Here is a 144179-nt window from a genome sequence, read left to right as displayed (position 1 = left end):
AAAAGGGTCAATTTCTCACCCTATATAAACCCAATAACACATGATTCAGCTATTTTTCACCCAAAAACATAGTGTTTCTCTCAAGAACAAGCTAGGGTTTTCAATTGAGAATTCAAATTCAATACTCAAATTCAAGAATCTCTCCGTCAATATTCATAGAATCAAGAACTAAGGTATGCACAGTGTTTATTTGTGGATTCATTTCATTCATGAAGCTCAAGAATCAAGTTTTAAATCTTGTATTATGAATATTTTGTTGTGGGTTGATTATGTTTATGTGATTATGGTTGTATGGTTCCCAAGTTAGAATCTTTATGTGTTGTTCATGAACCTAATGATAGTATGTGGTCTGAAACATGTGAAATTGAGTTGAAATATGGAGTTTTGTTGTATTACTTTGATGGTCATGCCTATGCCTTAAGTCATGAATCCTAGGTGTTTGATAAAATGCCTAAGAGAATAAAAATTATGAATTATAGATTAATTGTTACCCAAATTGATAAATGCATGCTTTACCCTCTGACCAAGAATGACTTCCATGATATTCTGTGCATTATGAATGGTTGAGGGAATGGTCATGAGAATAGGTTGATGAAACTATGACATGTTTATATGCAATTCCATTCATGTACAAGACTATGATAACCATGTGCTTCATGAAATACCCAAATTATTGTATTATGAATTGTTGACATTGGTCATGTGTTCAAGAAGTCTCATGTCTTGTCAGTTTCATGCTATCGAGTCCTGGGGGTACTTGTACCCGACAATTTAACTGTATGCCTAGAGGCAATGTCATATTTTCAAGATACTCTCAGTCAAGCCATGTTCAGTAGAATTCAGTCTAACTTATGACTCAGAAAAACTCAGTACATCTTAGTAAATCTCAGTAAATCTCAGTCAGTTATCAGATCTTAGTAATATTTTGTCAGTCAATGGAACTTAGTTAACTCAATCTAGTCAGTTTAGTTAATCATGTTCAGTGTCTATTCAGATGGGAGTAGAAATTAGCACCGAGTGAACCCAAGGATGGGAACTCACCTGTTATATGAGGGTGTGATTCTTAGAAGCAATCCTTGCATTCCAGAACTATGCAGCCAGTATAGGTTGAGACATCATAGCCTACTATATGAGGGTAGAGGAGGTTGCTTAACCCGTTATATGAGTGTTCCCACTGTTCTCACTTGAGTTACCTATTATATAAGGGTTATTCACAGATTGTCCTTACCAGTGGTGCGGTATTGACACCCTCCTAATAGGGTTACAGATTGGACCCCAACACAACTATAATAGCTTATTAGGGGCATGTCGATTAGATGACTACTTCCCATAGTTTCTGTTTCATATTTAATGTTCAGAATACAACTTAGTTCAGTTCTACAGAAATCTAGGACTGTCTGATACAGTCAACTTAGTATAGTACAAAACTCAGCTAGTTACATCAGTTTTAGGACTGTCGGATACTATCACTCATGTTATCAGTACTCAAACTGAGTAGTCATGTTATCACAAACCTAGTTAATAGTATATTAATTATATGAAACTCATGATATTAGTATTTAGTTTCAGGACTGTCAGATACATCCAATCAAAATAGTTCTTCATAATCAAAACTGTCAGAAATAGTAAGTCCTTTATCTGTAATATGACATCAGTTCCTTAGTACACTATAGACTTAGTTATTCAATATCCTAGTATTAGCACTCAGATATCAGTAAATCTATGTTATCAGAATTCACGAGTTAGTGTTATCATGAATTCAGTTACAGTCTCTTATTCATGCATATATTCTCACGTTTATGTTATTCAATTAGTTAGTATTGTTCATTCATATGAACCATTGCATTCATCCTACCTCATTTTCATACCAGTATATTCAACGTACTGACATATTTATGCTATAGTGTTTTATACTATAGGTTTAAAAACATGAGCTCTCGAGCATCCTTAGTAAATAAGATATTCAGCAGCTAGACTACCAGTGAGTCCTCATCATTCGAGGATCACATTATTATTTTATTACTTTATTATTTCAGTAGTTCGGAGTTAGTTGGGGACATGTCCCATTAACTCCACAGTTTTTAGATAGTTTAGAGGCTTTTCAACTATAGCATATTTCAGATAGTTTACTTTAGTTTTGGGTATTATGATACCCCATTACAGACATTGTTTTATATTAAGTATTAGTTCAGTTTTGAACCTTATGGCCTTACAGCTCATATTCTGCATATTTATAGTATATTATTCAGTGCTCAGTTACAAATATCAGTCACAGGTTAGCTTGTGGTCCTTCAAGGTCATGAGCATCGTGTAGCATTCTGAGTACTAGATTTGGGGTGTTATAAACTTAGTATCATAGCCTAAGGTTCAACAGTGTCCTAGGAAGTTTGAAAAGTTGCATCTAGTATAGTCTTATACATAGGTGTATTATGCACCACACTTATGTGCAGGAGGCTATGAGATGTTTTAGGAATAGTTTCCCTTCTTTCGTATCTCAGATCGTGCAATAGAAAATTTCTCTAAGAAATTTATGTAGATTCTCATCATGCTTCACTCATGTCAACTTTACCTTACTTTCAAGGTAACAAAAAGATTGAAGCTTTAAGTCCTAGAGATAGGGCTTTCTCGGATAGTTCCTACAGACAGTTAGTATGGGATTGCCCATAGGCTCAAAAGTATCCCATAGTTCAGTTATGCTCCAAGGTTGTACAACTCTTATTCATGATCATGAGAACTCCTATGTCATAAGATACTTTCTCAGAATCCTATGATAGTATATGACCTAGATTTAGAAGCATGAACCCAGGAGTTTAGCATTAGTAGATTTGGGATGACGATATCCAGGTTGAACATATTATGTATTCATAGGGATAGTTGTACCAGAGTAAATCAGTAGGCTTGAACAGTGCAAGATAGCAGTTAAGTTTATTAATTTAATACTAAGTATGAAGGTGTGGATGTGAATTAGGAGATCCAATATTAGTAGTATATGAATAAACAAAAGTAGATGAATATGTTTAGTAAGGAAAACATGTGTCGAACAGGGTGTAAGTAAGTAATAATAATTGCAGTTCAATTTAGAGTTTAGTAAAGTATTCACAGACTTATGATGATGGCTTAAAGATAAGGGGGAGATGATAAAATAAGTGACCAAGTTAAGCCCTCAGATTCCAGTAGTAGTGCAAGTACGTATAGAAAGGAAGTAAGGGGAAAATGATTCCATACCCATTCTTATCTCAGTGTAAATTTTTGTACTCCTATCAGCATGATGCCTACGCATGAGTCACATCTCAGTTCCATGAACACAGGTTATATTTGCACACTTTCCATAGAATCATGTGTGATTCCAGTTCCCAGTATAGGGAGTTCAGTTCTATTCTCCTCAGTAATACAAATCATGTCCAACAGATGCAAAAAGATCAAAGATCTGGTCATGCAGCTCATGACTCATGTACTCATGTTATGCTTTAAAGTATACTCAGATTCCATGACTCATGATACGCTTCTAATGATCAGTTAAATCAAGGATATGTCATGTGTATCCTCAGTTCAGACCTTTTGTGTAAATCCACGTTGTTGATATTCTATTCCTCAGGCCTCAGTCATGTGTCAAGTTTAGTCAGTGTTCATTCATGCTTCAGGTTCACCCCTGATTTAACCCATCAGTGAGCTCTCTTTGTGAAAACAGTGTAGTGGAGAGTAGTTTTTTAGAAGGGAGAGAGTGTATGCTTCATATTAAGAGAAGATTGTTGCATGCTTATTTTACATGAGGGTATGGTTATGAAGATAGGCTTGAATGTCATGTTAGTGTGCCAGTAAAGGGCTAGGAAGAGGTTGTAATTAGAATTGGGAAAGTACAGAGTGTCAGTAAGAGTATACATTTTGATTCTTGACTTATGTTAGTCTTCACTGCATGGCTATCCAAAAACTCAGTTACCATGTCAGTTATAGTTTCAGTGTTTAGAACTCAGTAATCAGTGTTTAGTCTCAGAATTCAGTACTTTAATATCGGTCTAAACCACAGTTATCCATGTCCATTCATCGAAACCCGGTACATAGTTACAGTAGAAGTCCCAATTACAGTCCTAGTTATAGTGTTAACTTCGGTTTAGCAATCATATTAGTAACTTAGTTTAGTTTTAGGGTTTTCTTGACCATAGTGTATAGTTTTCAAATACTCACCTATCAGTATTTCAGTACCATAGTTTACAGACTATTCCAGAATTTTGTTACACGCTTGGTCTTGCATTCTTAAATTATATAGTTTTTCACAAAATTCATGCTTAATTACCTCATGTTACCCAGTCAGCCATTACCTTCTGTGTATAATATTTCGTAGTCTTAGTCCAGCTATTTAGACCAAGTATAGTTCAGTCTTACACGCCTAGTATTCAACTATCATCTATCTAGTTAATCAGATAAGTTAGTATATTTATGAACTCATGATCAGCATCTATGTGAATATTTTCAATAGTCTCAGTTGCAGTACAAGAGGCTTGGTCATTTCATCTTAAATGGTGTTCGTAGGCCTCAACTCATTTTACCAAACTCTAGCCATGTGATGCTTTTCTTATTCAGTTGTCTTGTTTAAGATAAGGCCAAGATTTCCTTGCACTCTAAAGCCATTAGAACTCTACATAAAGAGTGTTAAAGAAAGCTCCAGTTGACTATAAGCTTTAAGCATGAGTTAGTCCATAAAATTAGTCATTCAGTTTTGCAGTCAAATAAATAAGTTCACTTGGTTTGGGTTTCCATCCCTTCTATCTAGACGTACTATATTATGCCTCATGAATGTAACCATTCTAAGATGAACTGACTAGATATATGCAAGCTTAACCCAGTTCATGTATCATGCCTCAGTTCCAGATCCTAGATATTCAGTTAAGACTCAGCTCATAGATGCCTTGTGTATCACTTCAGTTTTCTCAGAAACTCAGCCAAGTGAGTATTCTTCTAGGGACATAGTGTCCCAAGGGGAAGATGCCCTATAACCCCGAAACTATCATGTCCTAGACCCTTCAACTTTTCTTCACGTAACGAATCTATTTTGGAGTAGTGGGTACCCATAGATTGACCCTCTAGCTCAAATCTCGGTCGTATCTATGTGTTCAAGGTACTCAGTTCAGATCACGATATTCAGCTCATGTATCACATTCTAGACCCAGTTACATTCTCATGTTTTTGCTCATGCATATTTAGTAATTAAGCTCAGACTTAGCCCAAGGTAATAGATTTTCTTAAGGTTATCCAGTTTCATGTTCAGATTTCAGTTACAAATGTGGTATTCAATTCCACGCTCAGTTTTCATTTAAAACTTGGTATATTTATCGTTATATGTTCAGTCGCATACTTATGAGTTGGTTCATTCATGTATTCATGCATTAAATATACGTGATCAGCTTATCAGTACTCTCAGTCATGCAGTCATGCATCAGTTCAGTCATAAAATCATGCATCAGATATGCATGCTCAGTATGAATCTCAGTAATATCAGTCAGGTTGTTAGGTTTTAGTTGTTCATGTTCAGTATGTACTTTAACATATCATTTCTCTCGTTTCAATCAGTCTCATTCGAGGACGAATATCCCCAAGGGGGAGATATTGTAATACCCTATACTTCTACCTAGCTTAAAATCATCCCATAAATGTTAAAGACTTATTTTAAAGATGAATCAACTTTTATACATATGGTGTTTTCAAGATTTTCACTTTTTGTCATGTGAGAAATTGAATAAGCTTTCCATCGACACCAAATTTATCCAAATCCGACACCCGAGCGAAGAGTTAAAGCCTTTTTAGTGATACAGTGTATCACTTGAGCCATCGGCGCGTTGCGGAGCTAGTTTAAATGGAAATTGTCAAAATCCAGTAAGCCTCGCGATTATGGAGCTTCGTGCCAAGGATAAAATTTAGAGTTGTCAAATTTCAGTGATACAGCGCAATAGCATCACGTCGCGCCAGGTGTCCAGGTTGGGAAATTTTCAGAGAATTAAAATACGTGTCCAAGGGTTAAAAGGGTCAATTTCTCACCGCTATATAAACCCAATAACACGTGATTTAGCCATTTTCACCCAAAAACGTAGTGTTTCTCTCAAGTTTCTCTCAAGAACAAGCTAGGGTTTTCAATTGGGAATTCAAATTCAATACTTAAATTCAAGAATCTCTTCGTCAGTTTTCATAGAATCAAGAACTAAGGTATGCACAGTGTTCATTCATGGATTTCTTTCATCCATAAAGCCCAAGAATCAAGTTTTAAATCTTGTATTGTGAATATTTTGTTGTAGGTTAATTATGTTGATGTGATTATGGTTGTATGATTCCCAAGTTGGATTATTTATGTGTTGTTCATGAACCTATGCTAGTATGTGGTCTGAAACATGTGAAATTGAGTTGAAATATGGAGTTTTGTTGTATTACTTTGATGGTCATGCCTATGCCCTAAGTCATGCATCCTAGGTGTTTGATAAAATGTCTAGGAGAATAGAAATTATGAATTATAGCTTAATTGTGACCCAAATTGATATATGCATGCTTTACCTTATCACCAAGAATGACTTCCATGATATTGTGTGCATTATGAACGGTTGAGAAAATGTCCATGAGAATAGGTTAATGAAAGTATGATATGTTTATATGCAATTCTATTCATTTACAAGACTATGATAACCATGTGCTTCATGAACTCCCCAAATTATTATATTATGAAATGTTGATGTTGGTCATGTGTTCAAGAAGTGTCATGTCTTGTCAGTTTCATGCTATCGAGTCCTGGGTGTACTTGTACCTGATAATTTAGCTGTATGCCTAGAGCCATTTTTATGTTTTCCAGATACTCTCAATCAAGCCATGTTCAGTAGAATTCAGTCAGATTCATGACTCAGGAAAACTCAGTACATCTCAGTAATATTTCATCAGTCAACGAAACTCAGTTAACTCAATCCAGTCAGTTCAGTTAATAATGTTCAGTGTCTATTCAGATGATAGTAGAAATTAGTATCGAGCGAACCCAAGGATAGGAACTCACCTGTTACATGAGGGTGTAATTCTTAGAAGCAATCCTTATGTTCCAGAACTATATAGCCAGCATAGTTTGAGACATCATAACCTACTATATGAGGGTAGATGACGTGATTTAACCTATTATATGAGTGTTCCCACTGTTCTCGCTCGATTTACCTGTTATATGAGGGTTACTCACAGATTATCCTTACAAGTGGCGCGGTATTGACACCCTTCCATAGTTCAGTTTTAGATTTAATCTTCAGAATAGAACTCAGTTCAGTTCTACATAAATCCAGGACTGTCCAATACAATCAACTCAGTATAGTACAAAACTCAGCTAGTTCCATCAATATCAGGACTGTCAGATGCAGTCACTTATGTTATCAGTACTCAGACTCAGTAATCATGTTATCACAAACCCAGTTAATAGCATACTAATTATACGAAACTCATGATAACAGTATTTAGTTTCAGGACTATCAGATACAGTCAATCAGAACAGTTCTTCATAATCAGTATTATCAGAAACAATCATTCCTTTATCTGTAATATGACATTAGTTCCTCAGTACTCTATAGACTTAATTATTCAGTATCTTAGTATTAGCACTCAGATATTAGTAAATCTATATTATCATAATTCACATGTCAGTGTTATCACAAATTTAGTTACAGTCTCTTATTCATGAATGTATTCTCATGTTCATGTTATTCAATCAGTTAGTACTATTCATTCATATGAACCATTGCATTTAGCCTACCTCACTTGCATACCAGTACGTTCAACATACTGACATATTTACGCTATGGTGTTTTATACCATAGGTTTAGAAGTACGAGCTCCCGAGCATCCTTAGTAGATCAGACATTCAGCAGCCAGACTACCAGTGAGTCCTCATCATTCGAGGATAGCATAATTATTTTATTACTTTATTATTTCAGTAGTTTGAAGTTAGTTGGGGACATGTCCCATCAACTCCACAGTTTTCAGACAGTTTAGAGGCTTTCAGACTACAACATGTTTCAAAAATTTTACTTCAGTTTTGGGTATTGTGATACCCTATTACAGACATTGTTTTATATTCAGTATTAGTTTAGTTTTGAACCTTATGGCCTTACAACTCACATTCCACTTATTTACAGTATATTATTCAGTGCTTAGTTATAGATATCAGTCATGGGTTAGCTTGTGGTTCTTTGGGGTCATGAGCACCGTGTAGCATTTCAAGTACCAGATTCGGGGCGTTACATCATTTTAACATGATCCCTTTATTGGACCTTTGCATATGGAATGACCCCAGTCCTCAACTTCGCCATATCTTTATCTAATATGGCAATTGATTCCTCCTCATAGGAAAACTCTTGATCAAATAATTTGGGGTGCCAACGAATAATGTATCCCCATCTCTGTGATATTTCTTTAGCATATAAATGTGAAACATTGAATTAATGCTAGATATACTAGGAGGCAAGGCCAGGTTATATGCTATTAACCCCACTTCCTTCACAACCTCAAAGGTTCTAATATATCTCAAACTTAACTTTCCCTGCTTACCAAACTGCATTACACTTTTCATGGGTGATACCTTCAACAGTACCTTCTCTCTTAAACTTTACGTCTCTCACCTTGTTTTCTATACATTCTTTCTATCAGATCTGAGATGCTATGAGATTTTACTTTATGAACATTACCTTTTCCATTAAATCCTTAATTATTTCAATGCCTTATAATATTACTTAAAATACATCAAACCACCCAATTGGACACCTACACTTTCTACCATAAGGCCTTAAAAAGAGCTACATTAATGCTAGAGTGGTAGCTATTAGTGTAGCCAAATTAACACGATGGTAAGTATTGGTGCCAATGACCCCAAAAGTCCATAAAACCATACCAAAGCATGTCCTAAGTACTTGGATAGTTAGCTCTAATTGACTATTGGTCTGAGGGTGGAAAGTTGTACATAGGTCTAACTTAGAACCCAATTTAAATTGAAACCTCTCCCAAAAATTAAAGGTAAACTAACTACCTCTGTCTGACACAATTAAAATCGGTACCCTATGCAGCTTACAATCCCCTTCACATAGATCTTTTCCAACTTAGCTGCATTATAATATACTCTTATTGAAATAAAGTGACCCGACTTAGTCAACCGGTCTATAATGACCCATATTGAGTTACACATCCTTAATGTTTTAGGAAGGCCTACCATAAAGTCCATGTTTATTCTTTCCCATTTCTATTCTGAGATTGGAATTCTCTTGTCTCACCCCACAACATTCTTCCTAGAGGTTGCTTAGCTTCTTATCTTCAAACTATGCGTTTTGGATATTGGCAAACAATATGGACCTAACTTCCATTTGTTCATATATTATCCTATCTCTAGTCTCCTGCAATCTTAGAAAACCGTTATCCAAAGATTGAATCTCTCTCACCAATGGGCACCTTGACACTTTTAGCCATGCTAAACTCCTTATGCTCATTGATTTTAGACTTAATGCACCTGCCACCACATTGGCCTTACTCAGGTGATATAGAATTGATATGTCATAGTCTTTGATCATCTCTATCCACCTTCTATGTCTTAGGTTCAGATCCTTCTGGGTGAAAATATACTGTAAGCTGCCATGTCAGTGAACACCTCACATTTTACCCTATAGAGGTAGTGTCTCCAAATCTTCAATGCAACCACCACGACTTCCACATAAATCATGAGTAGGGTAGGTTTCCTCATAAGGATTCAGTTACCTTAAAGCATAAGTAATCATATTTTTACCATGCATCAAAATAGCACCTAAACCAAACTATGAGGCATCATAATATCAAGAAATACTTACCTTTAACGAGAAAAGTAAGAATTGGAGCAAGAGTCAAAAAATGCTTTGAGCTTTTGAAAGCTCTTTTCACACTTGTCATCCCATACAAATGGGGCTTCTTTCTGAGTAGGGCGGGTCATACGCAGAGAAATGGTAGCAAGTCCCCTGAATAAATAAGTGATAATAACTGGCCAACCCTATAAAACTCTAAATTTCTATCACATTCATTACCCTAACCCGATTCTTAATTTCTTTTACTTTTTGTGGGTGTTCCATGACCCTTACTTAGAAACCATGTGCACCAAAAAGGACATTAAAGACATCCAAAACTCACATGTAGAATATTTAGCATATAGTTTCTTCTATTTAAGCATCCCCATCCCCAATATCGTATGCCAGTAAGGTTCATGATCCTCTTCACTGTTAGAGTAAACTACTATGTCATCAATGAATACAATTATGAATGAGTCCAAGAATATCTTAAATACCCATTTATTAAACTCATGAAAGCAACTAGGCATAGGTAAAGACAAGTGGCCTAACTAAGAACTCATAGTTTCCGTAATGTGTCTAAAAAGTAGTCTTTGTGATATCCTCCTCCCTAATCTTGATTTGACGGTAGACCGATATCAAATCTAATTTGGAAAACCCTGCAACTAGCCAAATATGTCATCTATTCTAGGCAAAAGATTCTGCTGCGAATGGTCACGTTATTTAATTAGCGATAGTCTATGCACATCCTTATACTACCATGTTTTTCTTCACAAATAACACAGGCGCACCCCAAGGGGAAACACTTAAGAGAATAAAACTCTTTCCTAATAACTCTTAGAACTAAGATTTCAACTCCCTCAACTCTACAAGTGCCATGTATAGGGAAGGCTAGAGATGGATCGAGTTTTGGGATTTTAATCTATATAGAAATCTACCTCCAGATCAACAGGCATACCCAAAAGGTCATCAAGACACACTTCTAGGAAATCACACACCACTAAGACTGATGCTATAGAAGGAACTATCACTACTAAAAATTACCCCTATGGTGATGGTTGCAAAACTATTGTAATAGAAAGAAAGACCATTGCCATAGCTCTACCGCAATGGTTCAGCAAATGTCCTATAGGTGGGTATTACGATAGGTTTATGGCAACGGTTTATGCGATGGTTGTCTGAACCGTCGCCATAGCTTGGCCTATGGCGACAGTTTCAGACAACTGTCTCCATAGGTTGACCTATGGTAACAGTTATTTTTTGACTTATTGAGACACCTATTTTCATCTATTGCAACGGTTACTAATTGTTGCAATAGAAGCTATTGCAATGCCATTAAACCATTGCCACAACATCTATTGCGACGTTTTTGTTATTCTGTTGCAACGCTTTTTGAATACCTATTACAACTATTTCATTACTTATTGGGACACCTATTTTCATCTATTGCAATGGTTACTAACCGTTGTAATAGATTCTATTGAAATAGTTACTAACCATTGTAATAGATTCTATTGCAACAACATTAAACTGTTGCAATAGATTCTATTGCAATGAGATTAAACCATTGCAATAACATATATTGCAACAAGATTAAGCAGTTGCAATTGTATCTATTACGATGCTTTTGTTATTCTGTTGCAATGCTTTTTGACTACCTATTGCAATGGTTTATTGATCTATTGCAACAATTATAGCCACATATTATTCAATTAAAACAATTTATAGTCACTAATATTAATGTAAATTTTTATTTACATACATAATAATTTATAACACAATAGATAGACATCACAAAACAAAATCATTCATTAATAATCTCATAATTCAAAATATGCAACAAGCTAGTAATTTAAACCCAAAAGCAAAATGTAATCAAGTCCAAATGATTAGTTAAGTTTTTATATACCAGCAAGTTCGAGTCGCGATAAGTTTCAAGAAAGTCAACACTAAACTATTGATATTAGAGCATTTATCCACAATCCAAAAATCTTCTCAAGTAAGGTCAATGTCTTCATCACTTTCTCATCTCTTTCTACATTTTAGACACCTATAAAAAGAGAACAAAATAATATAAGTTAGCACTTAAATGTAAGAAAATCCCATCAAGAAAACAGTATACCAATGGAACAAGATCATTGACTCAACCAAGTGCAAATCAAGAAACTGGAAATGAGAAAGTGCATAAATAAGACCAATGGAAAACTCAAAGAAGAAAAAAGCCAGAACCACCAGCAACAACCAAAAAATCAGCAACACCAATAAATATTCATAAATCCAAAAATACACAAGCTCCTCATAATCGAAGTGTTAGATAAAAAACAACAAGATGCTAAAATAGTGGTTGACCAAGATGCATATGAAGCTAAACACTATAAGCTGGAAATGAGAGCCTTAGGTATTGACTTGCTCCCAATTCCTGTGATCCCAGTGGTTATATATCTGGTGTTGTGCATGAATCTAGCAGTGCTGTGAAGGGTGTGAACAACCCACCTGTCAACCCGATTCATGGGGTACCTAGTTTGCAGAAATATTCCTGGTATCAATGAAATCAACCTTGCATTTAACTCTCAAATACTGATCAACCAATAGGCTATAAATATTCACTAGTTTACAGCATAGTCCAAAATCAGCTTTGCTCTCGTTGCTATTACAAAGATAAAAAATAAATTACCATTGTTTAAGAGATCTTCCACAATTCCCACTACCTTCAAGGACCTCAACTGAGAGACTGCTCTCCTCTTTTAACCACTTAAGCTAACTGACACCCTACATATCTTCCCCCAAAAGAAAATATTTTAGTTGTATTTTCATGACTCCTGATGTTCAGAAGACACAAATTGGATATACTTCCTACTGTTGTATTCTAGGTAATCAAATCAAACAAAGTTTGGGCGTTACCTACCTATGCTTTTTGTTTTGTTCTAGAAAAACATTATTCAAACTCATCGATGGTGTTAGGAATGAGGGGAACTAACTGATATCCTAAATTTTCCAATAATGAGGCACAAATATTTCTATAGATGGTGAAACTATTTGAGATGCCAAAGACATCTTAACAAAAAACAAGCTACTACCCGCACCACATAAGTGAAATTTGGAGAATTGTTGCTCATTGGTAGATAACGTCCCAAGTTTACTATCTTATTTTGAATCCAGACCAAGTGAGGAATATAGGACAATAACGTCCACACTCCGACATTAATAGGACAATGTGGATTATCTTAATAAAGTGATATACCTTATTGACAATACCTACTTATAATGCCGTGACTCATTAGGCTGGACAAATGAAAATATTGTTATATCACCTCATCTAACAGATGTAAACAGACATACAAATGATGTAATCGACTTCTTTATCTTCTTTAACCGTCGCCAAAAAGTTTATTGTGAATGAATATACAGGTCTCTAGCTGCTATTTGGTAAAGTTATTCTCGCAATACCCACCCAAGGGAACTGTGATGTATGTAAATATAGTTAATGGCATATTACCTTACGGAACTGTAGTGTATGTGAATTTGAATAATTGCATATTACCTTAGAGTTAGAGATTATCAAAGAATGGTACTTCATATTTTTATCTATTTACCGAGAGATAACTGTATGAGGATGGTTTTAATACCCAAAAACACGGGTTTTACACCTAAAAATGGAGGCTTGAATAGGGTCTTTCTCTCTTATTTTCATAGTATTGGAGGGTCTTTTACTCTTACTTTTGACAAATTAGAGAATCTAAGACAGTTCATACTCAATTCATTGTTGAAAGTTTGAATCGATCTCAACTCGTTGTCCTAAGTTTACTGCCCGCAAAAAGCATGAAAATCATAAGACGAGACCCTAGGGGCTTGACCTTTCTCTTGCATACCTCTCAAGTCAAACTACTCTATTCGGAAAGGGAAGCAATTATATTTCAGGCCAAAGTCTTGCATATGTTAGCAACAACACTCCAAAGAAAAAGACTTGGAGATGAAGTCTTAAGTAATGACCTGGAACAAAATTGCAAGAGCCAGAGCAGTAAGAATATTTATTAACCAGCAGTAGCTAGATGGCCAAGTTCTATATCAGTTGTGGTCAACCAGATTACCTATTGTCATGCAAAAGGACTATTTATTAGAGTAGTGAGGCTCTTGAATCCTAAAAATGAAAGAGTACAACAAAACCTACACTAGTTTCCTTGAAGAACATCTCAAGTTCAGTAAGAATATTTTCTAGGAAGAATGTTTGAGTTTGTACAAAAGGCACACGATCATCCTGGTAGTTATGCAGCGCTTAGTAGGTTAAAGAATCCTATAATAATGTCTGATCTTCCAGTAACACTAACACCATCACCTTTAATAGGGGGGATATTTATCGTTAGTATATATGTGACACACACACACACATCAAATGTAGTCTGAGTTGTTAAGTCAAGTCCAGTGAATGCACAAGAGGTCATAAGTCGAATAAGTTCTCAAAGACTTACACTATTTGTGCTGCCTCCCTTCTAGTATGAATTATTGAATGAGTCATCTATTTCTAATTGTCTAAAATTGGGTTGATTTTTCTTGGAAAGGATGTTTTTTAACAACACTCTTCAAAATCTTTCCCGGACAAAAGAAAGACCTTCAGAAGGCGTGTTGTTACTTGAGATAAAATTATTGAAAAGATAAACTTTATATAGGACCCATTTATTTCAAACTCAACAAGACTTTAGAAACTATCTTAATAACTGTCCTCAGAATAAAAGGAAACTTAAAATCAATAGTTTGGTACATTTACTGTATGAAATAAACATAAACATAAAAATAAGATGACACTTATACTGTGATAGATAGATAGTGATAGATAGAGAACTATATTGGAATTTTTAGTATATTTAACTACATTCCACTAAAAAGAGAAGTTATAAGCTAAAGAAAGGAAAAAAAGAGAATCATATTTCTCAAATAACAACCAAATTGCAGGTCATCTAGCAGTAAACAAACTGAATCGAATTTTCATATTCACCATTTATGTACCAGATATTCCAAGCACTCATATACCAGTAAAAAGTAGAATAAAATCCTACCACCAAGACATATACAAATTCAACCTTAATATTCTAACAAATATAGTACCTCCCCTCAACTTGTATGATCTGTTTCAGTTTAGAAAACCTAACTCAATTAACTTTTTGTATACCGTTGGACGTCGATTGTCTTTACTGGAAATTAAAAAGAAAGGGAATACACTATGTTGCATGGGGTAGAGTGTTGTCCAGTCAAGAACCCACATGTTCAGAAGCTGAAAGTAGTGGAAATAAAGATCTAAGATCAACTTGTGTTGCCCTAAAAGTACCACTGGAGATCATAAACCAACTTGTGTTGCCCTAAAAGTGAAGGTGGTATAGGTACTAGAAGTTTTGGTTGATATCTCTAACACCTTAGCTATTAAAAGGTGGTGGATATTGAGAACTACTTACTCCCTTTGGGCTGATTTCATGAAGAATAAGTATTGTGCAAATTAACACACTGCCTAAAAGAAGTGGACCTCAGGCAACTCACAAGGCTAGAAGAACTTAGTTTGGGAAAGAACTAGATATATGTTTAAAGCTTCTCTACCTTAAATCTTTTCTCTAAACAATGACACCATTTTAACAGCTAATAGAGCTCATCCCTTTAACTCTCAACCTGATGAAGCCACTGAGAGTCTCGCCTTGGTGCATAAAGAGGGAAATCTTAACCCATCAGAGAGGATGACTACACCCAATGATAGAATTGCAGAGAAACAATCCTATGATACCTCTGTCACTGCCCCCACTTCGTCGAATACAACTAATCCCCAAACAGACTGTGCAAGGAAGTGGCTTAACACATACACATCAAGGGTAGTAAGATTAAGACATGGAAGAATGTATTACAAATGTTGCAGCACTACCCCTAGGAGAAACTTTATCACTAAAATCTTATACCGATGACAGAGAAACAAAACAACAACAATTTAACAAGCCTATAAATTAAACCCAAACTCAAATTTATCACTAAAATAAAAAATTCAACAAAAAAGAATCAAAGCTATTATCAAAACGAATCAGTAACAGCTACAACAAAATCCCTAAAAATCAGTAATATCTAACTCGACCATCTACCATAGGCTCTTTTGAAAGAAGAAAACGAAAGAGGGTGAGAACTTACTGATAATGAATACAAAAATTCCTTATAAGAATACTTTAGTTACAGCTATAGAAAAATCCCCCAAAATCCCATAGAGTTACAGCAAAATCTCCAAAATTTATCGTCGGCCGATCTCCCACAAAGTTACACTGATCTCCTCCCACAGAACCTTTAACGATTAGGGCAATCCTAGATGGTCATTGATTGAAAGTCCATAGAACCTTTAATGATTTCAGATTTAGTGATTTAGGAGTCGTTTAAGCTTGAGATTTAGAGAAAAAGTTTTATTAAAAAGTTTTTGTTTGGGAGGACTTAATTAAATATTTCGTGAAAATGGAGAAAATAAAATAAGCATTGCTATAGCTTATTTTATTTATCTATTGCAACACTTAATGTCAAAAGCGACGATTATAGTGTTAAATTATAGCTAATAGAATAATTATTTTTGTCATCGCTTCGAAGAATTGCAATAGACCACCTATTGCAATGCTTTGTTAACCATTGCCAAAAATTTATTGCCATAGGGGTAATTTCCAGTAGTGTATGGATTTTTCTTCCCCCAAATATAGGCCAGAAATGCCCTATACCTCCTCTTTACTAGTTTAAAGGGACGAAGGGCTGATATTATCCTCACAGGAGTAGGCAGGAAGCACCCTCCCATTCTAACTTTACCATTTTGGGATTGCTACAAAAATAGGTTTTGCATAACAATCAAGAATAACATGATAAGAAGACAACCATTTCATCCCCAAAATAATATCAAACATCTGTATATCTTGAATAGCTAAGTATGCTAAGGTATCAAACCCTATAAACATCATAACTCATGCAAAATACACCCGATCAACATAAAATATACCTAAAATTGGTGTTGACACATACGTAAGAGCATCAAGATATTTACAGTCTAAGTTCCAGACCAAGGCCAATTTCATAGACATATAAGAGAAAGTGGAATCAGGATCAAACAATATATAAGACATATGATCTCAGATAAGAATAGTACCAATGATCATAACATCAAAAACTTCTCCTTTAGGATGAGCTACGATAGTATAAAGATGAGCTTTATCACCACCCAGATTTCCATCTCTACAAGCCTAAGTACCATTTTTACCAATATGTTTTCTACCCCTGTTATCTTAGTTGCTACTTCTTCCTGCAATTTATCCACCATTCCTACCATTGTGGATGACCCTTATAATTTTTTCCACGACTATAATTTTCCAGAATTAGAGTGGTTAAAGATGATTGCTAAGTCAACTAACCTGCAAATAAAAATTAGGAAATACCTTTTGATGGGACCTAAACCTCCATAGTCATAGCACCTAATGTCAAAAGTAGGCCTTTAAACTAAAGATGATGAAGGTGTATAATTATTTGTATGTGAAGGATGATAACTGACTCCAGATGATCCTCTTATGGTCACTAGCATGGCTGAGTAGTATGGCTTACATGCCCTTTTAGAAAGCACCACTTAACTTTCCTGAGGTTTTGGACTTATTATCTTCTACCTTTACCTATCCCTATTTATTAAAGTGCTTAAACCTATTAGAAAGCTCAACTACCTCCTGAAAGGACTTCCTTAACAGCCACAGATAAGGTAGCTCACTGAATCCTAGAGTTCATACCCTTCACAAAGTACCAAATTTGTTCCTTCTCTGAGGTGATTAATTATAGTGGATAGTGGGCCAATATATGAAACTTGTCCTTATAGGCCACCACAAATATGTTACCCTACTCCAACCTTAAAAATTTATCCTTTTTTCTCATCACGAAAAGTAAGGGGAATGTATTTCTCAAGGAATGCATTCTAAAATTAAGCGTAAGTAAGTAGAGGTAAGGTAGCCTGACACTCTACACATAACCTCCATTATTGTTTGGATTTTTCATGCAGTTGAAATGAAACAAACTCTATACTATACCATTCAGCAATAACCATCTTGTGTAGGCGTTCATGATAATCTATCAAGAATTAAAATGGATCCATAGACTCCATACTTTGTTATACTCTGGGCTTCATCTTTATGAACTTATAGAATAGTCCATGTTCAAAATTAGCCATCACTGTCCCAATCACTTGTTGGGAATACACCCCTATTTCATAGCCTTCATCTATTTTTGGTGCTAGAAAGTGATATATTGTAAGACCGAGTATGGAAAGGCTGGAACAACTGGAGTATGGCTGATCTCAACTATGCTACTAAGAAATTCCAATACTCACTAAATCACTTCTATAGGTAAGGCATCAGGGCTGCACTATTTGGCATTGGCACCACATTTTCTGGAGATAACATCTCCTCTTCTCAACCACCACTTCCATGTTTTAGGCTAGAACTGGGCATCATACTGGTTTGGAGGGGATAATGATCTCTATCTTGCCAGTCCTCTAACTACCTTGGCTCCAGACTTTATAAGTGCTACCCTTAATCCTCTTCTTCTACCTCTGGACCTTTCTCGAGGTCTTTTCTAAACTATGAACCTAGCAACCTATATGGATAATGCTACCATGGAAATGACTATTGTGACTTTAGTGGAATTAGTATTTACCTTCTACGTGTAAGAGAGAATAAGTTAGATACCAATTTGTAACACCAAATATCAATTTAAATCAAGTAGTAGCATGAAAGGAAAAAAGAAAGGAATCATTTTATTAAAGCCCTATAGCCTCCCAAGGAAAAGTACTTACATCTCTGTACTATTTTGCATGACTGTACTAGACCTGTTCTTGTACAATGAGATCTGTAAACTCAATGCTCTAATACCATCTTTACCATGACTCAAATGGTCATGATTGGCAACCACTCTAATCTATGGTGGAATAACTTGTCACGCCCCAAAATCCCATCGGGCCGGACTGGCACCCGAAGCCGAGAAGGCCCAGGAGAACCCGTTCAAATACCTGTACTTTCACTTACATGTCACCAAAAATTGGACAGCACTTCGTTGCATATAGAAGGATCTAATTACCTGTATCAGCACAACACGCGCAAATATATATATATATATAATACTTGGCCGTCGGGGCCACCACATATACAGATATAACATCACTATATAAACTTCCATGACTTTACCCTTCCTTATGTCTACAAAGCCTCTAGGATATACATGACATAACTAGGGTCGGGACAAACCCCCGCCCACACATGACTCATGTATAATAACAAAACATAAGGAACCGACTCGAAAAGCTCCGAAGCAAACTGGAGCTCACCAACAATAGCTGTATGACCTGGCTCCTACTTGTGCGGTGTATGAGCTGAGGTACCTGTGCCTGCAGCATGAAATGCAGGTCCCCCGTGAGGGACGTCAGTACGAAATATGTACTGAGTATGTAAAGCTGTAAATAATCACATATGATATAGGAGCTCAATAGAAATCAGAAACAAGTGAATAAGTCGTAATAGGAGTGGACCACACTTACTAGAACTTGTGACAACCTGTACATTGTATTTATTCAATCACTTTACCTTCGTTCTTATCGTCTTTGTAATCATTACTGTACTGTACTGTGACCATTAGGCTGCCTCCAGTACATATCAACTGGGATCGACCCATGCTAGGCTTATGCCCCTGGGATACCACCCATAAACACATAAATAGGGATCGACCCATGCTAGGCTTATGCCCCTGGGATACCACCCGATAAGAGAGAACTTCCATCACTTAGTTCAATTAATCTTTGAGATTGTTATTTCGGTCGCTACCACATTTTTGATACTTTGAAACAATGATACATCAATAGGAACCAAGTAATAGACCTTCTATACAATAATGATGTAATAAAGACTCATTGGTACATCAACAATGTGTTTCAGAATCATCAATATCACAACAATGAAATAGGAGCCTTTTGGTATATCAATGAAACATTTTGACACTTTATAGGATGGAAACAACTTCGTTGGTAACGTAGAACAATACATGTTTTTGGACAACCTCGGAATCTTACTTGATGGAACATTGGTGTTTTCATGCCAAAGAACATTGTTAGAGTATGCTTTACATACCTCGTTGTAGATTCGGATACCAATTCAACACAACTTCCCGCCTTTACAAATCACTTATCTACAATGAAATGTTTGGCATCTAGTATTAGCAACCCAACACCACAATTCTCTTTCATAATTCTATACTACCAATATTTGCAAAACATTCCAAAAATCAACTTGAACAATAGGTTTATGTGTATATATATATATAATCATCATTTCAATACCACATCATCACACCAAATTCCTTCACCATTCAACATAATCCAACATCATTTCCCAATCATCTTTCAACAACAATCAAATAATATACTTCTTATGCTCACATGCATATATGTATATATATACATATCCATATAAATAACACCAACATAATTTACATCCTTACCATAAAATGGCCCTTTTGATTTCGAAGTCCTGTTGGCACAAATAAGGGGTGCTTCTCGAAGCCCTTGAGATGGTAAACACAACTACGGAATCAATTTGGATTTTCTACGGTTGAATCACAAGATATTTGGAGTTGAAATTAGGCTAGGGTTTCTTATTTTCAATAATTTGATGATAATTGATGGATATGAGAGTAATTATATGTATATAATGACCAATTTTCGTCCATGAGGTGATGGAAAATGGCCATATTGCCCTTAAAAATTTAAGTAAATCCGAATCTGTCCATGGTGGACTGTTTTGCTAGGCTAAAGTAAATCGGTCATAACTCTTTGCTCCAATATCGGATTTGGGTTAAATTGGTATCGTTAGAAAGATAATTCAAAGGTCTTTCATTTCATATAAATTAGGCCACCCAGTTCGTCCTGTATAAGGATATATGATCGTTTCAAGTTGACCCTAAAAATCTGTTTTGAGAGGCTGAAGTAAAACGAGTATAACTCCTTACTCAGATGTTGGATTTGAATGAAACCAATTGCATAGGAAAGAAGACTCAAAGATATTTCTTGTGATATGTGGTAGCTCTCCCAGTTTATTATATTGAGGGAGTTATGATCGTTCAAAGTTAACCCAAAAAACTGGCAGGCCTCAGTAGTTTGTGTGCAGGAAATTTTCCTGCACATTTACTGTTCACAACATCCCGGCCACCGTTTTATAGTTTCGAACGTGCTCGATTATATCCGAAACTTATCCGTTTTTGGAAATCTTTATATCGTTGGAAAGCTTATTCAATAGCCTTCGTATGGAACCATCGCACGGGCAAATTCCGGTATTAATTTGGTCGATTCCTATACACATATAATCAAACTATACACTTGAAACCATCTCAAAATAATCAATACTCATACTTAAACTCATATGTACCTAACTTAGGATCAATACATATACTCCAACACATATAACAATGGCTAATACATGTAATTAAGTACGGGGTGTTACATAACCATGCTTAAACCAACCCTCAAGTAATCCTATGCCACATTCACTTTCACATTATCTTTATTAAATTGTCAAGTAATCAACATCAAACAATGAAATTATCTAACCACTAATTGACTGTGGAAACCTTTATTTCTTATAATCCCTGGGGCTTGCAATCGTCATACAAGAACATTTAAAAGAACATCAAGTCTAAAAGTTAAATGATTATCTAAAACAAGGAATGAAAAATAATGTCTTAGTCCCAAAACAAGCAATATGAGAAATATTAAGAAGATCCAAAGGTTGTTTGGTCACGGTGGTCACCCTTGAAACTGAATCTGGTATTGCTAGATCAAGTTGAGGTCTTGTCTCTAACATTGGAACATGATTTACACTAAAAAAAGAGCATATGTAGAGTTGATACTAAAACACGTACTGATAGGAATGATAGTTTGACTCAATCGACACCATACAAATAAATGAATCATATAGATATAAAGAAATCATCATAGAACTTATAATCAAAGACAAATAAATAGTCATGGTATTTAACTTTAAAGGAAAATATAACTCATACCCATGTAACTTTACACTTAGTTAAATTCAGCAACAAGTTGTATCACACAATATGTATATAAGTAATCATTCAATATGCATGAATGAATACAAGAATAAAAGATATGTGCATCATCTTTGCCTTTCTCATTGAAATTAATTTTAGCATTATCTCCTCAATATTACAATCATCACCAACCTTATAAACATTATGAATTGCATATCAACATCATCATCGTTACCATCAACTCAAAAATATCAATATGAATGAATATGTAATATAGTGATTAATCATAACTAGTACTTAAAAGACATAACATAAATTAATTCACATATTATAACTGTAATACCCCATACTTCTATCTAGCTTGAAATCGTCCCAAGAATATTAGAAACTTCCTTTGATAGATGAATCCACTTTTATATATATGGAATTTCTAAGATTTTCACTTTTTTTTATATAGGCAATTGAGTTAGCTTTCCATTGATACCAATTTTATCAAAATCCAATATCGGACAAGGAAGTTATGGCCAAAATATAGAAGCAGCCAAAACTGTCAGGTCCGACGGTGAAGGCCAATGGACCATCGGACATGCAACAGACCATCGCGCCCAAGCCATTGCGATGAGGTAGTAAACTAATCTTCTGGAAAAATGCGATGGTCAGATCCAATGGACCGTTGGACTAGCGACGGACTGTCGACCATACCGTCACAAGCGAGGCAGAGAGTTCAGTTCCTAGTCATGTTCAATGGGATGGATCGACGGGCCGTCGGAAATGCGATAGACTATCGCATCCACCGTTGCACACCCATTTAGTTATTTTTTAAGTCATTTTAATAGGGGTATTTTGGTCTTTTACCACCCTCCTATATATACATAGTTAGCCCCGACCTCAGCTCATTTATTCATTATTTCACAACAACAAACATTAGGGTTTCTCTCAAGGATCAATCCCCAAGAACAAGAAACCCTAGGTGGTTAACTCCAAGCCAAGAATTTAAGTTTTATTCCACATATTTTCAAGAAAACTCAACTCAGGTATGCATAGTGTTCATTCATGGACTCCTTTCATCCATGAAGCCGAAGAACCTCTTTTCTAAATTCAAGATTATGGATTTTGTTTATGAATTTCATGATTGGGATGCTATTGTTCATGTTGATAATGAGTAATTGAATTCTATTCCATGATTGGGTGATAAATTCTATGTGGGTTGATTAGTATAGATATAGATTCATCCAGACCTATGACTAAACCCTTGAATGGTGAAATTAGAATTGAATCATGATGTTTGATTGTTGTATACTGTTGTCTACATGTATTATGACTATCATGTGTTTGATTAAATGCCTTTGTAAAGGAAAAGTACCCAACTAGCATGATATCATGGAATCCCCATTTATGTATAATTTTATGCATATCACATATTTGATAAAATGCTTTAATAGATAAATTATGAATTGTGTTATTGGTTATGTGTTCAAGTAAGTCATGCTATGTTAGTTTCTTTCCATCGAGTCCTGGGGGTACTGGTACCTGACAATTTAGCTGTGTGCCTAGAACCAGTGTCATGTTTTCATGATACTCTCAGTCAAGTCATGATCCATAGAACTCAGTCAGTCATGTGACTCAAGTAATCTCAAAAATCTCAGTAATTTCAGTGATCTCAGTATTCCGCTACCAAGAAAACTTCAGTATTATTAGTAATTGCAGTAACTTCAGTGCTCTCAGTCAGTCCTTAGATCTCAGTAGTATTTTGTCAGTCAATGAAACCAGTAAACTCAGCTCAACTCAGCTAATCAATACCATCAGCACCAGTTCAGTTCAGTTAATTAGTCCAATTAATCAGTTTAGTGTCTATTCAGTTGGGAGTAGAATTCAGCATCGAGTGAACCCAAAGATAGGGATGCACCTGTTATTTAGTGTAGGGTGTGATCCTTAGAAGAAATCCTTATATTCCAGAACTACATAGCCAACGTAGGTGGAGATGCACCCTACGTGTTTAAGGATATATATATATATCTCATTTGGGTTACCTACCAAGAGGGGTTGACGGAAGAGCTCCCTATCAGCTTGGGTATACTCACAGCAGGTCTTTACTCGTGGCACGGTATTGACACCCTTCTAGCTGGGGTTACAGGTTGGACCTCACTAGTTCAGTTCCAAGGTATGTCGGTTAGATGATCACTTCCCACAGTCTCAGTTTCAGTCTCAGTCTCAATCTTAGTCTCAGTAAAAGAACTCAGATAGTTCTTCATTTTAGGATTGTCAGTTATAGTCATCTCAGATACAATATGAAACTCAGCTAGTTCCATTAGATTTAGGACTGTCAGATATAGTCACTCATGTTCTTAGTTATATCAGTTATCAAAACTCATGTTATCAGTATTTAGCTTCAGGACTGTTAAATATAGTCAACCAGACCAGTTCTTCAAAATCTAAACTGTCAGGCACAGTTATTCATGTATCAGTAACATAGTGTCAGTCCCTCTGTATTCAGTAATACAGTATCAGTTTCTCACTTATTAGTGACTCAGATATCTATATCAGTAAACTTAGTTATCAACTTACCAGTAATACAGCAAATCTATATTCCAATAATAGTAAACTCAGATATTATTAAATCTATGTTATCAATAGACTCAATAGTCAAAACTCAGTATTCAGTCCTATCACGATGTTAGATTCAGTTACGTATCCATGTATGTATTCTTACATTCATGTTAGTCACTCAACTAGTATTGTTCATGCATATGAACCCCTTGCTTTTAGCCTACCTCACTTTCATACCAGTATATTTAAAGTACTGATGCATTTATGCTATGGTGTCTTACACTATAGGTTTAGAAGCACGAGCTCCAGGACAACAGTAGCATCCCAGTTTAGCAGTCAGAGTTAGTAGTGAGTTCTAATCCTTTGAGGACATGATGGTTATCTTATTATTTTAACCTTTAGTTTATTTTAGTACTTGGAGTTAGTTGGGTATATGTCCCATCAACTCCTTATTCAGACAGTTTAGAGGCTTTCAGACTATCATGTTTAGTTAGTTATTTTAATAGTTTTTGGGTATTTGATACCCCACCTGGATGTTATATTTTATCAGAAATTATGTTACAGTTTGAACCTTATGGTCTTTCAGTACATGTTTTCATATTTATATAATATATTATGTAGTGTTTAGGTACAAATATCAGTCATGGGTTAGCTTGTGGTCCTTCAGGGTCATGAGCATCGTGTAGCATTCTGGGTACCAGATTTGGGTTGTTACAAACTTAGTATCAGAGCCTAAGGTTCAACAGTGTCCTAGGAAGTCTAAAAGCTATATCTAGTAGAGTCTTGTACATAGGTGTGTTGTGCACCACACTTATGTGCAGGAGGCTATGGGATGTTTTAGGAATAATTCCCCTTCTTTCAGTATTTATGTCGTGCCAGTGAGCATAGGCTTAAAGTTAAACTCTCAGTCTAATCCACTTCTTCCTTTTATTTATAGAATATGCCTCCAAAAAGGACTAACAACAGGGAAATAAAAAATTAGTCAGCGCCTCAGCCCGTCCAGCCAGATTCTTTGGATGAGCATGTCTCTCATGCAGAATTCAGGACTGCATTTACTACTCTAGACAGTTCAGTCATAGCTTAGAATTAATGACTAGCTGCTATTTCAGCTAACCTAGTGGAAAATTCTATTGTTGTCAGGATTCGGGACTTCACCCGAATGAATCCTCCTCTATTCACCGGTTCCAAGTCTGAAGATAATTCACAGGAGTTCCTCGATTAGGTTTAAAAAGTAACAGAAATCATGGCAGTGACTTCCAGTGAGAGCATAGAGTTAGCCACCTATCATTTACAAGATGTAGCCCATACGTGGTATAACAGTTGAAGGTAGACAGGGGTACAGATACAGATCCCATAGAGTGGGAAAAGTTCGATACAGCTTTCTTAGATAGGTTCAATCCCATAGAGCAGAAGGAGGCTAAAGTGTTAGAGTTCATCAATCTTAAACAAAGTACGATGAGCGTAAAAGAATACTCCCTTAAGTTAATTCAGTTAGCTAGGTACGCTCCCCATGTAGTAGATGATAGTAGATCTAGAATAAGTAAGTTTGTGTCAGGGATATTAGGTAGAGTGGTTAAGAAGTGCAGAACTATGATATTGATTGGTGACATAGACATATCTAGTCTTATGGTCTATGCCCAGCAGATCGAAAAAGATAAGCTTAAGAAAGAGAGAGAAAATAAGAAAGCCAGAACAGGTAACCGTTCTCAGTTATGTCAGAATGTTTAACCCCAGTTCACTACTCAGTTAGTGTCTTAGTACCAAAGTTAAAAAATGACCATAGGAATGGGACATTAGGCTCCAACGCCTAGAGTAGTACGAGAAGGGTTCTTACTCATCTATTTTGCACAGAGTGTGGTAAGCATCATAAGGGTGTGTGTAGAGCCAGCAATGGTGCGTGTTTTGGATATGGTGAGTTAGGTTACAAGGTCAGATATTGCCACCATTTAGGTCATCAGATTCATCTCCGCTCATCAGCTTAGTTCGGTTGCCTGAATTAGCAGGGTGCTACTTCCAGAGCTATCAGTGGGCAATGCCGAAATAGACTCCATACCCTTCAATCCCGAAAGGATCAGGAAAGTTCTTTTGATTCAGTCACTGGTATGTTATAGACCTCCCATTTGTATGTTTTTTTCCCTAGTCTCATCAAATTCATGACTTTCTTTTCTGTTGTAGCCTTGCATAGCAGTTACACTTTAAGGTTGGGATGTTAGGACTTTGGATCCTAGTTATAGTTCTAGTATGTGTAGAAAATCACTAAGGAAAGATGATTCCCGACCTACTCTTATCTCAGTGCAATTATTTTGTAACCCAATCATTACCTTAACTATGCATATTTCACACACCTCCTATAGGATCGTATGCATGTCAAATTTCCTAGCATGACTAGTTCTAACACCCTCAGTAGTACGAGTCATGTTCCATGAATACAGAAATTCCAGACTCAGGTCATGCAACTCATGACTTATGTATTCATGTCATGTTTGACAGTATGTCCATCCCATATGACTCATGTTCCTCCCATAGTGATTAGCCAAACTCAGCTTATGCTATGTATACTCTCAAGTTATATTTCTCGATAAATCCATGACGTTGATGCTCTATTTTTTCATCCTTAAATACAATGTCAGTTTAAGAATTGATATTCTGTAAAGGACTCGAGTAGTCCTACGGGACCATGGCTATCCATTATTAGTTACTTAGCCATTAGGATTTAGTACCTTAGGATCAGTATTAGCCTCAGTTACTAGCATTTGGTACCTGACTACAAACTTAGTTGCAGTCTCTACTACAGTCTTCGTTATAATGCCAACTTCAGTTCAGAACTAGATTAGTTCAGGTGTCGCTTAACCATGGTGTGTAGTTATCAGTCATACGTGTCATCAGTGTTTCAGTACCTCATCTTACAGAATATTTTTGAACCATGTTATCTGCCTAGCCTTGCGTCCTCTAATAATTTAGTATTTCATGGATTCAAGTTAGCTATTTCACATTACTCAGTTAGTCTCTTTCTCGTGTTTGTAAGAATACTCCATATCCTCAGCCCAGTTGTTTGGACTAAGTACCGTTCAGATCTCAGATAATCAGTCCCAATTCAATTCCTAGGTGCCTTGTGCATCGCCTCAGTTTTCCTCAGTAGCTCAGCCAAGACAGTATTCCTCGAGGGACCTAGTGTTCCAAGGGGGAGATATACTATGATCCCTCGAGCTTTCATAACATAAGTTTCCCATTCTTTTTCCATGTAATGAATCTATTTTAGAGTAGGGTATACTTATAAGTTGACCCTCAAGTCCGAATCTCAATCGTGAGCCAGGTGTTCAAGGGCTTGGATTAGATCACAAAATTCAATTTATGTATCATATTTCAGCCTCAGTCATGTTCTCAGGTTTTCGTTCATGCATACTTCTAGAATAATCATGGGGTCATCAATACTTTTAAGTTACATGATAGTTTTTATTGAAATTACTCAGTTCCCTATTCAAATTACCATTACAAACTTGGTATTCAGTTCATGCTCAAATTCAGTTCATCAGAGCATTCAATCATATATTCATGAGTCAATTATCCATGCATCAGATATGCATGAATTTAGCTTATCAGCCATGCATCAGATATGCATGTTTCATCTGTTCAGTCATGTCAGTCAGGAAATCATGTTTTGGTAGTTTATGTCTTATACGTACTTCAGTTGATCTTTTCTCCCATCTTAGTCAACTCCATTCGAGGATGAATGTTACCAAGGGGGAGATATTATAATACCCCATACTTCTACCTAGCTTGAAATCATCCCAAGAATGTTAGAAAATTCCTTTGAAAGATGAATCCACTTTTATATACGTGGAATTTCTAAGATTTTCATATTTTGCCATGCCGAAAATTGAGTTAACTTTCCATCGATACCAATTTTATCAAAATCCGATATGGACAAGGAATTTATGGCCAAAATACAGAAGCAACTAAAACTACTAGGTCCGACGGTGAAGGCTGATGGATCGTCGAACATGTGATGGACCATCGCGCCCAAGCCATTACGACGAGGTGGTAATCTTATCTTCTGGCCAAATACGACGGTCAGGTCTGATGGACCGTTGGACTAGCGACGGACCATCGAACATACTATATATGATTGGAAACCGTAGTTTTTGATGTGGGGGCCTAGATGATAAGGTGGTTCGAGTCCAACTTAATATATAATTGGGAGGTTCGAGTCCCCCTTATTATATAATTGGGAGGTTCGAGTATCCTATATTATTTTATATAATTGGGTGCTTAAGTCACCTTGGTATTCCGGGAGGTTTGAGTCCCCCATGGTGCATATGTACATCATCTGGTTCATGCAGCTACACGCACTGGGGCCCTTCCAGCTAGGGAAGAGATGTACCCATATAGCCTGTGGGTGCCTTTTTCCCTTTCTTGGCATATGATTTATATATGTATATGATGATGTTCACATAGTTTTGAATTGGATCTTGACTTGACATTATTTTGTCCCCTATCCTTGAGTTACACACTAGTGGTCAACCCACTAACCGTCTCCGGATACTGTATCCCCACACAATGCAGGCACAAAAAAGATACTTTTACTTTTCCTGTGTATTTCTAGGTGAATCAGCTTGGTTTGTTGGTTGTTGTTGGTGAAGTGGTGATCTTTTATCCTCTAAAATACTTGAACATTTCATCAATTTCCATTTCATAGATTAGAATTAAGAGTTCACATTATCATTAGCATTGTCATTATCAGGGTTGGAGGCATGTCCCAACACTTTATTGATTTTGATTTGGTTAGAAGGCTTTGTGGATATTACGGTGGACTTAGTGATGTTGGTTGGCTGTTTTTGATCAGTTACCTATTATCGGTTATAGACATATCTTAAATCCTTTGAGCTTATCTTATGATATCTTGTTATATGTTCGTAATTCAGCTATTGTTAGGTAGTTTGTGGTATTTTAGCCAGGTACATGGGTGGTCTCCAGTCCACGGTGGACTTGAGATGCCCGTCACTGCCCGGCCCAGGTTTGGGTCGCGATACATATAATCACCGAGTCAAGCAAGTCTAATTGCTGCAATAATCCATAACCTACCTCGAATCCTTGCTCAAAATCACCTTTAAGACTTACATTTTCCTTTTCCTTCCTGTTAAACTCGTTCTTAATCTATAGCAATAATATTACACACCCATTTCAATAATTCATCCCTTTTATACTACTAAATATTAAAACCCACCAATTTTAACCATAAACTTTCCCTATTTCATCCTCTTAGGGTTTTATACCATTTAAACTTTATGAATGCTACTTGATTACCTTAAAAAACATATTTATACACCCATTTGTGTTTTCCAACACCATAGGATCACTATCTAATGATTTTATACATATTTCCACAACTTTACTCCTATTTCATGAATTAGGGACAAACACCAAATTCCACCATGAATCTATTTTCTAATGAAGTTTGAGAGATTATGAAAAATAATTCAAGTTTAATATATAATTACTTACCTCCATAATGAAAAACTCCTAATTTCTGTCGAAAATTGCCATCCCCAAAGCTTTTTTGCATTTTTCTGAATGTGGGGAATGAAAAACAATTTATGGGTTTTAAAACTATCAAATACTATGTGTTACTGCTGCAATCGTTAATTATCGTTGTCATAGTTAAATTACCATTGTAATATGGCATCAATCATCAACCCCTCCATAGTAAACTCTATAATTGGATCTCTATAATTTTGTTTCAGGGGCTGGAAGTTGCTATGACTTTCTAAACTTGTTATCTATCTAACAATAAAGTCAAACATCACCACTAATACATATATTAGTACCAAATTTTTCCAAATTAGCACACTCTTAAAATTTGTCCATTACTAAACTAGCCTGAATTTCTCAAAAATGGCTAAAGGAAGGACTAACTTAAAATTTTATCTCTATAATTCACCATAACAACAATTTGGGTTGTTACATGTTCGAGCTTAATGGACTTGAACCTAACCCTATTGTACACTTCTCATTCTGAACCTAAAGAACTCTTTTACAAAATACACCAAATCCCCAAAATTAAAGTATTCTCTATCAGTAATAGGAAGATGAGGTCCAAAAGAACATAAATGCCCACTACAAATTGAGTACCTAGAATGAGAAGCTCTAGACATCTTTCCTAAATTATATTTGACCTTACTATTGTACTTAAAATGACCACCCTTAAAAGTCTGTAATGCTACTTCAAAGGTCTGATGGTATGTTAATGATCTCTACCTAAAATATCCCTACCCCAAAATGATGAACCACTGAAACTATAATGTCGGCAAGATTTGTTATATTCACCTCCAGAGGCACAACGCGGAATATGGTCAATACTTTTAGTGTGATAATTCAATTTCTAAGAATTAGCCTTACTAGTTACTAGATGCTCGATAGCCAAATGTAGAGGAGTAACTAACTCCTTCATACCCAGTAACAGCCATAGTATCGTCTCAAGGTGTAACACCCCGAGACTACACTTTTGATGTAACATGGTGCTTAGAACTATGAGTGATCCCAACCTAACCCATGGTAATGGCATAATGCATGAGCAACTGATTAAACATGTATAAAATCTAAACTTACTAAGTGGAACAATAATTATAAGATAATCTATTGCAATACTGATACAAGAGATGACTAGTAATTCACGAAATGGACACACAAGATGCAAAAATCAGCAAGCAAAAACAACACAAAAGAAAGGGGATGAAGAAGAAGATTGCATAAACGTAAAGATAGATAGAAAGACCTTTACTTCTACCAAGTGATTAACAAAAGATGGTGTATCAAACCATCAATCACACCTCATCAATAGAAGCTCAAACCTTCCTCTTAGCTGGATCAAGGGAATTCACACTCCTTAAAATCCACCTTTCTTGCCAATTTGTCAATACAAGTGAAATCCATCAATTGTGCTAACCCTAATTCGTTTTCTCTCTCTTAAGGAGAAGGAGAATACTAAAAGCTAACACTGATATTACAAACTGAAAATTCACTCAATTCATTATGTCAAAAATAAGGAAAATAAGAGCTAAGGTGCCTATTTATACTATTACAAAACAAATACTAAAATACCCTTAATGAAGGGTGCTCCTTTGGAGTGTAAAAAGAAAGTCTTAAAGGACCATAATAGCCCTAAAAATGGGCGCCTCTTGAGTGTCCAATTATAGTGTGCAAGGTCCATCTTGTCTTTCAAGTAAGGCGCCTCTTGAGTGTAATGGTTCCCTTCTCCTCCTTCAACTTGCCAAGGCTTTAAAAGGCTCCAAACACTTTCCTATTCCGAAGCTTAAACCTTTGACAATACCTTGTACTCTTTTATGCTCTTCATGCTTGTATAATCCTCTCCATCTTGAATGAAATTTGTCTTCAAATTCGCACCTTGCAAAACAAAAGAGAGGGAAAAACAAGCACACAATCCTCGTGATAGGAAGGTTAGCATTAGTACCATGAATTAGGTGAACATGCCAAGGGGGTAAACTTTTGGAATATAACCAACTATCCCTCGTTATGATCATGAAACACCTACCACAAGCATAAAAAAGGACACGTCTAAGGCAAACATCAAGAGGTACGACAACTACAAAGGTCAACAAAAGCCATATAGCATTGTAACTCCAAGTGGACCAACAAACAAATATCCTACCCCCTACATAAAGCAAATCCAAGACTAGCATAGATATCATCATAAGCAAAGAGGTAGTATAGGAAGGCATCAAGTGTAAAGGCATCATCTAAGGTGTTATAATATATAAGAATTCCAATTGGTTCAATAGTTTTAGCACATAAGGTTGGAATCAAGTCATTTAAACACATATGGCTTCCTTCTTTCAAGTAAAACATCAACTTGGCATCCACAAGTTTGGATTCATTCAATTCAAGCACAAGTGTGTCAAGCAAGGATGCACATTTAAAAGCATCATCCCAAGATGACAATGACACATTTGCCCTCAGGTTTTCAAGCATAATACCTTGCTTGTCATGTAGACCAAGCAATAAGTTGGATGTACCAGCATCATCATATCCATATTTGGCACTGGGGTCAAATGGAAAGAGTGGCCTTAGACATGGATCTAGACAACACCCTTTTCCCCCCATAGGCTTCGCCCCATCTAAAAGACATACTCTCTACAATAAAATACATATCATCAAATCCAAATAGAGAGTAGAGAAAGGTGTCACACAAATCAACTTCAACTATGGTGCCCTTATGCAAGTACTCACTAGTTCCAAGTTCATCACTACGAGGATGCTCAACATAGGAAACATACAAAGAAGAAATAGATGGAATCTCTAAGCATGCACCACTTCCTATTTTAAGAGAGTAATTTCCCCATAGATATAAGTCACCATGATCATCAAAGGGATTACACACAAAAATATGTTCACAAGAACAATCACAATTCGGGTTTCCTACATATTCAAGCAATTCAAGCTCACCTTCATCTGATTGTGCCTTTTCTTAGTTTCTTTGAGCAAATCTATTAATATGGCTTTCATAATACAACATTCTCAAAGAATCATCTCCAATCCCATGATCAACTCTATCAACATCATTACTAACTTGAGACTTATTAAACATACCACACATTTGCTCAAGTAGTGGACTACATTCTAGAGTATGTTGATCATCATTCACATCCTCACTAGTTGTTGGCAACTCACATACCAACGTAGACTCACCTTGGCTTTCACAAGGGTCAAATAGTATGTGAATACTCTTGTCTCTTGGTAAGGGAACCTCAGTCAAGTCATAAGTGCTAGCACTAGATGGACACAAATTATTCTTACGAACAGAATTGATTTTTTCATCTAAAGGATCAACTAGTGCTTGCGTACTTACAAAAAGAGTTTGGTCCTTATGCAACCTAAAAACACTAAGAGTATCACAAAAGGAAGATTCACACACTTCTTCATTAAGTAAATCCAAAACTACACCACTTTGGCTACTACTAGCCACATCACAACAATTCAATTTTCTAGGAGTGTAGAAGATAGGTTTGTTACCTTGTAGATCATGGGAAGTGTGTTCTTCACTTAGTTTTGTATTAGGGTAGCCTTCATGCTCTTCATTACAAGGGAATATGTCAAGGTTTCCCTTTGGACACACTTTTTCAAAATTGGGATTTAGTGCACTAAGCATTTGGCGCATATCTTCAATGAAGCTATCCCAATCGTCTTTGATGCGATCAAACGTGGCATCAAAACTATAGGCAGCCATGGTACCTAAAAGAAATAAACAAACCTAAAAAATGAACAAACAATTTAGTTCAAAAAGAGCCTCACCACCCTCACTCTTATTTCTTACCTCATGCTTGGTTTCACAAGTGTTGAAAGCTTGGCAATACTTGGCAAGCAAATTGAGTGGTGAATATGCTTTGGTCCAGAATCGATTTTAATTTGATAAGACTAAAAAAAAATATATACAAACTTGAACCAACAAGTTACTATGACTTAAAAATGATAAAAGCACAAAAGGAACGTAGACACGAAACAAAGAACTCTAGACTAATTATCAACCTAGTAGGTAATTACTAGTTTGGTAATTAGTGGTAGAATCAACACAAAAGTAACTAAAAACAACAAATAGAAACTTATAAATCTAATTTAGAACTCAATTTGGTCATTTGTATAAGTGATGATCTGGCTGTTTGTGATTGGAAGTCATTTTTCAAAATTTTCAAATCTCAATTCACTTGTTTTGGCCTAAAACACTTAGAAGAAGAAGAAATTTTGTTTGGGAGGGAAACATTGAAGGTTTGGAGCCCTTTTGGAGCTTCAAATAAATTCAAAATGGATTGGTCCTCCCCTTGTACTTTCAATTGTACTTGATTATTCCCTTTGTCTCTTTATTCTTTTGGATGACAATGAATATGCCAAGGAATATTCTTTCATAAACACCAACTACACTCTCTTTCTTCTCTTCTTTTGGATCAAACACACTCTTTGAATATTCTTCTTCAACAAGCTATGAAGATGGTGAAGAACAATATGAATATTCAAGAGTTGACCGAAGTTTGACCGCAAGGCAAATTAACTCTAACTTCAATTTTTCTTTTGGATCTAGGTTCCTTGGGCCAAGGCAAGCTCAAATAACACAAAATCAGCCACAAACACGCCACAAAATGATATGCACCATGAGATCCCACCTAAAAAAGCTTCAAACAAGGCACAACAATGGTGGATCTAGCTCAAAAACAACCAAATCTTGTTCCAAATGTAGATATTGACTCCCTAGGTGCTAGGGAACAAGAATCTAGCACTTGAAACCAAAAAAACAACACAAAAACATGTAGATCTAAGATTTTAAAATCTGCCCTAACACAAATACGGGTTTACAATTTTTTTTGTGAGATTTTTGATTTTCTACACTCTTTTTTGTTGAGATTTTCTTAGATCCAAGACTTAAGGTTGTAGGAACAACCCTAAAACATGGCTCTGATACCAAATGAAACAAGAGAATACTAGGAATTCACGAAATGGACACACAAGATGCAAAAATCAGCAAGCAAAAACAACACAAAAGAAAGGGGATGCAGAAGAAGATTGCATAAACGTAAAGATAGATAGAAAGACCCTTACTTCTACCAAGTGATTAATAAAATATGGTGTATCAAACCATCAATCACACCTCACCAATAAAAGCTCATACCTTCCTCCTAGGTGGACCAAGGAATTCACACTCCTCAAAACCTACCTTTCTTGCCAATTTGTCAACACATGTGAAATCCATCAATTGTGCTAACCCTAATTTGGTTTCTCTCTCTTAAGGAGAAAGAGAATACTACAAGCTAACACTAATATTACAATTTGAAAATTCACTCAATTCATTATGTCAAAACTAAGGAAAAATAAGAGCTAAGGTAACTATTTATACTATTACAAAACAAATTCTAAAATACCCTTAATGAAGGGTGCTCCTTTGGAGTGTAAAAAGAAAGTCTTAAAGGACCATAATAGCCCTAAAAATGGGCGCCTCTTGAGTGTCCAATTATAGTGTGAAAGGTCCATCTTGTCTTTCAAGTAAGGTGCCTCTTGAGTTTAATGGTTCCCTTTTCCTCCTTTAACTTGACAAGGCTTTAAAAGGCTCCAAACACTTGCCTATTCTGAAGCTTGAACCTTTGACAATAACTTGTACTCTTTTATCCTCTTCATGCTTGTATCAAATACATTGTTGTTAAATGTTTTCAACACTGATTATCCAAAAAGAAAACTAGAAATAACTACATCAACTCTAATTGACTATCTATGAAGCCTCTAACAATATTGACTATAAGCAGCTAAGACATGACCCTTAGCTATCCCTAGTCAATACTAATGAATTAAAATAAAAAATAACTATAACTGACTTGAGTCCTCAAAGAAAGAAAACTCATCACCTGTGCGCTGAAAACTGCAAACTGCTTGATCATGTATTTGTAAGCTAGAACTGGTCCTTACATTATATGTCATGACCCATTTTACGAGTCATGATGGCACCTACTTTATCCTGCAAGTAGGTAAGCCAAACCATAACCCTGAGCTAAATACAATAGGTTAACTAGGTGGAAATTGCCCCAAAAAGGGTGAAATAGACAATACAATTCAAAAATAAGCAAGGCAGTAGAGATAGACAAGGTAACCAACAATAAAAATAACCATCTGTAATGACCCAAGATCCTATTCTGATATATCACACGGTGCTTATGACCTCGAAGGACCACAAGCTAACCCTTAACTGTTATTTGTACCTGTACACCATAGTATTTGTACCTGTACCTGAGATATCACACGGTGCTTATGACCTCGAAGGACCACAAGCTAACCCTTAATTGTTATTTGTACCTGTACACTGCATAATATTTGAAATAAATGCAAAAACTGATGATAAGGTTCAACACATCTATACATATACATACTTATACTGAAAACTGAATACTAATACATCAATATCCGTCTGGAAAACCTCTAAACTATCTGAACTGTGGAGTTGATGGGAAATATCCCAAACTAACTCCGTCAATTGAGAATAAACAAAATCTGATGCAGTAATAGTAAACTAAGATTCGTCCTCGAAAGAAGAGTACTTACCGCTACTGCAGCTAACTAGAACTGAATTGCTAAGGATACTCTGGATCCTATGCCTCTGAACCTATGGTGCCAAATAAAACACCATAGTGCAAATGCGTCAGTACAGGGATGTACTGAGTATGTAGACGTGGTAAGGCTAAATGCAAAGGCTTATACGTGCATAATATCTAAACTGAATAATCATGAAAATATCGCACGAGAGCACATACATAAATGCACAAACCATAATCACAATCATCACAACTCTAGATACTAAAACTTGGATACCACTTTACCGCAGACTGACCTCACTACTGATACTGAGGTACTAAATCACTGACTCATCTGATATTGATAACTAAGAATCTGGATGCACTTACATCAAGGACTGAATTCTGAGCTTTACTGCTTTCGACTGGCAGGATTAGAGATTAACCTTTCTAACAGATGATATTCAGAAACTATTATCAATGATAAGAAAAATGATTATATCTGAATCTGACAACAAGGATACTCAATAGAATCTGAGACTGTGAATCAAGCCTGTCTGGCAGCATATCTATGAATATGATATCAAATAACTGTATATGAGACCAAGCCTATCTGATGGGATGGTCCATGAATCAATGGAACTATCTGAGTTCCTCATAATGATAGATGATTGTATCTAACAGTCCTGATTGCTGAAGATTGATACTGAAACTAAAACTGAAATTGTGGGAAGTTGTTACTTAACCAACGTGCCTTGACCTACCACAGGTGGATTCCAACCTGTAACCCCAGCTAGAAGGGTGTCAATACCGTGCCATGAGTAAAGACCTCTCTCTGGTCAATCTTCTTTGATGGATGACCCTACCAGATAGTTGACCTAAGGCAATATAATAGTCAAATACTCTATCTCTAGAGGTGATAGCCTTTTTTGGTGGTGACTCATGTATCCTGCACTGGCTACGTAGTTCTGTATTTTGGGGATTGCTAATAACGACTCCAACCTCTCTCTCTCGCTGATGGGAGGAGCTGCCATCCCTTCCCTCGCTCGGTGCTAGTTTCTACTCCTAACTAAAATACTCTAAACTAAATTCTTATTGGAGAATTTACTACCATCTAATCTCCACTTGTTCACTAAGGTCCTTCAACAAATACTAGGGATGCACGAGTTTATACTTATTTAGGGATTTCCCACTAACATGGAATAATTTATCCACTTGGGCATTTGATCAAACACTAGGCATGCATAGGCTAGCTCATACTTTGGGATTTTCTATTCAACATACTATAATAGCCTTTATGTTTCACCTAAGCTTTTCATCAAACCTATGGGGGATATGTTCCGCTCATTCAACCATTTCTACACCCAAATATCATAAACACATCACATAGAAAGCAACATAAGGATAATTCATCACAAATATCACATGGATTCCACCTAATAGGGTCAAAGCTCATGAATCTTGTAAACAAACATGAATTAAAACTTAACAACACATGTAACATCAATTTCAACTCATACAAATCATTAACAACTCATACAAATCATGGAATCTCACAAACATAAAATATTTATACTTTAAAAAGGGTTCTTGAGCTTCTTGGATGAACGGGACCCAAGAATCAACATCTACATACCTCGAGAAAACTCTTTTCTTGAAGGTTCTTGGAATAATTCTTGAATTCCCTTGATTTTTTCTTAGAGAAGGAAAGGGGATTTGGTTTTGGAAAAGCCTAATTTTTTTTGGAATGGAAGAGAAAAATGAGGCTGAGGTTCCTTGGTTGGGTATATATAGAGGTTAGGGAAAAAGGGAAAAGACCAGAATGCCCCTTTGGAATTTAAAACTGAAAAATCCCTATTTTACATGTCAGCACGATGCCCCATAATCGCGCCAGCTTACTGGAAATTGGACGATTGGGAAATTGCAGGATGGCGTAACGTGGTGGCAATTGCTTTGCCACTTTAGTTGCAAACTGGAACTTCACCGTGATGCGGAGGAATCATGGAGGTCCACTAGAAATTGACAATTCTAAAATTAAGCCATGGCGCGACGCACCATAATTGTGGAGGATCACTGGATTTTGATGATTTCCATTTTGGCTGGCTCCACGACGTGCTAAGGTGCCAGGTGGCACACTGTCTCACTAAAATGGCTCTAACTCTTAACCCAAGTGTCCGATTAGGGCAAATTTTGTATCGATGGAAAGCTTATTCAATGCTCTACATGAAAAAAAGGACTTTCTAAAATTAGGGAAATTCCATATGATTCAAAATATTTCATACTTGAGAAGGTATTTATGAAACTTTTAGACTAGGATTTTTGCTTTACTGAATACACTCTAAGGCTCAGACTGGAAGAGGACTTTGTGGGGTGTTACACCATATCATGACCTGATAGATGTAGTACAAGGCTACTATAAGTACAACCCAAGTTCTAAAATATTCAATACAATCATGTCTTAAAACTAAAGACTAGACATAGATAGAAAGAAGGAAAGGGGAAAATCTAACTCTAAGAGCTCACCATATCTCTGAAACCCAATGCAACATGATCCTCGAATAAACAATGATCACTAGTACTTGGATCTCCACCAAAAAAAGTAAAAAGGTGTAGAATGAGCACCAAAACCATGGGTACTTAATAGGAATCATTAACCGACTGAGCTAAATCATGATATAAATATGATAAAATGCACGTAACATAACTAGGTTGAGAGAAGGGCAAACCTATACATAACTCCAACCTTACTGCACATAACAAAAATAAATAAACTAAAACAATAATATAAAAAACAAGCAATTATAACTACAAGATTTTCCCCCACAGGCCAATGAGTGCGGAAAATAAAATAACCCAATGCAACCCTCATAAGCCTAGATAGTACAATCAAGTAAATCATAAACCGAACCATCCCTATTTCCATCTTCCATGATACAACTAGAATCTATTCATGTCATGCCAGATTTTAAAAAAATTCTTATTTCTGAACTTAAATAGATACCCATATATCAACATCATACTCCACTTCCAGACTTTAAACAGTATCATATAATTAATATTAATCATAAGTAATAGCCGAATTCGAATCGGTAGTTCTATAATCAATATTAGAACTCAAATAGATAAATATATTAAAAATATCATTATCATCATCTGGACTCAAGATGATAATTATATAATTATTATCATGGCCAATATCCAGACTCGAAGTGGTATATATATAATAAATATCATAAACAATACCCGGACTCAAACTGTAAGATGCTGTAAAATTTTAATTATTTTATTTTTGACCCTCCTATATGTATAACATTAATTTTTGACTTGAATTATGATAAGGAGTATTAAAAGAGTGTTTTGGAAAAGTTCTAAAATTTTTAGAAGGGGTTTGGAGTTATTTTGGGATCCCAAGGCAGTGAGGGTCCACAATAGTGCCGTGCCATGCCACTTAGCCTCCATGATAAGAGTGTGGCATGCTGGCTACCCTCTGCAATAGCAGTGTGCCATGCTGCTATATATTTTTCATCCATTTTTTGTTATTTTCACTTGGGGTGAGGGGATTTTTGGTCCCTTACCCCTTAAACGAGTTTAAAATACCAAATTAATCCTTTTCCTTCAGTTGTCAAGATCAAACACTATACTTTTCTCTCTTTATCTCCCAAACTAAGAAAGTTAAAGGATTTTAAATGAAATCACTACTCTAAGCTCTAAACTTTAATTTCTCTTCAAATTCTTCTATATTTCAGGCATGATTTTCTTTTCCTAACTTGATTTTTTCATTGTGGCATCAACTTATTGAATATGCATGTGATTTAAATCAATGGGTTTGAATTGGGCTGAGGGTTTTTGGTTGAGTTAATTCTCCTAGATTTTAAATGATTATTCATGCTTTAATTGATGGTTTTGAGACTAAATTGGTGCATTGTGATTATGGTTGAAATGGGTGACATGGATTTCACAAAAATTAATGAATATTTTTCTTGCTAATAACATTAACCTGAACCCACATTGTAAACATGGCTTTGAATATGGATTTTTGCATAATTTATTTTTTCTTTTGAAAGTCTTGCATTGCATTAATGGATAAATACATTTAGAATGACCCCGGTGGCCATTATTTTTGATTTTAATGGAACTTGGGAGTCTAGTTGTTAAATATACTGGTTTGGAATAATTGGATTAGCTTTCAATCATTAGTATAAGGATACCAAGTTGATAAATGCCTTAATAAATGACTCTTTGGTTAATGGTTTGTTTATACGCAAACTATTTTAATCTGGGCTTAAAGAGAATTGTGTAGCTCACCATAAAGGTGTAGTCTTGGGGGACCAACAATGGAAACCACATTTGCCAACGTAAGGTGTCTATATGACCATGTGTATAGATACTAATTATATTTTGGACGGCTATCACCTTGGTGTCTTTATCCATTCCTCGGTACATGCGACTAACATGGACTAGGGCCTTTCTGACAGGGGGAGTCAAACCCATATAGCCCATGGGTGCCTTTAGGACAGAGCGAACGACATAGTTTAGAATAATATTTTAAATTATCATGTAAATTTTCCCTTGTCCCTATCCTGGCATCCTATATATATGTATAAATGTTGTGCATATGGTTTATGACTAGATTTTGGTAAATACATTATTTTATCCCTATCCCTTGAGTTACATGCCAGTGCTCGCCCCACTGATCATCCCCGGATGCTACATCATTTCATGATGTATTTTCGAGGACTTTTCTATTGCTCCTGTGCAACATTAGGCGGCTGGGCACTTCTGTTGATTAGGTGTGAAGTGCTGAGCCTCCATCATTTGGAATTCCTAGTCATTTTATTAGTTTTCTTATTGTCTTAGTATTTTGGATTATTTTTTCATAGTCGAAGGCATGTCCTGACTTAGTTGGTATTCTTGGTTTAGAGGTTTTCATGGATAGGATTGGGATGTCATTGATATCTTGTTTTAACTCTTTACATTTCTTTTGGTTTTATTTATGTATCATTGATTTAGTTGGCTTCCGCTATATATATTTATGTGATCTTGAGGTAAAGCAAGGGGGTTTTCTTCAGGCCATGGTAGTCTTGAGATTACCAATTTATAATGCTCAACATACACCATTATTTCGATCCAAGAAGATCGTTGTCAATATAAACCCAATACGAGTCAGGGTTGAATCCCCGATGAGTGCAAACTAGCTTTCAACACCTATGTGTGTTGAGAATTAAAAATGTGTTAACCCATAACTATGTGTTGAGAGTTAAATATGTGTTAACCTACACAATTAAATCATTGTAGTGTGGAAGAATTTGGATGTAAATGAGTAACAAATTTTCCACTCATCAACACCCCAACTTAAAACTTTGCTTGTACTCAAGCAACACTACTTCATACTCAATGAGACTACTCAACTCATAAGCCCACTACCACAACCAAATGATCACCATGATTCCAAACTTAATTAGTACTAACAATTGAACAACCAATGGGAAGAGCTATTTGTGCAACTCCCCTCAAAATCAATCATATTTTCAAGGGTGCAAGGGACTTTAATGAACAATAGAGCAACTACAACCAACTCTCAAGAGGTGACTCTCCATCCATAGTGGCTTAACTACACTCCTTGGCCTCATTTTCGAAATATGACAACTTCATCAACCTTAGTTAGCTTACATGCCTCCTTATGGAAGGAAAGTCCCAACACACCGTAATTTCTATCATGTAACAACGGAAAAATGTGCAAGACCTCACTCTCACAAAGAATTTCTCATTACGCACAAGTATTATGCCATATGTTTGCCCTTATTTTCAATTGCTACTACCTAAAAATACTTGGTTGAAGATATCGACAGACTTTTTCAAGCTTGTAATGTAGACTCGGGGAAGGGTAGGATAAACATTTGGAGTAAAAGTGACTACACCCTCCTTAAAATTCACATAAAACACTATTAAATCACACTTTGGGTCATGGGACACTTAATTCATTTCTAATTCCCACATATGCCTTGCTTTACCACATTGTTTCACCTATCTTTTGAAAGCATTTTCTTCTCATTCCTTTCCTTTGTGTAATCTCATGCTTTTCTTGTGTTGTTGTTCCCTTTCTTTTTTTCATTAATTTGCCTTCACTAATTAGGTTTTAGGTACTCACTTACAATACCTTGTCCCAAGATCACCTCTTCAAAGATTTACCACCCCAACTTAGGCTTTTAGCCTCAAATTGCATTTTTAAGTCCAAGGAGGGTAAGTTCAAAAGAAGGATAATTTCAAATGGTTCAAGGCTTATCTTATGGTTGCAAAAGAAAGGTTCAAATCTCAAAAGTGCATTTCCATGTTCACAAAGAAGGCCTAAGATCATTCCTCCAATCATGTTAATTAATATTAGATTTGAAAGACCAACGCGGTAAGTTTTAGAAGACACAAGTACGCATGAGAATCAATCAACTAAGCTCACCACACATAGAATACATACTTTTCTAGGAAGATCAGTTGCACCTCCTATTTAAGGTAAAAGGAGTTCATTACCACACACTACCTACTATAGGTTTTGAAGTCACAAAAAAGAGGTAAAGGGTTGTTACAAAATCATGCACGTCCATGCCCTTGATTTTCACAAAAAATTTTGGATAGAGGGGGGGTTCTTGCTTCTTATTTCACCACGCAAGATTAACTATTGTTGGCACCAAATCAAGCCTTTATCTCACATTTGGTCTCTCATAAGGGAAAACCATATGGCTACTTAGACTTCGCCATAGGAATAATGGCAATCCCGAATCTACAATGCCATAAGTACTCAGACTTTCCCTACATTTATAGCTCAAAAGCCCGATGCAATGATTTTTTCTTATGAATGTTGTCACTCTGTCTATCATATAGAATGGCTCGTACAACATCAATATACACAACAAAAAATAAAAATAAAAAATAAAAATGAAAAGTGATTAATCCACAAATCATAGGCACTATCAGAAAGCCCATTATTACAACTCAAATATAATCATCCAAACAAATTAACAGTAAATCATCCAAATGAACATGTAAATCATACAGAACAAATAATCAAACATGAAATAACTATGGAGATCGGCAACCCCAACTAAAGATCTGGAAGTGTCCTCACTACATATCATGAAAGTATCAAAAGAGTTAAAGGGGTCCAAGAGGTAGGCTACTATATGGACTTGCATGACAGGGACATAAGTCATGTTGGTGGATGGAGAAACACGACTACATATAGTAGTGAACCAGATCCAAGCCTCAATAGTGAGCTCATTCAAAGTTATCCCCATTTTTGTGGTGGCCCATGGGAATTATCTTCCTGAACATAATTTTTCAACCAACTAGCTTCCTAAAGCACAGTTCTTGGCCTGATATTATCTCATGTCAACATCTATCAGCCCAATTATATCATTGATATGTTTGGCCCCAAATAAACTTCCTTGCCTTGAATCCTCATAATTGGGTAATAGATAGACATAACATTGAGATTTTCATAGAATTTACTAACCTAAACCTTTTTGGCTCAACATAAATCCAAGGTAAAACACCTCTACCCAGTGGCCACCAGACTCTCATAAAAGGTAGTGAGCTTCTCAGGTACTTTTTCCAAAGATATTCCCTGCCCAGGGAGCAACTTCCTCCTAGTGAGGTCCTCATTGTAAACTATCTAACATTGGAGGCTATGAATCGAATCTTCTCATAATGTCCATCTTTAGTTGAAAAGACCTTAAAACAACAGAAAACATTAATAATCAATATCATCATGTGAGAACAATGATGTGTAGCTTATTTAAGCTGAAAAAATGGTTCCTGGATCAAATTTGTGCTTAAAATGAGAATTAGGAGGTAGACAGGCCTGTCAGAAAACTCTTAGATGCCGCGATCACAGGGTAAGGATTGTGATCACAGTACCATGATAACAGTTTGGTGACCACAATTATGGTAGCTGAGGCTTCAGGCCTAGAACGATTCTTGACCAAAAATGCCAATTTTCCATAATAATTGTTTTCCTAACAAGTAAATGACATAAAAAACATGAAACACAATTCCTAAACACTCAATAGTGCCCTTTAAACATGGAAAAACTATCAAGGAACTCATTCGGGTATTTTACCGAACACTTGGTGTGCACCTACAATTCATTCTAATTTTTAATAATTTTGGGTACTCAAGAATTCCCTAATGAGGCACACACCAAATACTATAGCTACCATACAACACAATATAAATTAGACACTAATTAAGCACATAATTTACCAATTTGGGCCATTATCCTACACATCCATTCTAAGGCTCAAATTAAACTTTAAAGAAGAGATTACAAAAACATACCAGATGGTTGGATGCAAGAGAGTATGCCTAGCATTCAATAGCCTCTTAACAATAATGAAAATGGATGAATTTTTAGGTATTATTAAGGGAGTATGGGGAACTATTTGTGAATGATAGTTTCATTTTAAATGCTCGAATTGCTATTGTGGTTATAGGATCATGATTGTGAAGAGATAGGGATAACAATCGCGGTCAACGTAATGCAACTGTGGAACTTGAGGTTCCATTTGGGTAGACCAAGTCTTGGGATTGTGATCGCAATGGATTTTTATGAATTCCATGTAAGGTTTTCTTTTGTTCATGTTGATAATGACCAATTGAATTTTAATCTATGTTTGGTGATAAATTTTAAGAGGAATTTATTACTATAAGTGTAGATTCATGTGAACCTTTGATTAAACCCTTGAATAATGAAATTAGAATTGAATCATGATATTTACTTGTTGCATAATGCTGTCTGCATATACTATGCTCACCATGTGTTTGATTAATTGCCTATAAGAAGGAGAAGTGCCATACTAGAATGATAATATGAAATCCCTATTCATGTACAAGTTCATGTATGTCAAGTGTTTGATGAAATGTCTTAGTCAATGAATTATGGATATATGTGTGGCCATTGTGGTGCTTTAGAACATGTACTTTATGAATTCTCCAACTTATTATCTTATGGACTGTTGATGTGATTATGTATTTAAGAAAGTCATGCTTTTTCAGTTTCTTTCCATCAAGTACTAGGGGTACTTGTACCCGACAATTTAGTTGTATTCCTAGAGCCAGGGTTATGTTTTTCAAGATATTCTCAGTCAAGTCATGTTCAGTAGAATTTAGTAAGTCTTATGATTCAGGAAAACTCAGTAATCTCAATAATATTTCGTTAGTCAACAAAACTCAGATAACTCAGTTTAGTTCAATTCAGTTAATCATGTTCAATGTATATTCAGATGGAGGTAGAAATTAGCACCAAGTGAACTCAAGGATGGGAACCCACCCGTTATATGAGGGTGTGATTCTTAGAATAAATCTTTGCATTCCAGAACTACATAGCCAGCATAGGTTTAGACATCATGGCCTATTATATGAGGGTAGATGAGGTGTCTTAACCTATTATATGATGGTTCCCACTGTTCTCACTAGAGTTATTTATTCTATGAGGATTACTCATAGCTTGTCTTTGCCAGTGGCACAATATTGACACCCTTCCAATTGGGGTTATAGATTGCACCCCAACTCAGCCATAATGGCGTATTAGGGGCATATCAGTTAGATGATACTTTCCACAGTTTCAGTTACAGAATCAAGACTGCCATATACAGTCACTCAGTCTCAGTATAGAACTCAGATAGTTCTACAGAATTTAGGACTGTCACATACAGTCAACTCAGAATAGTACAAAACTCAGCTAGTTCCACCAAAAATTAGACAATCATATATAGTCGCTCAGTATCAGTTATTTTAGTTATACATTTATCAGTATGTCATGTTATCAGTACCCAGACTCAGTAATCATGTTACCACAGACTCAGTTATAATTATTATGTATTCATGTATGTATTCTCACGTTCATGTTATCTAGTCAGTTAGTATAGTTCATACATGTGAACCCTTTGTATTCAGCCTACCTCACATGCATACCAATACATTCAATCATACTGACGCATTTGCACTATGGTGTTTTATACCATAGGTTTAGAAGCACGAGTTCCAGGGCATTAGTAGCATTCCAGTCTCAGCAGTCTAAGTAGCAGTGAGTCCTCATATATTTAGGACATGATCATTTCTTTATTATCTCATTAATTAATTTATTAGTTGAAGTTAGTTGGGAACATGTCCCGTCAACTCCTTATTCAGACAATTCAGTCAGTTAGAGGCTTTGCATACTATCATGTTCAGACTATCATGTTAGATAGTTTTGTTTTATGTATTTATACCCCACCCATATGTTATTTTTTATTAGTTATGTTATAGTTTTTAACCTTATGGCCTTTTAGTTTGTGTTTTTGCATTTATATAGTATATCATGCAGTATACAGGTATAGATATCATTCATAGGTTAGATTATGGTCCTTCAGGGTCATGAGCGTCACGTAGCATTCTAGGTACCAGATTTGGGGCGTTACAGGTGACGACACCTTACCATCCTTAGATAAGTGGGCAAGTAAATGTCTCTAATAGAGAGATAAAGTCTATATTGGCAAAAAATATGAATGCCAACAGGACTGACTGGTTTAGAAAGTTAGACGATGCATTGTAGGGCTACCAGACAACATATAAGAAACCCATAGGTGCCTATCCATATAATCTTGTGTATGGAAAATCATGCCACTTATCAATTGAGCTTGAGCATAAGGCACTATGGGCGTTGAACAGGCTAAAGTTTGAGTGGTGTGATGCAGTAAACTTGAGGTTGAGCAATGTGAATAAGTTGGATGAATTTTGACTCCATGCTTACAAGATCTCGTCCATATACAAAGAAATTATAAGTTTTATCATGACGAGAAGATTGACAAATGAATTTTCAAACCTGGTGATTTGGTTTTGTTATATAATTAAAAACTACGCTTATTCCAATACAAGCTTAAATTAAGATGGACTAGACCATTCACTATGGTTAAGGTGTTCCTATATGGTGTTACTGAGATAAAGCATGATGGTGATATCTCATTTAAAGTGAACAAGTAGTGAGTGAAACACTATATGGGAAACCTAGAAGAAGTAAGAGTTTGTGCTGAAATAGACCTTGGCAAAGTGTAAGTAGCCAAGGGAATTGAGTCATGCCATAATAGTATATCAGGTTGCTGGGGAGGCAACCTAAGGTACAAGGATGCATAGTGCATCCTAGGTATATTCTCACTTCCCTCTATTTTATTTCATTTTAGTGAATTGAGTACAATGCATAATTTTTATTTGGGGGTGAGCATACCACTCCACCCAGGGTTTTTGTTGTCGTGCTTCTTTTTCTATCGACCTCAGTATGGTTGTAGAACTGACATGTCTAGGAAAATTTTGTGTCGTATTGTGTTTTATTTCGTATGGTGTTGAACTTTCTTGTAATTAGGAGATTTTTAAGTATTTAGGGTAGTAGTCATGTTTTGATTGATTTTTGATACCCCTCCAAAATTTTATGTTTTAGAATTGTGTAAATGTATGTATGTGTGAACATTGTGGATCTTGTCATGGCATTAAAATTAGGGACATTATAATCAGTTGCTAATAATTGAAATGAACTGAAAAGATAATAGTTGGTAATATTGACTCTGTGCCATGTTTGTATGAGATACTACCAAGTTCCCTTTGTGTGTTAAATTCAGAACTTGCCTAGTTAGTCTTGCCTAGGTTGAAGGATAGTCGGTTAGGAAAGTATTATAGGTTGTTTTTTTATTTTAGTCTACTTCTAGCCTAAATGACAGTCCATGTGTAAGTGATATCCCTTGATCCTTATTTTTGAGCCTTATAAGCTTTTTTTTCTAGTTTTACTATTTATCTTCCCACTTATTTTACAATGCATTTGTTTTGGCCTTGGTCCTCCTTTGACATTGTTCACCTTAACACAGGAAAAATGCCTAAGTTAAGGGTGGCTATCATAGGGGTGCATAGTGTAAAGTGGGTATGAAGAAGGGTAAAATAAGAGAAAAATTTAGTAAGGCTGTGTATGGTAGCAAAATAACGAGAAAAAGAAAAATAAAAAGAAAAAGAAAAATTGAGCAAAAGTGAAAAGGAAAGAATAAAAGACCATACCCAACCTGAATGAGCAATAAAGAATAAAAAAGGAGAAATAAGAGTGGAATAAAAAGGAAATTGGCTAGTAACTGAGACCCAGAGGTTAGTGCAGTGCTAAGGAGCCTTATTCACTTAATATATCCATATTTATCATACCATCCCCTAGCCTACACTAACAATCTAAGAAAAGTACTACACTATTCCTAACTTGACTATCTGAACGCTAAGGTAAAGAAAATAAGAGGAAAAATATGGTATTTGTTACACGTTGATTGGAATTTCTCTTTTGAGTATGGGTGTCTTTTTTATCCTTGCATTGACAGGCATTATTTCTTATGAATTAGTGGGACATCTTTATTGTGAGGGCACTTGAGTCATATTGCTAGCTATTTGCCTGATTCAGGTAATTTTAACACCCCATATTTTTAGCTAGACTTTGAACCATCATTCCTACGTGTAAAAATTAAACCCCATGATTTATATTTTAATACATGTATCATGATATTTATCCTAATGTGTAAAGTGCTTAGGATGTGAAAATGTTCGTAGGAATCACTTGGAGCAAAGCTGAGCTAAGAGCCTTTAATTAGGCCAAATTTTGGCATTTGATTCTACAAAAGTCAAAATCAAATGTGTATAACTTTTGATAGATGTGTAATTTTTCATCTCAAGACCCACCAAATTATATATAATTTAATTATCTTTTCAACAATACAAATTTCACCTTAATCCAATACCCAAGCGAAAAGTTATGACATTTTTTATGAGAGGTAGTAAGGGGTCGTGATAGCCCCACACGATTGAGGGATATTCTATCGGATTGGGGGTTGCATTACAAGGGCTATTCGTCCAGACTAGGGTTCATGCCACGAGGGATATTTCTATGGGGGAAAACGACGAAAGGCAGTTTAGTCCTTTCCCCTCAACCCCAGTCATCCAAACATGATTTATAAAAGAAAAAGGGGCATTATTTACCCATCTTATTCAAAACAACTCACGTAAAAACCCTCGTCTTTCTCAAGAACAATAATCCAATCTTCTTCTCTCAATAACTCAAGGATTCAAGCTTCAATTTCAAGATTTCTTCGAAAATTCATTCAATTAAGGTATGTCAGGTTTTAAACAAGGTTAATCTTTCACCCTTGTGCTCTAAAGTATGATTTTTAAATTAAATTTATATGTTTTAAGTTAGGGTTATTTCCCAAATTCTCATGTGTTGAAAGAATAGATGAAACATCATGTGTTTTGGCCCTTAGAATTTTTCCTAGAATTTCATTCTCCGAACCCAATACAACTCAAGGGTATGAGCCGTATGTTGAGGTCGAGAGGTATGGTCCTGTCATACACTGACTAGCGTTGGTTGATGAAATTGGAAGGGTTACTGAAATGGATACGACTTAGGGGTTATAAGTTGTATGGTTGGATACGAGTCTTATCTTGTACTCGTATAGGGGACAATGTTCAATCCTCTTGGTATTCTATTCTTCCAGGTGTACGGATGGGAGGTACAGATCATATACTGTCGATACAACTTGATTAGATATGTGTATACTGGAAAGTATTGGGTCCAAGTGTTGAGGTTGGGATACGAGTGGAAGGTACCACTCGTATAGAAAAAGTACGACTCATGAGGGTCAGTCATATCCCTGTGACAGTATTTTTGTGCAACTTAAGTGAGGGTATTCTAGACATTTACCTACTAAACCTAATAGGACCCCACAACTTATAACCTACTTAGAAGTGTATTTACCCTATTATTCTATTCATTAACACTTAGAAACTATTCCTAATCACTTCATAATTTCTCAAGAGCTTTTGGGGCAAGAAAGGTAGGGTTTCATCTTGAGAACTAATTCAGGGTTTGCTTTGGTGATTTCTTTCCATAAATTACTCGGTATAAGGCATGTAATCCTTTCCTCATTGTTAGTTCCAACTAAAGGCATGATTTTATTATTGGTTTTCATGACTTTTATTATTGTATGCTTTGGGTTTTCAAAATATTATTTAGGGGTTTTGATATTAAATGCTTGGTTATGGTTTCCCATGGTTTTAATTATACTTTTATATACATTAGTGGTGGTTTTGGATAATTGGATTGAGTGGGAATAGTTATTGGTAATTGGAATTTATTTTGGTTAAAGTATGCCCCCAGTTTGTTTGACAAAATGCTTATAAAGATATGTTCACTGCGTTGATTACTTTTAAATGGAACTATTGCTTGTTTTAAACTTTTTATAGGAATTATGCATGGTTTAAATGGTTTGGAAAGGTAAATGGATAAATGATAATGCCTGTGAGAGACCTGGTGATCCCCAATTTGTTTAATATGGTAAATGGAAGGGCACTTGAAGGTCCCCTTAATCTATATATGGTTGTCTATGTATAATACTTGCAAGTATTGTCGGTATAACAACACCAACACTAAATGGCCTTGGTTAATAAATGGTAAATGGATTGGTTAGTTATTTGGAAATGGTCTTAATTAGGAACTAAAAGGGAGGTGTAGCTAAGCCATGAAAGGTAGAGGTACCGGGGGGACCAAAACTGGAAACTCATATTTGTCGATATGAGGTTGGTCTTGGTGACCATGTGCATAATGTCACACTTTATATTGGGGATGTACTAATCATCCCAGGGTATTTTTCTAATCATGTGGCTTCACACACTGGGCCCTTTCAGCAGGAGGAGTTAAACCCATATAACTTGTGGGTTTCTTAGGATGGCAAAGCTACACAGCCTAGGTTACGATTTTAAATGCATGCTATACTTAGTTTTCTTTCCCTCCAATTATATATGTATGAATAGTTGTATGCATTATAGATGGGGTTACTTGGTTTTATAAGTGGAATTATTTTATCCTTATCTTGTGTTTATGCTAGCAATCGCTCGATAACCCTATTACTAGCGGTTATATACCCACGCTATGCAGGAATGGGCTATTCTACTCCTCCTATATAGTGATTGACTCAAGGATCATCATTTAGATTAAAGTGGAGAGCTTTCATCCTTTAGGAAGGCTCTATTTCATGTTATGAACATCTTTAGACACTTTAATTTTATTTTGGATATTAGTTTTGGCCATTGTTGGGGGCATGTCTAATTGTAAATTTTCACCCTTTTGGTTAGAGGCTTTGTGGTACTTCTGAGGGTTGGTATGGGCGGAATCGATATTGGTGTCGTCGTTGGCATTGGAATAGGATAGTGGGCTGACACAACATCACATAATTTCTCACTTTTCCATCATATTACATTTTGGGATTGATTATCATTTTATGTTTTGGTATCCTTTTGGTTATGGCCTGGTCTATGGCCTTTGGTTTGGTTTGGCATGGTTGGGTGATTGGTATGGTACGGCTAGGCTTATTGGGTCAATCATGCTTGTGATCCTATCCTAGAGTCTTTATGAGATCATTTTATGAGATCATTTACACTATCTTGTTATATGCTCAAAATTCATCCTATTAAAGGCTTTATAAGGTGGTTGGGTTAGGTAATAGGGGGCAGTACCCGATACTGATTGGACTTGGGATGCCAATTATGACTAGGATCTGATTCGGGTTACGTCAAGTTGGTATCAGAGCTTTAGGTTCATGGTCAACTGGGAGTCCACAAATTCGTGTCGAGTAGAGTCTCTTTTAGGGGTGTGTAGCACACTACACTTATAAGAGAGAGGCTTCAAGACATTTAGGAATGTTTCACTTTCTTGGTATTATATTTATCTTGGATTCTAAGTCTTTGAATCTTCTCTAATCCTTTTTTGTTCATCTTTTAGAAGATAAGGAAATTTTGTCGTCCTATATAGGGATAATACTGAAGAGGTATGCCCTACTGTGGGGTTCATTTTTGATCTCAGTGTCCTATTTCGGATGGTACTGGAGTTCCTCCTAATCCTACCAGTTCTCCTTAGGCCCCTCAAGGCAATGTGATGAATGCAGAATTTCATCAATCTATTCATGTTATTGCTCAGCTGGTTGCTGCTCAGGCTGAGCAGGATATATTTAGGGGGTTGTCTGCTAAGGCCACAAGGGTTGGCTAATTTATGAAGATGGGTCCTCCAACTTTTACTAGAGTGAGGTGGAGGAGGATCCACAGGGCTTCTTGGATAAAATAAAGAAGATATTTTGGTTAATGTAGGCTACAAATATTGAGGGGGTGAACTTTGTAGTTTATCAGCTCAAAGATATTGCTTATCAGTGGTATGGGTAGTGGGATAGGGATAGGGGAGATATGAAAGAATCAGATTTGTGGAAAGCCTTTTCTGATGCCTTCTTAGATTATTGAAAGCCTTTTCTAATGCCTTCTTAGATTATTTTTTTCTACAAGAGTTGAGGGAAGCTAAGATTTAGGATTTTGTGAATTTTAAGCAAGGGAGAATGATTATCAAGGAATATGCCTTGAAGTTCCATCAGCTATCAAGGTATGCTTCTAATTTGGTGACTAATATGCAAACGACAATGAGGAAGTTTGCTTTTGGGTTGAGTAAACATTTTATTTTGGAGAGCAAGATTGCTTTGCTTATTAAGGATATGTATATTTTGAGGTTGAATGTTCATATACAACAAGTAGAGGATGAGAAGAGGAGGCAGACGGAGTTCGAAGATAGGAAAGGAAAAAAAGAAAAGTTTTCTAATCAGGGAGGTACTCAGTCCCAGGGAGGTCAAAATGGTGGCAAGTATCAAAAAAAGAAATTGGGGAGTTCGGTTTCCTTCTATACTGCTAGTGCCCCTTACCCAAAGCTGTCGAGAGATAGATGTCATCAAGGTGGTGATAATTTTTGGGCTCAAGGTGCCCAATCTCAGGTGAGCGGAGGTCAGTCAGTTACTTTATCCCCTCGTTGTTGTTTCTGTGGTTAACCCCATTGGGGTTTTAGTAAAAAAGGGAGGGATAAATGTTTCAAGTATGGCCAGTCAGGTCATCGACTTAGGGATAGTTCGATTAATAAGTTCACTATGGGGGGAATAAGATTCATGTGGCTTCATCTTCTAGTCCTACACCTGGTGGTTTTACATCTGCTTCTATTATTCCCCTGGTCTAGTTTTAGTCAAAACAGGTTGTATGCTTTGGAATCCTGGAAGCATTATCACCTAATGCTTTCGAAACATTATCACCTAATGTTGTCACTGGTACGTTATAGCTCTTTTCTCATGAAGTATGTTATTTGCTTGATTTGGGGTCCATTCTTTCTTATGTGTCTCCTTATGTGACTGTATCTTTTGGTTTTGATCCTGAAGTGATTTCAAATCCTTTTTCTATTTCTACCCTAGTAGGAGACTTGATTATTTCCAAGAGAGTCTATAGGGGGTATGTGGTATCTGTTGGTGAAAAGCAAACCCCAGTGGATCTGTTTGAATTAGGAATGGTGGATATTGATGTTATCTTGGCTATGGATTGGTTACACTCCTATTACTTTTCCTTAGACTATCGGATCCGGAAGGTTATCTTTAGGTTTCTTAGTGAACCAAATATAGAATGGAAGTGTGGTTTCCTTGATCCTAGGGAAAGGTTTATTTCTTATATTAGAGCTCGAAGGTTAATCTCCAAAGGGTGTCTTTATCACTTGGTCTGGGTTAAAGATTTTAACTTGGAAGGTCCTTCTTTAAAGTTAGTTCTAGTGGTTATTGAGTTTTTAGAGGTCTTTCTGGATGATATTCTTGGTGTTCCTCCAGATAGAAAAATAGAGTTTGGTATTGATTTGATTTTGAACAATCATCCAACATCTATTCCTCTTTATAGAATGGCTTTGGATGAGTTGAGTAAACTCAAGGAGCAACTTAAGAATCTGTTGGATAAAGAATTTATTCACCCTAGTGTGTCTCTGTGGGGTGCACCGGTGTTGTTTGTTCATAACAAGGATAGTTCCCTTTGTATGTTCATTGACTACCGACAGTTTAATAACGTAACGATTAAGAACAAATGTCCTCTCCTGAGGATAGATGATTTGTTTTATCTGTTATAAGGTGACAAGTTATTTTCTAAGATAGATCTTTGGTCTCGGTACCATCAGCTTAAGATTAGGGAGGTGGATATCTCTAAGATGGCTTTTCATACTTGGTATGGCATTTTGAGTTCTTGTTGATGTTATTTGGATTGGCTAATATCCCAGCGGCATTTATCGATCTAATAAGCAGAGTCTTCAGGCAATATTTGAATATCTTTATCATTGTGTTTATTGATGATATTCTAATTTATTCAAAGAGTGAGGTGGATCATGCTAATCACCTATGTATGGTGTTGCAGACCTTAAAAGAATAGTAGTTGTATCCAAGGTCTCTAGTATGAGTTTTGGTTAAAGGTGTGATTTCTTGGGTTATGTTATTTCGAGTAAAGGGATAATGGTTGATTCTCAAAAGGTTGCTATAGTGAAAAAGTGTCCTAGACCCACGACTCCATCCGAAATCCAGAGTTTCTTGGGTTTAGCTAGGTATTATAGTTGGTTTGTGGAAAGCTTCTCATCGATAGTTGCTCCTTTGATAAAGTTGACTCAAAAGAAGGTCAAGTTTTCTTTGTCGGATTCTTTTGAGGGGAGTTTTAAGAAGTTGAAGGATAGGTTAACTTCAGCTCAAATTCTGACTTTGCCAAAAGGCACTGATGGGTTTGTGGTTTATTATGATACATCTCGGATAAGGCTTGTTTGTGATTTGATGCAGCATAGGAAGTTAATTACCTATGCTTCCAAGGAGTTGAAGGTGTATGAGAGAAATTATCCTACTTATGATTTAGAGTTATTGACGGTTGTATTTCTTTGAAAATCTGGCAAAATTACTTGTATGGTTTTCACGTAGATATCTTTTCTGATCATAATCTTAAGTAGTTAAGGTGGCTTGAGCATCTGAATTACTATAATATAATTCTTCAGTACTACCCACGTAAGGCTAACATGGTTGTTGATGCTCTTAGCAAGTTGTGTATGGGGAGTTTGTCTCATGTGGAAGAAAGAAAGCGGTAATTGGTGAAGGATTTTCACCTCTTGGCTAATCTTAGAGTTTGCCTCTTGGAATCCATAGATGGTGCTATGATGGTTCAAGATGTGGTTTGATCATCTCTTGGTGTAGAGATTAAGGAGAAGAAAGTGCTAGATCCTGTCTTAATTAAAATCAAGAGTGTTGTTCATGGGAAAAAGGTGGGGGTGTTCGAGATTACTGGTCATGGTACTTTATGGTACTAATAGAGATTGTGTGTTCCTGATCGATGATTTGTGGCAAAGGATTTTGGCTAAGGTGCATGATTCATACTACATTGTTTATCCCAGCTCAACTAAGATGTATCATGATCTCAAGGATATCTATTGTGTAATGGCATGAAGAAAGATGTGACTAATTTTGTGTCAAAATATATAGTGTGTCAACAAGTTAAGTTTGAGCACATGAGGCCTAGTGGGTTGTATCAAGAGATTGAATTGCCTGAATGGAAGTGGGAGATGATCAATATGGATTTCATTACCGGCCTTTCTCGATCTTGAAACCAAATTGATTTAATTTGGGTCATCGTGAATAGGATGATGAAGTCGCTCACTTTCTGGCAGTGAGGATTATGCGAAGCTGTATCTTTAGGAGATTATGAAGTTGCATCGGATGTCTTTTTCAATTATTTCTTATCATGGTACACGATTTACATATCACTTTTAATGATCTTTCCATAGAGGGTTAGGGACTAAGGTTAGTCTGAGTACTGCTTTTCATCCACAGTTGGAAAGGCAAGCGGAGAGAACTATTCAGACATTAGAGGATATTCTTTGGGCATGTGTGATTGATTATGGTGGCAACTGGGCTGAGCATCTACCTTTGGTAGAGTTTTCTTACAACAATAGCTATCATTCTAGTATTGGTATGGCCCCTTTCAAATAATTATATGGTAGGAGGTGTAGATCATCTATTGGTTGGTTTGAGCTTGGTAAGGCAAATATGTTTTGCCCGAATTTGGTTTATCAAGCTGTAGAGAAGGTCAAGGTGATTCAAGATAGGATTAAGGCTGTCCAAAGTTGCCAAAAGTCCTATGCTGATGTTCGGTGTAGAGACTTGGTGTTTGAGGTTGGGGATAATATCTTTCTAAAGATGTCTCCAATAAAGGGAATAGTGCGGGTTGGCAAGAAGGGGGAAGCTTAGTCCCTGGTATATTAGTTTGTATGTGATTCTGCGAAGGGCTGGAAATGTTGCTTATAAAATGGAGTTTCCTGCTAGTTAGGGCTTGGTTCATCCGGTCTTTCATGTTTCCATGTTGAGAAAAAATGCATTGGTGATCCTTCTTCGATTGTTCTCTTAGAGGGGTTGGGTATCTCAAATTCTCTGTCGTTTGAAGAGGTCTCGATTGAGATATTAGATAGGCAGGTTCATCTATTGTGGACCAAGGATGTGGATTCAATTAAGGTTCTATGGCGAAACCAAAAGGTGGAAGAGGCTATAAGGAAAGCAGAGGAGGACATCAGGTCCATGTATCTGCTCTTATTTTTTGCTCTTAGGAGTCGTGATAATGGTATGTTTCCTTGAACACATGTTTATTTTTTTGAGTTTGTTAAAGGAAAGATTAATATCTTTGCCTCTTTATTTTTGAACTTTGATAAAAATTGGGAATATGTTTGATAATACAAATGACTCTGTCTGTGGTTACCCCTACCTTGTCCATCATTCAGGGATGAATGTTCCTAGTGGGGGAGACTAAAACATCCTAGGTTTTGGCCCATAGAATTTTTCCTAGAATTCCATTCTCCAGAACCAATACGACTCAAGGTTAACAGCCATATGTTGGGGTATAAGACGTATGATCTTTTCATACACTGACCAGTGTTGGTTGATGGGATTTGAAAGGTTACTAGAATGGATACGACTTAGGGGATATGAGTTATATGGTTAGATACTAGTCATATCTTATACTCATATAGAAGATAGTGTTCAATCCTCTTGGTATTCTATTCTTCTAGGGGTACAGATCATATAATATTCATGCAACTTATTTGGATGATTCATAAACTAGACAGTGTTGTGTCTAAGGGTTGAGGTTGGGCTATGAGTAGCGGGTACCATTAGTATAGGAAGGGTACGACTCATATAGGTTAGTCGTATATCTGTGATGGGATTTTTTTGCAACTTAAGTAGGGGTATTCTGGATATTTCCCTACTTAACCTAATAGGACCCCATGACTTCTAACCTACTTGGAAGAGTATTTATCCTATTATTCTATTCATTAACACTTAGAAATTATTCCTAATCACATCATAATTTTCTCAAGATCTTTTGGGGGAAGAAAGGTAGGGTTTCATCTTAAGGACTAATTTAGGTCGTGCTTTGGTGATTTGTTTCCATCAATTCCTCGGTATAAGGCATGTAATCCTTCCCTCATTTTTAGTTCCAACTAAAGGCATGATTTTGTTATTGATATTCATGACTTAATTATTGTATGCTTTGGTTTTCAAAATATGATTTTGGGGTTTTGATATTAAATGCTTGGTTATGGTTTTCCACGGTTTTAATTATGTTTTTATATGCATTAATGGTGGTTTTGGATAATTTGATTGCATAGGAATGGTTATTGGTAATTGGGAATTGGTTTTGGTTAAGGTATGCCCCCAATGTGTTTGACAAAATGCTTATAAAGATATGTTCATTACATTGATTACTTTTATATGGGTTTTACATTTAGTAAAGGAACTATGCATAGTTTAAATGGTTTGGAAAGGTAAATGGATAAATATTTATGCTTGTGGGAGTCATGGTGATCCCCAAGTGGTTTAACATGGTAAATGGAAGGGTACTTGAAGGTCCCCTTAATCTATAAATGGTTGGCTATAAATAATGCTTGCGAGTATGGTCGGTATGATGATACCACCACTAAATGACATTGTTAATAAATAGTAAATAGATTGGTTGGTTATCTAGAAATGGTTTTTATTGGACATTAAAGAGGGAGGTGTAGCTAAGTCATGGAAGGTGGAGGTCCTGGGGGGACCAAAACTGGAAGCTCATATTTTCCGATATGAGGTTGGTCTCGGTGACCGTATGTATGATGTCATACTTTATATTGGGGGATGTACAAGTTTATCCAGTCGTACGGCTTCACGCACTAGGACCCTTTCAGCAAGGGAGCTTAACCCATATAGCTTGTGGGTGTCTTAGGACGGCAAAGCTATACAATCCAGGTAAAGGTTTTAAATGCATACTAAACCCGATTTCCTTACCCGACACTTCTATATGTATGTGTGGTTGTATGCATTATGGATGTTTTTATAAATGGCATTATTTTATCCTTATCCTGAGTTCATGCTAGCGATCATTCACTAACTCATCTATTGGCGGCTGTATACCTACGTTATGCAGGAACCGACCATTCTACTCCTCCTATAGAGTGATTGACTTGGGGATCAACATTTGTACTAAAGTGTTGAGTTTCCATCCTTTCTAAAGGCTTCATTTCATGTTATAGACATTTTAATTTTATTTTGGATATTTGTTTTGGCCATGGTTGGGGGAATGTCCCAACCGAATATTTTTACTCTTTTGGTTAGAGAATTTATGGTACTTTTGATGGTTGGTATGGGCGGGATCGGTATTGGTGCCGTCCTTGGCATTGAAATAGGTTGGTGGACTAATACCACATCACATGATTTCTCACTATTCTCTCATATTACATTTTGGGATTGATTATCATTATATGTTTTGGTATACTTTTGGTTATGGCCTGGTTTATGGACTTTGGTTTGGTTTGGCATGGTTGGGTGATTGGTATGATATGGTTGGCTGGATTGAGTCGGTCATGGTTGTGACCCTATCCCAGAGTCTTCATTAGAGCATTTACACTATCTTTTTATATGCTCGAAATTCAGCCCATCAAAGGTTGTATAAGGTGGTTGAGTTGGGTAACAGGGGGCGGTCCCTAGTCGTAGTTGGACTTGGGATGCCCATTACGAGTAGGCCCTGGTTCAAGTTGCATCAAGAGCATTATCATGTAATTTAAGGGACTAAAAAGCATAAGATTTGTAGTTATTCATGTTTTAAACTACATGTTTGATGTTTTATTTTGAGTTTCAGTACTTTGATTAAAGTATGAGTTGTTCCTTCATTATGGAATTTCACAGGTTCAAGATGAATTTGATTCATGTTTTCTTTAGTAGTTTGAACTCAATTTATGTCCACGTAAGATTCAATGAAAAGTTAGGTTATGTCATGCTTCAAGTTTCAATTTCCCATGTTGTGTTTAAGTTAATTTCATGTTACAATAGTTAATTATGAATTTAGTTATGAAATTATGTTGTTTCCTCATGTTTAATACTTTCCCATGTTCAAGTTCATTATTCTCACTCGTTTGGTGAAATGCTAATGCTTTGGGTCTTTGAACCATGATTCCATACTATGGTTTTAAGCTTTGATATTGTATTTATAATCATTCAGTGTTGAAGGATTATGAACATCTGATACCTAAGTGTCATACATGATTTTAGATTTTCAAGTGTTGGGTCAGTTGAGCAATGAAACTTATCACTATACTCAGATAATAATGATTGTGATGAGAACTATAAGAAATAACATTCGGTTGAGTTTAGTTCAGTTCAGTATCAGTGTCAGTAAAGTTAGGAGTAGGATTTAACATCGAGCGAACCCAAGGATAGGGGGATCACCTACCAATAGAGGGTGTGACCTTTAGTAGCAGTCCCTGTGTTCCAGATTTACGTAGCCAACATAGGTTTGAGATGTCTTTCTACCAGTTAAGGGTTGACACATATCTCAAGAAAGCACCTAATAGTAGAGGGTGACTTCTTAGTTCTTCAGGACACTAGTTTATCGGACCACACAACCATATGTTAGTACCCATGGAAAGGTACTGAACCCTTCCAACTGGGGTTATAGGTTGGACCCCGATTAGCTCAGGTTGGGGAAAGTCGATTACATGATACCTCCTTCAGTTTCAATCCAGTTATTCACACTAAGTATAGTTTAGTTTTACATGATCAGTATTTAGTTATCAGTTCATCAGTATATTAATACTAGCTAATCAGTATCCAGATATTATTTAATCAGTATTCAGATGTCAGTTATTCAGTATACATATATCAGCTACTTAGTATACAAATATTAGTTACTCATTTACTTAGATTTGAGTCGTTCAGTCACACAAGCATCAGTCATTCAGTTAATCAGATCTTCTTAATACATGTTATTTTTGGTTTTGTATGTGCATTCATTCATGCTCACTATATTTGTATATTCAGATCCTTGAGTTATGTCTGTTTCCACCACACAGTTTCGGACCCATTATTCATACGTCATCCTCAGTACTGCATTTACAACATATTCAGCCTTACCAAAGAATTGCTTACAACATTTATATATCTATCGGTTCCTAGCTAATAGAATTATTTTTAGCTCATGATTTATAAATTTCTCTATGATTTACAGTTTTTATGTATAGTCATATTTCAAATGTATGTCTCAGCAAATAACTTATATCCTCAGTTGTAAAGCATGATTTAAAGATTCCCATGATTAACTGTATGTCTCCATCTACTCTATACATTCCAAATTACTAATCCATATATACGTTTATGTGCTACATTGTCTTATAATGTAGGTACTCATGGTAGCCTACATATCATAATCAGATAATTTGCAGCTTCCATCCAGCAGGTGATGAGTTCTCTTGTTTAGGGACTCTAGTCAGTTGTAATTCATGTACTATCTCATAAATTATCATATGTATTGATTAGTGGTAGTTAGAGGAATGTCTTACCTATCTATAGTCAATATAGTAGAAGGTTACATAAACAGTCAGTCAGAGTCGTTACCTGTGATTCAAGTTTCTTTCTTTAGTTTTATCATGTTGTAAAATTTATCAGTATTATATTTATTCAGAATTCCTCATGATTATGTTTCCGCTCAGCAAATTTAGCTTTTATACAATATAAATAAGTTACTCAAGTATCATGCCAGTACATAGGTTAGCTTGGTGTTACTTATGGTTCTAAGCACCGTGTTACGTCAAAAGGGTAGTCTCAAGTCATGATAAAACTTGGTATTCGAGCCTAGAGTTCAAGTGTCCTAGAGTGTCTATAAAGTCGTGTTTAATAGAGCCTTGCGGAATGGTATGGATATGTCTTTACTTTTTTTTGAGAGGCTAAAAGGCATTTAATAAATGTTTCCCTTCTTTCATATCTCAAAACATTCAGTAGAAGTGTCCTCTAAGGAAATTATGCAGATTCTCATGTTAGTCCATTCATGCAAACTCTGCTTTATTCTTAAGGAAACAAAAGTAGTAAAGCTTAAATCCCCACAGACAGTTATGGGATTGTATTCAGGCTTGAAAGTATCTCATCAGTGCTTTTAAGTTCTGAAGTTTGTAATACTTCATTTATGTTCAAGAAAATTATGTATTAAGCCAAAGTCAGATGTGCCCTCAAACCCCTTATCAGAATCCTATGATAGGAGGTGACATAGAGTTAGAAGTGTGAACCTAAAAGTTTAGCAATAGTAAAGTGGGGATAGTGTTTATCTGGATTTAGTAGATTATGTATCCACAGGGCTAGTTGTATGAATGGTGAACCAGTAGGCTTGAAACAGTGCATGCAAGAATTTAAGTTTATTGATTTAAAATTAAGTATTATGGTGTGGGTTTGATTTATAGGTGTACCTAAGGTTATATGGAATTGTATTATTTCTAAGTTTTTATAGTATGTGTTCTTAATAGTACCCTTGGGTTTCTAAGTGTGATTAAGGCTTGTGTAGTATATGATGTTCTTACCAGCTAAGTTATGGGAGATAGAAAGATATGAGTCATATCTCAGAAGGAAGTATTAGCAGTGGGTTTTACACTTTCAAGTGTAGTCTCTCAAGGTGAGTTTATTATTTATGTGTATTGTTATATCTCGGCCTCTAAAGTAAAGTGGTTTCAGATTACTTTAGAGTTTATTAAAGAGGCTTACAGACTTAGAATGATGGTTTAAACCTAAGTGGGAGATGATAGAACAAAGAACCAAGCTAGGCTCTCAGATTCTAGTATTGATGCTAGTATGTTGTAGAACAGCAGTAAGGGAGGATGATGCCTAACCCATTATTATCTTAGTGAAAATTTTTGTACTTCAGTCATCACAACATCTACTCATGCATTGCACGTCATCTCCATGATCATAGTTCATATTTATGTATATCGTAGAGAATCATGTGCACTTCTAGTTCCTAGTATAAGGAGTTCCAGTTCACAGCCGTACGGATCATATTCCATGAATTTATGAACTCCAAAATCAGGTCATGCATCTCATTACTCATGTGAAAAATGAGTGCTTAGGAGGTGAAAAATGTTCATAGGAATCACTTGGAGCAAATTTTAGCTAAGAGCCTTTGATTCAGCCACATTTTGGCATTTGATTCTACAATGATTGACTTTGAATGTGTATACTTTTTGATATATGTGGAATTTTTCATCTAAAGACCAAACAAATTGTATATGATTGAATTATCTTTCCAACGATACCAATTTCACCTTAATCAAATATCCGAGATAAAAGTTATGACTATTTTCATGAGAGAAAGTAAGGGGTTGCGATAGCCCCGCACCGCGAGGGATATTCCGCGAGACTGGGGTTCACATCGTAAGGGCTATTCCCTTGGACTAGGGATCGCACCACGAGGGCAATTTCCATGGGAAAAAAAGCCAAGGGACAGTTTAGTCCTTTCCCCTCAACCCCAGCCTTTCAAACATGATTTATAACACAAAAGGGACATCATGTACCCATCTTCTTCAAAACAACTTACGTAAAAACCCTCCCCTTTCCCAAGAACAATAATCTAAGCATCTTCTCTCAAGAACTCAAGGATTCAAGTTTCAATTTAAATATTTCTACAAGAATTCATTAAATTAAGGTATGTGGGGTTTTGAACAAGGTTAATCATTTATCCTTGTTCCCGAAAGTATGATTTTCAAGTTGAATTTATATGTTTTAAGTTAGAGTTTATTCCCAAATCGTCATATGTTGAAAGCATAGCATTATCATATGATTTAAGGGACTAAAGAGCATAAGATTTGTACTTATTCATGTTTTAAACTACAAGTTTGATATTTTGTTTTGAGTTTATTACTTTAATTAAAGTTTGCAAGTAGGACCTACAGACCGCAAGTAGGCGAAAAAAGTACTTGAAGTCCAAAATCCTAAGAGCTAAATTGCAGGATTTTTTTTATCCAGTACCTGCGCCCTATGCTGACACTCACCCTGCTGACCACAGTACTACCTGCACCCAGGGTCAGGGCATAAGTGTAGATTACATATGGCCACCGACCCTATTTTCTCCTATTTTATTTGGTCTTTGGTTTTAGGGTTTCTTCATGTACTATAAATACCTTTTTTGTTTTTTTTTTAGTAGGAGTTACAAACTGTTGATACTCACAAACATATTTTGATTCCAAGATTCGATTTTGATTTTGGGATTCCATTGTTTTAACTTTGGTTCATTAATCCAGTTATGGTTGTGGGTTTTATATTTCCTATCAGTATTGTTTATGATATTGATTATATATATACACTACTTCGAGTGTATAAATTGGCCATACTAATGATTATATAAATACCGATTAGAATCCAGATGATGATTATGATATTGTTGATATATATATATATATATGTTGAAGTCTGGATAGTGATCATAAGATTGATTATATAAATACTAGTTTTAGTTCGAATATTACTTATGATATTAATTATATGATACTGATTCAAGTTCGACAGTGCAGTATGATGTTGATATATGGGTATTGATTTATGTTTGGAAATGGGAAATTGTTTATAGTGTAGCGTGAAATAAATGGATTCTAGTTGTATAATGGAATATGGAAATGGCGGTGGTTTTGTTTATGCTTTACTTGATTGTACCCTTTAGGCTTATGGGGGGCTGCATTGGATTATTTATTTTTTGCACTCATTGGATTATGGGGGCCAATCTTATAGATATAATTGTTGTTCTTTATATTATTGTTCTAGTTTATTTATTTCATTATGTATAGTTATGTTAGAGTTATGTACTAGTCTTACCTTTTCTCGACTTAGTTATGTTAACTTGCATTTTATTGTATTTATATCATAACCTATCTCAGTCGGTCGATAATGCCTACTGAATACCAGTGGTTTTTGATAGCATCCAGGTTGTCCCACTTGCATTAAGATTTATAGGTTTTAATGTGAATCAAGAAGATGCTTACGATGGAAGAAGAGCCCAATAATGAGTCCAAGAATTTTGGAGAAGTATGGGCGAAGCGCGACACATATTTCCTTATTCAAGTCTAAGTCCAAATGAAGAAGATTGGGCCCATATGAGTTTTGATTAAATTCAGAAACTTTTGCTTTCCTAGTTTAAAGTTTCCTAGTTTAAAAGTTTCCTAGTTTCAAGTTTCTTAGTTTAAAGTTTCCTAGATTTATTTATTTCCATAAAAGTAGAATTCGAATCCCATGCTATTTGGTATAGGTTTTTTCCCTATATATAAGGACAGATTATGTTATTTTTCAATCAGACAATATTATTATTAATTGAGAGTTTCTCTTACTTACACCTTTGTGTGTCGCTACTTGGGATTTATCTTGCAACCTTATAAGAATGATTCTTTAGGAGGTAAGATTAATTCATAACTTGATATCCTTTGTTTCTTCTAAAGTTAATTAAAGACGGTGATTAGTCTTATACTAATTGTTGTCTTTAATGTCTTCAAAATAGGGGCCTAGACCACCTTTGGATCTAACTTCTTGAATTGACTCTATTAGTATCATAATTAGTCTTAATCCACTAATTTTGAATACTAAGATCAATTAGGGTTCTTAGAACTTCATCTCAAAATTGGGGATTTATTCTCAAATTTCATCTATCTTTAATTTCTTGTCTTTAATCATAAGGTTTTGGTTTCCACATTATTTTTCTTGTTTATCAACGTAACCCGATTCATGGAATCCCACCTTAACGGTTAGCTATCATACCCTACCTCTATTTCCCAATTAAAACCATTGCCAACCAAACCATTATTCCATTATAATTAATCAAGGCTATTAGATAGTGGTATTGTCATACCGATTATAACTTGCAAGTATTTTCCTTTGCCAAAACTTTTAGAGATCAAGGGACTCCTGTGTACCCATGGATCATATTATCCAATCAACTTGGGTATTCCCATGTACCCCACAAGTGTTCATTACTATATTAGCTTGGGGGATTCCCTTGTACCTGACCAAGAAGTTTATTTAAAAAAAATCATTCCATTTAACCATTCCAAACTATTTAAACAATTTAGGGTTCCATTACCAAACCTTACCATGCAATAGGTTTCAATAATAGTTCTGTAATAGAGTAAAAGCATTACCTTAGGCATTTCATCAAACATGTTGGGGGCATAGTATTACCAAAACCAAAATCCATTACCAAGTGACCATTCCTATGAGACCAATCATCCAAACCACCATTAAATCATGTCAAAACATAATTAAAACATGGGAAAATCATAACCAAGCATTTGTAACCAAAACCCCAACATATATTTGAAAACCTCACAATCATACAATAATCAAACCATGAAAACAATGTATAAAACCATGCCTTTATTTGGAACTAACAATGAGGGAAGAGAACATGCCTTAGTTGACAAAGGTGATAGAGAGAAATCACCAACAAAATCCCCAAATTAATCCTTAAGATGAAACCATAGCTTTTCTACACCCACAAGCCTTAGAGAGAATTGTAGAGTATTTATAAAAGTTTCTAAGTGTTAAATTAATTTAATATTAGGATAAATACCCTCACAATAGGAATATAAGTCGTGGGGCCTCATTAGGATAAGTTGGGAAATGTCTAAATTATCCTCTCTTAAACTACACCAAAATCCCATCAGAGGGGTACGACTATCCATACCAGTCGTACCCTCCAATGAAAATGGTACCTACCACTCGTATCCAAGTGTATGACTTGCCCTAAACTATGTTGTATCAAAGTGTACGACTTGTACCCATGATCCGTACCCTTGGAAAAATAAAATCTAAAGAGGATTGAACACTGCTTACCATACGACTCTATGGTACGACTCGTACCCTGGCTTATGGCTCATGGTAAGAAACTCATACTCAACTATAACCTAGGTTACTAAGTCTAAGATTAAGTTAAGTAACCATACAATCCGTATCCACTGATATGACTCATACCATCCAAGTCTTATCCATTCCAAAAACCAAACCTAACCTACCAACTAACACTGGTCAGTATACGACTAACCCATACAACTTGTATCCTAGTGTACGATTCATTTCCCCTAGTCGTACCCTGTATAGAGACCAAAAATCCAGAAAATTTTCTAAGGGTCAAAAAGAGGGTGTTTCAAGGCATCCACGAGCTATATGGGTTCAACTCTCCCTGCTGAAAGGGCCCTAGTGTGTGTTAGCCACATGAACTAAAGGTATCAAGGAATACCAGGGAATGTTCGAACCCCATGTCAATCCAAGAAAATCATATCAATACTGTGAACTATGCACACTATCATCAAGACCAAACCTCACATCGGCAAACATGAGTTTCCAGTATAAGTTATTCAAGACCCACACCTTCACGGCTTCGCTACATAACCCCCATTAAGACTAATTTAAAGCAATTTTCACTTAACATATTTATTAACCAATGAACCAACCGTTAAGGCACACCATTGGTATCTCCAACCAATCATTAAGGCACATCGTGGGTATCATCATACCCTTGTACTTGCAAGCTTGTCTCTATGCCATAACAATCATATTAACTTGGGGCAATGCCTCAACCTCCCTTTGTTTATTAAGTCATATCATTGCTAACAAGACGTTCAAAATCTATGTTTATTAGTTAATCATTTATGCAATGCACTAACATAGGTGGGTACGTTAAACCAGGTGACAATTTCAAAATTCAAAACCATTTACACAAGAGGGTTGAGGAAATACAATTATTCAAACCAATTCTAATCTCAAAACATCAATTTGGGGCAAACCATGGCCCCTTAGTTTATTCACCATTCCCATGCATCGTAAAAGTTCAAAACCATTATTTAAAAACATAAATAATGCATAATGAATCCTTATAAAAAAATTTAAGAATCAACCTTGTCAAACTTTCAACCACATCAAAACCCACATTCAAATTCATGCAATTTAAACCATGTAAAACACATGCTTTTCGTAAATTAAGAATTAGGAAAAAGTAACATGCCTGAAATACTAAGATTTATGGAGAGAAATTAACCCTTGAGAGAGTTTTGGGAGAAAAGAGTGTTTTTAATTGTGTTATAAATGAGAAATAACCCCTTAGATTGCTTTATGGTCATGTGGTTCGAATAAGGAAAAGGGGAATTGACTAGAGTGTCGGTAATAAATACACTAAAAAATCACCACCAGTCATTATTGGTGCCCTTACGACTCTTAGGGTCACCCTACGACTCTTATCATCCAGTCATAGGTTAAACAGTGTTTAGGATCGCCAATACTGGCTTGCTATGATTTGTACCATACAACTCATACTCAGTCATTATAACTCACTTGGTCTAGTCATTGTCAAAGTAAAATCATTTTAGGCAACACACTATCTAGGCCACTGAAGACACCATACAACTCGTTATGAGACCCTATGACTCATAGGGTCCAAGTCATAGTCAAGACAGAAATTCTAGGCCATGCTACGATTGGGTCCATTAGACCTGTCAAGAATCCCTACGACTCCTACGGGGAGTCGTAGTCTGGGCAGTGGGGATAAAAAATTTTTAACTTTTCAAGGACCAAAATCTGGGATGTTACATAAGACTTCTTCATGTTCATGGTTGATTTTCCCTTTTCTTCTCTAAAATCCCAAAAACTTGTTTACTTGATTTTAGCAACAATATAGCTTGTATTTCAACTATTTTTAGGGTAATCACTCCTTGAGCATAGGGAAATGTTAGTTTGACTTCGGCAATATGTTTTTCATTAATGAGACCCATATGGAATTTTTGAGTAAATTAGGGACACGAAGCAAATAGTGTAAAATGGGTACATTATTATCGTTGTAATAAGAAGATTGTGATTTTGATAGGTGGAACCTTGCAAAAGCATCTCAAAATACAAAGTTGGTGATTTAATGGATTTTTTTAGCTTTCTTCAGTATCTAGGTAGGCAATGTTTTTCTCTCTTCTAAGATTGAGCTATATCATAGTATATTTATGATATTATGTTAGGTATGGGATGTGTATTAGGTGTTGCTGTTGTGATTGGAAATGCTTGGGTTAGTTGGACCGCTTAGACAATATGAAAATCACAATTTAGGCGTGATTGACTTAGTTGTACTTACTTAAGGTGAAATTTCTATCTTAGGGATTGATTGTGGATTAGTTAACATCTAAAAGTAGATTTTGATACCTTTTCCGAGATTAGGGTAGAAATTGCCTGGTAATGAATTTTGGGGATTTATAAGTGGGCTCTTTGACCCACCTTAGGCAAAGATTTGTGTTAGTCTTAGAAACCTTTATACACTTGTTATGCACCTTGAAAATTCTTACTAAGGTAATATCAAAGAGATTTGACACTTGATGGTTATGATGGGTTGGCATTGGGAGTTATGCTTATTGATATTATGATAATGATATGTATAAATATATTTACCTATTTGTGTAACAACCCAAACTTAAGCCTGGCCGTGGTGGGAAATATCAAGCCCACCATAGGCCAGAGACAACCCTCTTAGGCTTACCTTAAGAGTACATAAATATAAATAGCAGAAGCCAACAAAATCAATAATAGATAAATAAAATCAAAAGAAAATGCAAAGAGTCAAAACAAGGTATGAACGACATCCTAATCCTATCCACGAAAGCCTCAAAATAAAAAATACCAATAAAGTCAGGACATGTGCTCGACTATGACAAAAGAATAAAAAATACTAAGACAATAAGAAAACCAATTAAATGATCGGGCCTTTCGAAGGATGGAGGATCACCACTTCACAACTGATCAACAGAAGTACCCAACCACCTAACGCTGCACAGGAGAACCAAAGAGTCCTCGAAACCTAGATCATGAAAGGATGTAGAGTTCAAGGATGGTCAGTAGGGAAAGCACTAGCATATATCTCAAGTAATTGTGATGAAATAATGCATTTATGAAAATACAGTCATAAACCACATGCACAACATTTATACATATATATAGGATGTCGGGATAGGTACAAGGGTAAATTAACATGATAGTTTAAAACAATATCCTTAAGTATGTTTCTCGCTCTGTCCTAAAGTCACCCATAAGCTATATGGGTCCAACACCCCCTACCAAAAGGGCCCCAATCCATGTTAGCCGCATGTACTGAGGAATGGCTAAAGAAACAAAGGAGATAAGCATCCAAAATATAATGTGTATCCAGATACATGGTCATATAGACTCCCAATGTCGGAAAACGTGGTTTCTAGGTTGGTCCCCCTAGGACTACACCTTCATAGTGAGCGACACGATTCCCTTTAAGCCCAAATTACAACAGTTTGCATGAAAACCAAGGTTTATTATTAAGGCATTTACGAACTTGGTATCATCATAACAATATTCTTGCAAGCTAATTCAATGATGCCAAACCAGTATATTTAGCCATTAGACTCCCAAGTTCCATTTAACAACCAAAACCATGGCCACCAAGGGCATTCCCAATCAATTTATCCATTAATGCAATGCAATACTTTCAAAAGATAAATTAAATTATGTAAAAATCCATACTCAAAGCTAAGCTTACAATGTGGGTTGAGGTTAATGCCATTACCAAGCAGAAAATTCATCAATTTTAGTGAAACCTATGTCACAAATTTTAACCATAATCATATTCACCAATTCAGTCCCAAAAACATCAATTAAAGCATGAATAATCCATTTAAAAAATGGGAAAAGTAATTCAAGCAAAAATAACCAAAAACCCTCTATCTAATTTCAAACGCATCAATTCAAATCATGTGAATATTCAATAATTGATGTCTTAATGTAAAATTCAAGTTAGGGAAAGAGAAACATTCCTAAAATAGAGAAGAATTTAAGAGAAATCAATGTTTGAAGCCGGAGTAGTGATTTCTTGTAAAACCCTTGAACTTTCTTAGTTTGAGAATTAAAGAGAGAAAAGTATAGTGTTTGATCTTGATAACTGAAGGAAAAGGAATAAGTAGGTGTTTTAAAGCCGTTTACAGGTAAAAGGATCGAAAATCCCGTCATCCCAATTACCAAAAACCAAAACTGGATGAAAAATATAGTAGCATGGCACGCCGCTATCGTGGAGGGTAGCAAGCATTCCACGCTCTTATCGTAGAGGCTATCGCAGACCTCACTACCTTGGGGTCCCAAAATGACCTCGAACCCCTTCCAAAACTTTCCCAAAACACCCCTTTAACATCCCTTATCCTAATTCAAGTAAAAAATTAACTTTGTGCACATTAAAGGGTCAAAAATATAATGACCAAAATTTTATGGGGTCTTACATTATCCCCCTTTGGATTATTTATCATGGATGAGAAGTAAGGACATTTTTAGCACGATACTAGAAAGAACTCATAGAATCTCAGGAAAATTTGAAATTCGATAAGAGGAAAAAGAAATTCATACCTTAAGAACTTTCATCCAACACGGGGAACAAGAATTGGTACTTGGCTTTCATATCTTCTTCAGATTCCAATGTAGCTTCTTCTACTTTTGATTTATCTAATGAACCTTCAACGAAGCTATATCCTTTGTCCTCAATCTACGAATTTTCCTATTAATATGTCAACTAGGACTTCCTAATAAGATGGTGAATCCTTAACACCCATATCCTCAATAAGCAGTATCAAGGAAGGATCATCCACACACTTCTTAAGCGTGGACACATGACAAAAGGGATAAGTCTAAGCCAAATTCACTGGTAAATATAATTCATAAGCAACATTGCAAATTCTCTTTACAATTTGGTATGAACCAATGTAACGAGGACCGAGCTTCCCTTTCATTCAAAATCTTATGACTCCGTTCATAGGATAAACCTTCAAAAACACCCAATAACTTACTTTAAACTCCAAATCCCTATGCCTCAAATCTGCATAATACTTTTGGCGACTTTGAGCAGTCTTAGGTCTCTCTATTCACCTTCACCTTCTCCATGGCATGGTGAACCATGTTAGGTTCAATGACCTAGCCTCACTCACCTCAAACCATCCATAGGAGACCTGCACCTTTTATTATAAAGAACATCAAAAGAGGTCATTTGATTGCTGGAATGATAACTATTGTTATAAGCAAACTCAATAAGAGTCAAATGGTCAACCCAACTACCTGTGAAATTATTTACAAAGGCCCTTAGAATATTCTCCAAAGTTTAAATAGTGTGCTCTACTTGTCCATCCATTTGAGGGTGGCAAGTGGTGATAAGGTTCACCTGAGTACCCAAACCTTTTTGAAAGAAATGCTATAAGCGTAAGGAAAACTGTGTACCATGGTCTGAAACAATGGACACCGGCGCCCATAAAACTTTACTATCTCCTAAATGAACAACTTAGCATAATCCTCTCTTGAGTAGTTAGTCCTAATAGGCAAGAAGTGAGTAGATTTTTTCATTCTATCCATACCTAAATAGAATCATACTGATTGTGAGATTGTAAAAGACCTATGACGAAATCCACATTAATCATCTCCCACTTTTATTTTCTGACAAACTATACATTAGCAACAAAATTTGCCATATCTCTCTTCATATTATTCCACCAGTATATTTCCTTCAAGTCATTATACATTTTGGTTAAACCAGGATGAACTGTATATCAGAACTCATGAGCCTCATCCAAAATCCTCTCCCATAGCCCGTCTACATCCGAAACACATAATCTTTCTTGATACCTTAAGATGTCATCTCCCTCAATCTTAAAAGCCATAACTTTTTAATGACCCACATCATCCTTGATTAGTGTAAGTATAAGTTCCATCACTTATTTCTCCTTAACCTCAGCACCAAGAGATGACTTAATAACTTCCAGAACAATCACTCCTCTATAATTAGAGTCCAAAAGAAGAACTCACAAGTTATCAAACTGGTAAATATCATTCACCAACCCTCTTTTCTCCTCCTCAATGTAAGATAATCTCCTTATGGACAATCTGCTAAGAGCATCAGTAACAACATTAGCTTTACCTGGATAGTAGAGCAAACTCAAGCATAATCCTTAAGCATTAGAGCTACCGCTAATGCCTGAGATTTAATTCTTTCTGCATAAACACATACTACAAGATCTTATGGTATGAATAAATATCCATATGCACTCCGTATAGTTAATGGTGCTAGATTTTCAAATAAAAGGCCATAGCTGCCAACTCTAGATTATGAGTTGGGTAATTCCTCTCTTGAACCTGAAGTTAATTGAAAGCATAGGCTACAACAATACCATGCTACATGAAAAAATAACCCACTTACACGAGATGTGATAACTCTCAAACTACACTCTTGAATGGGTGTAAGCAATCGTTGTCAATGTAAAACCCAACTAGGTTGGGGTCGAATCCCATAGGGAATAGGGTGTGAACTTTGATTTGCTTATGAAATACTTTACTAGTAGTAAACTTTTTTTGAAAATGGTGGTTTAAGTTTCATAGAGAGTTAATTGTCACTTTCAATATTTTAGTGTTTGTAACTAAGATAAATGGGAGACCAGAGTTATGATAACAATGGGTTTTAGAATTTGAAGGATATTAGAAAATGCTTAAGACTCTTGAAGTAAGTAGAAATAGTAGAATATTCCTGACGATGATACTATCTAACTTATCTCTCAACCTCACCAAACAATTTATTATCTAATTCTCTCGAACTTAGATAACTTATCTATTTCTAATAGGATTTTATCTCAGGTAGATTAATCCAGTTAAGGCATAAATCATTAAGCAGAAGGTTGGTAGCTTCTGAATCCCTATCAATAATTCACATCCTCTAGTTTATTTCTCTGTTAAAAGAAAATAAGCCTAAGGCATAACCTATTTTTTGCAACCAATAGATTCAAGTTAAAGAAATAGAATTTCAAGATGTCCTACTACTCATGATTTGATATATGAAATAGCAAGTTAAATTCATGGTAATATGGATAAACTTACTGATGGATGAAACCCAATAAGTATTTCTTCAATTCAATCACAAGATGGAAACCCACAATAGTTGATAAGTGTTTGGAAAGAAAACAAGAAAAATATTTGATGAAAAAGATGAAGAAATTTTACGTGCCACCCTCCTAGTTAATTGTCTGATAGCTTCTCAATCAATAAAATCCCAAAAAGATATCCTCGATCATCAAAATCCCAACCAGAGATCTTTTTTTTAAAAAAACCCTAAAACAAGTCTTTAAATAGTTAATTCTAAATAAGGACACAAAAACTAAGATTTCAGTTTTCTCTTCGGAATAGTCGATGACAATCTTGACGGTGTGTCGGACGTCTGACGACTTGTGCAAGATATCATCATAGATTCCAGTGAATTTTTATCTTCTAAGTCTTCTGATGACAAATCTGATGGCGTGTCAATTAAATGACGGCGCATGAAAAAATGTCGTCACATCTTCATTGGAAATCTTCATGTTCTGCTTTGAGTTGACGGCAATTTTAGTACCTTATCACAGTTGTGATAGCGCTTCTAAAAAGTAGTCAGACGTTACTTCAATTCTTCAGATTCTGTCTATGCTTGGTGGTAACTTTGATAGCCTTTCACATATCTGACGGCACTTCAGAAATGTCATCAACTTTACTTCAGCTTATTTGCACCAGATTCTAACTTATTTGTTCTTCTTTCCTGTTGTTTCCTCCCCTATTACTCACATCTATATTAACATAATAAAAACAATCAAAACTAACAAAAGTTGCTTAAGACTTTGCAATTATTCCGAGTTAAAAGCCTCAAATGTGTTAGCATCTGCTCACACATCAATACCCTCAACTTAAAACAATTGCTTGTCCTCAAGCAACCAAAACATAACTAGGAGTATACAAAGTACAATTCGGTAGCTAACTACTCTTATCAGGTCAGAATACATGCAGCATCTCCATGATTAATCAAAGTAAAATCAACTATGTCTAGTATTTGAAAATGACCATATAACTCATAAGTATCTAGATATGGAAAAAATCTCAGCTATAACAACCTAGCACATACTCAAATTACATTGTCCGAACAAAGCAGTTATTACCAATATACCTAATGTGCCCTCATAACAAAGAAATCCTTTTTTTACTCAGATTCACATGTATAGACATAGGATGAACTTAAGACTCTCTCACAGAATGAAGTTCCAACATTGCGCATCAAATGCCTTAGGCTTTCCCTTATACTCAGTACCTAAGTCTTCAGACAAGTTAGTTAGGATCATTATAGGGCCTTTCTTTAGCTTGTAACATAGGCTAGGGGCTGGTATGATATTCATGGGTATTTCATAGTGACTACACCTCCTTGGCACTACATTCAATCTTGGGGTTTCAACTTTTGACCTTATTTTTCTCCCTCTTTTATTTGTCAAGCTTTCTTAAGATGGGTGCTATCTATTCAAGCATTAGATTAACTTTTTCAGTTTTTCTTTTTTCCTATTTTCTTTGTCACTGCACCCAACTTGTTATTCATTTTCCTTCTTTCACCTCTCTTCATACTCATATTGCATTACACACCCCTATAGTAGCCACCCTCAACTTAGGTTATTTACCTAAGTCAAGGTGCATAGTGTCCAAAGAGGGCTAGGGCCAAAACAAGTTCATTGTTATGTAATGGGAAGGTGAAAGGTGTACAAGAAAGAACTAGTCTATTTTGTCTCAAAAAGAGATCAAGGGATATTATTAACAATTGGACAGTCATTTAAGATAAAATGGGTTAACATTCAAAAATGGCGTATGATCCTTTTCTAACGCCTATCCTATGACTATGGCATGACTAATTAGGTAAGTTCTGGATTTAACACACAATGGGAACTGAGTAAGACCTTACACGCACATGGCATACAAGTATATTGCATATCACTACTCATCCATTTCATGCATTTTTTTCTACAGGTTATTCATTTTCCATATTAATGCCACAAACAGATACACAGTGGTCACAATGGATGCAATCTACACAGTACACAACAGATCAGACCACTAAAGAGATACTCAAAAATCATAAAATGAGCTAACTGCCTCAAGTACTTGTACTACTCCTAATTATTTATAGAACATGTTATAACAACAGTTTCCCTACACCCTTTATTTAAAATCAAGAAATAAAAAGTATTAAGGGTTAGGATATACCTGAAGATAGTCAAGCCCGTAGATCCTGGGTCTCTGACCCTAGTACTGTATCATCTGTTGTCTTTCCCCCACTCGTAGCATCTGCCTTTGTAGTGGCTGGAGCCTGGCTCGATGAAGCACCTGCATCCCTAGATCTGATAGTTGTTTCCCATTTCTCTGTGTCAACCGGAGACTTCAATATTTCCCTTTCAAAGTCTTCCTTCTCTGCCTTCTTATTTGCTTTCTTTTTAGCTTTTCTCTCCTTTTCACTATCCGGCTCATCTCTCTTATTTTTTCATTTCTTTTCCCTCTTTTTCTTCTTTTTCTTTCGTGAATCCATAGTAAGATAAAGGATAGGAATTTCTTTCTCTACATCATGCATGGCTGATCCTGTTGGCACCATAATTTGGTGTTGCTACAGTATCCCAACCTCAGCCTTCACCTTGTCCAATGCAGCCCTAAAAGTGGCAAGATCAACACCTATCATCTCTCTTGCCGGAGCATTGAATCTGTTCTCTAGATCTGTCACCTTCCCAGGAAAAGTCATGAAAAGTTCAAGTGTAGCCTTGATTCTTTTATCCATAGCAGCAGCACATTATTTGGCGAAGGCCTGTAGTTGTACCTCGTACCAATTTGCTTGCCTAGCCGCCTTTCTGATATCAATCGACTAAAATGCAGAACCTATTGCTGCTGGAGGAACTGAGGTAGTCAACTTACTTTGAGGCACTAAACCTGCCTGAGTTGAATATGCTGGTGGTGGTACAACTTTAGAGGTTTGCACCCCCATATCTGATGCTGAAACAGTCTCAGTGACTGGAGGATGTACTGCGCCAACTGCATCTCGATCAAGTCGCAAGCCCCATTGAATTTCATCTTTTCTGACAGGTTTGTGGGTCTTCTTGTCATATAACTCAACATCAATACCTAAAATCTCAGGTACATTAGCTACTTCACACAACCTAGTGATTAGACATGGGAATGGATATGCAGCATCGGGTCTTACGAGCTGAATCTTAATCTCTTTATCTATAATTTCTCCAAAATCCATGGGAGTTTTAACTATCAAGCTTGCAACCAATATTGCTCGATCATCCCCCAATATGTTGTCTCCCTTGGTGGGTATCAGATGAATTCATACTAAACTCCACCAAAATCTTGCCTCTAAATTTAGAGATGCTTTGGTTATCTTTTCTGTAGGATTATTCAGCCACTCAGGCTCCCCATCTGCTATAAGAGTTGCTATCCATTTGCACTGATTTTCCCGATGCTTCAACCGAGCATAGAAGGTATGTGACATGACTTATTGGATGAAGGCTGGCCCATGAAGAAACCTATTTATGGTGGCATCTGGTACATCCAACCTCACTCCACGTATTGCAACTTTGGTCAGTAAAGGCTTATCTGAAGTTCTATCCCCTTCTTTGCACATAGTTTCCACCGTAGCATAGTAGTTCATGTAGAACTCCCAGACTAACGAAGGACAGTAAACACCGCTTCCCCTAGTAGTCCACTCCAAGCCATAATCCTTGAGTTTTTGCATCACCTCAGGGTATCTAATCAACCCTGTAGTGATAATCTTCTTCTCCTCTGAAATTGGCCTTTTTGCCTTCTTCGATCAGTTCTGCAAAGTCTGTCCCAAAAGATTATTTCAGTTCAAGGGATTTCCATCTCACTTTGTTCCTAATCTCAGGGCTTTTGCATTTCACCAAAGTTCCCTGTACTGGAGAATCCTTATCACTTAGTTGCTCCAATGATGGTAATTTAGACTCAGTTTCTTCAGTTGTAGGCTTCACAGAACCCTTATTTTCAGATTCTTATTCAGTTTTCTCTGACTCCTGCTCAGTGTATTTTGATCCTTATTTCTCTGATGCTTTCTCAGATGAGGTTATTACCTCAGTATCATCAGTATCCTCTACCTTAATAGGCTTAGGTGGAGGTGGTATCTTTGGACCATCCCTCTTTCTAATCCATCTGAGCAATGATTCGTTGTCTTCATAGTCAGAGTCCTCATTGACAAGTTGCTGAGGTACACTCTCTTTAGTCACTTTCTTTGGTGTAGTTGGATTATTTTTCTTGGGTGTCATGCTTAGTTCTGGATGTTGACTCTTAGCTGATGTACTTTGAGCACTCAGAATTATGAGTGAGAGAAGACTGTAATGAGAGAGAGGGAAGGTTTCTTGACTTAACTCTTAAGCTTCAACTTACAAGGAAAGTAATAAAATTTTGCCTTCGATGGAAATAACTTTGAAAATGGAAGGAAAATAACTCACTAAGGAAAGAAAACTAAAAATAAAAAACAAAACATCTGTTGTACGTGAGAATGTGAACAGTTGTTGTTGGGCCGGGCTAGCTCAAATTTTTAAACTGGGCCCAACTCATTTGATGGCAGTTTTTACGGCCCGTCAGAGATCGTACGGTGCTTCAAAATTGTTGTCATCCTTAACAGTATAAGGCTTTGACTTGATTGTTTTAACGATGTTTCTCACGGCTTGTCATACTTGTCACAGCCCTTCAAAATTAACGTCAACCTTTTCAAGCTGAATACAACCAGTTCACCTTCTTTGTACAACTCTTAGCTACAAATATTAAAAAACCTAGTGCAACAAATTAAAACTTTGGGTTGCCTCCCAAACAGTGCCTGATTTAACGTCGTGGCACGACTTGATTATCTCGACTACTCAGATTTTATCAAGATACCGTATCGATACCTCATTACCATTTTCCTAGAATATATCCACAACCGAGAAGATATTCATCTTCTTTACTTGCTTCATAAGAGGATGCATTTTGAATCTGGCCTCCCTTTTTTCATACCTGAACCTTAGCTCATTGAGCTCCATATCAACTAGTACTCTTCCCGTGGCTAACAGTGGTCTTCCCAAAATGACGGGTACTTCAAAATCAACATCACAAAATTTGCAGGCAGAATAAAGTCATCCACCTTTACCGGCACATCATGCAATATACCAACTAGTCATTTCACTGATCTGTCTGCCATCAAAAGACGCATCGTTGTGGGGGTAGGTTCCCCCAATCCAAGTTTCTTGTATATATCAAGTGGCATCAGATTAATACTTTCTCCTAAGTGACATAAAACTTTGGTAAACTCCATGGACCCAACTATGCACAGTATAGTAAATGCTCCAGGGTCAGGCTTTGTCTGCACTAAGGATTGTGAAGAAATAGCACTACAGTGGTTGATGTTTTCCACCAGCTCACAGCTTACCTTCTGCTTCTTTGTTAACAATTCCTTCATAAATCTAGCATAGTTTGGTATTTTCTCAAGTTACTCCATCAATGGCACATTCATTGTCAGTTGTTTCAGTATTACCATTAATTTGCTAAATTTTTTGTTATCTGCTTTCTTCCTCAATCTCTGAGGAAAGGGAGGTGGTGGTCTTGGAATTTCTTTTAATACCAATTCCCCTTTCTTTTTGTCTTCTTTCTCTAAAATATCAACAAAACCATCCATCTTCTCAGACTCCACTGGATTTCTTCCTTCTAATTCATCAACACTTACCTCATTCCCCACAGATTTGCCCACAGGAGGGCCACATAACATCTTACTACTTTGAGTAGTAATCGCCATACAAGAGCCATCAATCCGCTGGTTTTGAACCATATCACTAGGTAAAGTACCAGCTTTTCTATGGTTCTGCGTAGTAGAAAGTTGGCTCATCTATTACTCCAATTACTTAATAGAAGCAGAGTATGAGCTAACCAACTGACTGAGGGTATAAAACCCACTCTTCATAGTAGTTACCCCTGAGTTGGTAGCTTCAACTCCCTTTAACAAATTTTCCATCATGTCCTCCATGGACATCTTGCCAGAACTAGTTATTGTAGTATCCCGACTTCCAGGAGGAACATACAAACCACTCTTGTCATTATTGTTTCTCCATTGTCCCTGCTCCCTATCTTTATAATTAGGCTTGTCATAGAAAGTCTGACCTTGGTTCCCTTGGCTATTGGCTCGGAAACCCCCCTGATTACTCACATAGTTTGCCTCCGCATCAGCACCTGTAGAAATAGTACCCTGAGATTCACCGCTTTAACCATTTCAGTCTTACCGAATAGCAAGTGATTGGCTAGTAAGTCCATCTGCGTCTTCAAATGGGCCATGTCCTGATCTCACTTCTCATCCTTTCTATGCTGCTCCGCAGTTATACCACTAGCAACAGTCGAGCTAGCCATCATAGTTTTCCTAGTGTGCCAAGCCTGACTCTGTTCGGTCATTCTATTCAGTATGTCAGAAGCATCTAGAAAAGAGAGGTCAATGATCCAACCACCTGCAGGATTGTCAATAATTGGCTTTGTCACAGAGTTGAAAGCTCGATACAAAGTCTCCATCAAGTGCAAGTCCGTTATGTTGTGGTTCGGACATTGTGCAAGTTTCTTCTTAAATCTTTCCCCCAAGTTTCGTGTAATGCTTAGTCTGGAGCTGTATGAAGTTACTAATTTCATCCCTCAACTGTACCCTTCTAGAGGGTGGAAAGAATCATTCTAGGAATGCATCTTTCAACTGTTTCCAGTTGGTTATAGAATTAGGTTCTAGTTCATTCAACCACATTATTGCCTCTCCATACAGAGACAATAGAAACAACCTCAACCTGATCGCATTCTGGCTCACTCTCGGATTGTCAAAGGATTTTCAAATGGTGATAAATTTCACCAAATGGATGTTCGGATCTTCACCAAGCAAGCCTCCAAATAACCTCTTCAGATTCAGGGGTCAGATCATGGTACTTGTTAAGCTGAATTTTACACCTGGTACCAACAGTAGAGGAATGATAGAACCTATTCCACTAGCTCCGTCCTTTCCTTCATCATCTTCATCACCCTCATATTGAATAGGCTGTTGACCCTATCTTCCTCGGACTGGACGGTTTCTATTGACATTTCGCTGCACTGGTGTAGCAACTTGCTCAGCTCTCCTTGGGTATTTAGGATCAACAATTACTCATCACCCAATTCTTTATCATCAGGGTTTTGGTGACGTTCTTGTTGACCTATATTCAGCACATTTACCTGATCCCTGGCCAAAGTAGCTAGTCTCTCTTCTTCCTGTTGTTTAGTCATTCTCCTTATCAGCTGAGGTTCTAGGTTGATTGGTAATAGAGGTTCTCCAAAACTTCTTATTTTTTCCATAAACAAGACAGCACCTAAAATAGACAAAAACAACAAATAAATGTAAATCAAGGAAACTTAACTATCAACAAATTTTTGCGCACAAACTTTTAGTCTACAACCATATTCCCCAGCAACGACGCTATTTTTGATAGCGCTCAAACTACACTATTGAATGGGTGTAAGCAATCGTTGTCAATATAAAACCCAACTAGGTTGGGGTCGAATCCCACAAGGAATAGGGTGTGAACTTCAATTTGTTTATGAAATACTTTATCGGTAGTTTACTATTTCCAAAAATGAGGGTTTAAGTTTCACCGACAGTCAATTGTCACTTTTAATATTTTAGTGTTTGTAACCAAGATAAATGGGAGACCATAGTTATGCTCACCATGGGTTTTAAGAATTGATAGATATTAGGTAATGCTTAAGTCTCTTGAAGTAAGTAGAAATAGCAGAATATCCCTGACGACGATACTATCTGACTTATCTCTCGACCTCACCAGATAATTTATTATCTAATTGTCTCAAACTTAGATAACTTATCTATTTCTAATAGGATTTTATCTCAGGTAGATTAATCCAGTTACGACATAAATCATTAAATAGAAGGTTGGTAGCTTCCGAGTCCCTATCGATAATTCACGTCCTCTAGTTTATTTCTCTGTTAAAAGCAAATAAGCCTAAGGCATACCCTATTGTTTGCAACCAATAGATTTAAGTTAAAACAATAGAATTTTAAGATGTCCTACTACTCTTTGAATCCTTTAAATACCTAGCATCATATCAAACCCTAATCCATGGATCCCATAACTCGGACTAATAGAATTAGCCACTCATGATTTGATATATTAAATAGCAAGTTAAATTCATGGTAATATGTATAAACTTACTGATGGATGAAACCCAATAAGTATTTCTTCAATTCAATCACAAGATGGAAACCCACAATAGTTGATAAGTGTTTGGAAAGAAAACAAGAAAAATATTTGATGAAAAAGATGAAGCAATTTTACGTGACACCCTCCTAGTTAATTGTCTGATAGCTTCTCAATCATAAAAATCCCAAAAAGATATCCTCGATCATCAAAATCCCAACTAGAGATCTTTTTTTAAAAAAAACCCTAAAACAAGTCTTTAAATAGTTAATTCTAAATAAGGAAACAAAAATTAAGATTTTAGTTTTCTCTTTGGAATAGTCGATGGAGATCTTAACGGCGTGTCAGACGTCTGATGACGTGTGCAAGATATCATCACAGATTCCAGTAAATTTTTATCTTTTGAGTCTTCTGACAGCAAATCTGGCGGCGTGTCAATTAAGTGACGGTGCATGAAAAAATGTCATCACATCTTCATTGAAAATCATCATGTTCTGCTTTGAGTTGACAGCAATTTTGATGCCTTATCATAGTTGTAACGGCGCTTCAAAAAAGTCATCACACATCACTTTAATTCTTTAGATTCTGTCTACGCTTGATGGTGACTTTGACAGCCTTTCACATATCTGACGGCGCTTCAGAAATGCCGTCAGCTTTACTTCAGCTTATTTGCACCAGATTCTAACTGATTTGTTCTTCTTTCTTTTTTTCCTCCCCTATCACTCATATCTACATTAACAAAATAAAAATAATCAAAAATAACAAAAGTTGCTTAATACTTTATAATTATTCTGAGTTAAAAGCCTCAAATGTGTTAGCATCTGCTCACACATCAAGATGCATAACAATACACAAAATAACCCATTAGTTCCCTCGAGTAGGGTCAAAATAGGTGTGAAAGTCATTTTATCCTTTAACTTTGCAAAACTACCTTCACATACATCAAACTATAAAAACTTAGCCTTTTCTAAGTTAGCTTCATAATAGAAACAACAATAGATGAGAAACTCTCAACAAACCTCCTATAATACTCAACCAGGCCCAAAACGTTCATATTATCAATTTGAATCATAGGTCTAGGCCACTTCTTAACTGCCTCAACTTTTTTTTGGATCCATCTGATCCCTTTACTAGAAATAACATGCTCGAGAAAAGTCACAATTCTTAGCCAAAATTTAGACTTAAAAAATTTTACATATAGTTTTTGGTCCTTAAGAGTTTGCAACATAATTTAGAGGTGATTGGTATGATCCTCCTTGATTTTGGAGTACACCAAGATATGTTCAATGAAGACTATAACAAACAATTATAGAAACTACCAGAAAACCCAATCCATAAGACCTGTGAAAGTAGCTAGAGCATAAGTAAACCCAAATGACATAACCAATAACTCATAATAGCCTTATTGAGTTTGAAAATTAGTCTTGGGAATATTAACCTCCTTAATTATCGACTGGTAATAGCCCGAATGAAGACCAATCAAAGAGAAACACCTAGCACCCTGAAGCTAATCGAAAAGGTCATCAATCTTAGGAAGAGGGTACTTATTTTTCACTGTGACCTTATTCAACTGATGATAATCAATACATATCTGAAGAGACCCATCTTTCTTCCATATGAAAACCATAGGAGCACCACATAGAAAAACACTAGGATGGATGAAACCCTTATCAAGAAGATCCTTTAACTACTCTTTTAGTTTCTTTATTTTTGCAGGAGCCATCCTATAAGGAGGAATAGAAATGGGATGGGTATCTTGTAGAAGTTCAATATGTAAATCTATCTTCATATTGGGATTTATTCTAGAAATATCATTTGGAAAACTTCAGGAAATTCATTAACCACTGGGACAGAATACAAAGAGGGGTTCTCATAATTTGAATCTTTAGCCCAAACTTGATGATATAGACACCCCTTGGATATTATTTTCTAAGGTAAGAAGTAAACCTCCCTTTGGGTACTAAGGAACTCCCCTCCTATTCAATCATCAGTTTAATAGGAAATAGGAAATTGACCTTTCGGGTCCTACAATATAAAGAAGCATAGCACGAGTGAAGCCAATCCATCCCCTAGATTATATCAAAATCCACCATATAAAGTTCTATGAAATCCAATAATGTCCCTATATAATGAATGGACACCCCACGACCCCTATTGATTATTCTAGTAATAATAGAATCACCCACTAGAGTAAAGAATATTTTCAAGACCAAAACTATAATACCCCATGTTTAGAAGCTATTTTTCATCATACGGCTCACTTTATTGAGTCATGCACACTCCATACGAGTCATGTATGGTAAATCATATATAGGCAAGTATAGAGTAGATGAATTTTGTTGTAGATACGATTGACCCTAGAAGTTGTATGATCATGGTACAAGTTATATGAAGTAAAGTTGTGTATTCAGCAGAATTGGTTCCCTAATTTTCTATTCAAGGGACAATTGGGTTCGTATAGACAAGTAACGAGTCGTATGTTCCCCCTCATATATTTACAAGTGTATTCCATACTTGATTCCAAGCTTATGAGTTTATGGGCCTAGTCATACCCTCACCATATGAGTCGTATGGTTGAGTCATGAAGACTGACAATTAATTTCTATAATATTCAATTAAAGGGGTTTTTAGTCTTTTCCCCTCATATAACTCCTAACCACAACCTATAACACTCAAAAAGGCATTATTTTCCTCCTCTTTCCAATTGAATAACAACACTTTTCTCCTCCATCTTTAATAATATCAAGATTAGGATTCGTCTCTCCAAATTCATCTTTCAAGTGCCAAGGCTCAAGCTCTCTTCACAAGTCAAGAAACTTTAGGTATGTGGCATTTATGAAAAAGGATAATCTTCCATCCTTATGCGAAAGTGCATGATTTTTAGATTTAATATACTTGTTTTGGATTAGTGTTCATACCCAAATAACCCTATTCTTGAAGTATGACACTACCATGTGATGAAAGCTTTAAGTGCAACAAGGTTTACATGTATTTATGTTTTTACTTGTGAGATTTATAATGTGATCTGAATTTTGTTACCTTGACTAGGATATTGTTGAAAATTTTCAAGGTGATTATTAAGAATAATGTTTTGTTAAGAATTTCTGTGAAACAAAGCATGAATTCTAAGTTGTAAGTACAAGTACTGAGTTTACAAAAAGTTTATGCTCTTAAGCTCCATTAATATGTGTTATAACATGATTTAAAGAAAAGATTGATCTTTTGATCTAAAGATAAGACATAAAATCCACAATTGTTCATCTTAATTATGAGTTAAAGTAAAGAGAAGTATAACTAGTTTTCATTCTACAAACTCTTATGCTATTTTAAGGTGGATTTCTTATGTATAAGCATATAAGTATTCTGGGAGTAGTATTTAGCACCGAGAAGGGAATGTGGATGAGCGTATCCTAAATTCCTGGAAACTACAAGCCACCATAGATTAAGTTTTTTTCCTAATATGGATAAAGTTCAGCGATCATTTAAGTTAAGGTTCTATTATGATGGCAAGGATAGAACAGCTCTCCCCAATGTGGGTAAGACGTTGGACTCCATGGTGCTTACATTAGAAGAATCTCCCAAAAGTAAGAATAAAAGTAAAGACTTTAGAAACTAAGTGCTATGGCTCACAAAGATTATCCTTATGCTTCTTTATTCATGTTCATGAACTTGAAGTCTTTTATTTATTTCAAGCTCAAGGTGAGTCATTTACACTTAGCATGCATAATTGAAAGCTTATATGTATATTTAGTTATTTTTTTACTTGTGCATTACCCCTATATACTCATTACATTCCAGAGGTACTAACCCATATATATGTCTATGTGTTACATTGTCTTATAATGTAGGTTCTGATGCTCGTTTCCAGCAGCATGATTGACTACGGGCATCATCACCTACATCTCGACTGTTGGTGAGTCCTTATACTCTAAGGAACCTGTTCTCGGATCTCTATTCATTGTAAAAAGTGTTTTAGTTATGTGATTTCTTGTTATGTTTTGATCAGCTGGGGTGTATCCCAGTAGATCTCCAGTCATGAGTACAGGCTTGTCAGACCGTTTATGTTTTAAATTCAAACAGTTGTTTAAATATTTCCATATTAAAGACTTTTATTAAAACATAGAACCATTTATCTTCAAGTTTCTATAAATGTTAGTTCACTTCTCATATGAGTTTCAAGATGACTAGATATCATTGGTTAACTTAGGGATATTCGTAGTCTTAAGCACTGTGTGATGACCAGGGGGTCACATAAGATAAGGTAGAACTCGGATCAATCAAACAATAAACACCACAATAAAAAAATTGCAACATACTAGTAACAACATTTACAGGTGCCTTAGACTACCGATGAATACTTGAAGTAGATCCCTTAGGTGCAGGAGCCAAAGAAATAGCGATCAGGAGCTTATTAGCTTCAATGGAAATTTTAGCCATTGGAAAATTCCACCACATATGACTAGGATGACCATAATTAAAACAAATTCCTTCCCTCCCCATAATACCCATGATTAAACTGTCGACAAAATCAACAAAAAGGATAGAGTAAGGATGATTGAGCTTCACTGACCTGAGACTAGGCACCCTTTACCTTAGGACCACTCCTAGCATGAAAAAAATGATCACCTGAAGGCTTAGAATCAGTGCATACTTCTTAACACTCATCTTACCCTGCTTAAGATTAACAAACTCGTCATCCTTAGCTTTCCTCAGCTCTTGGAAAAAAGTGATCAATAAAAGCCCCTAAAAACTCATTCAACAACACCAGCTTAGCACCATCACCCTTTATCTCTTACTACTCCTCATACCACTGCTAAGCTATTTATTTTTAACTAATAAGTAGCAAACTTCACACCTTCTAAATCAGTAGCATACATCATCCTGATGATCTTCTCCGTCTCATTAATAAACCCCTGAGGATCCTCCCCAAACTTAGAGACTATAAAGGTTGGGGTATTCAAACTCATAAACTGGCCAACCTAGGTATTTTTAGATAAATTAGCAATAGGACCAACATGAGAAGATCGACGAGACTATGATGCCATTAGTTGGGCAATCATATGAATTTACTGATGGAACTCTGCATTAGATATATCTCTCTAAGGCGGTTGAGCATAAGTATCACCATCTTGAGAAGCCCAAGGATGACAAGTAGGGACTAGTGAAACCCCAAGTGGAGCGGTGCAGTCAGGAGAAGGGACTCTAAATTGGGTTTGTACTCTATAAATGGGGAAAATTCCCTCCATATTTTTCTTAGGTAGGACAGAGGTTCTAGCAGAGTTTCAACAACCAGAAGATCTCAGGGAGGCATGATCTACAATGTGAGTAAGCCAGGAGTTACAGAAGTTTCATACAACTAGGCTCTATACCCTGAAATAGAACACAAGAAAAGAAAATATTCCTAAATGTCATATAGCCTCTCTCTTATAAGTGTGGCATGCTACACACCCATAAAATAAAATCTACTTGACATAGCTTTGGGGACACCTTGTGACCCGAAACCGTGCTCTGATACCAAGCTTGTCATGACCCAAACCCAATCCTGGTCGTGATGAGTGATGAGTGGAAAACTTATCATTTATTTACGTCTAAATTATTGCACACTATAATTATTTAAATATGTAAATGGGACTAAATCTTCATTACAATGCATTAATATCATGCCTTTATGATCTTGTAAGGAATCTAGTAGAAATGGGTTGAGACAAAGCTGGAAGAGAAGTAAAGTGGGAAAGAAGATCAAAACAACTAAAGATCAGGTCCAGGAGTTGACCCTCATATATCGTGATCACAATCTGAAGGTCGTGATCACCATCAGTTAAAAATTTAGAGTTGCACAATCGTAGTTAAATGCTATGCGATCATGGAATCATAATCGCGGCCAAGAAAAGGTGATCTCGATAGGCTAGGAAATTTTCAAAAGAAAAAATAGAATTTCATAAAGCTGAATCCTAAAAATACAAAAGGGCTAAACCTTGCACAATTTTGGGATCTTTATCCAGTTTTTAGTTTTGAGAGAAAAAATACTGTTATTATGAGTTAAGCAAATAATTAATATGATTCCAAGAGATTTTGGTTGTAAATTGAGATTGAAGTTTGTCTTTACTCTTATTTGGATTATTATAGATCAATTGCATGCCAATTTGGTTATATATCCTCTCTTTAATCTCATGAGTTGCTAAATAAATATCTTGGGGTCATGTTTGATTAGGTAGTAAATTATGTATGGGTGTTAATTGTTAGTTCAAATAAATTGTTAATAGTGATGGGTTTTCGTTAACTCTATGATTGTATTGAAATTATGGGTGAAAACCCCCATTGTCTTGGATCCCACATCATCCTTGGAAGAGTGATATGAGTAGAGGGTAATTGCAAACAACACATTGAATTAGCTTCTTTGTTTGCACTATCTTAGAAATAAAGTTGTTACTTAAATTAGCTATGTTTATGAGCATCATCTTAGAAATAAGGATGGTCATGGATTGGTAAATTTGCTATGATCATGAGGTATTTGAAAAAATCCATGAGTGAAATTTAGGGTTTCATTAAAAGGTTAACATTAAGACCCTAAATCTAGCCTACCCAAAACCCTTAGGCAAAACTTGGACTAACTCTTGATTACCCATGCATGATGAATAATTAGGAGAACAAAACCCCAAGATTCCTCTTGATTTGTAAAATTAACAATTGTTCGACCTCATATTAGTGTAATTTAGTGATTATGTTCAACAAATTTCAACATTCAAACCCCTCAATTTACTTTTATGTTTTTTTTAGTTTTGCATTACGGGTTAACACATAGTTAACTCTCAACACTCGTAGGTTTCGAAAGATAGCTTTCACACTTCAAGTATTCGACCCTAACTCATGTTGGGTTTATATTGGCAATGATGTCCCTACATCAAAAAGATGGTGTAAGTTGAGCGTTATAAAAAATGACATCTTAGTGGGGAGTGAAGTTTAGTTTTTACAATTGCGATGTTGTTAGAGAACTTGGGTTAGTCATAGTGCTTTTGTTTATCTTGTTTTTTTTTTAGGTGATTTTCATAATAATAATGACACCATGAGCCACAAGGGGATAAATGAAGGATTATTTGATGGACACCTCGAGGATGATGATCATATTAATAATTTGAGGCATATGAGTGCAATCCACATCCCGCCAATCAAGGGAAATAGAGTATTCCATGTCATTAGTGTAATTCTCTATATGTTACAAATGAAAGGTCTATTCGAGATCCAAACACATGGATATGCAAACCTATATTTGAAAAACTTTATTAAGGTGTGTGCCCATTTGATATTGCCCATATTACTCAAGAGTCTATCTGGTTGAGGCTTTTCTCATTATCTTTAATGGGTGAAGCAATTTTGTGGTTGAGATCTCTAACCGCCAGGTCTATTCCATCTTGGGTCAAACTTACAAAGGCTTTTTTGGATTGATATTTTACTCCGTCTAGAATGCTATGACTGAAAGATGAAATCACAATTTTTTGTCAACTTAGTGGAGAGCCCTTATATGAGATGTGGAAATGCTTTAATGACAAGTTGATTCAATGCCCTAACTATGAATTCCTGGAGAAGATGCTCCTCCAAATCATTTATAAGTCATTGGATCAACTAAACAAGATGGTGGTGGACTATGAATTGGGTGTTTTTCTTGTAAATTTTTCATATGGTGTTTGTCAAATATATTTGAGCAATTCGCTAAGAAAAATTGGGGGTGGCATACCCGGGACTTCAAAGTGACCTTAGGGCCTTCTACTACATCTCATGTCAACAAAGAGAAAAGAAAGAAGGATAAGGAAAAAGATAAAAATATGGCCAAAGTAATGACCCAATTATATCTCCTCACCAAATAGGTGATGGGAGCACTTTCTAAAGCAGTCAATCTTGTTTCCTCTCAAGATGACAAAAGTTATGATGAGGATTAAACTAATGCACTCAATAAAGAGATAAAGTTCTTGGCAAACTATTTGGGGGTTTTCTACCCCGCCTACTAAAGGCAAGGAGGGAATCAATGTTGGAATGATTGAGATTGGGATTCTGATTAGCATGATAAAGAGAGATATCAAGACCAATATTAGAGAAACAAAGAAAGAAGATATGATAGATATGTACCCCCTCATGATCGTGTTAAGGATAAGGAATCAAGCTTGGTGGACCCAAAAAAATTTTAAATCAAGGATGTCCTTACCAAGATTTTAATGGGAGTTGAAGGTACCGACAAAATGGTAAGGGAGATGAAAAGTGACTTCTCTCAATTAAACTAAACAATCATATCTCATTTGGCATACATCAAAAAATTGGAGATACAAGTGGGCCAAATTTCAACCTAACTCAATGTTAGGCCAAGAGGAGGTTAACCTTGTGACATGGTGGTCAACCCCAAGAACGATGCCCATGTTATGGAAATTGTCACTAGTAGTGGTAGAAATCTTGGTGAAAATATGGTTAAGGTTGTTGAAAAGTTTCTTTATGAACAAGAAAGTTCAATGAGAAAGTGATCCAAAAGCCAAGTGATGGTACCATAACGTCTCATGAAGTATGTGATGGGGAACCGATGATAGTTGAAATAAAGGGTGATAAGGAGGAAACTTCTAAAGTAGTTGATGGTGATGAGCAAAAGGTGAATCAATCTCAAAGTTTTCCATTGCCTCCAATGAAAATTCCTCCACCCTTTCTATAAAGGTTAAAGAAGAAAGATGACAAGGACAAGTTCACAAAGTTCTTTGCAAAAATTATCAATCTCTTGATTAATATCCCATTGTTAGAAGCTCTTCAAGAGATCTCGGGATATGCTAAGTCAATGAAGAACTTGATGTCCAAAAAGAGATAAGTGGATGGTGAGACTATAGAAGTGACACATTGTAATGCCCCGAGACTACACCCTGGATGTCACACAGTGGTTTCAATCCCGAAGGACCAAAAGCTAAACATGACTAGTATTTGTTGTAAGAACTGAATAATAATTATGATAACATATGTGGAAATATTACTGAAATTCCATAAGGTTCTCAAAATATAGAAATAACTACTGAACACTAATAGTAATACTGAAAAACTGAACATTTGTCTGAAATGGTCTATTCCAAAAGCCTCTGACTATCTAGTTATGGAGTTGATGGGACAAGTTCCTAACTAACACCGACTACTGAACACACTGAACTGCTGGAATGCTGAAATAATATCTCTATCCTCGAAATATGAGGACTCACCACTATAGCTGCGCAAAAGAAAGAGTATGCATTAGTACTCTTTCACGACCCAAATCGAATTAGTACCCGTAAAATCCTAGTCATTTCAGTCCTAATAGCATTGTTGTCTACAATGACCCAAATTGAATCATGTTGATGACGAGTACAAGGCTAACCTATCACAAAGTTCATGTTCACTTTCTCCCACTTCCATGTGGGAATATTAAACTCTTATATAGACCCATTAGGCTTTTGGTGATCAATCTTCACTTGCTGATACGTAGAGCACATAGACACAAACTCTGTAATATCTCTTTTCATCCTGCCAATAGACTTCCCACTAATCACGATATATCATAGTGGCCCCTGGGTGAATTGAGTAACGTGCACCATTCATTTCTTTAAGAACTCGCTACCTCACACCATCCACACATTACACATATAACCTTCCCTGATAATGCAACCCCCCATATCCCCCTTGGGAGAAAACCTCTATTTTCTGATCTCTGACTGACTCTTTTATCTTAACTAAACTTGGATCCTTGTCCTACTTTTTTTTTTTACTTCAGAAACCAAAAAAGATTCCAAACTATTCTGCACCCAGGCACTACCCTCAGCTGAATCAACCAAACAAACACCCAACCTGCCAAGCTGATGAACTTCCTGAATGAACTTTTTCTTGCCATCCTCAACGTGAGCAACACTACCTATGGACAATCTACTGAGAGCATTAGCCACTACATTGGCCTTTCTTGAATGGTATAGGACACTTATTTCATAGTCTTTCAACAACTCTAACCACCATCTCGAAAATACATACTGCAAACTTTTATGGTCTATATACACATCAATATACACCCCATACAAATAATTCCTCTAAATCTTTAAAGCAAAAACCACTGCTACTAGCTCTAGATCATGGGCGGGATGATTCATTTTATGGGGATTAATCTGCCTAGAGGCATAAGCTATGACGTTACCTCCTTGCATTAAAACACACCGTAAACCAACTATGGAAGCATTAAAATACACAATAAACCCGTCTGAACTATCTGGTAAAGTCAAAACTAGGGCTGTAGTGAGTCGAGTCTTCAACCCCTGAAAACTCTTCTCACAAGAATCTGACCACTGGAACTTGACTTTATTTTGGGTAAATCTAGACATGGGGGTGCAGTAGGTGAAAATCCTTCAACAAACCATAGGTAATAGCCAACCAAACCCAAGAAACTCTGAATATCTGATGGAGAGATAGGTCTAGGCCAGTTTTTCACTGCTTCAGTCTTTTGAGGATCAACTCTAATGCCATCACTGAAAAATATATAGCCAAGGAAAGGTAATGATCTTAGCCAAAATTCACACTTAATGAATTTGGCAAACAACTAATGGGCTCTAAGGGTTTGTAATACTATTCTGAGATGGTCTACATGGTTATGTTCACTGCGGGAGTAGACAAGAATATCATCAATAAAGACTATGATGAACATGTCCAAATACTACTTGAACACTTTGTTCATCAAGTCTATAAAAGTCGCTGGGGCATTGGTAAGACCAAATGACATGAATAGAAATTTAAAGTGACCATACCGAGTTCTAAAAGTTGTTTTCAGAATGTAACATTCTCTGACTTTGAGATGATGATAGCCTAATTTGAGGTCTATCTTAGAAAAGTAACTGGCACCCTGAAGTTGGTCAAAAAAGTCATCGATTTGCGGAAATGGATACTTGTTATTAACTATGACTTTGGTCAACTGATAGTAATCAATACATGTTTTGATAGAACTGTCCTTCTTACGCATGAATAGAACTGGTGCACCCTACGAGGAGACACTAAGCCTGATGAATCCCTTGTTTAGGAGATTCTTCAACTATTCTTTTAATTCTTTAAGTAATATTAGAGCCATTCTATATGGCAGAATAGAGATAGGCTGAGTATCTAGAAGAAGGTCTATTCCAAAGTTAATTTTCCTTTTGGGAGGAACTCCATGAAGATCTTCGAGAAATACATCTGGGAATTCACATATTACTGAAACTGACTTAAGATTAGGGTCTCTAAACTATAGTCCTTAACTCAAATGAGATGATAGACACACCCCTTGGATATTATTTTTCTCGCTCTAAGGTAGGAAATAAACTAACCCCTAAGTGTTGAAGTGCTACCTTTTCATTCTAGGACAGGTTTATTTAGGAAATAAAAATAGACAATCCTGTTTCTATAATCAACTGAAGCATAGAATGAATGAATCCAATCCATCTCGAGAATGATGTCAAAATTCATCATCACTAACTCTACTAAGTCTGCTAAAGTAACTTTCTAAGATACCATAGCCGAATAGTTCCTATACACTCGCCGAGCTATGACAGATTTACCCACTAGGGTAGAGACTAAGAAGGGCTCTGCTAAGATTTTAGGACTGACTCCAAAGTCAACAGCTATATAAGGAGTTTTAAAGGATAAAGAACCTCATTGATCTAGCAAAGCAGAAGCATGTAAATAATAAAATTATAATGTACTAGTGATCACATCTAGAGAACTTTCCTGATCCTTTTGGGACTAAAGTGCATAGAGTCTGTTTGGACATTGCCCACTGGGGGTACTGGAAGTGGCACTCTGCTAAGATGGGTAACCAGACTGAGCTGGGGGACGATTGTACTAACCTTGTGTACCTGACTGAGGACAATCTCTGATTCTATGACCTAGCTTGCCATACTTGAAACACATAGCACTGCCAGCTCTGTAGACACCCTGATGGTTTCTATTATACTTCTAGCGAAGAGGATTTATTCGAGCACTGCTAACACTAACCTGAGATTTAGAGCTTAGTCCTATCCTTATTACCATTTCTGAACTTAGGCACTGGAGCACTAGATGAGGACGAAGCTGGAACTGAAGATTTTGGGTAAAAATAAGGACAATTACCACCCTCCGACTTAGGCTAAGTAAAGATGAAGCTACCTGTTCTAGCCCTCTTATTCTCCCTCTCTTTCTTGTTAGTTTTCTACTCCTCTATTTGTTAAGCATGGACCATCAACCTAGCCAAGTCCATATCTTTAATCAGCATTATAGTCCTACACCCCTTGACCACATATCGAACATACCAGAGACGAACTTACTCATCTTAGAGCTGCTATTAGCTACCACATGAGGAGCATTTCTGGCCAACTGAGTAAACTTGAGAGAATATTCCTTCACTATCATACTGCCCTTATTTAAGTTAATGAATTCTAATACCTTAGCTTCCCTCAACTCCAATGGGAAGAACCTATCTAGAAAGGCAGTAGCAAACTCCTCCCATTCTACAAGCACTATATCTGTGGCCCTATCTAACTTCTACTACTTAAACCATGTATAAGCCACATCATACAACTGATATACAGCTAACTCAGCACTCTCACTAGCGGTTACCCGCATAATATCTGTGACCTACTACACCATGTTAAGTAATTCCTGTGGGTCCTCTTTATACTTAGACCCTGAGAATAAAAGAAGGTTCATTTGGGTGAAGTCCCAAATTCTATCTGCAGTAGTATTGGCCACTAGGTTGGCCTGAACATAAGCTAAATTCTCATTTTGGGTTGCCACAGAATGGTCTAGAGTGGTAAAAGCTGCTCTGAATTCTGTGTGAAAAACATGGTCATTCGGAGATCTGCCAGAATGGGCAAAGGTGCTGGCTGGTTTCTAGTTTTTCTTCCATTAGTCTTTTTGGGAGGCATATTCTATAAATAGAAATGGAACTAGAAAATTTTCGTAAAATGCCTTTTAGCCTCTTGTCCATAAGTGTTGCGCACTACACACCCATGCACAAGACTCTACTTGACACCGCTTTCAAACTCTCTAGGACTTTGTTGAATCTTAAGCTCTGATACTAAGTTTTTATGCCTCGAGTCTACACCCTGAATGTCACACGTTGCTTACAATCTCAAAGGACCATAAGCTAACCCATGATTGGTACCTGCTGTGATCACTTAATAATAATTCTGATAACATATGGAAAAATATAAATGAAATTCTATAAGGTTCTCAAAATACTTAAATAAATACTGAATATTGATAGTAATACTGAAAAATTAAACATAAACATACCAAACTACTGGAATGCTAAAATAATATCTCTGTCCTGAAAATATGAGGACTTACTACTAAAAATAATGCTAATAACCTAAGCAACTAAGTACGGTCAGGAGCCCATGCGTCTGAACCTATGATATAAGATATCATAGTACAAAAGAAAGAGTATGAGTCAGTACTTTTAATGTACTGGTATGCTAAGATAGGTAGGATGATATACATGGGTTCGTATGCATGAACAATAACTGATTGAATGATATGAATATAATTAAGTGAGAGTAGATGGATAACTTAAACTGTTGTAAATACTGATTATGCAATAATGTGCATATATATATATATATCTGAGATCATACTAAAACTAAATACTGAGTTCTGATAACTGAATGAATGATATATGAGATTACTAATAACTCTATTACTAATAACTGGGTGACTATTTCTGACAGTCTTCTATAGAACTGAACTAAGTTCTATACTGAGTCTGAAATTGAAACTGTAACTTTGGGAATATTTATCTAACAAACATACCCCGATTATAAACTTAGGGTCCAACCAGTGACCCCAGTAGGAAGGGTGTTAGCACCGTGCCACGGGTACTAACAATGGCTATGTGGATCCTTTAAAGAATCACCCTCATCTGGCAGGTGAGATATATGTTACCCTCAACGAGCAGGTGAATACTTTATCAATACTTAACTGGCAGGTTGACATATTTAACCTATGTCGGCTACATAGTTCTAGAACTAAGGGACTGTTACTAAAGATCACACCCTTAACTGGTAAGAGAGTCCCTATCCCTAGATTTTCTCGGTGCTGAATCCTACTCCCAATGTATAGACACTGAATTGATCACTTGATTATTCGAGGCTTGGCTAAATTGCTACTGATCGTGTTGACTGGCTGAACTGGACTGAGTTCACTGAGTTCTATAACTAATTGGGTACTACTATTCATAAAATTACTGAGACTATACTATAGCTACTGTAATTCTAGGAAACAACTAGATTTTTGGTTATTGAATACCCCTGGGACTCTATAGCATCAATACCAAAACATGGCAAAATCTTGAAAGCATTACATAAATTACTTATTCACCATGCACTTATTTAGACATTTTGTTAATCACTTGAGAGGCATGAACTTGTACATGAATGGGACCATATGATAACATGTCATGAATTCACTCTTCAATTTACATAGGCATTCTATCAAACACTTAGGAAGTATAATTAGTGCACATAGAAATCATCAAGATATAAACATCATGGCTACAACATTCAACTTGCAAATTCAAGGGTTTAACATGAGAATCACATAACTCTACATATATGCTAATTAACTCACTTGACACTTGTAATGAATCTTGATTTGAACCAAACATCAATACATACATGAACATAATCCAATTCAACCATGTAAATCATGAAATCAATAAACTTGTTGTTTTAAAAGAGTTCTTGAACTCCAAGGGTGGAAGGAAACCTCAGGATAAACACCTAACATACCTTGATTGCTTATATCTTAAGAATTATGGTGAATTCTTGGTACTTTAATCTTGAGATTAATTAACTAGAGTTTTTTTCTTGAGAGGATTTTAAGAGATAATGGGTGTATTTAGCCCTTTTAGATATTAAATTGTGTTGCTGAATTGGGTGATGGGAAAATGACCTAATTACCCTTGGAAAGTTGAAATTAAAAGAGAAAAAATGCTCTCAGTGATGAGATACCCGATGCGTTGCGTCAACGGGGTCAACACAATGGCCAACGTAATGCCTCGAGATCATATTGGCTCGCTGGAATTTGTATACTTGATGCTGGTGACGATACTGTAAATGCGATGGATGAAGCGACGCGTTAAGATCACGTTGAATTACTACCTTGGTCATCAAAACAAGCTTCTAACAACGTTCAAAAAACCAAAAACTCACCCATGGTGACCTATTGACATCCTTGATCATGAATAGACTTAAAAGTAGATAATCCAAGGCTCAAAATATCAAAAATAAAGTCATTGAAATATCGAGGCCAAAATAGATACAAAGTGTCAACACTTAACTAAATATTTCTAAGTTTGGGACCTTTTTTGGCATGCTATTAGGACTGAAATGACTAGGCTTTTATGGGGTCTTACACACATAATTGTAGTGCTATCATGTCAAATGCAATAAATTTGAAAAGGTATTATATGACCTTGGTTCTAGTATCAACTTGATGCCATATGTTATGTATCAAAATTTAGGGTTGGGTGCTCCTTCACCCACCACCATGAGACTCTTGATGGCAGATTATTCAATTAAAAAGCTGTTGGGCGTATTATTTAATGTGTTAGTTAAGGTTGATCGGTTTATCCTTATGGTGGATTTTGTAGTCCTCTTTTGTGATATTGATTATGAGATAACAATCATTCTCGAGAGACCCTTTTTAGCAATTGAGAGAGCTCTAGTTTATATGGAGTATGGAGAGATGAAGTCCTGGGTACATGTTGATGAAGTCTCTTTCTGTGTGTGCAAAATAAAAGAAAACAATGAAGTTACAACTAGTGTCTATGATTGAAGTTGTGGATGATAAAGGGAATCTTGGGTCATCTCACCCCAAGGATCCTACTTGATGATAGCTGCACATCGAGCCACGGAGTTATATTAGGTGTCAGGTAAGATTCAACCATCATTGCTATGAATTTAGCTTGTATCCTTTGCATTTTAATTATTAGAATAGTTTTTGTGTTGGTTTTTTTATTAATCCATGTAGTTGTGGCACTATAAAGGTGCCTTTGAGAAGTTGAAGGATAATAGGTAAAGTGGAATTGAGTTGGAGATAAGATGGCTGAAAATAGGGGATTTGAACTGGTCTCAGGTGTCGCAATATACTTGAACTTTGAAAAGAGATTCTTGGGCTTTATGGACGAAAGGATTCCATGAATGAACACTATGCATACCTGGGTAAGTGATTTCTTGAAGATCTATGGAGGAAAACTTGAATTCTTGGCTTAGAATCAAGCACCTAGGATTTCTTGTTCTTGGGGATTGATCTCTTAGGGAAACCCTAATTTGATGTTCTAAATGGATAATGAAATTATAAGCCTTGATCTGATATTATTAGGGGTTAAAACTGGTGAAAAAGACCCAAATACCCTTTGAAAAATGGCTTTAATTTGCTGAACAGGACCTGCAACAGCTCATGCGACGGTTGGTCCTTCGTTGGCTCGATGGTTCATCATTTCAACCGTCGTATGTGGACTAATAAAATGACTCACTACCTATGTAGCGACGGCTTATACGATGGTCCATCCACCTATCCATCGCACCTTATCTAGAAGGTTGCCTCACTGCCTTGGCTGTGACGGTTAAGGCGACGGTCCATCACTAGATCGACGGTATGTCAACCTGGCCATTGCACCGTGGTGATTCTAACAGCTCTGAGTAAAACATCCATAACTTCTTACTTCAATACCGGATTTGGATGAAATTGGTATCGTTAAAAAGCTAATTCAATTTTCCACATGATAAAAAGTAAAAATCTAAAAAATTCCACATGTACAAAAATAGATTCATATTTCAAATTAAGTTTCTAGCATTCTTGAGATGATTTCAAGCAAGGTAAAAGTACAAGGTATTACACCACCTTATTTCTTACACCATATCTATCAAACAGTGCTTTGAACAAGCAGTTGCAGAAGTGTGACCCACCATCACTGATAATTTCACATGAAGTGCTAAATCAAGAAAACATATTTCTCTTTAAAAAGGTGGTGACGCTTCTACCTTCATTGTCTAGAAGTGCAACTTCCTTTCCCCATTTTGATACATAATCAACAGCTACCAAAATGTATCTCAAGCCATAGGAGAACACAAACAAGCCCATGAAATCAATCCCCCACACATCAAAAAACTCCAACTCCAGAATATATGTTATGGGGAGTTCCTGGCGCTGTGAAATATTGCCTTGGTGCTGACATTGGTCACAGGCTTTTGCAAAATTATGAGCATCTTTTTAAATTAAAGTCCATTAAAACCCATACTGTAGAACTTTGTGGGTTGTCCATGTGCCACTGTAGTGACCCTCAACTGGTGAAGAATAACAAGTTTCCAGAATACTCATCATCTTTACCTCTGGAATGCATCTCCAAATCACACCATTAGTACAAATCCTAAACAAATATGGCTCATCCTAAACGAACTTCCTTACTTTGCGTATAAATTTTCATCATTTTTATGAGGATAGATCTTCTGGGACAAGATTGCTTGTCGAATAGTTGGGAAGATTAGCAAACCAGGGAATCAAATCTTGAGATGCTGCCAATACTCGCTCATTAGGAAAATCATTATCTAACTCAAGATTATCCCTTAGTTTCTGTATGGTCTCCTCCTCAAGTCTGGATAAGTGATCTGCTACTTGATTTTCTTTTGTTTTTTGGTCATTGACTTCAAAATCAAACTGTTAAAGTAAGAGAATCCAAAGAATCAACCTAGGTTTTGCCTTTTTCTTTGACATCATGTATCTCAAGGTTGCACGGTCAGTGTGCACTATAACCTTAGTCCTAATCAAATAAGACCAATATTTTTCAAAATAAAAAACTACTACAAGTAGATCCTACTTTGTAACGGTATAATTTTTCTATGTGGGGTTTAAAGCTTTGCTGGAATAATAGATGGGATGCAATATCTTTTCTTTTTTTGGACTAAAACAGCTCCTAAGGCCACTTCGCTTCCATCACACATTACCTCAAAAGATGCAAACCCGTCAGGAGACATAATGATGGGCGCTAAAATCAAGTGTTCCTTTAGGAATTTGAAAGCCTTGAGACAAGTATCATCAAATAGAAATTCACCTCCTTTTCTAAAATCTTGCATAAAGGACTCTCAATTTTAGAGAAGTCCTTAATGAACCTTCTATAAAAGTTTGCATGACCCGAAAACTCTGTATGCCTCTAACTGACATTGGTGGTGGCAACTTCTCAATTACCTTAATCTTTACTTTGTCCACCTCAATACCATGTTTGTAAATCTTATGCCCTAGCATGATACCTTCTTTCACCATGAAGTGGCATTTTTCCTAGTTTAGTACAAAGTTATACTCTTCATATATCTGCAGTGTACTGGCCAAATGGGCTAAAAATTCATCAAATGAGTCCCCAACCACTAAAAACTCGTCCATGAATACTTCAGTAGTATCTTCTACCATGTCAAAGAATATGGACATCATACATCTCTAAAAAGTGGCAAACACATTACATAGCCCAAACGATATCCTTTTGAATGTAAAGGTCCCATAGGGGCAATTAAAAGAAGTCTTTTCTTTGTCTATAGGAGCAATCATGATCTGATTGGAACCCAAATACCCATTAAGAAAACAATATCAACCCCTACCTGCTAATATGTCTAGTATTTGATCTATGAATGGCATAAGGAAGTGGTTTTTTTGAGTCTACTTGTTCAGCTTTCTATAGTCCATGCATACTCTCCAACTGGTCACTGGTCTCTTTGGTACTAATTTATTCTTCTTATGTAGAATCGGTTTGATTTCTTTTTTCTTTGGCATGCATTTAACCAAGCTCACCCACTTGCTGTCTGCAATGGAAAAAATCACCCTAATATCTAACCACTTGATTATCTCCTTTTTCACTACTGGGAGTGTTTTTTTTAGATCAAGTTGTATCTTGTGTGTACATATACCTAGTGGAATCCCTATAATATCTACAATGGTCCAACCAATAGCTCTCTTAACCTTTCATAACACTAATATCAAAGCTTTCACCTATGCTCCTGCTAAATCTACCGCAATAATTACTGGTAAAATATTGTTGGCCCCCAAGAATCCATACTACAAATGAGGTGGGAGGGCCGTCAATTCTAATATCGATGGTTCTTCAATCGATATTCTTGCATGAGGTGTACTTCTATTCTTCAAGTCAACATCCATCTTCTTAGGGGGATATTTGTAAGAACCTATGCCATGTAGTGCATAAACCATATCATCATATTCATCTATCCACTCACACCCAAAGTTCATGATCACTACTGCTAATTCTTCTACACCTATTTTCTCCTTAATAGGTACATCCACTGCAACCACATCATCATCCACTGCATCAATAACTACTACCACTCTCATTTTATCAAGCTGCTAAACTAACATGCATATATTTAACACTATATGCTTATTATTCCATTTTAAAGTGATCTCATCTAGGTCCATATAAATTAAAAAATTACCAGTGGACAAGAAAGGTCTACCCAATATAATCGAAGAGCAGGCATCCACTTCATAGTCTAAAAGTATGCAATCTAATGGATAAGTAAATTATGCTACCCTCACTTCTACATTGCGCACAATACCCACCAACTCCCTTAAAGATGAATCAACCATTAACAACTTTGCAGATGTAGGATTGATTCACCTAACTCTAATGTATATTACCAATGGCATTACATTTATTCCTACACATCATATAGAGCCTGATTAATAGCATAATGCCTAATAGAACATAGAATGTTGGATGCACTTGGGTCTGTATTATTTTCTACTAATGGTGCATGAAAATCTATACTAAACTACTGCACTATATCTTAGAGCACTTTTATTGCCCAGTCGTTATCATCATCACTCCCAAAATCATTATCACTATAAGTCAGCTCTTAAATTCAGCTTTAGGTGGCTTATCTGCAACAATATTATCCTTCTTTTGCTCATTAGTAGCAATAAAAAAATGCTTATAAGGTGGGGAATCACTCTTTGTGTTAATAGCCAGACAATGAACCAATATTGGAGGATTCAAGACATTGTCTAGGAAGTGCTCTTGACTAACGTTGGGCTAAAATGATAGAGATTTTCCCATACTGATGCTCCAACTACTTAATAGTAGTCAAATGTGATTCAACCTTCTGGTTCAATCCAGTAACATTAGGCTTGAGCTCTTTAAGGAAAGTTTCCTAATTCTCTTAACCCTTTATCAACTTAGCCAACATATCTTCTATTTTTGATTCTACATCTGGTCTTCTAGGTGGAATGTATTTGTCTTCGTCATCATAGTTATGACCTTGATTCCCTTGTCCTTGGGCTTGGAAAACCTCCAACTAATAATCTATTACTTTGCCTTCTTTGCTAACTCAGACTCGTACACCCTAGGAGTTGCACCCTATGCCCCTACTGCATTAATCTTTGCAGAATTTATTATTGTATATTATTTGGCCAAATCCCAAATTTATGTCCTTAATGGTGAATATCTTGATCTACAGTATCCTTAACTACTATTCATTCAAAAGAAGCTCTAATGGTATAAATGTTAGATTCTCTCTCAACCTCCCAAGTTTGCTATCCCTAGTTAGTTAATGAGATCTAATCTATAACACTCAAATTCATCTCCCATCATAGTCTCATGAAGGCTCCACCAGAGCTAGTGTCTGCCATTTGAAACACCTTGGATTTTGGTCCTTAGAAATTTCCTGAGTTTTTGTTCTCTGGATAATATACGATTAGAGCATACTAGTCGTATGCTTAGATATGGCTTAGGATTTTCTAAGTCGCATGGTAATTAGTGAGTTTTGATAGTTTTCTATCCAATATATGACTAGGAACCTTACTAGAAGTATGTTAAGGTACAAGTCATATGTGGTTAGGTCGTATGAAGCCTTGTATCTAGTCTAGTGCATTCTATCCAAGGTATGGGTGATAGGGTACTACTCATTTATTAAGATATGATTTTTCCATATGTGGTCATATGATGGTCAGTGTGGGGGTCTAATGTGTGGTCTATGGTATGATGCAAGGGTACTACTCATATGTTTTAGGAGGTATGGTCATACCCTCCAGCGAGTTAGTTTTTAGCTGTTAAGCTGAGGGTATTCCAGATATTTCCCACCCCAAAAAGCTTAAGTACCCACATATTAAAACATGTTATGGCATATCATTACACACTATTATAAGATTAAACTCTTCAAAAACTCTCTCTTGAAGATTAGGGCCAGGGTTCTTCAAAGGAGGTCATCTTGAGGATTAAGAGCCAAATTTCTTCCGTGAATCACTAAGGCATGCGAATCTTTCCTAGTTATCAGTTCATAAATATTATGTTTTTTGAAGTGTGATTATTAGTATTAAATGGTGGTTTTGAAAAACCAAAATTGAGGGCTTTGTTGCTCATGGTTAAGTATTATTTACTCTTCGTTTAACTTGTCTTTATATCTGTTTTGATCATTGTTTACACATATGCTTTATTGGCAACTTTGGTTTAACAAATGGGATATGGGTGTCCCTGAACTTGATGGTTTTTACCTTAATTTTGGTCTTGATAATAGTATCCCCTCAAAGTGTTTGTGAAAATGCCTAAGAGAATAAAATAGTCACATGACAATGGTGTTTTGAACTATGGCTTGGCTAATGAATATAAATGATGGGTAAATGGTTTTGTGAAGGCCTTGTTGGCCATGTAATATTCTAAATGGTAACCTTGGTGGTTTAATTTGATAAATGGGTTTGAGTCCCTAAATATTTACTTGAATTATGTCTTTGTTAGACAATGTGTTCGAGTCTCAAAGTCAAATGAATTATTGATTTATTGATATTGGTATTGGCATTTTGTATACTTGCAAGTAGAGTTGGTATGACGATACAAGTGAAATGCCTTGGGTATGTAATTGGCTTAATTATTGTGTATGTGGAATGATGGTTTTAAATTAGGCTTAATGGCGGAATGTGTAGTCGGGCCGTGAAAGTGGAGTACAAAAGAAAAATATTGGAAACCATACTAGCCAATGCGGGTGTCTTATGACCATGTGGTTTGAGTCCCCCTACTGAATATATGAATGAGATGTTTGAGTCCCCCATAATACATATGATAGTGCTTAAGTCACCTTAGTTATGTTAGGTGGTTTGAGTCCCTATACAGGTATATAAGGTTATAGATATTCTCTGGTTCGTATGGCTACATGCATTTGGGCCTTTCTAGCTATGGGAGAGCTAGACCCATATAGCCCATGGGTATCTTGTTCTATGATGGCCATGCTACACAATCCAGGTTAATGATTTCAAAGGTTATGCTAATATTGTTTTCTATCCCGACATGGTATAAATATATATGTATATGTATGTATTGCATTGGTATATACATTAGTTGATTGATTCTAAACTGTTGGAACTATTTTATCCTTATTCTAAAGTTACATTCTAGGACTCCAATCGCTAATTATCTTCAACGATGTATCCCTACGCGATGTAGGTGTTGGTTATACTACACCTTCTTCTTAGTGATTGGACTCAGGATCAGCTTGTGTTAACTTAAAGTGGTGAGCATCCATACTTTAGGAGGCTCCATTTCTTGTTTTGGTTTCTTATGTTTTTATTTAGTTTAGTCTTAGACACTGTTTTTGGCTATGGTTGGCGGCATGTCCCGACTAGATATTTTTTTATTTTTGGATAGATACTTTTTGGAACTATTATTAGTTGGTATGGGTGGTATCGGTATTGGCGTCAGCCTTGGCATTGGGATTGGTATTATGGTTGATACCATTTGACTGTATTTATGACTGTTCCATCATATTATGTTATGGATATGGACTTGGTTATTATTTTGCTTTTAGTTATGGTTGTTGGTTTGGCATTGGATAGCTAAACTTGTTCGGGTTGGTCTCGGTCGTGAAGTTAATCCAAAGTCTTTGAGTTTCAAATAATCTATCTTGTTATATGTTTGGAATTCATCCAACTCAAATTATGTGTTGGGTTGTTCAATTTGGGAAATGCGGTGGTCTTTGGTCCTTTTTGGGCTTGATATGCCCATTACGATAAGGCACTAGTTCAGGTAGTACCAAGAGATTAAGTTTCCTGAATGGAAGTGGGAAGTGATTTACATGGATTTCATACTAGTCTTCCTCGGTCTCAAAATCAATGTGATTTGATTTGGATCATTATGGATAGGATGACTAAGTCCGCCCAGTTTTTGTCGGTGAGGACTAGTTAGTCGGTGGAGGATTATGATAAGTTGTATCTTGTGGAGATTGTGAATTTGCATGGTGCTCCAGTTTCTATCATTTTAGATCATGGCACTTGTTCTCATCGCATTTTTAGAAGTCATTTTAAGAAATTTTTGGGGGACTAAAGTGTGCCTTAGTACAGCTTTCCACCCATAGTTGGATAGAAAAGATGAGAGGACCATTCAAACATTAGAAGATATGCTTCGTGCTTGCGTGATTGACTGTGGTGGTAATTGGTTTGACCATATGCCTTTGATTGAGTATGCTTATAATAATAGTTATCACTTTAGCATTGGTATGGCTCCTTTTGAGACACTGTATGATAGCATATGTCGTGATCCTAGTGGGTGGTATGAAGGTGATGAGGGTAAGTTATTTGGCCCTAATTTGGTTCACCAAGCCTTGGAGAAGGTGAAGGTGATTCGGGATAAATTGAAAGCCTTTCAAAGTCACCAAAAGTCCTATGTGGATGTAAGACATAGATATTTGGAGTTCAGTATTATTGATTGGGTGTTCTTAAAGGTGTCTCCCATGAAGGAAGTGATGCGGTTTGGTAAGAAGGGGAAATTAAGTCCTCGGTATGTTGGTCCTTACTTGATCTTAAAATGGGTCGGCGATGTTTCTTATGAATTGGAGTTGCCTCCAAGTTTAAGCTCCATTCATCCGGTTTTTCATGTTTTTATGTTGAGAAAGTGTGTGGGTGATCATTCTTTGGTTCTTTCTTTGGAAGGGTTGGGTATTTTGGATTTCTTATCTTATGAGGTAGTCCCGATTGAAATCTTGGATCATCAAGTTCATTGGTTGCGAACCAAGTATTTAGCTTTGGCAAAGGTCATTTGGAGGAAACATAAGGTTGAAGAGGCTACTTGGGAAGAAGAAGAGGACATGAATTCTAAGTATCTATTCCTGTTTTCTGCTTCTAGAATTCATGCAAAAGGTATGTGTTCTTCATCATACTTTTGTTTATTGAAACTTTGTTAGGGAAAGGTTGATTTCCTTAGATATTTGTTTTTTTTAACTTAGTTAAAGGTAGGGTTGATGTGCAATAATGTATTAACTTGTGCTTGTGCTTGCCTTATCCATCATTTGAGAATGAATGATCCAAGTGGGGGAGAATTGAAACACCTTGGCTTTTGACCATTAGAAAATTCCTTAGTTTTTGTTCTCTGGACAACATTTAGAGCATACTAGTCATATGGTTGGATACGGTTTAGGGTCTTCCATGTCGTATGGTAATTAGTGAGTTTTGATAGGCTTCTATCCAAGATACGACTAGGCACCTTACTAGAAGTATGTTAAGGTATAAGTCATATGTTGTTAGGTCGTACGATGCCTTGTGTCTAGTCTAGTGCATTTTGTCAAAGGTATGGGTGGTAGGTTCTACTCGTATGTTAAGATACAATTTTTCCATATGTGGTCGTATGATGGTTAGTATGGGGGTCCAAGTTGAGGTCTAGCGTTCGAGACAAGGGTACCACTTGTACCCTAGGGTATGGTTTAGGGAGTATGGTCATACCCTCTAGTGAGTTAGTTTTCAGATTTTAAGCGGAGGGTATTCTAGATTTTCCCACCCTAAAATCTTAAGTCCCCACGTCTTAAAAAATGTTGTGGCCTCTCATAACACACTATTGGAAGATTAAACACTCCAAAAACACTCTCTAAACTCTCTCTTGAAGATTGGGACTAGGGTTCTTCAAAGGTGGTCATCTCAAGGCTTAAGATTCAAATTTCCTTGGTGAATCTTCTTGAATAAGGCATGTTACTCTTTCCTCATTGTTAGTTCATAAATATCATATGTTTTAAAGTGTGATTATTATTCTTAAATGGTGGTTTTGAAAAACCAAAATTAAGGGTTTTTTTGTATGGTTGAGTATTGTTTACTCTTGGTTTAACTTGTGTTTATACGTGTTTTGATCATGGTTTGGATATGTGGGTACTTGGTAATTGTGGTTTAATAAACGTGTCATGGGTTACCCTAAACTTGATGGTTTTTACCTTTATTTTGGTCTTGATAATAGCATGCCCTCAAAGTGTTTGTGAAAATGCCTAAGAAAATAAAATAGTAACATGACAATGATTTTTTGAACTAAGGCTTGGCCAAATGAATATGAATAGTTGGTAAATGGTTTTGTGAAGGCCTTGTTGTCCATGTAATGATCTAAATGGTAACCTTGGTTGTTTAAATTGTTAAATGGTTTTAAGTCCCTAAATATTAGCTTGAATTATGTCTTTATTAGACAATGGGTTCGAGTCCCTACAATTTAAATTGAACAAGTGTCTTTGTTAGACAATGGGTTCGAGTCCCAAAGTCAAATGAATGTTTGGTTATTTGATAATGGTATTGGCATGTGGTATACTTGCAAGTAGGGTTGGTATGCTAATACCAATGAAGTGCCTTTGGTAAGTAATTAGCTTAATAGTTGTGTATGCGGAATGCTAGTTTTAAATTGGACTTAGTGGCGGGATGTGTAGTCAGGCCGTGAAAGTGTAGTCTGAAGGACTAATACTAGAAACCACACTAGCTGGTGCGAGTGTCTTATGATCGGGTGATTTGAGTCCTCCAAATAAATATATAAATGGGAGTTTCGAGTCCCCCATAATACATGCAATGGTGCTTAAGTCACCTTGATTATGCCGAGTGGTTCGAGCCCTACATACAGGCATTTACGGTTATGGATATTATTTGGTTCATACAGCTACAGGCACTGAGGCCCTTCCATCTAGGGGAGAACTCGGCCTATATAGCTCGTGGGTGTCTTGTTCTATAACGGCCATGCTATGCAGCCCAGGATAATGATATCAAAGTTCATGCTAATCTTGTTACCTATCTCGACATGGTATAAATATATATATATGTATATATATATATATATATGTATATTGCATTGGTATATGCATTGGTTGATTGATTTTGAACCATTGGCACTATTTTATTCTTATCCTTGATTTATATACTAGCTCTCCAATCGCTAACCATCTTTAATGTTGTATCCCTATGTGATGCAGGTCTTGGTCATACTATACCTCCGACTTAGTGATTGGACTTGTGATCTGCTTGTGTTGACTTGAAGTGGTGAGCTTCCATTCTTTGGAAGGCTCTATTTCTTGTTTTCATTTCTTATGTTTTTATTTATTTTAGTCTTGGACATTGGTTTTGGCTTTGGTTTGGGGCCTGTCCCGATCGGATATTGTTTTATTTTTGAATAGAGGCTTTGTGGAACTACTATAGGTTGGTATGGGCAGTGTCGGTATTGTTGTCAGCCTTGGCATTGGTATTGGTATTATGAATGATACTGTTTGACTATATTTTTTACTGTTCCATCCTATTATGTTAAGGATGTGGACTTGGTTATTGTTTCTGTTTTGGTTATGGTTGTTGGTTTGGCATTGGATGGCTAGACTTATTTGGGTTGGTCATGGTCTTGAACCTATCCCAAAGTCTTTAAGTTTCAAATACTCTATCTTATTATACTTTCCGAATTCATCTTACTCACGTTATGTGTTGGGTTGGTCGGTTTGGTAAATGGGGTGGTCTCTAGTCCTTGTTGGGTCTTATATGCCCATTACGACAAGGCCGTGGTTTGGGTCATCTTACCATTGCTCTGGAACTAATAGTCAGGGCTCTATAGAAGATCTCCAATAAGCTTATCTGTGAGATCCAATGGTTGAGCACCATTCTAAGCTTCTTTTTGAACCTAAACCATGCCTCATACATAGATTCATACAATAACTGCCTCAAGTTATTAATCTTATCCTTGAGATATATACCCTGGATGGAGGAAAGAACTTGTTCAAGAATTGTCTGCGTACTTCGCTCCATGTAGTAATAGTCACTCTTGGAAGTTCCCCAAGCCATAAAGATATTTCTCTAGTAAGCGAAAAGGGAAACATCCTCAGTCTTAATGCCTCCTGATCTACCCCAGGTATGGTATATGAAGTGCATAGTCCACTAAAATTTGGCGGATGCATGCTTGTGTCATCTATAAGAAACCCAGCAAACACGCCCTTCAAGTGTAAGAGCTGAATTATAGCACTAGAAATGTTAAACTTGACATCAGAGGGCAAACCTGTAGGAATGATAGCTCCAGTCTCTGCTGGCTCAATGTATCCCAAATCTTCTTCATCATCATCACATATGGCTACACGTACTGATATGCTGGGAATACTTGAAATGGGCACCTTTGGCTCTGTTCTGGTTTCCATCGAGTACTGCTTAGCGGTATGTTATTTGTCTCTACTCAGCTAACTTTGCATCTTGAGCTATGCGTTGAGCTTCGTCTACTACCATCCTATCATTTTTAGCTTGATCTAAAAGCTCACCAGTCTGTAGATCAATAATGTCCTAAATTCTTACAAGAAGAGGGGGAGGCAAATCATCTTTTTTCGGCTCCATCATCCTACTAAGTGTTTGTAGGATCCTTTTTAGATTCAGATTCGGTGTGAGTAAGGGATTGACTCTACTCGATGTGCTAGGCATACACCAATGTATACCCAACTAAGAACAAAAAAAAGAAAGAAAATCCAAAAACTACAACAACTTTAAATCACAAATCAACACAGTGTTCCGTAACAATGGCGCCAAAATTTTGATGACATCAAAACTACACCTCCTCTCAAAATATAATATGGTTGTTATCAAAATATAGTAACCAAATAAATGTTAGGGTCAAATCCCAAGGGAGAACGCGGAATCGTGGATCTCAACAGTTGTAGTCAATGGGTAGAACAAGAAAAATAAATTGGGGAGAGGGGGGCTTATGTAGTAATCCTCAAGCAACTATATTAACTTTAGTTGTAATCTGTCGAAGGTGAACACTAGGATTGTGTTCCCCCTGGCTTCTCAACTCCGTAGGTTTATCGTGCTTTGTTGAACCAACCCAATACTTTGGATGCAAAATCGATAAGTTATGTACCTTTTACAGTTTTTTGGATGAGCATAAGGATTTCACCCTTTACCTTGTGAGTCTCAAGATGTCACCTTACTAACCTTTATCTTGACACCAGTTAACTATTACCTTTAGAGAATCTAGTTATTAGATGAAAGCTAACCATCTTACTTAGATATTACCTAGTAGAGTGGATCGACAGTTAAACCTCAATTACTATTGTCATTAACTTTTCCTACTCACTACTCCTCTTTTGGAGTAAGTATAAATAATCTAGGCAGGATCCTAACGTTTGCAACCGCTAAGATAACTATTATAATGAGTATACAGCAATACATGCATGGGTATCAGGTCAGAACAGCAACAACACTTCCCCTACTTCGTTAATCCACCAGGGTTTACATAACCCTAGCTATGAGTTTTTAACCGCTCATGCTTGTAAAGAAGTCAATAACAATCATAATCGAAAGCATAGATGAAAGGAAAATGATATGAAGTATAAAACCCACATCCGTAATTGGATTAATGAGGCAAAGTCAATACAAGGAAAACCCAAAATCAAAATTGAATCTTGGAATCAAAATATGTTTGTGAGTATCATAATTATGTAACTCTTACTAAAACACATAAAGGGTATTTATAGTACATGAGGAAACCCAAAAACCAATGCCCAAATGAAAAAGGAGAAAACAGGGTCGGTGGTCACATGTGGTCTGCACTTGCGCCTTGACCCTGGGCGCAAGTAGTACTTACGGTCAGCAGGGTGAGCCCAGGTACCTCATATAAAAAATACTGTTAGTCAGCTCTTGGGATTTTGGACTTCTGGCACTTTCTTTTCCTACTTATGGCCCATAGGTCCTACCTGCGGTCCACATATTGACTTAGTAAGTGTTGGGAGTCATCTTTTCAGATCTTCTTTAATTCTTGAACATGTTTAGATCACGAACAATTCGATAAGTGTCCCAAACATCCATAATTGCTCAGAAAAGTAGCCAAAACACCTTTTATCCATCTATTTCACGAACTTAGCATCATAAACATGATTTCCTGCAAAGCATGCCCAAAACACACCATATCTAACAGAATAACCTCAAAAATTTGCATATTTTCTTCGTTTTAAGCGTCAAAAGTTCTATATTTCTATAGCACATCAAATAACTAAACTCAAATGAGTGAATATATGTATACATACCATTATCATAATATCAACTCCCAATACCAACCCATTATAATCAATAAGTTTCAAATATCTTTGATATTTCCTTAGTAAGAAATTGTAAGGTGCATAACAAGCATATAAAGGTTTTTTAAAGTCTAACACGAATCATAGACTAAGGTGTGTCTAAGAGCCCTCTTATAAATCCTTGAAATTCATTACAAGACAATTTCTACCCCGGTATAGGATAAGGTATCTAAATCCACTTTTAGATGCTAACTAAGTCACAATTAATTCCTAATACATAAATTTTGCCTAAAGCAAGTACAACTATGTCAATTATGCCTAAATTATAGTTTTTGAATAATTTAAGCGGTGCAACTAACCCAAGAATTTTAACTCACACCATCAACACCTAATACCTATTCCCTATCTAACATAATATCGTAAATATACAATGACATAGCTCAATATAAGAAGAAGGAAAAACCTAGCCTACATAGATGTTGAAGAAAGCTCGAAGAATCAGCTAAATCACCGACTTCCCTTTTTGAGAAGTTCTGTAAGGTGCCATGCTATCCAAATAATAATATACTTATCACAATGAGAATGATGATACCCATATTGCACTGTTGTGCTTAGGGTCCAAAAGTTACTCAAAAATCCCATATGAGTCTCATTAATAGAAATCGCATTTTCGAAGTCAACCCAATATTTCTCTGTGCTCAAGGATTAATTACCCTCAAAATGGGTTAAATCCAAGATACATTGGTGCTAAAATCAAGTCTCAAAGTTATAGGAATTTTAGAGAAGAAAAGGAAAAATCAACTATGATCATGAAGAAGTCTTACCACAATTTTGAAGAAAAATTGCATAATAATTGCTACCCAAGCTCCCCAAATCAACCAAAATCTATAATCCTAAGATTTATTAATATTTAGGGTTTAAGTTTCATGGAAATGGATGAAGAAGGGTGAAAATAGGCCAAAAGGGGGATATTTGTACCCTTCCTAGGATTTCAGGAGTCGCTATTGCAACCCGCCCCTCGCAATTACGATATCTACCCTATGTTAGCCACATCACTTTCACAATGACCTGCAACTGTATTCGCGGATCTGGTGCTTCCACTGAGGGTGTCGCGATCATAACTCAAAGCTCATAGTTAGCGAGTACAGCAGCATAGCTGATACTTGGAATTTGTCAACCCTTCAGGATTTATCCAGAATCTCGTATACATAAATAGACTATTCTACCCTATTAATTTGATGCTTCAAACAATGCCAAAGTCAAAATTTCCATCCAAGGTCATTTTGATATAAAGTGGGTCCCACACCCAACTTCCATTTTCTTAACTTTTTCGACTAAGAGGCCGAAATAAGCCTGATTACCTCGACACCAAAACCAAAGGTCCATCTATCCTAAAATCAACATTAAGGAGCTTCTGGAATAGTTAGAATTGGCATACAAGGTTTTTTTATTGAATTTTTTTCTTGTAGCCTATTTGAACTAGGGAAGACTTCAAAATAGAAAATTAGCTCTAAAAATCATACAAACTGCCCGGTAACTAAACTGTTAGTCCCACTAGGAAAGCTATAGGAAAGCTCTAATGAAAAAAATAAGAGAAAATATGGAAAAGGACCTAAAAGGTCATTATATTATGAAATAATGTAGTCACAGAACGTATATATGGTTAGCACGATAGAATATACTAAGTTGAGGGAAAGAACGTCCAATTCATAAGTAAGATGGGAGTAATGAATCATGCATAGAGTTTAAAACATGTTGACAGGTATAAATGGTTCACAATTTGTAAATGAATGACTGAAATATAGTAAGAGCTGACATAATAAGGAAATACAAATACATGTGCACTGAATCAATTATACTAGTTTATAATATAATACATAAGAGTTAAAAATTCTAATGAGTATAAATGACCCACAATAAACATAAACTAAACTAGAAAACATAATGATAACTAGCATGATGCTGAAACATGAAAGTCATAGTGCAGTGAGTTGTTCTATACTTAGTTAAAATCTTTAGTTTCTGTAGGAAGTTCTTTAACTAACATAACTATGTAAGCACTATGGAGTCCAATATATGCCTTGTTGGAAGGGTACAATATACCTTGCTTGAGGTATAAAGCCATGACTGGTGTGATCATTAAACTGAACCTATTTGGGCAAATATAATACCTACATTGGCACGTAGTTATAGGACTTGGGTACGCTGAACCCATGTTTGCTCAATATATAATACTACTGATACTAGTCCCAAATCCATACAATTTACTCATAATATATAAAATTCATCATGAAAGAAGTATGAAATAAATTTTAAAGTAAACTGAAGACCATAGCCCCAACATGATGAAAACTACTCATGCCTTTTTACTATTTTATAGATCATTGATGGCAAATGTGGAGTTCATACTTCATAACCATTGACGGTGTACCTGACTATCATACAAATCATGAATCATATACTTAAAAACTAGGGATTCGTGATTAACTGAGACCATAAGATTAAATTATGTTAAACTTAAGTAATTCATGCTAAATCTTAAAATTCATATCATCTTGTATAGTTTAGGATGATTTGTATGATAATACCCCCAAGTCTTTTAACTTATACAAAAATATGAAAATATAAGGTAAACTAGATTATATCATGTACGTGCTTAAAATTCGTGCTTGTTTATGCTAAATCATGCTAAATTATTTTAAGAACATGAAAGTTCTTGTAAATTGATACTTATGTACTTTCTTGAAATTTAGGCTAAATCAGGTCAAAGGAAAGAATGTATTTTCAATTTATGCTTAAAATCTTAAAATCAAACTAAGGAGATGCAATTCTTGTAAATTTCAAAGGTTATATACCAATTTATAGGGATTTCATGAATATTCCGTCAAAATTTAAGCAAGGGTTTGACAACATGTAAATAAGAATACAATTAAACCATGAAAGTTTTTAAAAATTATCAAAATGCAGGAAAACTCATAAATAGAACATGGAAATTTGAATTGAAAGATTGGGGTTAAACCATAATACAAGAAAACATATTTACAGAATTTCAAAACATGAGTTTAGGAATAAGGATGAAAGGATTATCCTTGTTGAAGCCCCACGTACCTGAACTTACCAATTTCTCAAAGGAGAGCTTGAGTTTGGAGACTTAGAGTTTAATTTTTGAGATAAACATGTATTTTGTATTCTTGTGAATTGGGATAGGAAATACTAATGATTTAATCTCTAAGTGATGAGTTAAATGGGCTTATATTAAGTTGGCGGTCAAAATACCCATTTACCTTGCTAAAATGGAGGAAAAACGAAGTTCGGATGCCTAGGGGCCCCTCAGGGTGGTATAGAACCATCATGTAGCTTTAGCTCTGTGGAATGGTATATATCATAGAGCATAAGCTCCATGGAGTGGATATATCATAGACCCCTACTATTTTGGGTTCCATAGCTTATGCCACTTGACGTGGCATGGACCCTCTCTGGTTAATTAATTATAGAATTTTTCTCCTATATCAAATTAAGAAGAAAATGGATGTGTTAAAAATATGACTCAAAGACCTTTAATTTGGTGGGTATTAATCTCCAAAGCTTTTCAAAAACTAGTATTTTAGTCATTTTAAGTTGACTATAGATAGATTCTATTCATTGATTCAATCGGTAAGAACGCCTTTGACTAGGCTATGAGCTGGGAGTTACTCGTGGCCTTAATTCATGTCTAAGGATTTTTATAAACTAAGGAATTAATCTTAACACCTAAGTTAGGAATTGTTATATTTAGGTCTACACACATTCGATGAAAGGTTTAGTTCTTAGCTCAGAAATTTAGTGTTTTACAGTATCTCCCCCTTGGGATCATTCATCCTCAAATAAAGGTCAAAGCTATAATGGGCAAATAGAAGGAGTATATCAAGATTTCATTGGGCTATCTATGCCACATGTACTATTATGAACAAATTGTGCTAAAAAAATGGTACTAACTATCAATACCAAGTGATACAGAAGTATGAGCTAATAGAGCGAGAACTAGCATAGGTAAGAGGGATATAAGAAAGGACATGAACTTGGCCTCTATTGGCCACAAAAAGACTTTGAAAGGGAAATCTTATAACATTTCGATTGATGAAATCATAGGCATGATTCATGTGATCCACCTGACATGAGTTTAACAAATATGAACAATATAGCTTCACATAGTCCATACACTATGTGAAGCTACATGACACGAAACATGGGTACCCTAGGCATGGGGTAAGAATAAGACAACTATACCTTAAGCTGCAAGACTTATTTCGTCCAAGCTTAGCAAAACTTCTCAACTACACTTCTCTTCTTGAATACTTCACACTATTAAATTAAAATTATAACCTTTATAAATGCACATGTGACTACTACAACCTAAGTTTGAGTCAAACTACATGTGCCTACCATGTTCAAGTCTAACTTAGAGTCATAAGGCATTACACCTGAAGAAATAATACTAGTAAAGATAATGAGATTCTATATCCTATGTCTTTTCCAGTCTCTCATCTTAGTAATAATACTCCTTACAACTTCAACAACTAACTCCAAATTCTGAACAAGAATTAACTAGTGCATAATGTTTTCATCCACTTGTATTCAGCATGACATTTAAGCCTATCCTTATAAACACATATAGGCTTCTAGACAACCAAACAATCTAAGGATTATCTCATCTTATCTAATCCCTATATTAATAATCTTATATTGAACTAACTATATAATCCCTATATGAATAATCTAAGGACTATCGCCAAAAAGGGCACACCAAATTTTTTTGAATGTATATAAAAAGGATTTATTTTTTTAGACTTCTTACTATTAGATAGTGTCTATAAATCTCATAAAAAGTACACCTTTTGACTTCCATGTCTTTCTGTTGGTCAACAACCAACTAATCTAGTCCTTTTTTTCACACAAGCTCGTATTTTTCGAGCAAGAAGCCTACCAGGAGTTTGCTTTCCCCTCTCCGTCATTAGACTGACTGTTCTTTATTCAGCCCGGTTGAAGGAAATTCAGAGAAACCCTAGAATGAAAAAAATGGACAATCCTGAGCCAAATCCTATTTTCTGAAAATAAATAAAGGTTTAAAAAAGAAGGATAGGTGCAGAGACTCAATTAAAGCTATTCTAACAGATGGAGTTAAATGTGTTGGTAGAGTTCAACTTCCTCTATCGATAGCGTAAATCCGCCCAACATAGATAACGAACATGGTCGGTAGGTAATTAATCTTCGTTTGGATGGCAGTGCGGTACACACATCAAGATATGATCTTTGATTTTCCATCCCTAGCATTTCCATGATTAAATAATATTTCATTTCGGTTGTCCTCCCTGCAGTCCACCCTTCCTTGAATTATTCGGTCTACTTTTATATTCAATGAGTGGCCCAGCATTTAATGCGAGCCAAAGCATCTGGTTGTCAGGTTGGTTAAATGTTGTTAATGAAAATAGTAATTCATTATTCTTAACAATAAGTCCTGGAGACTTTTTAGTTCATCATGCTACTGCTCTTGGTTTACATACAACTACATTGATCTTAGTAAAAGGTGCTTTAGATGTAGGTGGTTCCAAGTTAATACTTGATCGGTCCATCACGAATTGAAATAGGAGCCGATTCGACAGAAAGCTTTTGAAAATACAGTGCACCCAGGTAAATAAGGAACAAGATGAATACAGAGTTTAAATGAGAATCCCACACCCAAAAGGTGCCCCATGTAGAGTTCCTTCTTTACTTCTACCTAATACTCCCCCCTCTCTTTAGAAAGCAGAAAAGGGCTATTTTTATTTTCCAGCCTAAAAATCTGATTTTAGAGTGAAGATTCAGCATCGTTGCCAACGGTGCAATCTATGGTGCCTCCAAGGCATCCAGCCGATCCTTACCTTTCCAAGTGAGAGCTCATCACGACCATCATAATCTAACTCCAGGTCTGCTACGGGTACTGATCCTTTTATTCAAAGTTTCCTTTCTCCTCTTGAATGTACTTGGTCCTATAGCTTGCTAAAGTGCTACACTTCACCTCTTTCTATATGATAATATGCATCTTGGTTGCTGCACTCCCTGCGGGTAATCACAAGAGAGTGAATAATGGATGATCCTCCAAACTCAAAGAGTGGACAACTAGTAGAGGTAGAGAGAAACCTCTTTTTTCGTTAAGCTAGTCCTATTGATTTCATTCAAGCTTGCTATGATCAGGTTCATATTGAATCCAATTTTGACCATTATATTCATATCTATAATAGTGAATAAAGAAGGCCTAACTATTACAAATACCAAAACTTTGCCTTAGTCTTCCTTCATAGTTATAATCTTATATAGAACGAGCACACAATAATTTTATATATTAAGAAGCATATACTCCCTCCTGTCTATACCATAGTCTAACCTCTTTCATCACCACTATCTTAACAAAAAAGGGGAAAACTAAAGGACTAGAACATACATACTTAAATCATGAAGGAACACTATATATAACTTTGACTCTTAACTATGCTTGAGGAATAAATTATCATAGGCATGGATTTGTAAAAGAGATATAAACTGAGGACATACATAATATTGTGTTATTTCACTAGTCTTTAAGGGTGTATCAAGAGTTTATAGAGTTGAACATACAGAGAAATAATGGTTTCATCAGTCATCAATTATATGATATGGGAATAGAATTCCTGGAGTGTGGCTAGGACTACTGAGAGAGACATTTACTTCTCGTGCTAGTAAATGGGACTTAGAATATGCATAAATCTTCATGAAGTACACGATTAAGAAGTATGATCATGGTGCTAACATATAATATATGATTAGAGGGTAGTATTGATAGGAGCAAGTTGAAGATGTTAAGATAGGAATAAGTGTATGCATTTCCTTAACTCTATTTTAGAATTCACTAACCGTAATACTTGAATATCTAAACCTAGTTGGTTCTACCCTCTAACATCTCCCCCTTAGATTAGTGTTGCCTCTTTATATTGTTAGATATTTTCAATAACTCTTAAATAAGCTACGGCATACTAATCTAATTGTTAGGGTACCTTTATACACATAGATACTAAACAACTCTAAAATACTACATCAAAAGATATAAAACATGAGATAGGGATCCCTTCTAATATACTACACCACAATTAGCTACTCCATATGGTGATCACGTAAGACTCAAACTTGTACCACCACCATCACTAGCAAGATCATCAACTTATATTCGTGCATATGTTAGGTTATCATACTAGATCCATTATATAAAACTAACACCATCTACCTCTCATAGTCATTATCTTTATCTCATTTAGCAACCATAATTCAAATATAGCATCTAATATTAATCATGTAAATCTACTCAACTTCTCATATATTACCTTCCTTGAACTATTATATAGGAATCAAGGAAATACTAGCCCACCAAAATTCATAACAAACTATAATCAACTTAAACTAAACCTTTTTTGTAACTTCATTCTACATGCACATTATTATTTCATAAACTTACTAATCTCCCGTACCACCACATAATACACTATACACATATTCACTCATATTATATTATCTAAAACTTCCAATCTTCAAAAACTTTATAAGTTTTATACTCTTAGACTCACACTTCTAGCATTGGGGTTTTTCTACCATAGGATTTGGAGAAAGGGTATGGAAGCATATCATACTTTGGCTTAAGTGCATGACTTGCATAAACGGGAGTGGATGCTTTGTAATAAATAGACTTAAAAAATTTAAGTAGATCCTCTCAATATTATCTGCAGTCACATAGATATCCATAGTTTCTTCTAGAAAAAACTTAATTGGCATGAAGTTAAGCTTAAATATTGATATTTTTTAGTGATTTATGTGAAATATTTATTTTTGTGTGATTTGACTATGTTACCCCTCTTCATGGTTTTGTTATAGCATTTTTGGTGTGTGGATATGATTAGCACAGTTTCTGGTGTATTTTAGTGTGATTTATGTGATATTGTGGTTTTTGGTGGCTTGAGAAGCCTTATAGTTAACTTTGATCAATATTTATTGATCCGTGCATCGAATTGCAAAACAGACTAAGCCAAGAGATTTGGAATGTTGATTTTAGGGTGTTAACATGGTTGGTTTGGTTTTATGAATTTTATATCTCATTTTAAGCCTCGGTTCGAAAACTTGTGAAATTTGGTTTTGGGGGTCAACTTTGTGAAAACATCAATTTTTTTGTGGAAATATAATATCGCCTTCGATTATGAAGCATCGAATTTAATAGGGTATCATAGTTTTTTTGCATTCACTAGATTCTAAATGAATTTTGAGGGGTCCACAGAGACTTGGAATTCTCCAAGTCTCTAGCTGGTGCACCCGCATTCGCAATGGATTAGTCACTTACACGACACTGTTGACCAGACACAAGTGTCACATACACAACATCTTAGTTGCAATAGTGGGACTGGCGTATGCAACAACAGGTTCGCAAATGTGATACCTACCCTCAAGGCAAGTACTAGCGTATGTAATTCCGTTATTGCGTATGCAATATCTGTGCCCTTTATATCTTATGTTTTGCCATTTTCACCATTTTTGTGATGTGGAGCTTAGGGTTTCATAATTTTGAGTAATTTATTCAACTTTTAAGCTTGGGTAAGCTCCATAACACCTATTTCAACTATTTTCTCTAAATTTTATCATGTAATTCTTGTTTAAATGTGAATTAAAATGGTAGAAATTGGAGATTTTGATCCATAAGGCATAAAAATTGTAATTCTCCAATTTAAATCATGATTTCAAATCATTTTCACTTGTGTGAGTTTTAAATCTTATAAATATCACTTTTCTTTTGATTTCATCTTCAAAACAACTTCTATTCTTGATTTTCAAATGAATTTTGAGGGTTTTTGTTGGTAAAGCTTAAAAATAATTTTTTTGTCAATTTGGATCTTATTTTTAACTTGTGTTTTCTTGAGTTTTTAGAACCCTAAGAATATGGGAAGCATGTTTCTAAAATAAAATTATAATTTACACTTCTTTTTTGAAAACCTATTTTGAGAGTCCATTTTGATCCTAACACAAAAATGGACAATATGGGTATCGTTGGCTTTTATTTGATGCATAGTTTATTTATTCATATAATTTAGTTGACTTCAAGTCCATTTGTGAGGAGTAAGGATTTGGATTGAAGGCTTTCATACTGGTTTCTGATATTTGAAGTAGGTTATGGCTTAACTTTCTTCAACTAGGCTGTGTAATTAATGTTGATATAAATTCATGTTAAGGGTGTAGGAAATAATCTTTAAAATTTCCATATTTATTGTGTTGTACCCATGTGAGAGCCTATATATTGATGTTATTTGGTGGTTTTGAAACACTATTTGTTATGTGTGACCGTGTGGGGTCCTATATGATATTATTGGCCTTGTGTATGTGGAATTGGTTGTATCTTGTTTGGTTAAAATCCTAAATATGGTATCAATGGTAACTTTTTATGTATTTCATTCTATTGGCATATGGATTATGTTGGATTCATTGGTGGTTGGATTAATGATTGGATTTTGGCTCACTTGGTTGGTATATTGGTGGGATATGAAATGTCTCATTCTAGTTACTTGTGAGCATTAAATACTCATATAATACTCATTCATGATACATTGGTACCACCGTGGAATACTGGAAATACTAGAAACACTAGCTTTTTCTAACAGAAATTTTGACATCGTATAAACCTATAATACCCCGTATATTTCTTAGCTAGAAAATGAACCGTTGTTCCTACATATGAAACCTACTATCCTATGATTAATATTGGAGAACATGAATTATGATGAGTATCCTAGTGATTATAGAGCTTATGATGTGTTAAGCATGTTCATAAGAGTCACTTAGAGTAAGCCAAGCTAAGAACTTTTGAATCCACCAACTTTTCGTGTGTGATTTCACATAGGTCATCTTTGAACGAGTATCACTTCATTTATAGGTTGTATTTTTGCAGATTTATACCCTCCAAATTGTAGAGAATTGAATAATCTTTCCATTGATACCAAATTCCCCTAAAATGGACACCCGGTGTAGAAGTTATGGCGATTTAAAGTTTTAATAGCGTTATTTCAGTCAATGGCACGTCGTGCCATAAGCCAAATGACGTTTGTCAATTTCCAATGTCTCTCCGTAATTCCACCATGTCGCGGTGAGTTTTCAGGTCACAAATGGGGGGCAACATGATATCTCCGCGTTGCGCCGGGGGTCCAAGTCGAGTAATTTTCACAGAAATTAAATGATACATCTAGAGGGGTATTTGGGTCATCTTTCCACCCCTATATATATTACATAAACACGGAATTAAGCCATTATTTCACCAAAACATACTTTTTCTCTCAAAATCCTCTCAAGAACTCATTAGGGTTTTCAACTGGGGATTCATGTTCAAGAAAATTTCTCCATCAATCATCAAGAATCTTCCATCTAAGGTATGCGTAGTGTTTATCTATGGATCCATTTCGTTCATAGAGCTCAAGAACCATGTTTTAAATATTATTTTGTCATTGTCTTGTTGTGATATGACCATGTACATGTTGATGATTATTGTTTAAGTTTCAAGATAATATCTAAAGGTGTTTTCATAACGTATATGTGTTCGTTAGTTTAAATCCATGAACTTTATATGGTTTAAAATGGGAAAATTTATGAAAACAAACCTAAGCTAAAAGAATTCATGCAAAGTGTTTGATAAAAGTCCTAGGATGATAGAATTCATTTCCCATGATTTAACAATGCTTAAATGACAAGTCCATGCTCTATGCTTTATGATTTCACATGAATTCCACATGATTGATATGCATTGTTGTTGTGATATGGATTGAGCATGATATTGAAGCTATGCAAGTATATATATGTTGTATGAATTTCCCTTCTATATGTAAGATATTGAGAACTATGCTTAGTGTGAAATCCCCAACTTATGATATAGTGAATTGTGGACTTCATTTTATGATTAAGTCAGTTATGTGTGTCAGTTTCCTTCCATCGAGTCCTGGGGGTACTAGTACCTAAAAATAATAGTTGTATGCCTAGAGCCATGTCACGTTATCACAATAATCTCAGTCTAGCCATGATCTATAGAACTCAGTCAGTCATGTGACTCAGAAAATCTCACAAATCTCATGATCTCAATAAATTCTCAGATAGTAGTACTATTCTATCAATCAACGGAAGTAAGTTACTCAGTCTATGTACAGGCAGTTAAAGCATGTTCAGCCTCTTCAGATGGGAGTAGAAGTTAGCACCGAGTGAACCCAAGGATGGAAACTTACCTGTCAGTTTAGGGTATGATTCTTAGTAGTCATCCTTGTGTTCCAGAACTACATATCCAGCGTAGGTTGAGACATCTTAACCTACCGTATTAGGGTGGATGAGGTGGATTAACCTATCAGTTTAGGGTTCCCACCATTCTCATTAGTGTACATATCCAGCGTAGGTTGAGACATCTTAACCTACCATATTAGCGTACAGATCCAGATATAATATATTCATGATTTTAGTTACTATGTATGGATGTTTGTACTCTTACATTCATATCAATCAGTTAGTTAGCATTGTTCATGCATGTAAACCTTTTTGCATTTAGCCTACCTCACTCGAATACTCAGTACTCCCAGTCGTACTGACGCATTTGCGCTATGGTGCTTTCTTTCATGTTACACCATAGGTTCAGATACATAAATTCTAGATCAGCAGTAGCGTTTTAGTCATAGAGTTGTAGTGAGTCCTCATCCATTCGAGGATGATATTATTTTATTTCATTCATTATTTTAGTTCAATTTTGCTAGACAGAGTTAGTTGGAGACATGTTCCTTCAACTCCTTATTTTAGACAGTATTTAGATTCTTTTAGATTTAGTTCAGATTTTAGATTCAGCTTTCAGTTATTTTGGGTATTTGTTACCCTATATGGATGCTATTATTTATCAGATATTCCATTCAGTTGAACCTTATGGCCTATTGTTTATGTTTTCCTCATTCTACAAGCATATTATGCAGTATACAGTTACAAATGTCAGTCATGGGTTAGCTTGTGGTCCTTCGGGGGTCATAAGCGCCGTGTAGAGTTCTGGTTTAGAAAATTAGGGTGGTACAAACTTGGTATCAGAGCCTAAGGTTCAAGAGAGTTCTAGGAAGTCTAAAAGCCGCATCTAGTAGAGTCTTGTGAATGGGTGTGTTGCACCCCACATTTATGTGCAAGAGGCTATGAGATATTTTAGGAATAGTTTCCCTTTTTTCAGTATTCATGTCGTTCTAGTGAGTATAATCTCAAGTTAAACTCTCAGTCTAATCCGTTCTTCTCTTATTTCAGAATATGCCTCCAAAAAGAAGAAACTAGCCCGCTCCTCAGCCCGAAGATCCTTTGGGCGAACATGTTTCTCATGCAGAGTTTAGGGCCGTATTCATCATACTTGCTTAGTCTGTCGCTACCCAAAATGAACGGTCACCAGTTATTCTAGCCAATTCAGTAGCCAGCTCAGCCGCAGCTAGGATTCGGGACTTCACCTGAATAAACCCTCTATCTTTCTTCAGGTCTAAGTCTTATGAAGACCCTCAAGAATTCATTGACCAAGTCCAGAAGGTCATAGACATCATTGGAGTTACTTCTTGTCAGAGTGCCGAGTTAACCGCATACCAGTTATAGGATGTTGCTCATACTTGGTACAAATAGTAGAAGTTTGAGAGAGTAGATGGTGCAGGTCCTATAGAATGGGAGGAATTTGCCATGGCTTTCTTAGATAGATTATTTCCCCAAGAGCTGAGGAAGGCAAAATTTTTGGAGTTTATCAGCCTTAGGCAGGGAAATATGATGGTTAAAGAGTATTCTCTCAGATTTACTCAGCTAGCTAGATATGCCTCTCATATAGTTGTAGACAACAGGGCTAAGATGAGCAAGTTCGTGTTAGGAGTGAATGATAGCGTGGTAAATGAATATAGGTATGCAATGTTGAACAGTGATATCACTTTTGCCAGGCTCATGAACCATGCTCAGCAAATAGAGGAGAAGAATATTAGGACTAGGGAGAGGTAGAAAAAGAGAGTAAGATCAGGCAGTTTAAGTTTTTCTCAACCCAAATCAGAAAGAGGAAACCGTTCATAATTCTATCCTAAGACAGCAATTCCAGCTCCTTCTTCTGCCAGTGCCCTAGTGCCAAAATTTAGAGATAGCAACAGAGATCGAGCACCAGGATCTAAGTCTCAGGGCAGTGTCAGCAGTGACCGAACTAATCCCCTGTGTCATACTTGTGGTAAGAACCACAAGGGTACCTGTAGAGATGGTAGTGATGTTTGTTTCAGTTATAGCAAGCCAATCCATAGGATTAAAGAGTGTCTGTAGTCAGGTCTACAGGTTCAGCAGAATCGTTCCACATCCCAGTCCGGTCACCCAAATCAGCAGGGTGCCACTTTCAGTGCTACTAGTGGACAACGCCCAAACAGACTCTATGCTCTTCAAAATTGACAGGATCAGGAAAATTCTCCTAATATCATTACTGGTACATTGCAGATTTTCCATGTTCATGTTTACGCTTTGCTAGATCCAGGTGCATCCTTGTCTTTTGTTACTCCTTATATAGCAGGCTATTTCGAAATCAGTCCTGAAATTTTAGTAGAGCCCTTTTCAGTCTCTACCCCAGTGGGTAAAACCATCATAGCTCGGTGGGTATATAGGAACTGCCTGGTTATGATATTTCATAAAGCCACATCAGCAGATTTAATCAAGTTAGAGATGACTAATTTTGATGTTATTTTTGGCATGGATTGGCTTCATTCCTGCTATGCCATAGTCGACTGCAGAAATAAGATAGTTCAGTTTTAGTTCCTGAATGAGCCCGTCCTAGAGTGGAAGGGTAGTACTTCATCTTTCAGGGGTCAGCTTGTTTCCTACCTTGGAGCAAGGAAAGTGATTTCTAAGGTATGTGTTTATCATCTCGTTCAAGTTAAAAACTCTGGTTCTGAATCACCTAGCTTTGAATCAGTCCCAATGGTTAACGAATATTTAGATGTCTTTCTCGAAGTTCTTTTAGGAATTTCTCCCAAAAGGGAAATAGACTTCAGCTTTGATCTCAATCCAGATACTTAGGCTATTTCTATTCCACCATATAGAATGGCACCAGCAGAACTCAAAGAACTGAAAGATCAATTGAAAGATCTCTTAGATAAGGGTTTCATTAGATCCAGCATTTCCCTATGGGATGCACCAGTCTTATTCGTACGAAAGAAAGACGGTTCTCTCAGGATGTGTATTGATTATCGTCAGCTCAACAAATTCATAGTCAAGAACAAGTATCTTCTTCTCAAAATAGATGACTTGTTTGACCAACTTTAGGGTGCCAATTATTTCTCCAAGATAGACCTCAGATCAGGCTATCATCAGCTCAGGGTTAGAGAACGTGACATCCCGAAGATGGCTTTCTATACTCAGTATGGTCACTTCAAATTTCTAGTTTTGTCCTTTGGTCTTACCCATTCCCCAGCCACTTTCATAGACTTAATGAAACGTGTGTTCAAGTAGTACTTGGACATGTTCGTCATAGTCTTCATAGTTTAGTTTTGCTAGACGGAGTTAGTTGGAGACATGTTCCTTTAACTCCTTATTTCAGACAGTATTTAGAGGCTTTCAGATTTATTTCAGATTTTAGATTCAGCTTTCAGTTGTTTTGGGTATTTGTTACCCTATATGGATGCTATTATTTATCAGATATTCTATTCAGTTCAACCTTATGGCCTATTGTTTATGTTTTCTATATTCTACAAGTATATTATACAGTGTACAGGTACAGATATCAGCCATGGGTTGGATTGTGGTCCCTCGGTATCATAAGCACTGTGTAGCATTCCGATTTAGAAAAATCGGGGTGTTATAAAATCATTTGCCGATGCTTATGTTGGAGAGGAGATATGGATATTTGTATTGGATATTGGTTATATATAAATTGACGTACCACATATGGGCACTATATTGGGAATATTTAGATCCATAGGTGTATACGGAGGTTTTGCCAAAACCTCGTGCATCACATCATTATCATCATCTCCATTTTATTTGTGTTTACTTTGTACTTTTCTATGATGTATTATTCTCTTTGATGTGATGCCTGTTTATGTGTATATCTTCCTTTATATTTGTATGTGTCATATTTGTGTACTTGTATTCCTCTCTCTTACTACTATGTTGTATGTGAATATTATAAAACAGTTAGTGAAGATGGTGTGGGCTACCGTTTGAGACATTTCTAGTTGTAGGTGATGTGCCCTTAGTGTGTATTTTTTAAGATTTATTTTCTACTTTGCTCAGTTAGACTATGATACCTATGAGTACAAGTGGATTGTATGCACGCCCACTGTGTTCTTTCAGTGCAGATCCTATTTTGAGTGCACCTTACGGTGGTTGACTTTAGGCGATACTTTAGAGCAATTCGAGGTAACAGTTGGAATCCTGATTTTGAGCCGACTATTAGCTTTATGTATTTAAACTATGTATTTATTTTGCATTCAGTGGAAAAGTTGTTCCTGGTTTGAATATCTTATGTATTTTTATCCCAAGTTGTACTAGTGATGTTCTTACACTATGACATTAGGTTTTGGGATTATGGTATGATATATTTGGTATGTTCTTTCGCTTTTATGGTATTGTGTGGTTCAATTTCATTCTAGAAGCCTTACTTTGGGTTATGGTTATTATTTTCCCTTTTTGTATCAGTTTTGGTGATAGGCTTACGTGTCAAGCCTTGCCACAATAAGTGCCATCATGACCCTTTATTTTTTTGTCTTGAAAAAATGAGGCATAATTCATGGAGACTGAGCAAATTCGCGAATTTGAATAGATTTCTCAGAGAACCTCTCTACTTCACGAGCTAGGATATGAAAGAGACATTTCCTAAATGTCTTGTAGTCTCTCCAAGAAAAGTGTAGACATCTCTTTCCCATTCTGCTAGACTTTACTAGACAAAACTTCATAGACACCCTAAGACATTTAGATTCTGTGTTCTGATACAAAGTTTGTAACACCCCGAGTCTATACCGTGGCCATACTATGAAGCTTATAATCATGAGTGATCCCAAACTAACCTATGGTATTGACATTATTCATGAGCAACTAATTAAACATTTATAAGATCTAAAACTACTAAGAGAAAGTATAATCATGAGATAATCTATTTTAATAAATTATTATTAAAAGTTTAAAACATTAATTATACAAAAAAAAAATGGGACAACCTCGGCCACATGGGCACTGGTAGTAAATTAATCACGTTAATAAGAATTAAATACATTAATTCTGACTTACTGTCTAAGTAAGACCCCGCAAAATCCTCGTCTAAATCCCTAAACGATGCCCAAAGAGTTCCTAGCCCCCATTTAGGCTAATATAATACCTATTCTGGCACATAGTTATGGGACTTGAGTATGCTGAACTCGTGTCTGCTCGATCCTAAATACTACTTAAAAATCCATATTATTTTCTTATAATATATAAAATTCATCATGAAAAGAATCATGAAATAAATTTTAAAGTAAACAAATGACCATAGTCCTGATATGTTGAAAACTAGTTATGCTTTTTTATGATTTCATAGATCATTGATAGCATATCTAGATGTCATATTGCATAAGAATTGATGGCATACCCGACTTTCATACTGATCATGAATCATATACTTGAAAATCATGAGTTCATAATAAACTGAGACCATAAGGTCAAATTATGTCAAACTTATGTAATTCATGCTAAACCTTGAAATTCATATCATCTTGTGTAGTTTATGCTGATTTTTGTGGTAAAATCCCCCAGGTCTTATAACTTAAGCAAAAAATATAAAAACTATATGTAAACTAGGCTTATATTATGTACATGCTTGAAATCCGTGCTTGTTAATGACAAATTATTTTAAATCATACAAAGTTGTGCTAAATAATATTAAAAATATGAAAATCCTTGTAAATTCATATTCATGCCATGCACTTTCTTGAAATTTAGGCTAAATCATGTCAAAGAAAAGAACTTGTTTTCAATTTATTCTTGAAATCTCGAAATCATACTAAGGAGATGTACTTCTTGCAAATTCTAAAGGTTTTTTTATTTAAATTTAAATTTAAAATTCTAAAGGTTCAATACCAATTTTAGGAATTTCATTAGGAGTCCATCAAACATAAGAATACAATTAAATCATGGGAACACGACTATTATTATGTGCGTAGAAAATCTCAAAAATAGAACATGGGAATTTAAATTGAAAGCTTGGGGTTAAATTCTAACATAAGAATACACATTTATGGAATTTAAAAACTTGAATTTGGGCATAAGGATGAAAGGATTATCCTTCTTCAAGACGCATATACCTGAACTTAATAATTTCTTAAATAGGAGCTCAAGTTTGAAGCATTAAAGTTCATTGTTTGAGATAAAATCCTCTTTTGAGTTCTTGAGATTTGGGAAAGGAATAAATGTTGATTTAATCTAAAGATGTTGAGATATAGGGTTATATTAAATTATGAGAGTGTTTGAGAGTCAAAATATCCATTTGCCCTTGAAAAATGAAGGAAAAGTGAAGTTGGAATGGCTGGGGGCCTCCTAGGGTGGCACAGAACCATCATGGAGCTTTAGATTCATGGCACAGTGGCTATCGCGAAACATAAGCTCTGTGGCACAGAGATATAGTGGAACCCCACTGTTTTGGGGTCCTTAGCTCATGCCACTCAACGTGGCATGAACCCTCTCTTGTAAATTATTTATAAATTTTTACTTCAATATTAAATTAAGGAAAAATTAAATGGTTGGAAATAAGAATCAAAGACCTTTAATTTGGTGTGTCTTAAGATTTAAAACTCGTCAAAACATATACTCATTTGAAATTTACTATTGATAGATTTTGTACAAGCATTTCATTGATAAGAAAGCTTTCAACTTGGCTATGAGGTAGGAGCTACTCGTGGCCTTAATTCATGTCTAAGGCTCTTCGTACACTAAGGAATTGTTCTTAACACCTTTTTACAATTAGGAATTATTATATTTGGCTCCAAACACATTTGATGAATGGATTGGTTCTTAGGTCTAAAATTTAGGGTGTTACACAAGGTCATCAAACTAATCCCTCAATTCCTTTCTTATGATAGGAGGTATATACATCCCCAAGAAGGACTTAGAAAATTATGTCCAAATCATAAGATTAAGGTAGCCCAGCTTTTCAGCAATAAAGATAATACATATACCATAAAAAAGTAGCATAATCCATATTACGTGACTCAACCAAACCAATGTTATGCAACCTCTCCTAATAGATAATCAAGAACTCATAACCATCCTCCTTAGAAGCACCAGTGAAACAGGAAGGATGCATCCTTAAAAAGCTATCAAATATTTTATGCTTCTTAATTTTTATCATCAGCCTAGCGACAACCAATGGAAAAAATGGTAATGAAAATATCCATGTGAGAAGATACATCAAGTTGTTCCCTGAGTGATTTAATCCCTGAATTGGTATCTTCTTCAGAGGTTAAATCTTAATTCTAGTTTGAGAACCATCAAAAAGGACAAGTAGAACTCTTTTTTGTCATGCCTTGTAAGAAACACATAATATGAACCATGGTATATTGTAGTACTGGAGTAGCTATCAAATATTGTAACATAGAATTAGCCCTAAACCTCAAGGATGAAAGTTCGCATCCTCAATCTAAATCTTAGATCAAGGGACACTACTCTAGCATGGCCTTTAGGTGGTCAAGTAGCCCATTCCTTACCTTTACTAAATACTCAACCCTATATGAAGACTTTAGAAATTAGTTGGTATAGGTACATCATCAGGTCAGAACTAATATTATTCTCACTAGTTCTGAGAGAATGAAATACGATGATTAATAGACTCAAGAGATAATTGATTTTGCACGATAAATAATCAAAGAATAGATTTTTCCTAAAATTTCCCGTACCCGCCAGAAGATAGATACAAATATTTTCATACCAATCCATGAAACTCTACTAGATATTTTCTTTTTTTTCTTATGATACTACTAAATCTAATGCTCTGATACCAAATTATCATATCCCAAAAATTTAGGTTGCGATAGAACCTACCTTAACCTCTCCTGATAGGTAAGCTCGTTCTCACGTACAGTAAGAATACAAATAAATGGAATATAAGTAAATAACATAGCAAATTATAATGACCCATTTCGTATTTATTGAAGATATTTACAATAAAGTCATAAGAATGTCATTTTTTATAGGTTATATGATAAATTCTTTAATATGAAAGTATGTTATACTTGAACAAAGGTCATACAATACCCCTAGAAAAAATTTAAGTTGGAAGTGTTCTTACCGATTGAGTTTCGAACAAAGTGTAAATTAGGGTCAACTTTAAATGATCACTACACTTAGAATATATAGGGTTATGTATCCCAATGCCCACCAAGTAAATTTCTTTGGGTCTTCTTTCCAACGCGTCCAATTATTTGTTAATTTGCTTTCAGAGTAAAAAGTTCTTATTATATTACTAAAGACTTTCTCGACTAAAATGTTGGTCGCTACAGCAACGTCACTGAAGAAACAACTAGGAAGTACTTTAGCTTAATTTTGGCATTTTTAGGGTTTTTAACTCAAGAATTTCATCCGAAAGCCCTAGTGGAGATTTTCCAAGTTCTCGAGTGAAAGTTCTTCACTGAGGTAAGTTCTTATCTCATCTTTTTTATATTTCAATTCAATAACATCTTAAAATAATTAGTATCATATTTAATTGTGAAATTCTTAAAGATTAGAATCCTAAATTTATGAGATTTTTGGAAAACCTATAAGCTGGATAATATCACCTGGAATTACTTCTAGATTGTTAACTAACAATTCATAACATGAATTAGTGATTCTAAAACATGAAATTGATGGTTGGGGACCTTAAACTCAATAAAAATGGAATCTTTAGATTTGAAAGTCCATTAATAGAGATGGGTTGAATATAATAGAACTAGTTATTGACAATTTGATCCTTGAATAATGTTTTAGGCCATGAATAAGGATAGAATTAGTGGGTTGAATTTCTAATGTATTTATTTGAAAAGTAATTGATTACGTACTCCTATAATTATTTGATTTCAAGATGATTGGACTAATAGAGCATAAAGGAGGAAATTGAAGAGCAATCTTGACATGGCTTGCTTATTCCAAGATCTTCCGTCGAGGTAGGTTATGATTTAATATGTAGTAGACTTGGATTAGATACATGTAATTACTACAGTTTGATGGGACCTTCATGTCTAGGCTATAAGCACAGGTTGGGTGGATAAAACATGACATTAATTTAATAAAGATATAATTGTGTATTGTTGTGTTTTGTATGGATTCCTTGATGGGGGTTTCTGTTAGTATTACTTTACTTGATGATTTACAAGCTTAATGTGTGAATGTGGGCAAAATTAGAGGAATTGGGTGAACTAGTAATCTTAATGTCATGATCCAAACCCGATCCTAGCCATGACGGGTGTCTCAAGCCCACCATGGGCCGAAGACCACCCCCTTAGCCTTACCTCAAGAGCACATAAAGATAAACAGTGGAATCCAATAAAAATAATGATAAGGATAGATAAGTCAAATTAAAATTCTAAGAATTCAAATAAACAACCTACCCACACTTGTCCTCAAAAGCCTCTAAAACCAAAAATACCAACTAAGTCAAGATATTCCCCCAACTTATACCAAAAAGAATCCAAAATGAAATACTGAGATAATACTAAAAACAGTGAAATCATCTGTCCTTCTAAAAGATGGATGCTCACCACTTAACAAAAGATCCACAGGAATACCGAATCACCTAACGCTTCATAGAAGCAACAAAAAAGCTCTCGGTCCCTACATCATAAAGCGATGCACCATCCAGGGACGATCAGTAGGGCGAGCACTGGCATGTAACTTAGGGGTAGGGATAAAATAATGCAATTACTAAAATCTAGTCATAAACCATACGTACTACATTCATATAAATATATATAAGATGTCGGGATAGGGACTAGGGTCGTAAACATGAGATTAACTTGAACTATGTAGCTTGCTCCATCCAAATGGCACCGTTGGGCTATATGGGCATATCTCCCACTACTGAAGGGCCCTAGTGCAGGTTATCTATATGAACTGAGGAAAATTTGAGGAAAGGATAAAGACATAAAGGCTATAACCCTCCCAAAATATAATGTATTCACTAAGAACACGGTCATATGGACCCCCAACGCAGACAAATGTGGTTTTCAGTGTTGATCCCTGCAAGACCAACACCTTCACGGTGAGCTACAAAATTTCTTTTAAGCCTAAATTAAAATAGTTGCCCATAAACCAACCATTAACCCAGGAGTTATTTATTATGGCATTTACCAACATGGTATGGTGATACTAACATATTTGCAAGATGATTCAATTATGCCAAACTACTCAACCAAACTGACCCCCAAGTTCCATTTAAAATCAAAAACCAAGGCCATCCAAAACCACATTCATTCATTTATCCTTTAATGTAACGCAATGGGTTCAAAATACAAGCTAACCATGCAATTATCCATTTTCAAAATCAAGTTTACAAAGTGGGTTGAAGTTAATGTCATTATCAAGCCAAAATTTTAATCAATTTGAGCAAATCCATATCCCCCATTCCAACCATTAAAATAATGCACTAATTAAGTCCCGCAAATCATAAATTAAAGCATGAATAAATAATTTAAAACATAGAAAATGTAATTCATGTAATAATCATCAAAACCCCTCAACCCAATTTCAAACCCTCAATTTAATTGCATGAATATCCAATCAATTTATTCCATAATGTAAAATTAAAGTTAGGGAAAGAGAAACATACCTAAAATATCAAAGAATATGAAGAAAAATCCAAGTTTGGAGATTGAATGGTGAACTCCTTGATAAACCCTTGAACTTTCTTGGGTTTTGAGTTAAGAGGAAAAAGAATGATTTTGATCTTTGAAAACTTAAGGAAAAGGGTCACTTTAATGTTATAAAGTAGTGTAAGGGGTAAAAGGACCAAAAGCCTCTCACCTTAAGTGAAAAAATAAAAACTGGACGAAATTAACATAGGAGCATGGCATGCCGCTGTCGCGGTGAGTAGCCTCCATTCCATGCCTTTGTAAGGAAGGTTATCCAATATGACACGCCACTATCATAGAGACTTACTACCTCGGGGTCCCAAAATGACCCCGAATTCCTTCTAAAAATTCCAAAACTTTCACAAATCACCCTTTTAACATCCATAAACATAATTCAAGTCAAAAATCAATATTACGCACGTGGGAGGGTGAAAAATAAAATAATTAAAATTTTACAGGTTTTCACATTATCCACCATTAGGATCATTTGTCCATGAATGAGAAATTAAGATGTTTTTAGCATGATAATAGCAAGGATACATTAGAATCAAATGAAAAATTCTAAATGCAATAGGGGGAATTGAACTTAGACCTTAAGCACTTTCATCTAACCCGGAGAACAAGAATGGGTACTTGGCTCTCATTTCTTCTTCAGCTTCTCATGTAGCTCCTTCCCCCTTTACATTCCTCCAAAGAACCTTCACCAAAGCTATATCTTTTTTCCTCAATCTATGATCTTGTCTATCCTATATCTCCACCGGGACTTCCTCAAAAGATAATGAAACCTTAACACCAACATCCTAAACAGTCACTATAAAAGAAAGATCAACCATACATTTTTCAGCATAGACACATGGAAAGCATGATGAATTGAACCCAAACTTGATGCTAAATCTAACTCATACGCTATATTACCAATTCTCCTCATTATCTGATATGGACTAAGGTAATGGGGACTGAGCGTCCCCTTCTTCCCAAATATCATGACTATTTTCATAGGAGAAACCTTCAAGAACATCCAATCACTTACTTTAAACTCCAACTCCTTTCACGTCACATCCGCATAAGAATTTTGGCAACTTTAAGCAATCTTCCGTCTTTCTCTAATCACCTTCACCTTCTCCATGGCTTGGTGAACCAAGTCAGGACCAAACAACCTTGTATCACCTACCTCAAACCACCCAATAGGAGACCTACACCTCTTACCATAAATAGCCTCAAAAGGAACCATTTGGATGCTAGAATGATAGATGTTATTTTAAATGAACTCAATAAGGGGCAAATGGTCAACCCAATTGCCTTGGAAATCAATCGTATAGGCCCGTAGCATATCCTTCAAAGTTTGAATAGTTCGTTCTACTATTCCATCCATTCTAGGGTAGAAAGTAGTGTTAAGGTTCACCCGAGTACCCAAACCTTTCTGAAATCCATGACAGAAGTGAGAAGAAAATGGCGTACATTGATCTAAAATGATGGACATCGGCTCACCATGCAACTTTACTGTCTCCTGAATGAACAACTTTGCATAATCCTTTCCTGAATAGTTAGTCCTTACAGGCAAACAGTGAGCAGACTTAGTCATCCCATCCACAATGACCAAAATTGATTCATACTGATTCCAAAATCGCAGAAGACCCATAGTAAAATCCATATTGATCATCTCTCATTTCCACATGGGCAATTCTATCTCTTGAGACATGCCACCAGACCTCAAATATTCCATCTTGGCATGCTGATAAACCACACACTTAGCAACAAAATTTACCATATCCCTCTCTATATTATTTTACTGATAGATTTCCTTCAAGTTATGACATATCTTAGTCGAACATGGATGAACTATATATCTAGAACCATGAGCCTTAGCCAAGATTTTTTCCTGTAGCCCATAAATATCAGGAAAACACAACCTTTATTAATACCTCAAAGTTCCATCTCACCCAATCCCAAAAGCCATAACCTTTTGTTGAACCCACATTGTCCTTAATCTGCATAAGTATGAGATCCAAAGCCTATTTTTTCTTCACCTCAGAACTAAGAGATAATTTAACCACTTTTTGAACAACCACTCCTCTATCCTTAGAGTTCATAATACAAAATCCAAAGTTAATCAGCCTCTGAATATCCTTTACTAATCCTTTTTTCTCTTAATAAATGTGACATAGGCTCCTCATAGACAACTTTCTAAGAGCATTAGCAACCATATTTCCTTTACATGGACGATAGTGCAAACTAATTCTATAATCCTTAAGAAATTCAAGCCATAGCCTCTGCCTGATGTTCAATTCCTTCTGCATAAACATATACTACAAGTTGTTAAGGTTTGAATAGATATCCACTTGCACCCCATACAAATAGTGATGCAAAATATTCAATATAAAGACAACAGCCGCCAACTCTAAATCATGAGTCGGATATTTTCTTTTATTAACCTTAAGCTGCCTGGAAGCATAGGCTACAACCTTACTATACTGCATCAAAACAAAACCCAGTCCCACACAGGATGCATCACAATACACAACAAACCCTTTCAGCACCCTTGGGCAAGGTGAAAACAAGCGCAGAAGTCAACCTATCCTTCAATTTCTCAAAATTACCTTCACAAGCATCATACCACAAAAACATAACCTTTTTCTAAGTTAACTTCGTCAGCAAAGAAACAATAGATGAGAAACTCTCCACAAACCTTCTATAATAGCCTACCAAATCCAAAACTCCTAATATCAGTTGGAGTCATGGGTGTACGCCATTTCTTAACTACCTCAAATTTATATGGATCCACCTTGATACCCTCACCAGAAACAACATGCCCCAGAAAGGTCACAACACTTAGCCAAAATTCAAACATAGAAAATTTCACATACAACCTCTGGTATTTAAGAGTTTGTAACACAATTCAGAGATAATAGGCATGATCCTTCTCACTCTTAGAGTACACCAAGATGTCATCAATGAAGACTATAACAAACAAATCCAGAAACTGCCTAAACACCCAATTTATAAGATCCATGAAACCAGTCAGAGCATTAGTCAACCCGAAATACATAACCAAAAACTTATTATGGTCAAACCGAGTTTTGAAAGCAATCTTGGGAATTTTAATCTCCCTAATCTTCAACTAGTGACAGCCGAATAGAGATCAACTATAGAGAAATACCTAGCACCCTGAAGCTGGTTGAAAAGATCATCAATCCTAGGAAGAGAATACATATTTTTCACTATAACCTTATTCAACTAACTATACTCTATGCACATTCGAATAGACCCATCTTTCTTTCAAACAAAAGGTACAGGAGTACCCCATGGAGAAACACTATGATGAATGAAACCCTTATCAAGAAGATCCTTTAACTGCTTTTTTATCTCCTTTAATTCAGCTGGAGCTATTCTATAAGGAGGAATAGAATTAGGTGGGTATCCGATAGAAGATCAATACCAAAATTTATTTCTTTATCGGGAGGAATTCCAGGAATATCATTGGGAAAAACTTCAGGAAAATTCATTAACCGTAGGGATAGATTACAAAGAAGGAATTTTAGAGTTACAATTCTTAACCCAAATAAGATAATATAGACACCTCTTGGAAATCAACTTCAGAGATCTAAGAGAAGAAATGAACCTCCCTTTGGGTACTAATGAACTCTCCTATTAATCATACTAAGGAACTCCCCTCTTAATCAATCACCAGTTCATTATAAAAATAGAAACTGACCTTTTGGGTTCCCACAATCACGAGAAGCATAGCACGAATATAGCCAATCCATCTCCAATATTACATCAAAATTCACCGTATCAAGATTCATAAAATCCATTAATGTCTCCCAATTAAGAATGGACACCACACAACCCTTAAAGATTTTTCTAGCAATAATAGTGTCACCAACCAAACTCGGTCCTGACTGTGATAGGTCACTCAAGACTAGCGTGAGGCAGAGACCACCCCCTTAGCCTTACCTCAAGATCATAATAATAATAATAAATAGAAGAAGACAACCTATATATATAATAAGGATAGACAGATAAATGAAAAAAAAACTAAGAGTCAAAAAAACATTCAACTCACACTTGTCCACAAAAGCCTCTAAAACCAGAAATATCAAATAGGTCGAGAAATGCCCCCAACCCTAACAAAAAAAAATCTAAAATGAAACACTAAGAACAAAAGGAAATAGATGAAACGATTGGGCCTTTCGAGAGATGGAGGTTCACCATTTCATAGTAACTCAATAGATGCATCGGATCACCTAATGTTGTAGAGGAGTAATAAAAAAGCCCTCGGACCCTGCATATGAAATAATGCAGTGTTTTGGGATGTTTAGTGGGATAAGTACTTAGGGAAAGTAATAAAATAATGGCAATGCCAAAAACCAGACAAAAACCATATGCACAAAATTCATATACGTATTTATAGGATATGAGGATAGGGACAAGCATTATGAATATATGAGTTCAAACCATTAACCCAAACCATGTCATTTCTCCATCCTAAAGGCACCTACGGGCTATATGGGTTCAGCTCCCCCTACTGAAAGGGCCCCAATGCGTATTACCGTATGAACCGAGGAATCCGAAGGAAAGTCAAAAGATACCAAGGCTCTAGCCATCCTAAAATATAATGTGTGAACTAAGTACATGGTAATATAGACCCCCACACTGGCAAATATGGTTTTCAGTGTTAGTCCCCCTAGGTATACACCTCCAAGGTGAGCTACAGAATATTCGTTAATCCCTAATTAAAATAATTTGCTCATAAACCTATCCTTTAACCAAATAGTCATTTAATACGACATTGTACACTTGGTATCATCATACCAATTTTGCTTGCAAGCTCATATAATCATGCGAAACAACTCCATGTAACCATTAGATTCCCAAGTTCCATTTTGGGATCAAAACCATGACGACCAAGGGCCTTTCAAATTTGTTTTAACCAATTATCCATTAATGCAATACAATAGGTTCATAAATAAGTTGAGTTATGTAATTGTCTATGTACAAGAGCCAAATTTTACAAAGTGGGTTGGGGTTAATGTCATTACCAAGCTAAAAAGTCATCAATTTGGGGAACCTGGTTCCCCATGACTATGCACCCATTCAGTCCAAAAACTATGAATTTAAAGCATAAATCATCAATTTAAAACTTGGGAAAAGTAATTCATGTAATACCAATCAAACCCCTCAACCTAATTTAAAACCTATCAATTTAAACCATATGGATAATGAGTAAATAAATGCCACAACATAAAATTACAGTTGGGGAATGAGATATATGCCTGAAATACACAAGGAATTGAAGACAATTTGAAGTTTGGAGCCCAAAATAGTGATTTCTTGAAAAACCCCTTTAGTTTTCATGGGTTTTGAGTTTAAGAAAGGGTTTTTTTATGTTTATAAGTTGTACATATGGTAAAAAGACCAAAATCCCCTCATCCCAAGTGTATAAAACAATAACTGATGAATTTAACATAGAGGTGTGGCACTCAATATCACAGAGAGTAGCCTCTATGTCACGCACTTATCACGGAGGTTAACCTCTATGGCATTATAATAACATGGAACCTCACTGCCTCGGGGTCCAAAAAGGTCCCTATACCCGTTCCAAATATTTAAAAACTTTCCCAAAATACCCTTTTAACATCCCTAAACATAATTCAAGTTAAAAATTGATATTACACATATGGGAGGGTCAAAAATAAAATCATTGAAATTTTGAGAGGTCTTACATTACCACCTCCACCACCACCACCACCCCACCCTCTTAGAATCATTTGTCCTCAATTGAGAAGTTAGGTTATTTTAGCAATAAAATCAGATGATGAATTTCTAAACATGACTAAAGGAAAATGAAACTCATACCTCAAGCACTGCCATCCAACACGGGGAATAAGAATGGGTACTTGGTCTTCATATCTTCCTCAGCTTCCTATATAGCTTCTTTCACCTTTTGGTTTCTCCAAGGAACCTTTACCTAAGCTACATCCTTAGTCCTCAATCTATGAACTTGCCAATCCAATATCTAAATTAGGACCTCCTTATAAGACAAAGAATTTGTGACAACAACATCCTCAACAGGCACTATCAAAGAAGGATCTCCCATAAACTTTATTAGCAAAAACACATGAAAAATTGGATGAATAGAGGCCAAACTAGTTGGTAACTCTAACTCATAAGCGATATTCCCAACACCCCCTACAATCTGGTATAGACCAACATAACGGGGATTGAGCTTCCCCTTCTTCCAAAACCTCGTGACTTCATTCATAGGAGGTACCTTCAAGAACACCTAATCACTAACCTCAAACTCCAAATCTCTTTGCCTCATATCGGCATAAGAATTTTAGGGACTTTGAGCAGTCTTATGTATTTCTCTAATCACTTTCACCTTTTTTATGGATTGGGAAAAAAAAGTTAGGACCAAACAACCAAGTCTCACTAACCTCAAACCACCCAATAGGAGACCTATACCTTCCACCATAAAGAGCCTCAAAAAAAGCCATTTGGATGTTAATGGTAACAATTACTATAAGGAAACTCAATAAGAGGTAAATGATTAACCCAACTTCCCTTAAAATCAATCACACAAGCCCTTAGCATATCTTGTAATGTCTAAATAATTCACTCCACTTGTCCATCTATTTGAGAGAGAAAAGAGGTGCTAAGGTTCACCTGAGTACCCTAACCTTTCTGAAACAAACGTCAGAAGTAAAAAGAAAACTATGTACCTTGATTTTAAATTATGGACCTACGTACTCCATGCAACTTGCTAATATCCTAAATGAACAGCATAGCATAATCCTCTCCCGAGTGGTTAGTCCTCACAGTCAAGAAGTGAGCGAACTTTGTCATTCTATCTATAATGACCCAAATAGATTAATACTGATTGCGAGATCGTGGAAGAGCCATAATAAAATCCATATTAATCATCTCCCACTTCCACATGGTCAAATCTATCTCGTGGGATATGCCACCAGGCTTCAAATGTTCAACCTTAACTTGCTGATAAACCATACACTTAGCAACAAAGTTCGCCATATTTCTCTTAATATTGTTCCACAGTAGATTTTCTTCATGTACGACACATTTTATTTGAATGTAGATGAATTGTATACTTGGACTCATGAGCCTCAGTCAAAATTCTTTCTCATAGCCCATCAACATCTGTAACACACAACCTTCCTTGATACCTTAGAATGTAATCTCCAACAATCTCGAAAGCCATAACCTTATTCTGCCCTATATCATCCTTAATCTGTATAAGTATGAGATCCAAAGTCTATTTCTCCTTCACCTCAGCACTAAGAGATGATTTAACCACTTCTTGAAAAATTACTCTTCCATCCTCAAAGTCCAAGAGATGAACTCCTAAGTTAGCCAATTTATGAATATCCTTCATCAATCATTTCTTCTCTTCATCCACATTAGACAAACTCTCACGGACAACCACCTAAGAGCATCAGTAACAATATTAGCTTTATGTCATGAACAAAAATTTATAGGTCATGATGGCGCTTATCGAAGCCAACCTTGACAAGTAAGCCTATCACACAAATTGAATCACGAAGGGTAAAAAGACATAGATAACCCAAAGGTAAGGCTTCTAGAATGAAGCCAAACCATATAAGTATAATAAATGCAGAAAGAAATATAACAATCCATCCATAACTCCCAAAACTAGGTGTCAATAGTATAAGAGCTTATCTAGTACAACTCGAATCTATGAAAATATATATGATATTCAAATACAAGAGAAACTCTGTCTTTAAAAGAAAAATAAAGACATGGTCTATAAAGAAAGGTAGAAAAAGACATTTGAATGCCTAAAAATCATCAACTACCCTAAAAGCTCCAACAAATGTTTAAGTCAAGCAACGTGGGGTATACTTGAGCCTGAATATGCACCAAAAAGGTACAGTAGGAGTGAGTACGGACCATTTGTACTCAGTAGGTATTATAGGCCAACCGAGCAAAGTAGAAAATAAAGTACATAAAATACAAACTAAGGGCACGTCACCAGCAATCATAAAATATCCCACAATAGTAGCCCACACTGCTTGCACTAACAGTTCTAATATATCACAAACGCAACCACAATACATCAAGTATAACATTAGTATACATTATATCATATGCAAGTATAAAGCAGAGAGGAACGTGTATACACAGAATGGTCAAGTAAAAGTAATAAGATATAGAGCAAGTAGACATATAACAAGTCAATATGTAAATTGAATCACAACATCAACACAGTAAAGCAAATTCAATGTATAAGATAATGACTCTGATGACGATAATGATATGATGATAATCCACGTGGTTGGCACACAGCCTTGAGGTTGGCACACAGCCTTGAATTTGGCACATAGCCTTGAGGTTGGCACACAATCTTAAGTTTGCCACACAACCTTGAGGTTGACACTCAGTCATCAAGTCTTCTACAACATAATCTTTCTCAGAAGGTCCATAATATTCAATATATGATACTAATATTTAGTATTTCCAGTGTTACCAATATTTCTTGAATTTTCAGTATTTCTAATATTTCCAGTATTTCTAGAATTTTTAGTGTTTTCAAAGAAAATACATAACAAAAACACAAATCAAGTGCGCATACATGACAACAAGTATATATAAAGCAATAAAACAAAAAAGAGAAATAATGTGTGTAATGATGTGAGAATGATGATGCAATATTTTCAACCATTAAAAATGAGTATTTCCACAAATAATCCACATGATGTATTTCTACAAACAACCATAATGTTATCCCAACCATATGAGCCAATATCCACTCATTATTTCCACTATCCGTGAATTTTCCAAATAATTCATATGTCTACAATGTATAAATATATCACAATATACCAAAGGCACCACAATAGGCATTTCTAACAACACAATATAATTATTCACATGTATTCAAGACTATCAACATCACATAAGACCCCACACAGTCACACATATCACATGATATCTCATATTTAATAATTACATCACATTCAGGCCTCCACATGGGCACAACATATAAATAGCCATTTTTTATAATTAGTTCTCACCCTTAACATGCATTATCGTATAATAATTAATTACCTAGTCTAGTCTTAAAAGTTAAGTCATAACTAACCTCGAATGCCAAAATCGGTCCACTACACTTCAAATCCACAACCTTACTTCCCAAGAACGATCTAGAAATTAACTAAAACTAAGAAATATAGAATCTCTAGAACTCGTATCATCTGCTTTTGGCTTGGCGTCAAAACAAACCCCCAAAATAGGTTTCTGAAAAAGAAGGGTAAAATCAAAACTTTATTACAAAAATGTGTTTCCTATATCTTCAGGAATCTACAACTGAAAATCTAGTCAAATTGAGTTAAAAACAATGTTCAAATTAAAGAAAAATTATTTTTAGTCTTTACCAGGTAAAACCTTTGAAATCCATTTTAAAATCAAGAATCGAAGTTGTTTTGAAGATGAAATGTAGGGAAACCAAGTAATTATAGGATTAGAAACATTATTCAAGTAAAAAGGAGTGAAATTTGGGAATAAATCAAGTAATAAGGTTTTTTGAATTTTTGAACAATAATCAAAAAATTCAATAAGAAAAAGGTAAAATCTTATCTTAAATCTATAAGAGAATTGAGAAATAGTTAATCTAGCTACTCAACCACCCACAAGCTTCATTTTTAAGCTCTCATATTATTTTAGGGTATAGCTATCAAAAAAAAGATGAAAAATTAGAAAAATTTGGATAAAAAGGGGATATTTATACTTGTACCAGGTTTCCAAGTGAATAATGCATAAAGTGGACCCCTTAAATGAGTTTTACCCTTTGTTGTCCAAGTTGCACCTGCAACCTTATGCACCAGATTTTCTAAGTCCAAAAAAGACTTCAACTGGGCGCTTTGGATTCATTCGAAGTCCGATGTACCAAAATGAACTATGTAACCACACTAAATTCGATGCTCCGGAATCAATGGCGTATATTTTTGAAAAAACATCATTTTCACAGAGTTGACCCCAAGAATCCAAAATCTCAATTTACCAAATGGAGGGTTGAAATTAGATTTAAAAGTTGTAAAACCTAAACAAACATGTTACCATGCTAAAATTGGCGTTCTGGTTCTGCTAGCACAGTCCGTTCAGTCATCCGTTGTACGAATCAAAAAATAACCACATAAGTCCATAATAAGACTCTTGAAGCCTCCAAAAATCACAATATTGCACAAAAGGCACAAAAATGCATCGAGAACCATTCCAATCATCCCCACACCATAGAAATACCATAATACAACTAGGGGAGAGGTACAATGGTCAAATCATATAGAAACACATATTTCATATATCACATCAAATTTTTAGGTTGTTACACTTTATCCCAATGGTAGTGCAAACACATGTCGTAATCCTTAAGTAGCTTGAGTTGTTGCCTCTGCCTGAGATTTAATTCCTTTTAAGTGAACACATACTACAAGCTCTTATGGTCTGAATAAATATACACATGCACCCCATACAGATAATGGTACCAAATCTTAAAAGCGAAGACCATAGCCGCAAACTCTAGATTATGAGTCAGTTAATTTATCTCATGAACTTTAACCTGCCTGGAAGCATAAGCTAAAACCTTTCTATGATGCATCAGAACATAATCCGAACCCTTATGAGATGCATCACAATACACAACAAACCCATCCGTACCCTCGACAAGGCCAAAACTGGTGCAAAAGTCAACATATCATTCAACTTCTCAAAGCTACCCTCACAAGAATCGGACCACGAGAACTTAACATTCTTCTGAGACAACTTTGTCAATGGATTAGCAATAGAAGAGAAACTCTCTATAAAGCTCATATAATACCCATTCAAGCTCAAGAAGCTCTTAGTATCGATTGGGGTCATGGGTCTAGGCCATTTCTTAACTGCCTCAACTTTCTATAGATCCACCTTGATCCCCTTACGAGAAAAAACATGCCCAAGAAAGGTCATGAAACGCAACCAAAACTATCATAACAAAAATGCACATAATTCCTAGTCCTTAAGAGTCTGCAACACAATTTGAAGGTGATTGGCATGATCCTCCTCACTCTTAGAGTGTACCAAGATGTTATGAATGAATACTAAAACAAACAAATCCAGAAACTTCCTAAATACCTATTTAATAAGGTCCAAGAAAGTAGTAGGACCACTAGTCAATAGAAATGTAAAAAATAGGAACTCATAATAACCATAACGAGTTTAGAAAGCAGTCTTGGGAACATCTACCACCC

The 144179-nt window shown here is 35.9% G+C and overlaps 1 non-coding gene across 1 annotated transcript; it reads right to left on the bottom strand.

Moving 5' to 3' along the window:
• Positions 1–89216: 89216 nt before the first annotated feature.
• On the bottom strand, positions 89217–89323 carry LOC124892349. Its single transcript, XR_007050205.1, has one exon. It is a non-coding gene; the product is annotated as a small nucleolar RNA R71 (small nucleolar RNA).
• Between the last annotated feature and the right edge of the window lie 54856 nt (positions 89324–144179).

Source organism: Capsicum annuum, chromosome 1 (genome assembly GCF_002878395.1).
Source record: "Capsicum annuum cultivar UCD-10X-F1 chromosome 1, UCD10Xv1.1, whole genome shotgun sequence".
In the NCBI taxonomy this organism is placed as follows: domain Eukaryota; kingdom Viridiplantae; phylum Streptophyta; class Magnoliopsida; order Solanales; family Solanaceae; genus Capsicum; species Capsicum annuum.
The sequence above is the reverse complement of the archived record's forward strand: the minus strand, read 5'-3'. Positions and strand labels throughout refer to the sequence as shown.